Source organism: Pristis pectinata, chromosome 2, assembly GCF_009764475.1.
Source record: "Pristis pectinata isolate sPriPec2 chromosome 2, sPriPec2.1.pri, whole genome shotgun sequence".
Classification (NCBI taxonomy): Eukaryota; Metazoa; Chordata; class Chondrichthyes; order Rhinopristiformes; family Pristidae; genus Pristis; species Pristis pectinata.
Genome location: NC_067406.1, coordinates 9,811,942 through 9,956,120, shown reverse-complemented (window position 1 = coordinate 9,956,120; position 144,179 = coordinate 9,811,942). Strand labels below are relative to the sequence as shown.

Sequence of the window (144,179 nt, the reverse complement as noted above, 5' to 3'; positions counted from 1 at the left end):
CAGGGCTGGAGTGGGGATACAGAGCAGTGGCTCTGAAGGACATACTTGATAAGATTTCTTTATTAGTCACATGTACATCGAAACACACAGTGAAATGCATCTCTTTGCGTCGAGTGTTCTGGGGGCAGCCTGCAAGTGTCACCACGCTTCTGGCGCCAACATAGCACGCCCACAACTTCCTAACCTGTACGTCTTTGGAACGTGGGAGGAAACCAGAGCACCCAGAGGAAACCCACGCAGCCACGGGGAGAATGTACAAACTCCTCACAGACAGAGGCGGGAATTGAACCCGGGTCACTGGCGCTATAATAGCGTTACGCTGACCGTTACACTACCCTGCTTGCCCTCTACACAACCGTGCTTAAGGACATGCATTGGAAAATCCACATGAAAGCAGGGTCCAAAGGCTTGGTGCACTGGCTTGGGCTTGGTCAGGATATCAAGGATCTGGTAACATCCTGCACAATGTGTCAGGGCTACAGGTACCCCCAGCTCCAGTACAAAGGTGGAGGTGGTTTGTTTGTGTCTTCCAGTGGGTGTATGTGGACATCTTTCAGCTGGGGACAGACTATTTCCTCCTGCAGGTTTACAGTCACTGAAAGAGGTTGGAAGGGTAGCCCTTTGGGTCTGGTATGTCCACAGAACATCCAAGGTCTGATTTTACAACCCACGGCAGCCCACGAGTTGACATCTAACAATGATCCACACTTCAGGATGGCACAGTTAGTCACATTCCTCTGCTCTGGCAGGATCTGACACATCAGAAGCTGTAAGGTTGACGGAGATGCAAGTGATGCCCAAGAATACAGTGATCAAACGTATGTGGGGACAAGCATGGATTTGAGTTGGAGGATTGGTCCCATGATGCAGCCATTGGTGGAGTAGGACACATACAGGAGATCCCGACTACTGGAGACACAAGAGACAGCAGATGCTGGGATCCGGAGCAACAAACAACTTCCTGGAGGAACTCAACGGGTCGGGAAGCATCTGCGGGAGGGAAAGGAATTGTCGATGTTTTGGGGTCGAAACCCTGCATCAGGACTCCAAACTAGTGTTTGATACACAGCCAACAGGAGGACGTGACCCACCAGAATTGAGTCACAGAGAAGTACAGCACAGAAACAGGACCTTCAGCCCACTGACCAGCAAGCACCGTTTTACACCAATCCCATTTTATTCCCCACATATTCCCATCAATTCCTCCAGATTCTATCACTCACTTACATACTCGGGACATTTTCTTACTGATCAATTGACCTAACAGTTTGCGATATCTTTGAGATGTGGGTGGAAACTGGAGCACCTGGGAGAACGTGCAAACTCCACACAGACAGCATCGGGGGTCAGGAATTAACCGGGGCTGCTGGAGCTGAGAGGCAGTGGCTCTACTAGCTGCACCGCTCTGTCACCCTAGTGGACACTTCAGAGATTTTTAGTTATCGAGGGAATTGAGGGACAAGGAGTTAGTGCAGAAAAGTGGCACTGAGGTAAAAGATCAGCCATGATGAAAGGCGGCATCCACCATTAATGACTCTCACCATCCGGGACATGCCCTCTTCTCGTTACTACCATCGGGGAGGAGGTACAGGAGCCTGAAGACCCACATTCAATGATTCAGAAACAGCTTCTTCCCCTCCGCCATCAGATTTCTGAATGGTCCATGAACCCATGCCTCGTTATTCCTCTTTTGCACTATTTATTTATTTTTGAAACTTACAGTAATTTTTATGTCTTGCACTGTACTGCTGCCATAAAACAACAAATTTCACGATATACGTCAGTGATAATAAACATGATTCTGATCCTATAAATGATGGGAAAGCAGTGCGGGGCCAAGTGGCCTACTTTTGCTCTTTATTTCTCCTCTTCATGCGGAGAACAATTAGAGTTGCAGTTAAGGAGTTCTCAAAGGACAAGAAAAATCAATTACATTTTAATTGGTTGTTTTTATAACAGTATATACACATTTAAATGTTTGACCTATTTTATAATTTCATTTTGCAAATAATTTCTACAGGTTAACTTGCTTCTTAAAGGGGAAGGAGTGAATACACCACATGTCGGTGCCAGACACTCTTGTTTAGTTGAGAGTTAATGTCTTCAGTTTAGGTTATTCGTTCCTGATGAAAAGTGATCAAGTGAAAGCTTAACTGTTTCTTTCTCCACAGATGCTGCCTGATCTACTGAGTATCCCCAGCAATTCCTGCTTTTATTACGGATGTGTTGTATGTAACTCTCCCCGATAGAAGTTTATAAAATTATGAGAGGTATAGACAGCCAGTCGAAACCAGAGGGCATGCATTTAAGGTGAGAGGGGGAAAGTTCAAAGGAGATGTGTCGGGTGAATGTCTGGAACGTGCTGCCAAGGGTGGTGGCGGAAGCAGACATGATAGAGGCATTTAAAAGGCTCTTAGTTAGACACAGGAATATGCAGAAATTGGAGGGATATGGACGGTGTGCAGGCAGAATTGATTAGGTGTCACGAGAGACACAAGAGACTGCAGATGCTGGAATATGGAGCAACACCCAATCTGCCGATCTAATTCAGCTGATGACACAGAATGCAACAAACAATCTGCTGGAAGAATTCAGCGAGTCAAACAGTATCTGTAGGAGGAAAGGAGTTGTCCTGCATCAGGACTCACAATGCAGGGTTTCAACCTGAAGTGTCGACAATTCCTTTCCTCCCACTGATGCTGCTTGAACTGCTGAGTTCCTCCAGCAGATTGTTTGTTGCATTTGGTGTCATTCGCTTAATTGGTTCAGCACAACACTGTGGGCCGAAGGGCCTGTTCCTGTGCTGTACTATTCTATGTTCCGTGTCTAATAACCAATACTTTGCAGCAGTTTGAAACAAAACACAGACACAGTAGAAACCATTATGATTACCCAGTTCGGACCCTTCATTGCTCTCTGAAAAGGCCCCACTAAAAGCAAGAATTCAGTCCACGTGGAATGCTGCAGTTCTTTGAAACCTCCCAACTGTCCCAACAAGAGATGAGTGATGGGTGGTCTGTCCAACATTGCTCACATCCTGAGTGAGAATGCAAAACAACTGAAAACAAAATTCATCATTGAAATCATTATCAGTTGTGTAACTCAGTTGTTCTCTTAAGTATGACGTTCAATGACATTACCATTTCTATCCCCCATCAACAGTCTGGGCTAACCACTGACTGGAAACTTGATTCTATCTATATAATTACAGTACCAAGCCAGAGGCAGAGTATTCTCACGTTCTGACGCTCTAAAATTTTTCTGACACATCAAAGATGGTCATTCCATCCACAAAGCACAAGGCAGGAGAATGGTGCATTAGCCTCCATTCAAGAAGTTCAAGGTTGGTAGGTTAACTGGCCACTGTAAATTGCCCCTAGTGTGTGGGTGGGTGACAGAATCTGGGGGGTAGTTGATGGGAGTGTGGGGAAAATTTTAAAAAATGGGATTAATGTACGATTGTGTAAATGGGTGGTCGCTGGTCAGCACGGATACAGTGGGCCAAAGAGTCTGTTTCCATGCTACGTGAATCCATGCCCAAAGACTTTGGGCTACATCAAGACTACCCCAACGCCAGCTCCAAACCTGTGGCCTCCACCATCAAGAAGGTAAAGGGCAACAGACCCATGGGATCACCTCCAGGTTCCTCTCCATGTTCCCTATCACCATTTCTTCCATATGACGTTGAAGGAGGCCACTTGGCCCATTAGGTTTATGCCAGCTCCCAGAGAATTTCCATTAATCCCATTCCCCCTCATTAGCCCGCCACCTACTCTCTCTCACATGTCCATAAACTCCCAGTGCTCCCATTATTCTGTCACTGACTTACACCAGAGGAAACTTACAGTAACCATTCAACCTTGCAGCACGTCCTTTGGCATGTGGGTGGAAACTCGGGTATTGGTGGGGAAACCCACATGGTCACTGCGAGAGCCTTCAAAGTGCACAAATATCACCCAAGGTCAGATCAAACCTAGGTTACTGGAACTGCTGCATCACTATGCTGTTTCATCATTACTGGGTCTAAACCCTGGAACTCCCTACCCAACAACAGTGCAGGAGTACCTTCACTTACTGCTGCTCAAGTCAGTGGTTCATTAAGGGTGATTAGGGATGGGGTTGTATATACTGGCCTTGCCAGCAATCTTTGGTTCCCAATTCAAAACTGGGAATTTGAAACAATTCTTGTATCACAGCTTTGATATGGCAACTGCTCCACCTGAGACCATAAGAAACTGCAGAGAGTTGGACAAGTTAGGACTTCATTCCTTGGAGCGTCAGAGACTGAGAGGTGAATTTATAGAGTTGTATAAAATAATGAGGGGCATAGATAGGGTGAATGCACTCAAGTCTTTTTCCCAGGGTTGGGGGATCAAGAACTAGAGGGTGTCAGTTTAAGGTGAGAGGGGAAAGATTTAATAGGAACTTGAGGGGCAAATTTTTACATGAAAGGTGGTATGTATGTGAAATGAGTTGGCAGAAGTTGTTGAGGCAGGTACAATAACAACTTTTAAAAGACAGTTGGATAGGTACATGGATTGGAAAGGTTTAGAAGGTTATGGGCCAAACGCTGGCAAATGAGACTAACTTGGATGAGGCAACTTGGTTGGCATGAAACGGTTGGGCCAAAGAGCTTGTTTCCATGATGTATAGCTCTATGACTCTATAAGTTGTGAACACAGCCCAGTCCATCACGCAAACCAGCCTCCCCTCCATTGACTCCATCCACACTTCCTGCTGCCTCGAGAAAGCAGCCAACATAATCAAGGGCCCCTCCCACCCCAGACATTCTCTCTTCTCCCGTCTCCCGTTGGGCAAAAGATACAAAAGCTTGAAAGCATGTACCACCAGGCTCAAGGACAGCTTCTGTTCCACTGTTGTCAGACTCTTGAATGGACCTTTCATAGGCTAAAAGATGAACCCTCGATCTCCCAATCTACCTCATCATGGCCCTTGCACTTTGTTTACCTGCACTGCACTTTCTCTGCAGCTGCTACACTTTATTCTGCATTCTGTTTACTTTTCACTACCTCGATGTACTTAGGTATGGCATGATCTGTATGGATGGCATGGAAACAAAAGTTTTTCTATAACCAAACGGGCAGGCACGGTAGTGTAGCGGTTAGCGTAACGCTGTTACAGCGCCAGCGACCCAGGTTCAATTCCTGCTGCTGTCTGTAAGGAGTTTGTACGTTCTCCCCGTGTCTGCGTGGATTTCCTCCGGGTGCTCCGGTTTCCTCCCACATTCCAAAGACGTACGAGTTAGGAAGTTGTGGGCATGCTATGTTGGCACCGGAAGAGTGGTGACACTTGTGGGCTGCCCCCAGAACACTCTATGCAAAAAAGATGCATTTCACTGTGTGTTTCGATGTACATGTGACTAATAAAGATATCTTATCTTATAAGTTCGCCGATGACACCACTGTTGTTGGCAGAATCTCAGATGGTGATGAGAGGGCATACAGGAGTGAGATAGATCAGCTGGTTGAGTGGTGTCACAACAACAACCTCGCACTCAATGTCTGCAAGACCAAGGAATTGAGTGTGGACTTCAGGAAGGGGAAGTCAGGAGAACACACACCATTCCTCATTGAGGGGTCAGCAATGGAAACGGTGAGCAGTTTTAAGTTCCTGGGCATCAACATCTCAGAGGATCTATCCTTTGCCCAACACATTGATGCAATCACAAAGAAGGCACGCCAGTGGCTCTGCTTTGTTAGGAGTTTGAGGAGATTCGGTATGTCACCAAAGACTCTTGCAAATTTCTACAGATGTACAGTGCAGAGCATTCTGACTGGTTGCATCACAGCCTGGTATGAAGGCTTCAATGCACAGGATTGCAAGAGGGTTGTAGACTCAGCCAGCTCCATCACGGGTACAACCCTCCCCACCATCGAAGATACCTTCAAGAGGCGGTGCCTCAAGAAGGCTGCATCCATCACTAAGGACCCTCACCATCCAGGACATACCCTCTTCTCGTTACTACCATTGGGGAGGAGGTACAGGAACCTGAAGACCCACACTCAATGATTCAGAAACAGCTTCTTCCCCTCCGCCATCAGATTTCCAAACGGTCCATGAACCCACGAGCACTACCTCGTTATTCCTTTTTTTTCGCACTTTATTTATTTTTGTAATTTATAGTAATTTTTATGTCTTTGCACTGTACTGCTGCTGCAAAACAACACATTTTACGTCAGATAAGTCAGTGATAATAAATCTGATTCTGATTCTGATTTTTACTGCATCTTAGTGCACGTGACAATAATAACCGATTCCAATTCCAAGAAAGGGGGTCAGTTCCCTGATTCCCTTTCATTGGATACATGAAGCTTTTCAGTCAGTGGTCCCAGTGCCTTTCAGATGCAGGAGGCTCATTTCACTGCAGGTGGGAGGAAATTTGAAGCTGCTGTTTCAGAATGGATTGGTCTTGGCAAACTGTGGCTTATCACTCTCAAGTGCTGAGCTACACAGATGGGCATGAAGTGGTCACATGCCTCCCTGTCAACCCCACAGAACAGGATGCACACATCTTTGGATTTACAGTAAGATCGAAACCAAGAGACGCTTCTCCAAATACATTGACATTGCACTTGAAGGACTTGTGGATTTTTGTTCTGATATTCGATGGAAATCTTTCAATTAACATACAATTTCTCTGTAACCAGCTACAGATCGCTTCTCTGTAAACCGAGTCATGAAATTATCTTGATCTACGTTCCCAATGACAAGGAGGACTTTTCAATGAATCAATGAATGATACAATAATGAGCTCCTCCTCCTCAGTTGCGTTACCCAAACCCTCCACAGTGATCTGACATGGGTTCGCCAGAAAGGTCATCAACCCAAGACGTTCTCTCTCTGCAGCTGTTACCGACCTGCTGAGAATTTCCAACCTTTCGAGCTTTAACTGTGGTTTCCAAGAAAGTCTGGATTTTAAATGTATGTTTGCCCTAATAACCACTGGGCTAAAATTCTTAAATCATGAGGGCAGGTTGCACAAACTAGGCTTGTGGAAGATTAAAATGAACCAATATCATTGTCCTCTCCCAGGTCTATATCCCTAACACCGAGGCCTAAGTTACACTCAGTCAACTCCATTGGGCAGGCCGTGTCATAGCGTCATAGAGTATTACATCATGGAAACAGGCCCTTCAGTCTAACTCATCTATGATGACCAAGTGGCCCATGTAAGCCAGTCCCATTTGCCTGCATTTGGCCCATATCCCTCTAAGCCTTTTCTATCCATGTTCCTGTTCAAGTGTCTTTTAAATGTTGTTATTGTACCTGCCTCAACCACTTCCTCTGGCAGCTCGTTCCACATATGCACCACCCTCTGAGTGAAGAATTTGCCCATCGGGTCTTTTTAAAATCTTTCCCCTCTCACCTTAAACCTATGCTCTCGAGTTTTTTTTTGCCTTTCCCTGAGAAAGCGACTGTGTGCATTCACCCTATCTATGCACCTCATGATTTTTCACCTCTATAAAATCACCCCTCAATCTCCTACTCTCTAAGGAATAAAGTCCAAGCCTGCGCAACCTCCCTCTTTAACCCAAACCCTCATGTCCTGGCAACATTCTTCTTTGCACTCCTTCTAGCTGACTGACGTCTTTCCTATAATAGGGTGACCAAAACTGTACACAATACTCCAAGTTCAGCCTCACCAACATCTTGTACAATTGCCACATAACGTTCCAACCTGTCCCAAGACATAGAAGGAGTTGACATACAGATCGGTTGTGATCTGTGGAAGGGCAATCATTCTCAAAAGGGCCAAATGGCTCCATCCTGTATGTATGCACCCTGCCAAAGCCCAAAACTATCTTTCATGTTGGAGAAAATAGGCAGCACTACTTTCCCATCAGCTTTGAACCGAGCTGATGTCCTGATGTATTTTCAACTAGGTGAGTTTGTTGGTAGTTAAGGTGATGGACTGACTTCTTTAACATACCCCCTGGTGCAGGCTAGGTCAGGAAACCACATGATTGCAGTGTCGAATCAAATCTTACCAGGAAACTCCCAATGGGTCAACCAAATTTCTCAGTTTACCAGCTCCACCAAATCCTCCGCTCCAACCTTTACCCCACTTCACGTGAGTCTCCGGATAGATTATGCTAAATTGGGTAGATAAAAGATTCACAAGGATGTTGCCTGGACTGGAGGGCTTGAGTGATAAGGGGAGACTGGATAGGCTGGGGCTGTGTCCCTCGTGTGAAAAAGGGTGAGGGGTGACTTTACAGAGGTTTATAAAATCATGAGGGGGCATAGAAAAGATGGATTGACATCATGAGGGGGCAAGATTTAAAGCGAACCTGAGGGGCAAATTTTTCACACAGAGGGTGGTGGGTATCTGGAGTGATCTGCCAGAGTAAGTGGTAGAGGTGGGTAAAATTACAGCATTTAGAAGACATTTAGACAGGTTCATGGATAGGAAAGGTTTAGAGGGAGATGAGCCAAATGCAGGCAAATGGGACAAGCTCTGGACACATTGGTCAGCATGGCCGAGTTGGGCCGAAGAGCCTGTTTCTGTGCTGTATAACTCAACGACTCTAAAATCAGACAGGGTATGAGAGGAGAAAGGATGATTTGCATTTGCATGGGATTTTTCACACCCCTTTCACGATATCCCCAGGTGCTTTACAACCGATGAAGTGTTCTTGAAGTACAGCCACTGTGGTGGTGTATCAGTCTGACGAAGGATGTCCACACTCGTTCTCTCTCCCCAGATGCTGCCTGACCTGCTGACTAGTTCCAACCTTTTCAGTCTTCCTGCCAAGTAAATCTCTCCGAGACCTGGACGTCAGGCAACAACTAGCCCACTTGAAAAGAACTTGCTCAGGTAGGAAATCCCATGGTGACTGAGCTTCCTCTTCTAAAAAGTGTGAACTAACAAAATAAGTTGGAGATGTAATGTCAGAATTTCATTATCATAGGGTCTAAATCCTGGGACTTGGGCACCCAACAGTATTGTGGGGGCAGGTTCACCAGAATGACCTCAGTGGTTCAAGAAGGCAGTTCGCCTTGGAATCATTCCATTTCTCATCTGCACAGGCAGAATGGTCCCAAATCAGGGCACTGAGCACAAGAGTTGGGACTTCACAAGGCATTGATGGGACTGCACCGGGAATATAAGAACACAGAACATAGAACAATTACAGCACAATTCAGGCCCTTCGGCCCACAAAGCTGTGCCGAACATGTCCCTACCCTAGAAATTACTAGGCTTACCCATAGCCCTCTATTTTACTCAGCTCCATTTACCTATCTAACAGTCTCTTGAAAGACCCTATCGTATCAGCCTCCACCACCGTTTCTGGCAGCCCATTCCATGCACTCACCACTCTCTGAGTAAAAAAAACTTACCCCTGACATCTCCTCTATATCTACTCTCCAGAAACCTGTGGCCACCAATTCAGCCCTGGGGAAAAGCCTCTGGCTATCTACCCTATCAATACCTCTCATCATCTTATACACCTCTATCAGCTCCCCCCTCATCATCTGTCTCTCCAAGGAGAAAAGGCCGAGTTCCCTCAACCTGCTTTCATAAGGCATGCTCCACATTCCGGGCAGCATCCTTGTAAATCTCCTCTGCATCCTCTCTATGGCTTCCACATCTTTCCTGTAGTGAGGCGACCAGAACTGAGCACAGTACTCCAAGTGGGGTCTGACCAGGGACCTATATAGCTTCAACAATACCTCTCGGCTCCTAAATTCAATTCCCCGATTGATGAAGGACAATACACCATATGCCTTCTTAACCACAGAGTCAACCTGCACAGCCGCTTTGAGTGTCCTACGGACTCGGACCCCAAGATCCCTCTGATCCTCCACACTGCCAAGAGTCCTACCATTAATACCATATTCCGCCAACATATTTGACCTACCATATTTGTGTGCAGTTCTGGTCACCGAGTTACAGGAAGGATGTGATTAAGCCAGAGAGGGCGCAGAAAAGATTCACAAGGATGTTGCCGGGACTGGAGGGCTTGAGTTATAAGGAGAGGCTGGATAGGCTGGGACTGTTTTCCCTGCAGCGAAGGAGCTGAGGGGTGACCTGACGGAGGTTTATGAGAGCAGGAGGAGAGTAGATAAGGTGGATGGTCACAGTGTTCATCCTGGGGTAGGGAAGTCTAAAATTAGGGAGCATAGGTTTACGGTGAGACCAAAATGTTTAAAAGAGACCTGAGAGGCAAATTTTTCACACAAATGGTGGTGGGTGTGTAGAACGAGCTGCCAGAGGAAGTGGTAAAGATGGGTACAATTACAACTGGAACATGGAACAAAAGGGTTAAGAGGGAGATGGAAGATGGGCCAAATGGGGCTAGCTCAGGACACCTTGGACGGCATGGATGAGTTCACCCTGTTTCTCTTTCCCCAGATGCTGACTGACCTGCTGACCAGTTCCAACCTTTTCTGTCTTCCTGCCAAGTAAATCTCTCCGAGACCTGGACGTCAGGCAGCCACTAGCCCACTTGCAGGTGTCTGTGCACCAGACTCTGTAACTGTGGAAACAACCTACTCAGGAAGAAAATCCCAGGGTGACTGAGCTTTCTGTTCTAAACGAGTTGGGCCAAAGGACCTTTTTCCATGCTGTACAACTCTATAACTTTTGTTATTCTATGAGTTCTCTTTGCTACCTCTTCTACTCCAGGAAGAATTTTGCAGCACTGCCTCCCTCACTGTTACAATGAGGCCCACACAGTCTTGATGACCAACACCTCATCTTCCATCTGCATACATTGCTTTTGAACTCAATATTAATTCCTCTAACTTTAGGGAACTCTCACTTCTGTTTTTTCTGTATCAACCAGCAGATACAGTAGCAATGTTTAAGAGGCATTTAGACAGGCACACAAGCAGGCAGGCAATAGAGGGATATAGACACTGTGCAGGCAGATGGGATTAATTTAGATTGGATGCTTGGTTGGCACAGACATGATGGGCTGAAAGGCCTGTGCTATGTTCTATCCTGGGAGATTTACTCTGATAAGATATTGTTATTAGTCACATGTACATCGAAACACACAGTGAAATGCGCCTTTTGCATTGAGTATTCTGGGGGCAGCCCGCAAATGTCGCCACGCTTCTGGTGCCAACATAGCATGCCCACAACTTCCTAACCTGTACGTCTTTGGAATGTGGGAGGAAACCGGAGCACCCAGAGGAAACCCACACAGACACGGTGAGAACGTACAAACTCCTCACAGACAGCGGCGGGAATTGAACCCGGGTCGCTGGCGCTGTAAAGCGTTATGCTAACCGCTACACTACCGTGCCTGCCCCCACCATTAATACAGAGTGGAATGAAGGGACGGAAGGAATCTGTTGATCCTTAAAGATGGCTGGAGACAGCAATGAGGTGGTTAAGCAGAAACAAAATAAGAAAATAGGAGCAGGAGTCGGCCACTCGGCCCCTCTATCCTGCCCTGCCATTCAATATGAGCAGGGCTGACCTGGCCAATGCCTCATATCCTCTTCTGTGCCACTTCCCCATGGCCCTCAATTCCCTGATTTTTCAAAACAATATCTTTTTCCTCTTTAAATACGCCCAATGATCCAGCCTCTACATCTCTAGAGGGTAGAGAATTCCAGAGATTCACCACCTTCTGTGAGACCGTGTTCCTACACATCTCAGTTTGGAATAACCACCTCCCACCTCGTTATGGCCTTGCACCTGATGGTCTGCCTGCGCTGCACTTTCTCTGTAACTATAACACTTTAATCTGCACTCTGTTATTGTTTTCCTTTATGCAACCTCAATGCACTGTGTAATGAAATGATCTGTATGGACGGCATGCAAAACAAGTTTTTCACTGTACCTTGGTACATGTGACAATAATAAATCAATTTACCAATGTCCCCTCAAGTCAAACTTCTCTCATTTACCTGCACGCCCCCTCAGGATCTAATATGTTTCAATAAGTTCACCACTCAGTCTTCTAAACAATATAATCTAATTTCTTTAGCTGTTCCTGAGAGGACAAACCCTCGAATGCCAGGAACTGGCCCAGTAAATCTCTTTCGGACTGCCTCAGTGACAGACAGGACATTTTCCCTGATTGGTTTATTTCAAAAATAACATTTATTTGTAAAAATATATACAGAACATACAATCTAATCATAACAAGTCTTCCTTTTGCATTCACAGTGTCATAAAGTCAAAGCATTCTGTATACAAAGCACCAATGTCACTCATGTGGCCTCTTTGAACACGATATGCACTGAGTGTTTGACAGGCTGTTAACCACCCCTCAGTGTCCAGTGGCAGCAAGAACTTACATTGCAGTTCATCTCCACAATGCCTTTGCACTGGCTAGAAGACCAACAAGTTTCGAGAAGGCAAAAGTGTGTCGTTGACCTCGATGTCTTTGACTAGTTGAGGCACATGATATAAGAGGTGAGTCCTGATGCAGGGTTTCAACCTGGAACGTCGACACTTCCTTCCCTCCCACAGATGCTGCTTGATTCACAGAGCGGTGCTGCGCGTGCACTGTCTGTGTGGAGTTTGCACGTCCTCCCTGTGGTGGCGTGGGTTTCCACTGGATGCTCCAGTTTCCTCCCACGTCCCAAGGTTGTGCAGGCTGGCAGGTTAATTGGATGCTGTAAGTTGACCCTAGTGTGTGAGTGGTAAAATCTGAGTTGATGAGAATGTACGGAGAATAAAAAGTGGAATTAATATAGGATTAGTGAAAGCAGGTGGTTGATGGTTGGCACAGACTCTGTGGGCTGAAGGGTCTATTTTCATGGTATCTCTCTCTCTCTCTCTGACGAAGTGATGGTATATCAGGGATGCACAAAAAATCAGAATTAGAGGATTGCAGAGATCTGTGGGCTGGAGCAGATGATAGTTGGTAAAAGTATGCCCACGAAGTGATGTGAACAACTTTCCAAATTAAGCCTTTGTTGGATCACAGGCTACTGTGCGTCTGAAAGAATAGGAGTGATACGTGTACAGGTTCTGACAGGAGGCAAAACATGGACAAGGGAGTCTTGAGCAAGATTATATGACATTTTACTCTGGAGAAGATACCACCATGTGTTATGGTACAGATTGGCTGATCCTTCAGTTTATGAATGGGATTTTTCGGAGGGGTGTAGTTACAGTAAAGTGGAGGCATTACTGGATCTCTACCAAAAGTAACATTCCTTTCTGCATATTTTCTTGAATGAAATACCTAGAAATGCATTAGTCAGTTTTTAGAGGTGTCATAACAGAAACTGCAAAAAACTTTGTGGTCAAATATAGCCAATACAAAAAAGGAAGTCCTTTTTTTTAAGTGCTTCTTTGTAAAATGTAAATTTTTCTATATCTGTGCTACTTAGCAGCATTTTCATTAGGATCTGATTAATTAGTGCTTTCCCCCAGGAGTATCCCACCTCATTGCAAAATCTCATTAATGTGGTCAAATATTCCTCAAACGAATCTGGAAGACTTTGGACTTTTCAGTTTTGTCTAAAAAGTGAACAAAGAAAAGGATCTGGAATATTTCATTGATTTCAGAAGAAAGCAAAGGTGAAGGGAGAGAGAGAAATTTACAATTGATTACAGAAGGTTGCTTATACAAAGTGTGATCAACCTGGGAGTATCCTCGGTCTGACCGTCTTCAGCTGCTTCAGCAATGGACCATTGCCAGCCCAGAAGAAGAGGAATTAGCTGATGATAGCTGTGTTCAGCTGCAGCTGGTGAAGCAATGAGACTCGCTGAGTTCGGCAATTTGGTCGGCATGGAAGTGTTGGGCCAAAGGGTCTGTTTTTGCGCTGTGTAACCCTATGACTCTATTCATTTGTTTTGCCTACTAGACACTAAGTTTTTCTCCCTTAGGTGATTGTACCTCTCCAGCTGAACAACCACCCTGAGCTCCCTTCTCCTGTTTAAAACCTCCCCCAATGGCACTAGCAAGCCTCCCAACAAGGATGGAGACATTCCCAGCAAGGATGTTGGCTCCACCCTGGTTAAGGTGCAACCTGCCCTGCTTGTACAGGTCCCTTCCCCAAAAATGGTCCCAATGATCCAGGAACCTAAAGCCTGTCCTCCTGCACCATCCCTTCAACCACACATTCATCTGACCTATCCTTCTCTACCTAGACTCACTTTCTCATGATACTGGAAACAATCCAGAGATTACAACCTTTGAGATCCTGCTCTCCAAATGTTTCCTTAGCTTGCTAAACTCGCATGGTTCCCATATAGTCAGCATAATCAAAGACCCCCACCCACCCGGGTCATTCTCTCTTCTCTGCTCTCCTCTCCGATCAGGCAGAAGATACAGAAGCCTGAGGGTACTTACCACCAGGCTCAAGGACAGCTTCTATCCCACAGTGATAAGACTATTGAATGGTTCCCTTATATGATGAGATGGGACTCTTGACCTCACAATCTACCTAATGACCTTGCACCTTATTGTCTACCTGCAATGCACTTCCTTGTGGCTGTGACACTTTACTCTGTATTCTGTTATTGTCTTTTCCCTTTAATACCTCAATCTACTGTGTAATGAATTGACCTGTACGATCGGTAAGCAAGACAAGTTTTTCACTGTACCTCGGTACAAGTGACAATAATAAACCAATACCAATACCAATTAGAAAGGCAGACATTCCAGTAATGAGATACCAGTCAAGGGGTACTACAACAGAGCTAGCCTGTTACTGGGTTTGACAGATTGACAGGGAATATAGACTAATAGGGAAATGGTAGCATGCTTTTATAAGCATGCCACATTTAAAAGAACTGGAATTGGAATTGGTTTATTATTATCACATGTACTGAAATACAGTGAAAAGTTTTTGCTTGCGTGCCATCCATGCAGATCATTCCATACATAAGTACATCAAGGTAGTACAAAAAGGAAAAACAGGTTGCAGTTACAGAGAAAGTGCAGTGCAGGTAGACAGAGAAAGTGTAATGGCCATGACGAGGTAGATTGAAAGATGAAAAGTTATCAGAATCAGATTTATTATCTCTAATTTAAATGACATGAAATGTGTTGCTTTGTGGCAGCAGTACATAAAATTCCAAAGACATAAAATTCCAATAAATTACAAAATAAATAATGCAAAGAAAGGAATAATGAGGTAGTGTTCATGGTTCATGGAGTCAAGTTAATCTTTTAGCATATAAGAGGTTCGCTCAATAATAGCAGGATAGAAGCTGTCCTTGAGTCCGGTGATACGTGCTTTCAGGCTTTTGTATCTTCTGCACCATGGGAGACGGGAGAAGAGAGAATGACCAGGGTGGGAGGGGTCCTTGATTATGTTCATGGCTTTCCCGAGGCAGCAGAAAGTGTAGATGCAGTAAATGGAGGGCAGCAACATGCAAAGTGATGGAGGAACTCAGCGGGTCAGGCAGCATCTGTGGGGGGAAATGGACAGTCAATGTTTATCTGGACTGATTCCGAGTCCAGATGGAGGGTCTTGATCTGAAACCTCAGCTGCCCATTTCCCTCCATAGATGCCACCTGACCCACTGAGTTCTTCCAGCGTTTTGTGTGTTTCTCCAGATTCCAGCATCTGCAGTCTCCTGTGTCTCCGATGGAAGGGAGTTTGGTTTGCGTGATGGATTTGGGTACGTTCACAACTCCCTGCAACTTGATCAGGACCAATTAAAGATGGGAAAAGTAAAGCACTGGGAAGGTTGAAGGAATGGAAGAGAGGTTACGGGAGCAACTTTTATCGACTGGAAGTAGGGGAAGTGGCAGTGACACATTTCATTTGGGTGGACTTTGGAATACACCAGAAATACTGACAAAAGTCAAAGCAGACAAGTCACTGAGCCCTGATAGTATATCCATCCATAAACAGGATCAGTAGGTAAGTTGTAGAAGACCACAGCACTATCTCTCAACAGCCTGTCAGGGAAGTTGTACTGAAACTGGAGAAGTGCCAATATAACAATGTGAAGAAGGGAAGTAGCTGCAAAAATAACAGGCCAAACTTGAGGATCCCTGATGCAACAGAAGGTTAACACATGGTAAAGCGGATTAATAAAACAGTGGCTAAATTTGTAGAAGGCATATCAATGCCTTCTGAATTTAATGGAGTCTTTAAAATAAATTGCATATTATTTTTCAATAGGCACAATATAATATCAGCTGTCAATGACATTAAGGCACATTGCATTAAATGCCATGAAGATGTGCGTAGCAGAGAGCTTTAAATGACAGAAAATAGAGTAGTGGCATGGATGCTTTATTGGGCTGACGAAAACAAATTTATTGACAGGGATGAAATGAAGCACCAGCATTTCTGATTTAGTGGCCATTAGAGAAATGTGGTTGCAGGGTGGAGATGAGTGGGAATTAAATATCCAAGGCTATTAGGTGATGTGGAAGGATAGGCAGCAAGGTAAGGGAGGTGTGGTAGCGCTCTTAATTAAGAATGAGATCAGAGATGATATAAGAGCTAGGGAGCAGAATGTTGAGTCCATCTGGGTAGAAATTAGGAATAGTAAAGGGAAAAAAATCACTGGTGGGAGTTGTCTATAGGCCACCGAATAACAACATTACAGTAGCACAGGCAATAAACCAAGAAATATTTGATTCCTGTAAGAATGGAACAGCAGTTGTCTTGGGGGACTTTAACTTCCACATAGATTGAGTGAGTCAGTTAGTTGAGGCAGTCTTGAGGAGGACTTCATAGAATGCATCTGTGATAGCTTTCTTGAACAGCATGTTAGTGAACCTACAAGGGAAAGTACTATCTTAGATCTGGTCCTGTGCAACGAGACAGGTAAAAATAACGATCTTGTAGTTGGGGATCCTCTTGGAAAGAGTAATCATAGTATGATTGAATTTCTCATACAAATGGAGCGTGTAATAGTTCGATCTAAAACCAGTGTATTATGCCTAAACAAGGGAGACTACAATGGGATGAGGAAGGGGTTGGCTTGCATAGACTGTGAACACCACCTATATGGTGGGACAGTTGAGGAACAGTGGAAGACTTTCAAAGAGATTTTTCACGGTGCTCAACAAAAGTATGTTCCAGTTAAAAGCAAAGACAGTAAGGGTGGGGAGAGCCAGCCTTGGATAACAAAGGAAATAAAAGAAGGCATCAAGCTAAAAGCTCATGCATACAAAGTCGCCAAGAGTACTGGGAAACTGGAAGGTTGGGAAAACTTTAGAAAACAACAAAGAACCACTAGGCAAGCAACAAGGAAAGGGAAGATAGATTATGAAACTAGCAAAAAATATAAAAACAGATAGTAAAAGTTTTAATAATTATATAAAGCGGAAAAGGGTGGCTAAAGTGAATGTAGGTCCCTTGGAAAATGAGAAGGAGGAATTAATATTGGGTAATGTGGAAAATGGTCGAGGCTTTAACGACTATTTTGTGTCGGTCTTCACGGTGGAGGACACGTCTAACGTGCCAAAGAGAGATGTTACGGATGTGATGGGAGGTGAGGACCTCGATACAATCGCTGTCACTAAAGAGGTAGTGATGAACAAACTAGTGGGTCTAAAGGTAGTCACGTCCCCTGGTCCTGATGCGATGCATCCCAGGGTACTGAAAGAAATGGCGGAAGTTATAGTAGAGACGTTTGTGATAATTTACCAAAATTCTCTGGACTCTGTGCCGTTCCCGGCAGATTGGACAACAGCAAACGCCATGCCACTGTTTGAAAAGGGATGGATGCAAAAGGCAGGTAATTATAGGCCAGTCAGCTTAACATCTGTAGTCGGGAAAATGCCTGAAGCTATCATAAAGGAAGAAATAGAGAGATTTCTGGATAGAAGTGGTTCCATCAGGCAGACATAGCATGGATTCAGGAAGGGCAGGTCCTGTTTGACAAACTTATTGGAGTTCTTTGAGGATATAATGAGCACAGTGAACAGAGGGGAACAGGTGGATGTTGTATACTTGGATTTCCAGAAGACGTTTGATAAGGTGCCGCATAAAAGACATACATAAAATAAGGATGCATGGAGTTGGGGGTAATATATTAGCATGGATGGAGGATTGGATGACCAGTAGAAGGCAAAGAGTTGGGACAAATGGGTGTTTCTCTGGTTGGCAATCAGTGGTGAGCAGGGTGCTGCAGGGGTCGGAGCTGGGCCTGCAACTCTTCACAATATACATAAACGATTTGGAAGAGGGGACCTAGTGTGTCTAAGTTTGCGGATGACACTAAATTCAGTGGAAAAGCAAATTGTGCAGAGGATGCGGAGAGTCTGCAGAGAGATATAGATAGGTTAAGTGAGTGGACAAGGGTCTGGCAGATGGAGTACAATGTTGGTAAGTTCAAGGTCATCCACTTTGGAAGGAAAAATAGAAGATCAGATTATTATTTAAATGATGAAAGATTGCAGCATGCTGTTGTGCAGAGGGACTTGGGAGTGCTTGTGCACGAATCGCAAAAGGTTGGTTTGCAGGTGCAACAGGTTATCAATGAGGCAAATGGAATGTTGGCCTTCATTGCTAAAGGGATTGAATTTAAGAGCTGAGAGGTTATGCTGCAACTGTACAGGGTACTGGTGAGGCCACACCTGGAGAACTGTGTGCAGTTCTGGTCTCCTTACTTGAGGAAAGACCTATTGGCTTTGGAGGCAGTGCAGAGGAGGTTCACCAGGTTGATTCTGGAGATGAGAGGGTCAGTCTATGAGGGGAGGTTGAGTTGCCTGGGACGAGATTCGCTGAAATTCAGAAGAATATGAGGGGATCTTAAAGAAACATAGATAATTATGAAAGGGATAGATAAGATAGAGTCAAGAAAGTTGTTTCCACTGGTAGATGAGACTAGAACTAGGGGACATAGTCTCAAGATTCGGGGGAATAGATTTAGGACGGAGATAAGCAGAAACTGTTTTTCCCAGAGAGTAGTGAATCTGTGGAATTCTCTGCCCAGGGAAGCAGTGGAGGCTACCTCATTATATCTATTTAAGACACAGTTAGCCAGATTTTTGCATAGTATGGGAATTAAGGGTTACGGGGAAAAGGCAGGTAGGTGGATCTGAGTCCACGGCCAGATCAGCCATGACCTTATTGAATGACGGAGCAGGTTTGATGGGCCAGATGGCCGACTCCTGCTCCTATTGCTTATGTTCTTATTGTCCATCTCCAATTTTTCCATTATGGAGGAGGCAGTTAATATTGGTGGGTCTGGAGTTATATATGGACACGTGCGTGTTTAGCCTGCTGTTCTATTCTCGCTACACTCATGACTGTGTGGCTAAGCACAGCTCAAACGCCATCTATAAATACACCGATGATGCCACTGTTGTTGGCAGAATCTCAGATGGCGATGAGGAGGCGTACAAGAGCGATATAGATCGGCTGGTTGAGTGGTGTCGCAACAACAACCTTGCACACAACATCAGCAAGACCAAGGAGTTGATTGTGGACTTCAGGAAGGGGAAGACAGGAGAACACACACCAGCCCTCATTGAGGGGTCAGCAATGGAAAGGGTGAGCAGCTTCAAGTTCCTGGGTGTCAACACCTCAGAGGATCTATCTTGGGCCCAACAAATTCATGCAATCACGAAGAAGGCATGCTAGCGGCTCTACTTCACCAGGAGTTTGAGGAGATTTGGTATGTCACCAAAGACTCTTGCAAATTTCTACAGGTGTACAGTGCAGAGCATTCTGACTGGTTGCATCACTACCTGGTATGGAGGCTCCAATGCACAGGATCAAAAGAGGCTGCAGAGAGCTGTAGACTCAGCCAGCACCATCAAGGGCACAACCCTTCTCTCCATCGAGGACATCTTCTAGAGGCGGTGCCTCAAGGTGGCGGCATCCATCATACGGTTTGCGATATCTTTGAGATGTGGTGGAAACTGGAGCACCTGGGAGAACGTGCAAACTCCACGCAGACAGCATCGGGGGTCAGGAATTAACCGGGGCTGCTGGAGCTGTGAGGCAGTGGCTCTACTAGCTGCACCGCTCTGTCACCCCAGTGGACACTTCAGAGATTTTTAGTTATCGAGGGAATCAAGGGACAAGGAGTTAGTGCAGAAAAGTGGCACTGAGATAAAAGATCAGTCATGTTAAAAGGCAGCATCCACCATGAATGACCCTCACCATCCGGGACATGCCCTCTTCTCGTTACTACCATCGGGGAGGAGGTACAGGAGCCTGAAGACCCACACTAAACTTTTCAGGAACAGCTTCTTCCCCTCCGTCATCAGATTTCTGAACGGTCCATCAACCCATGAACACTACCTCATTATTTACTACTACCACTATTTATTTATTTTTGTAACTTATAGTAATTTCTATGTCTTTATGTGTTGCACTGTACTGCTGCCGCAAAACAACACATTTCACGGCACATGTCGGTGATAATAAACCTGATTCTGATTCTGACATCAGACTCTTCCCTGGGTGAGCCAGGTTGTTTTTACAAAAATCTGCTGGTTTTATGGTCATTGTTACAGAGACCAGCTTTTTTTTAGTAATTCAAGAATTAACTTAATTACCTGAATTTAAAGTTCCCAGTTCCCATTGTGAGATTGAAACATTGATCCAATGTCCCAACCTTTAACTGTTATTCCACTAAATTAAACACAATGACATCGTACCCATCTGGTATCCCACAGGAGGCCAACATTTGGACACACAAGAGACTGCAGATGCTGGAATCTGGAGCAACACACAATCTGCTCGAGGAACTCAGTGGGTGGAGCAGCATCTGTGGAGGGGAAAGGAATTGTCGACGTTTTCGGTTCAAACCCTGCATCAGATGCATCGACAATTCCTTTGGTCAACCTGCTGAGTTCCTCCAGCAGCTTGCTTGTCGCAATGTTTGGACTGTTGGTCTTCCTAATATACTGTATGAACCATTTTTGGCCAACCACAGGCTTACACACAAACCTGGATTTTGCGGCAAGGCGCCCAAACTCTCCAATGATCTCCAGACCTTGACTGAACTTACCCTATTCACATCACCTGATGGGACCTTGGTGGATAAAAGTGGACAGATCAGTAGTGGGGCCCTAAGACACAGGAGACTTTCCATAATCTCCTCCTCATTAATCACTAACCTATTTATTATCTCCACTCCCTACTCTTTCACACCTGTGGCATCCTCCTACTTAGTAAAGATCCAGACAACATGTTCGTTTGGTATTCCAACTGTGCCCTCTGGTCCTGGCCAGCACTCACCTTCTTTATCCCCTTATTACCTGAGTAGTGCAGTGGTTAGCGTAACGCATTATTGTGCCAACGACCCGGGCTCGATTTCGGCTGCTGTCTGTAAGGAGTTTGTATGTTTTCCCCATGCCTGCGTGGGTTTCCTCCGGGTGCTCCGGTTTCCTCCCACATTCCAAAGACGTACAGGTTAGGAAGTTGTGGGCATGCTATGTTGGCGCCGGAAGCGTGGCAACACTTGCAGGCTGCCCCCAGAACACTCTATGCAAAAGATGCATTTTACTGTGTGTTTTGATGTACATGTGACTAACAAAGAAATCTTAAAGTTATTTGCACCCCGTATAAGAGTTTTGTGTTCCCTTTTATGTTAATTTCCATTCTTTCTTCTCACATCACTTCTTTTCTACTTTCAAAGTCGAGTTTATTGTCATATGCACAGGTGCAGTGAAAAACTTGCAGCAGCATCACAGGCACACAGCATCAGACACACAACATTCCCTCTTCAATTGCTACATTCAGCCTGAAATTATTCACCTGCTGTACATATATTTGGTATTGGTTTATTATTGTCACTTGTACCTAGGTACAGTGACAAACTTGTCTCGCATACTGTTCATACAGATCAATTCATTACACAGTGCATTGAGGTAGTACAGGGTAAAAACAGTAACAGAATACAGAGTAAAGTGTCACAGCTACAGGGAAGTGTGTTGCAGGTAGACAATAAGGTGCAAGGTCAAACAAGGTAGATTGTGAGGTCAAGAGTCCATCTCATCGTAAAAGGGAACTGTTCAATAGTCTTATCACAGTGGGATAGAAGCTGTCCGTGAGCCTGGTGGTACGTGCCCTCAGGGTCCTGTATCTTCTGCCTGATGGGAGAGGAGAGAAGGGAGAATGACCCGGGTGGGTGGGGTCTTTGATTATGCTGGCTGCTTCACCAAGGCATCAAGAGGTATAGATGGAGTCCATGGAGGGGAGGCTGGTTTCCGTGACGCGCTGGGCTGTGTCCACAACTCTCTGCAGTTTCTTGCAGTCCTGGGCAGAGCAGTTGCCGTACCAAGCCATCATGCATCCAGATTGGATGCTTTCTATGGTGCATCAATAAAAGTTGGTGAGTGTCAAAAGGGACATGCCAAATTTCTTTAGCCTTCTGAGGAAAACAGAACATAGAACATAGAACAGTACAGCACAATACAGGCCCTTCGGCCCACAATGTTGTGCCGACCTTTAAACCTCACCTAAGACTATCTAACCCCTTCCTCCCACATATCCCTCTATTTTATTTCCTCCATATGCTTACTTAGCAATCTCTTGAATTTGACCAATGTACCTGCCTCCACCACCACCCCAGGCAGCGCATTCCATGCCCCAACCACTCTCTGGGTAAAGAACCTTCCTCTGATATCTCCCTTGAAATTCCCACCCATTACTTTAAAGCCATGGCCTCTTGTATTGAGCATTGATGCCCTGGGTAAGAGGCACTGGCTGTCCACTCTATCTATTCCTCTTTTGTACACCTCTATCATGTCTCCCCTCATCCTTCTTCTCTCCAATGAGTAAGGCCCTAGCTCCCTTAGTCTCTCCTCATAATGCATACTCTCTAAACCAGGCAGCATCCTGGTAAATCTCCTCTGCACCCTTTCCAACACTTCCACATCCTTCTTATAATGAGGCGACCAGAACTGGACACAGTACTCTACGTTTGGTCTAACCAGAGTTTTGTAGAGCTGCATCATTACCTCGCAGCTCTTAAACTCGATCTCTCGACTTATGAAAGCCAACACCCCATAAGCTTTCTTAACGGCCTTATCCACCTGTGAGGCAACTTTCAGGGATCTATGGATATGCATCACCATCTCATTTATCTCCTTTAATGCCAAGACTGTGACATCTGGTTTTCAAAGGTCACCATTGTGCCATTACGTTTTTCACTTACCAATATTTGCTTCCACTTTAAGGTGGCATTGAACAAACTTTGAAAATATGGCGGCGCCCCTAACTGCTGTGCCTCCTTAATCCTGTTCCAGTATTTGGTTCTGATCTTTTATCAAGTTGGAGAAGATTTCTGAAGGTTGAGAGGTAAGTCCTGCAGTAAAGGTCTGTGATACACCACAGGTTGCCGTGGTGACTACCGCGAGAACAAGAGCAAGAGCGAGAACAAGAGTAGGAAGCAGTTTCAAAAGGTAGGCCTGTTGTTGTTCTTGTTGCTGTGGTGAGTTGATAGGCTTGTTGATTAGCTAATTGAATAATTAGGAAGCAGCTGCCAATAAAAAGAAGATAGGGTTAGCAGAGCGGTCATTGTGACAGTGGACAGTGTTAGAGTGGGGAGCTGAGGCTTTGGCAAAAGAGGCTTAGGTGTAATGAGGTGGAGAAGGTGAGTGGAGGCTTCTGGTAGGTTCTCTTGCTTTCTTTGATATTAATTTTCTTTGCATAGAACAGAGGACATTGTGGAGGGATTGTCTACTGAGTCAGTGTGGATGGAAGTCAGCAACCAGGAAGGGAACAATCACTCCATTCTATAGAAACATAGAAAAACTACAGCACAATTCAGGCCCTTCAGCCCACAAAGCTGTGCGGAACATGTCCCTACCCTAGAAATTACCAGGCTTACACATAGCCCTCTATTTTGCTCAGCTCCATGTACCTATCCAACAGTCTCTTAAAAGACCCTATCGTATCCGCCTCCACCACCATTGCCGGCAGCCCATTCCACGCACTCACCACTCTCTGAGTAAAAAAATTACCCCTGACATCTCCTCTATACCTACTCCCCAGCACCTTAAACCTATGTCCTCTTGTGGCCACCATTTCATCCCTGGGGAAAAGCCTCTGACTATCTACCCAATCAAAGCCTCTCGTCATCTTATATTCCTCTATCAGGTCCCCCCTCATCCTCTATCTCTCCAAGAAGAAAAGGCCGAGTTCCCTCAATGCATGCTCCGCATTCCAGGCAGCATCCTTGTAAATCTCCTCTGCACCCTTTCTATGGCTTCCACATCCTTCCTGTAGTGAGGTGACCAGAACTATAGGCCCCAAAATAGCCACTGGGACTGAGGAGTAGATAACTAGGCAGATTTTGGAAAGGTGCAAAAATAACAGGGTTGTTCTCATGGGTGATTTCAACTTCCCTAATATTCATTGGCAACTCCCTTGTGCAAAAGGTTTAGATGGAGCAGAATTTGTTAGGTGTGTACAGGAAGAATTCCTGACACAGTATGTGGACAGGCTGACTAGAGAGGCCATGCTGGATCTGGTACTAGGCAATGAACCTGGTCAGGTGTCAGACCTCTCGGTGGGCGAGCATTTTGGGGATTGTGACCATAACTCCCTGACCTTTAGCATAGCCATAGACAAAGATAGGAGCAGACATTATGGGAAAATATTTAATTGAGGCAGAATGGTATTAGGCAGGAACTTAGGAGCGTAAACTGGGAACAGATGTTCTCCGGTAAATGCACCGCAGAAATGTGGAGGTTGCTTAGGGACCACTTACATGGAGTTATAGATAGGTTTGTCCCGCTGAGGCAAGGAAAGGATGGTAGGGTGAAGGAACCATGGTTAACAAGAGAGGTGGAAGGTTTAGTCAAGAGGACAAAGGAAGCATATTTAAGGTTCAGGAAGCAAAAATCAGATAGGGCTCTCGAGATTTATAAGGTAGCCAGGAAGGAGCTTAAGAAGGGACTTAAGAGATCTAGAAGGGGACATGAGAAGGCTTTGGCAGGTCGGATTAAGGAAAACCCCAAGGAGTTCTACACGTATTTGAGGAACAAAAGGATAACTAGGGTGAGGGTAGGACCGCTTCAGGGATAAGGGGGAGAAATGTGACTGGAGGCGAAGGATGTAGGGGAGGTCCTGAATGAATATTTTGCTCACCAGGGAGAGACGAATGTGAGGTTAGCGTAGAACAGGTAAATGTGTTGGAGAATGTCGAGCTTAAGAAAGAAGCAATGTTGGAGCTACTAAAGAACATTAGGATAGATAAGTCCCTGGGGTCAGACAGGATATACCCCAGGGTACTATGGGAAGTGAGGGAAGAGATTGCTGGAGCATTAACTCCAGGCTGCAGCATTGGATGTGGAAGCGTTGGAAAGGGTGCAGAGGAGATTTACCAGGATGCTGCCTGGTTTAGAGAGTATGCATTATGAGGAGAGACTAAGGGAGCTAGGGCTTTACTCTTTGGAGAGAAGGAGGATGAGAGGAGACATGATAGAGGTGTATGAAATATTAAGAGGAATAGATAGAGTGGACAGCCAGCGCCTCTTTCCCAGGGCACCAATGCTCAATACAAGAGGCCATGGCTTTAAAGTAATGGGTGGGAAGTCAAAGGGAGATATCAGAGGAAGGTTTTTTACCCAGAGAGTGGTTGGGGCATGGAATGCCCTGCCTGGGGCAGTGGTGGAGGCAGGTACATTGGTCAAATTTAAGGGATTACTAGATAAGCATATGGAGGAATTTAAAATCGAGGGATATGTGGGAGGAAGGGGTTAAATAGTCTTAGGCGAGGTTTAAAGGTCGGCACAACATTGTGGGCCGAAGGGCCTGTATTGTGCTGTACTGTTCTATGTTCTATGTTTAACGATGATCTTTGAGTCCTTCCTGGTCACAGGAGTGGTACCAGAGGATTGGAGGATGGCAAACATTGTTCCATTGTTCAAGAAAGGTAAAAGGGATAATCCCAGAAATTATAGACCAGTGAGTCTTACATCAGTGGTGGGCAAACTATTGGAAAGGATTCTTAGGGACAGGATTTATGAGCATTTGGAGAAGTATCATCTTATTGGGGATAGTTGACATGGCTTTGTGACAGGCAGGTCGTGCCTTACAAGCCCAACAGAGTTTTTTGAGGACGTGACAAGGCAATTTGGGCGGCACGGTAGTGTAGCGGTTAGTGTGACGCTATTATAGCGCCAGCGATCGGGGTTCGATTCCCATCGCTATCTGTAAGGAGTTTGTACGTTCTCCCGTGTCTGTGTGGGTTTCCTCCGGGTACTCCGGTTTCCTCCCACATTCCAAAAGACATACGGGTAGGTTAATATGGGTCTAAAATGGGCAGCGCAGTCACGTTGGGCTGGAAGGGCCTGTTACCACGCTGTAAATAAAATTTAAAAAAAAATTAAAATTGATGAAGGTAGTGTGGTGGATGTGGTATATATGGATTTTAGCAAGGTGTTTGACAATGTTCCCCATGGTAGGCTCATTCAGAAAGTCATGAGGTATGGGATCCATGGAAAATTGGCTGTGTGGATTTGAAATTGGCTTGCCCATAGAAGGCAGAGGGTGGTTGTCGAAGGGGAGTATTCAACCTGGAGGTCAGCGACTCGTGGTCTTCTGCAGGGATCTGTTCTGGGACCCCTGCTCTTTGTGATTTTTATAAATGAGGAAGGGGAAGGATGGGTTGGTAAGTTTGCAGATGACACCTAGTTTGCAGATGCTGTTGTAGTAGATAGTGAAGAAGGTTGTTGTAGGTTGCAATGGGATTTAAACAGGATGCAGAGCTGAGCGGAGAAGTGGCAGATGGAGTTCAATCCAGAGAAATGTGAAGTGATGCACTTTGGAAGAACGAGCTTGACGTCAGAGTACGTGGTTAATGGCAGGATTCTTAGCAGTGTGGAAGAACAGAGAGATCTTGGGGTCCAAGTACATAGATCCCTCAAGGTTGCCGCACAAGTAGATAGGGTGGTTAAGAAGGTGTGCAGGCCTTCATTAGTCGGGGGATTGAGTCCAAGAGCCGAGAAGTAATGTTGCAGCTCTATAAAACTCTGTTTAGACCACACTCGGAATATTGTGTTTAGTTCTGGTCACCACATTATGGGAAGGGCGTGGAAGCTTTGGAGAGGGTGCAGAGGAGATTTGGATGCTATCTGGGTTGGAGAGCAAGTCTTATGAGGAGAGGTTGAGTGAGTTAGGGCTTTTCTCTTTGGAGCAACGGAGGATGATAGGAGATTTGATCGAGGTATATAAGATTATGAGAGGCATAGACAGAGTGGACAGCCAGCATCTTTTCCCCAGGGTAGCAATGGCAATGGTCGTCATCAGGATGGCCAAGTGGTCGAAGACGCTGCGTTCAGGTCGCAGTCTTCACTGGAGGTGTGGGTTCGAATCCCACTCCTGACAGTTAAGTATTTGGGCGGCACGGTAGCGTAGCGGTTAGCATAACGCTATTACAGCGCCAGCAACCCAGTTTCAATTCCGGCCACTGTCTGTAAGGAGTTTGTACGTTCTCCCTGTGTCTGCGTGGGTTTCCTCCAGTTGCTCCAGTTTCCTCCCACATTCCAAAAGAGGTACGGGTTAGGAAGTTGTGGGCATGCTATGTTGGCGCCGGAAGCGTGGCGTCACTTACGGCCCCCCCGGAACACTCTACGCAAAAAGTGCATTTCACTGTGTGTTTCGATGTACATGTGACTAATAAAGATATCTTAATAATAATAATTCTTAATAATGCCAATACTAGAGGTCACCTGTTTAAGGTGCGTGGAGGAAAGTACAGGGGAGATGTTAGAGGTAGGTTTTTTTTACATAGGGAGTGGTGGGTGCCTAGAATGCACTGCCAGGGGTGGTGGTAGGGGCCAATATGATAAGGCCATTTAAGAGACTATTAGATATGCACATGGATGAAAGAAAAATAAAGGGTTATGGGAGGTGAAGTAGAGAGGGGGGATAGATTGAATGGGGATAAGGTTTATGTAGGTCGGCACAACATCGTGGGCTGAAGGGCCTGTACTGTGCTGTACTGTTCTATGTTCTATATCCATAGATATTGGAGCTATCCATGGATGTTAGATCAGGTAGAATTTATTAGGTGCATCCAGGAGAGTTTCTTAAAACAGTATATGGATAGTCCAACCAGAAGAGTCATATTGGACTTTGTATTGGAAAATGAGCCTGGTCAGATGACTAACCTTTCATTGGGGTAACATTTAGGAAATTGTGATCACAACTCTCTAACTTTTAAGATAGCTATATACAAGTATGGACTTTGCAAGAAAGTATTACCTTGAGGGCGGGAAAATTACGAGAGCATTCAGCAGGAACTAGGGAGAGTAAATTGGGAACCGCTGTTTTTGGGCAAGTCCATATCTGACATGCTTAGATTGTTTAAAGACCAACTGCACAGAGTACAGGACGGGTATGTTCCAGTAAGAAGGAAGGACAAGGATGGCAAGGTAAGGGAACCTTGGATGACGAGAGAGGTTGTGAATATAGTCAAGAAGACAAAGGAAGTATATGTAAGGTTTACGAAGCTAAAATTGAACAGGGTCCTTGAGGAATATAAAGAAACCAGAGAAGAATTCAAGAAGGGAATTAGGAGAGCCAGGAGGGGCCATGAAAAGTCCTTGGCAAGCAGGATTAAGAAGAACCCCAAGGCATTCTATACAGACATCAAGACCAAGAGGGAGAGGGTAGGAACACTCAAGGATAAAGGAGGAAACATGCTTGGAAGCGAAGGATATGGGCAAGGTCCTGAATGAGTAATTTGCGTCAGTATTCACCAATGAGAAGGACGTGGAGGATAATAAGATCAGTGTGAAGCATACTAATATGCTAGGGCATTTTGAGATAAAGAAGGACGTAGCGTTAGGTCTCTTAAAGAACATTAAGGTGGATATGTCCCCAGGGCCTGATGGAATATACCCCAGGTTATTGAGAGAGGAAAGAGATGAAATTGCTGGACCAAGATCTTCATCTTTCCTCTAGCCACAGATGAGGTCCCGGAGGACTGGCAAGTAATTAATCTTGTTCTTTATTCAAGAAGGGAACTATGGATAATCCTGTAAATTATGGATTTGTGAGTCTGACATCAGTGGTAGGGAAGCAATTTGGAAAACCATGGCCTAATTAGGGACAGTCAGCATGGGTTTGTGTGGGATAGACATGTCCTTGAGTTTTTTGACGAGGTGACAAAGGTGATCGATGAAGGTAAATCTGTGGATGTTGCCTGCATGGATTTTAGTAATGCATTCGACAAGATCCCTCATGGGAGGCTCATCCAGAAGATTAAGATGCATGGGATCTATGGTGACGACCATATGGATTCAGAACTGGCTTGGCCATAGAAGACAGAGGGCTGTGGTCTATGGGTCTTATCCTGGCTGGAGGTCTGTGACTAGTGGTGTTCTTCAGGGATCCATATTGAGACCTCTGCTGTTTGTAATATATTGGGTGAAAACATGGATGGCTGAGTTCGTAAATTTGCAGATGACACAAAGAACTCACCTATCCCCTGCCTGTGTGTGCTCCTCCTGCTCCCCCCACCTCCTTATTCTGGCTTCTGCCCTCTTCCTTTCCAGTCCTGATGAAGGGTCTCAGCCCAAAACGTCGACTGTTTATTTCCCTCCATGGATGTTGCCTGACCTGCTGAGTTCCTCCAGCACTTTTTGAGTATTTCCCATCCATGGGCACTATCTACACTTCTCACTGCCAGGGTAAAGCAGCCAACATAATCCAAGATCCCACCCATCCTAGACATTCTCTCTTCTCCCCCCTCCCATTAGACAGAAGATACAAAAGCCTGAAAGCACGTACCACAAGGCTCAAGGACAACTTTTATCTCACTATATCGTTATAAGACTATTGAACAGTTCCCTAGCACGATGGACTCTTGACCTCACAATCTATATTGTTACGACCTTATTGTCTGCCTGCACTGCACTTTCTCTGAACTGTAACACTTTATTCTGCATTGTTGTGTGTCCGTTCCACATTCTGTTATTGCTTTACCCTGTACTACCTCAATGCACTGTGTAATAAATTGATCTGTACGATCGGTACGCAAGACAAAGTTTTCACTGTACCTTGGTACATGTTACAATAATAAACCAATTTACCAATTTAAATTTAAGCTTTTCACTGTACCTTGGTACAAGTGGCAATAATGAACCAATACCAATAATCCTACATTTTCTATTCTTCTCACTTTGTCTCAACTACCACCCCAGATTCTACCACTCACCAATTTACAGTGGCAATTAACCTACCAACCCACACGTCTTTTGGATGTCGGTGGAACCCAGAGCAACCAGAGGAAACCCATGTGGTTACCCACGTGAGTATGTGCAAACTCCACACAGGCAGCACCCGAGGTCAGGATCAAACCCAGCTCTCTGGTGCAGTGATGCAATGGTTCTGCTAGATTCACCACTGTGCTGCCCAGAGCAAGATGCAAGAGGAGACACAAGAGACTACAGATGCTGGAGTCTGGGGCACAAAAGAAACTGCTGGAGGAACTCAGCAGGTAAGGCAGCATCTGTGGGACAAATGGACAGTCGACATTTTGGGTTGAGACCCTTCATCAGAGGCAGGTACGGTAGCGTAGCGGTTGGCGTAACACTATTACAGCACCAGCGACCCGGGTGCAATTCCGGCTGCTGTCTGTAAGGAGTTTGTATGTTCTCCCTGTGTCTGCGTGGGTTTCTTCCGGGTGCTCCGGTTTCCTCCCACATTCCAAAGACGTATGGGTTAGGAAGTTGTGGGCATGCTATGTTGGCGCCAGAAGCGTGGTGACACTTGCGGGCTGCCCCAGAATACTCTACTGAATGGTGTATTTCACTGTATATTTTGATGTACATGTGGCTGATAAAGATATCTTATCTAGACTCAAACAAGAAGCAAGTCAGCTTTCAGCAGGAGAGCAGATGTGGAGGGATGTGTTGGATGAAGGGAATTCTGTGATAAGGCAAGTTGAAATGGCTTAATGGTAGTAATTACCATCACATTAAGCTTCTTGGTCTGTGTAATGTGTTGTTAATGATGTGATACCAGGGCACTTGGAAAAAATCAAGGTAATCATGTTTGACCAAATTATCGTACAGTTGGATTTAGTACTTTACCAGCTGACATCATCACTTACTTTCACAAGCTGATGTGTGGTGGCTGTACCCTGGTGAAGTACTAAATCCAATTGTATGATAAATTGGTCAAACATGATCACCTCGACTTTTTCCAAGTGCCAAGCTGTCACATCTTCAATAATAGTCATAGAGTCATACAGCACGGAAACAGGCCCTCCAGCCCAACTCGTCCATGCTGACTGTATTGCCCAGCGAGCTAGTCCCACCTGCCCACATTTGGCCTATAGCCCTCTAAACCTCTCCTATCCATGTAATAATCCAGATGGCTTTTAAATGTTGCTAAGCTGCCCGCCTCAACCACCATTTCTGGCAGCTCATTCCTAATACGCACCACCCTTTGCGTGAAGAAGTTGCCCCTGATGTCCCTTTTAAATCTCTTGCCTGATTTTAAACCTATGCCCTCTTGCTTTTAGCTCCCCCTCCCTTGAAAAAATACCATGTGCTTTCACCCTGTCTATGCCCCTCATGATCTTATATACCTCTGTTAGGTGACTCCTCAATATCCTGCATTCCAGGGAATAAAGTCCTAGTCTGCGCAACCTCTCCCTGTAACTCAGGCCCCCAAGTCCAGGCAACACCCTGGTAAATCTTTTAGTCACTAAAATTAACACTATAGTCTCTAACATTTACTTGTGACAGATACTAATCACCTTGGGACTTAAAATAAAATCTTGCCAGCTCCAGCTCCACCCCTTCCCCTCACCTCTTTATACTGGCTATGTCCCCTCTATCTCTCAGTCCAGATGAAGGGTCTCAACCCAAAGGTCCATTTCCCTCCACAGATGCTGCCTGACCCACTGAGTTCACCAGCAGTTTGATTTTTTTTGCTCCAGATTCCAGCATCTGCAGTCTGTTCTGCCTGTCTTAAAATAAAAGCCAGTGGGATTTTTTATGTTTCCTTTTTATACTGTAGGAAACTAAGATGAGTTAAGATGAGATATCTTTATTAGTCACATGTACATTGAAACACACAGTGAAATGCATCTTTTGCGTAGTGTTCTGGGGGCAGCCCGCAAGTGTCGCCACACTTCCGGCACCAACATAGCATGCCCACAACTTCCTAACCCATACGCCTTTGGAATGTGGGAGGAAACCGGAGCACCCGGAGGAAACCCACGCAGACACGGGGAGAACGTACAAACCCCTTAGAGCCAGTGGTCGGAATTGAACCCAGGTCGCTGTCACTGTAATAGTGTTACGCCTACCGCTACACTACCGTGCCTGCCCTATTTAGTTCATCTAATCTCTGCCAGGGCTCAGAGCAATCCCATCAATCACATTCCCTTGCCTATTTTGGAGACACAAGAGACTGCAGATGCTGGAAGTGGGTGAAGCAGTGGAGGGTATTGGTATTGGTTTATTATGGAAATGGATAACGAGGGTCTTGACCCGAAACGTTGACTGTCCATTTCCCTCCATAGATGCTGCCTGACCCACTGAGGTCCCCCATGCTTTTTCTGTTGCCCCTGCTGATTTCCTTGCGGTCTGTTCTCTGTCAGATGCTAATTATCTCCCTCAGATACTCCGACCACACACCTACACTAGGAGCAACTTTCTGCCCCCAATTAACCTACCAACCAGCACATCTTTGGGATGTCGAAAGAAACCAGAGCACCTGGAGAAAATCCACATGACTCAGGAGAATGTGGAATCTCCACACAGACAGATAAATAGGAAGAGTCTTTATCCCCTTGACATTGAGATAAAAACAATAGAACAAAGATAGAGCAAATAGGACTGGGATGGAAAGGAAGAAAATTGTTTCTCTCAGAGTGTGGTGGGTAACTGGAATTTATTGCCTGAGACAGTCATAGAGGCAAAATAACATCACTTATACAGTAGTGATCGAGCCATACAGCATGGAAACAGGCCATTCAGCACATCAAGTCCATGCCCCCCAACGGGCACACCTGTATTCATCCCATCTTCTAGCACTTGGCCCTTGGCCTTTTGCAGTGTAGCAGTTATCACATTCGCCTCACGTGTGAAAGATCCCCAGTTCGATCCTGGACTGGAACATGATTTTTATGGCAGGCATGGTAATGTAGCGGTTAGTGTAATGCTTTACTGTGCCAGCCACCCGGGTTCAAATCCAGCCACTGTCTGTAAGGAGCTTGTATGTTCTCCCCATGTCTGTGTGGGTTTCCTCCGGGCGCTCCGGTTTCCTCCCACATTCCAAAGATGTACACGTTAGGAAGTTGTGGGCATGCTAATGTTGGTGCTGGAAGCGTGGCAACACCCCCCACCCAATTTCTCATTTCTTTTTCCCTTTTCTTCGGAGCAGACTCGATGGGCCGAATGGCCTACTTCTGCTCCCTTGTCTTGTGATCTTGCGGGCTGCCCCTAGAACACTCTACACAAAAGAAGCATTTCATTGTGTGTTTCCATGTACGTGTGACTAATGAAGGTATCTTATCTTTTATGCCTAGGTAATTTAAGTGCTCATCTATACACTACTTTAATGCTGTCAGCGACTGCTTGCGCCACTCTGTGTATTACAGGTACCCATCACTCTGGATCCCCCACAGATCCCCTCTAAATCTCTCACCCATTACCCTGAATCTATATCCTTGTTTCATTCACGTCAGGTAAGGGAAAAATTTTTCCTGCAGTCTACCCTATCTCTACCCTTCATAATTTTATATACCTCAATCATGTCCCCACTTAACCTTCCCTTCTCCAGAGAGAACAGACTCAGCCTCCTGAAATGCTGAGTCCATTTCCCTCCACAAATGCTGCCTGACCCACTGAGGTTGCTTTATGCTCCAGATTCCAGCTTCTGCAGTCTCTTGTGTCTCCAGTCCCTTCTCTTAACTGAGGATGTGCACTTGAACAGCTCTTCACCCACAGGGCTAAGGACCAAGTGTTAGAAGGTGGGATTAGGTTGGGGAGCTCTTTTTGGACCAGTATGGAGATAATGGGCTGAACAATCTCCTACGTGATTCTATGGCTCTCCTAATTGGTTTCACTGGGTAAGTGTCATGAAGTCAGACAGCACAGAAACAGGCCCTCAGGACACACGCCAGTCCTAATTGAGGGGTCAGTGGTGGAAAGGGTGAGCGGTTTCAAGTTCTTGGACGTCAACATCTCAGAGGATCTATGCTGGGCCCAACACATTGATGCAATCATGAAGAAGGCATGCCAGCAGCTCTGCTTCATTAGGAGTTTGAGGGGATTTGGTCTGTCACCAAAGACTCTTGCAAGTTTCTACAGATGTAGAGTGGAGAGCATTCTGACTGGTTGCATCACCGCCTGGTATGGATGCTCCAATGCATGGAATTGAAAGAGGCTGCAGAGGGTCATAAACTCAGCCAGCTCCATCACAGGCACAACCCTCCCTGCTATTGGGGTCATGTTCTTTTAAATGTTGTTGTTGTACCTGCCTCAACCACTTCTTCTGGCAGCTTGTTCCATGCGCGCACCACCCTCTGCGTGAAGAAGTTGCACCTCGGGTCCCTTTTAAACCTTTCCCCTCTCACGTTAAATCTATGCCCTTTAGTTTTTGGTTTCCTTTCCCTGGGAAAAAAGATGGTGCACATTCACCCTATCTATGCCCCTCATGATTTTATACACCTCTGGTAAGATCACCTCTCAATCTCCTACACTCCAAGAAATAAGACCATAAGATATAGGAGCAGAATTAGGCCATTTGGCCCATCAAGTCAGCTCTGCCATTCAATCATGGCTGATGTTTTTTTCCTCAAAGTCCTAGCCTGCCCAACCTCTACCTATAAATTAGGTAGAGTCCTAGCAACCTTTTCATAAAAGGTAATCAATTTGCCATAGTGCTGATAGTAGCATGCACTGTGACAAAGAGGGAGAGGGGGCAGATAACAGCGGGGGGCTGCCGGAAACCTGTTCACTGCCAGAAGAGACCAAGACACTTCAGCGGTGGGGTACCAAGAATGAAAAAAGTCAACGTTCCATCACACTTGTCAATGCTGGGGAGGCTTTGATGGCTCAGGTTAATTTGCTGCAATATCTCTGACCCGACTGCTACACAGTTACAACAGAGTCAGTTAGGCTTCTGATCAACAGTTAGCCCTCCACCATTGTTCCAAGACTATACTGCGGAGGATCTCTACAGTGGCGTTGTCAGAGGTTTGGTGGATTCTCTCATTATCTGGTATGTATAACTCAAACAATGTATGGCACTATTTATTCCAGACAAATGAAGGGTCTTGAACGTCAACTGTCTAATTCCCTCCATAGATGCTGCCTGATCCACTGAGTGCCTCCAGCGCTTTCGTGTGTTGCTCCAGATTCCAGCATCTGCAGTTTCTTGTGTCTCATAATATCATGTCTTGCGTCAGATTGGTAAGGTTGCTTCATCAAGGACCTCTCCCACCCCAGTTGTTCTCTCTTCAAATAAATTAGCGGTGAGCGTAATGCTTTACAGCGTCAGCAACCCGGGTTCAATTCCGGCCACTGTCTGTAAGGAGTTTGTATGTTCTCCCCGTGTCTGCGTGGGTTTCCTCCGGGTGCTCCGGTTTCCTCCCACGTTCCAAAGACGTACGGGTTAGGAAGTTGTGGGCATGCTACGTTGGCGCCAGAAGCGTGGCGACACTTGTGGGCTGCCCACAGAACACTCTAAGCAAAAGATGCAGTTCACTGTGTGTTTCGATGGACATGTGACTAATAAAGATATCTTATCTCTCTCAAAGAAATTTGGCATGTCCCCTTTGACCCTCACCAATTTTTATTGATGCACCATAGAAAGCATCCTATCCAGATGCATCACAGCTTGATACGGCAACTGCTCCGCCCGTGACCACAAGAAATTCCAGAGTTGTGGACACAGCTCAGCACATCACCAGCCTCCCCTCCATGGACTCTGTACACACTTCTCGCTGTCTCAGTAAAGCAGCCAACATAATCAAAAACCCCTCCCACCCTGGACATTCTCTCTTCCCCCCTCCCATCAGACAGACAGTACAATAGTCAGTACCACCAGGCTCAAGGACCCTTAGTACGATAAGATGGACTGTTGACCTTACAATCTACCTCGGCATGGCCTTGCACCTTATTGTCTGCCTGCACTGTACCTGTAACACTTTATTCTGCATTCTGTTATTGTTTTCTCTTGTACTACCGCAATGCATTGTTGTAATGAAATTATCTGTATGGATGGCATGCTAAACAAAGTTTTTCACTGTACCTCAGTACATCTGACAATAATAAACCAATTTACCAATTTATCCCTCCTCCCATTGGGCAGAAGATGCAAAAGCTTGAGAATATGTACCATCAGGACAGCTTCTATCCTTCTGTTTTAATACTCTTACAACAGAAGGTTATAACAGACCTCATATAAAGATGTACTCTTAATCTCTCAATCTACCGTGTTGTGGCCCTTGCACTTTATTTGTCTACCTGCACTGCACTTTCCCTGTAACTGTAATGCTGTACTCTGGAGTGTTTTTATTTCCTTTTGTCCTACCTTGATGTACTTATGATCTGTCTGGATGGCACACAAACTAAAGCTTTTCAGCATATCTCAGTACGTGACAATAATAAACCAATTACCATTAACCATGGAGATCTGACTGAAGCTCAACATTTCCAGAAGGCATTTAGCAAGGTGTCACATAAAAGGCTGGTGCACGAGTTAATTTGGTAAATTTTATTATTATCGTCAAATGTACCAAGGTACAGTGAAAAGCTTTGTTTTGCATGCCATCACATCAATACATCGAGGTAGTACAAGGGAAATGCAATAACAGAATGCAGAATATAGTGTTACAGGTACTGAGAAAGTGCAGTGCAGTGCAGGCAGACAATAAGGTGCAAGGGCCATGACGAGGTAGACTGTGAGGTCAAGTGTCCATCTTATTGTACAAGAGGTCTGTTCAATAGCCTTATAACATCAGGACAGAAGCTGTCCTTGAGCCTGGAGGTACGTGCTTTCAGGCTTTTGTATCTTCTGCCCATTTGCGGCGGGGGGGTGGGGAAGTGGTCCTTGATTACGTTGACTGCTTTACCAAGGAGGGGAAGCTGCTTTTCTGGTATTGCTCATGGTATAAGGAAGTATGTAAGCATTGATTGAAAACTGGTCATCACACAGAAGACAGATTCAGAATAAATGGGTCATTTTCAGGCAGGGAGGATATAAATCGTGGAGTGCCTCAAGGAGTAGTTCTTAGCCCTCAATTATTTCGATTAACAACCTGAAAGGAGCAGGGTGTAAGGTATCCAAACTCACTGACAACTCAGAAGTGGATGGGATGGAGTGATTTGGATCCTGCAACAGGGTAAGTTGAGTGAGTGGGCAGAAAGTTGGTAAAGTTTAATGAAAGAGAGAAAAGAGCTTGAAGACCCACACTCAATGATTTAGGAAGAGCTTCTTCCCCTCCATCAGATTTCTGAATGGTCCATGAACACTACCCCATTATTCCTTTGTTTTTGCTCTATTTATTTATTTTGTAATTTATAGTAATTTTTATGTCTTTGCACTGTATTGCTGCGGCAGAACAACACATTTCACGTCATATAAGCAGTGATAATGAATTTGATTCTGAAAAGTTAGCAAGCGGGTGCATGAAGTAGTGAGAAAGGCAAATGACACATTTGTCTTTATTGCAAGGGGTCTGGACTTTAGAAAAAGGGAAGTAGTATTGTTACAATTGTAAAGTGTGTTGGTGAGGCCAAACCTGGAGTTCTGTGCAGTTCTGGCTGCTTTGTTCAAGAACGGATATGTTACCATTGGAGGTAGTGCAGATGAGATTCACTGGGCTAATAACTGGAAGGTGAAGGTTATTCCATCACGAGGGGCTAAAAGAGTATGGATCTGTATTCTTTGGTTTTGAAGAATGGGGATAATCTTATTGAAATATATAAGATCCTGAGGGGTCATGACAGGGATAATGTTGAGCTGTTTTCATTAGTGGGCAAGTCTTAAAGGGGACAGTCATGTAAAATAGTAATTTCTTCTCATAGAAAGTGGTGAACCTCTAGAATTGTCTAGACCAGAGGGCTGTGGAGGCTACATCATTGGAGGATGTAGATACATTTTAGAATGATTGGATTATTGAGAGCTGGGGGAAACTAGCACAACAGAGGAGTTGAGGCCTGGGGCAGATCAGCCTCGATCAGATTGAACAGCAGGGTAGGCTTAAGGAGCCTGGTGACCTACTCCTGTGCCTATTTCCTTGTGGTCTTATGTAATTGAAGCATTCAGCCTCTTCTACAGTGTAGACAATGCCCTAAGCAATTCCTGCATCAATGTCCTGGGACCTGTGAAAATTGGTCCTGCACAATCACAACAAATTTCTTTTGTACTTGGCTATTATGCTAGCTCCGAGAATTTCCCTTTCCCTTGCAGTCAAAGCATTGAATGTTTATTGCATTTACAGTTCAAAACACAAAGGAGTAAGACTGTTATAACCAAAGACTATGTCACTGTAGAAACATGTGAGCACAGTCCACTTGAGGGACAAGTCCACTTACGATAGTGGGAATGCTACAGTGAAGTTATCAGTTGCAGACACAGACTTGTGATTTTCCAATGTAACAGGCACTCTGTTAAAAGAAAACAAAACAAGAAAGGGTTTTTGTTTCATCTTGTAATCATTAAAATTGACAATTCCGCCACCATTGAAATTTATTACTTAATTTTTGATATTGTCCGCATGACATTCATAAAAGTACAACAATTTTGTAATAGGCTAAAAGTTTACAGCAAATTTCTTCCTTGATTCAAAGGAAATTTCCATGTGTGCTTATGACATGTATTCTAGAAATGGCAAAAGAGAGAAAGAGAATGAACCAAAATAAATATAGCAGCAACACCTAATATTTTCAGTTAGCTCCAAATTCAATAGCACAGCAGAATTCACCATCTGTGCAATTGGCACATACAGAAAATAAATTACGTAAGGACAAAAGTCCTAAAATTGTGTGTGAAGAAGCACGATGTCAGTTCCTTTCAAATAAATTATAAAGCTTTCACTTGGAAACAATGTCGAAGTTTTACTGAGTTATTCCTGACTAATGATTCCTTGATTTCAAATGTATGGACCCTGCTGTCCAAAGCTAAGTCGTCATTTGCAAATTAAAAACTTCCACCATGCCACTCCCCCAACAAATCCAGTGATATACTGATGACTTTGTTGTAGGAACTGACCTTAATTTGTTTTCTACTTCATTGGAAACATTAACTTTCCTCCATCCCCAAGGCGAGAACTTCCAAGACCAGCGGAAGATTTGACATCCTAGAAAATGATCCACATGCATTTAAAGCACCCCTTAATGAGCAAGAAAGTGAAACGTGCTACAGCTCATTGAGACGTGAAGCTCAATACAAATGTGTCTATTTGCAAGCTGCTCTTTGCAGATCTACTCATTAATTCACCGATTTACTTCTTAGCTGTAGTTACAAAGAGTTATCTGGAATAAATGATCATTTTTTGCAAAGGAAATTATGAAGTTACATCAATTTGATTTCTTTGCTTGATAGGCGAAATTCTTTTGCCTTAAATTGCACACCCTGTCGCGGTTAAAATGAAACCGAGTTTTGGAACATATGCTTAACACTTCAATTATCTAAATCACTTCTGACTAGAAGTTCCAATCACCATTTAAAACCCTATCTGCAATGGCATCAACAGATGTGGAGCAACTCAGACGTTCAGAGTTGAAGTCTCCCTCGAGTTGTTTCCTTAATCCAGAGCAGGAGACGCGCCAACTTCACTGAATCCTGAAAACATGTGATTGCCTGACAAGCTGGACTCGTGAATCTTTTGGGTTACACTAGGTCTGAAAGAGGTTGCTCTACAACTTCTTCAGCAGCAGAACAATATCAGAGATAACTTGGCCTGCACATTAATTGAGTTTCCTCTGAACCCACCCTCGAGACGAAATGATTGAGAACTGGTGTTGCAATGCCAAAGGAAAATAAAATATTATTTAGAACAGTCTCAATTGGACAATGTTAAAATATTGATTTTAAAGCTTGTAGTGGATATACATAACAATCAACTCTACAGTGCTAATATTTGTAGTTGAGAGACAGTAGCTCAACACATTGATCTTTTAAAATCATAATATAAAACAATTCACAATTATTCATATTTTGTGATAATAAAACTTTGGCTCCATCACCACCAAAAGGTGCAGATGTGACTCTGCAAAGGTAATTTTATATTTCTTGTTCTGACTCTTCCTGATGCCCAAGTTGGATTCAATTTCTGCGGATGATACTCGAGATCAGACAGTGCCTTTCAGTGCACCAGTTGATAAGCTCTGTCCAATCTATAACTCATTCAACACCTCATTAACTTTCCCCAATATAGGCTGGTGCAGAGTGATCAAGAATGAGAACTCCAGATGATATTTTCCCTCCTGTATAAACCACAGCAACAGAGCCGCAAAGAGATTGAGAGCAGTTAACCCAATATATAGCACATAATCTAATCTCAACAGCAACACTGTGAATTTATTTGCCAGGGAGAACAGGGCTGGCCACTTTGCTATAAGGTTACAAACTGCACCTTGTGGTAGTGCCTACTTGAATGTTTTGGGGCCATTCACATATCCCCCTTCAGCCCCAAGATTTGGAGAGATCCCAGCAAGTAAAGAAACGGTATTAGAGCAATCATACACCCAAAACAGAGGAGTTAAACAAATGCATTGGGTCTGCTTTTAGCTACCAGTCCAGGATTCCCAAGTTTGAAAGTTCCAATGAAGGCTTCCGTTAGGAAAAATAAGGAAAAAGTATTGTAAGTGGTTGAGTTCTGAAATAAATAGGGCACTTCAAGACTGTGCTACAGTACTGTTCAAAGCAAAGGTTCTGCAGATCAACCATTAAAAGCATCTAAAGAACAAACTCTATGGATGGAAAGGTGTTCTGACAATGCATTTACATCACCAGAATGGAAACCCATACCCTCTGGCCATTACCCACCAAGTAAACCATGTAGAGTAAGCATGGGCAGAATAACTATATGGCAGTGGACCACTGTCCTCTTGAACAATGATGACTGCCAGGTCAGGTATGCATCACATTGGAGCAAAAAACAAACAGCTGGAAAAACTCAGTGGGTCAAGCAGCATCCATGGAGGGAAACGGACAGTTGACGTTTCAGGTCCAGATGAAGGGTCTCGACCCGAAACACTGACGGTCTATTTCTCTCCACAGGTGCTGCGTGACCTGCTGAGTTCCTCAAGCAGTTTGATTCTCCGCTCCAGATTCCAGCATCTGCAGTGTCTTGTGCCTCCATGCATCACTCTGGGTTGTACCTGGGACCATTTCCAGAACCCTGTTGCAGACAGAAACCGACAAGTTGGCTGTTTTAGCATTTCAGTTCTGGGATATTCCCAATGGAAACATGCTGTTTTGAGTGTAAATATAAAAACTGAGACAACCACCAAACTATTTACAAAGAGTCAAGGAGAAAGTTACAAATCTAGTTGTATAACTGTACAATCAATTTAGTGTCCAACTTCTTAAAAAGTCAAATAGTGCATTAGACTTTTGTATTGCTACACTACTTCTGTCCAGTTATACTTGTCTAATGTGCAAACTTCAAGGGACAGTATTATTTTTTTGATTTGGACTTACAAATATGCACAGACACAGATAAACACACACATACAAATACAGGCAAAGACACACAGAAACACCTGCCCACACAGAATTTTCCCATGGTAGAGATGAGGTTTCATGGCCAACTGTACTATTTACTTATCAAAAAGGAGTAAGAGGAGAACAGCCAATGAACCTTGACGTGTTATACACCAGAGAAAGAGGCCATTTCGTATAACAAACCGTGTCTTCATTAGGCATCTTAACTAATCATTATTCACTCTCCATTTCCTAACACAGTTCTTTTTAAGCAACTAGCTGATATTCTTTTAAGAGAATTCGTGCTGCTATCAGTAGATTTTTTAAAAAATCATGAGCCTCTGACTTCAATTCTTTCATTTTAAAGAAATTATTGTTTGTGTTCTAAGTGAAGGATGCTAGTTTTGGGAAAGGGAGTTTTTTCCCTACTGCCTAGGTAGAAGTAATGAGGTAAAATGCTACTGAGCTGCAGGATAAAACAGCTAAATATTTGCCTAAGTGCCAATCTCAGTAGCAGAATACCCCCACATATCTACGAGGCATTTCACTATTTCCAGAGCAGAATTCACACTATCACATTAAAAAAAAGATAATTCTATGTTATAGGCCATTAATGAACATGGATTGAGATTGCCTAAATTCATTTCACACGGGACCTTTACATGTACTCTGCAGTGAGCTCCAGAAAAGGCAGTGTACCTAACCTCAGGTTTCTAACTCGAAGGAGAAGAGGCAAACAAAGATAGGTCAGGAGGGAATACTTTCAACTGAAAGTGACTCACTGTTTTCTGAACCAAAATATCTTCTGACTAGAATCTCAGAATCACACAGTCCTTCAATCCAAATTGTCTGATCTTTGAAAGTGCTATCCAATTACTCCTGTTCCCCAAACTTTTCCTTGCAGGTCTTTATCCTTCTCCCTTTAGAACGTTACAGTTATCACCACCCTTTTAGGCAGATCACAACTTGGGAAAGCAAAACAAAATTCTCTTCATCTGGTTGATTTTTTAATAAGGAAGCAAGATGGTGCGGGAAATATTCCTATGCTGGATTTGGTTCCCATGTAGTGGTACGTGTTAAGTTGACGGCCAGCTGTCATTAGTGACTGGTCCCTTTGGGTGGTATTATCTCTCTCTCTCCATTCACTGAAGCAAGCAGAGTTCCTCATTTTCGCCCGCTTCTAAATTTTCTTCTTCCTTCAGAGCTTCCTCTGCCTCTTCATCAGGCTGTGGTTCAGTCCCGCTCACCTTCTCCCGAAGTTCCACGAGCAGGTCACGGCTCTCGCTAGCTGGTAGGTTGCTAAGGTAGTACTGTGGTGCAAGCTCAATCAGCCTACAAGAGGGAAATGGAGAAAGCAGGGGTGTCAGAAATTCCCATCTAAATGCATTATACAGGCACGGTAGTGTAGCCTTTAGCGTAATGCTTTACAGCGCCAGCGACCCGGGTTCAATTCCGGCCACTGTCTGTACGGAGTTTGTACGTTCTCCTCGTGTCCGCGTGGGTTTCCTCCGGGTGCTCCAGTTTCCTCCCACATTCCAAAGACGTGCTGGTTAGGAAGTTGTGGGCACGCTATGTTGGCGCCGGAAGTGTGGCGACACTTGCGGGCTGCCCCCAGAACATTCTACGCAAAAAGATGCATTTCACTGTGTGTTTCGATGTACATGTGACTGATAAAGATATCTTATCTTACATATTTCACATATTAAAAGAAAAAAGTCAAACTACACCAGGGGACCTATTCATTTGATACTTCAACAAATCCTCAGTACAACTTGATAAATCAGCGAAAATAATTATTTGAATATTGGAAGCAAAAGGACTTGTGTCTTAGATTTAAATATGGATACAAATCCTTTCCATCAAACTCTAACAGAGCGATAAGATTCAGATTAATTTATTGTCATATACACCAGGGTGCAATGAAATTCCTTGCTCGCATGTAAATTTAGATACAAAAATTAAATTTAGGTCATTTTCTGGGAATTATCCTTCACTGATTGAATAATTTCAAAGGAGCTGAATGCAGTGAGGAAGACCAGCCTAATTAAATTTCACAGAGGTCAAAGAACAGGGAAACAGGCCCTTCAGCCCATCAAGTCCATGCTGACCATCAAGCTCCCATTTACACCAATCCTTGAAGAAACATTTTAACAAGAGAGTAACATTTTGTTTTAAATGGATTGGAGTGTGATCAGCCAAGCAGCCTGCCCCTATTCTGTGGTCTACAGCTCACCAAATGGTGAGCCTCGTTTGTTAATGTATGGTTATATGAAAGATATGTGTCTTTAGAGGACTTTAGTTATGGGGAGGGATTGGATAGGCCTGGTTGTTTTCTCGGGAGAGAAGGCTGATGGGTGACCTGATAGAAGTATGCAAAATTATGAGAGACAGATATATTGTCAAAATCTTTTTCCCCATAGTAGAGGTATCAAAAACAAAAAGTTTAAGCTGAGCAGGAGAAATTTTTAGAACATAAAACACTACAGCACAGTACAGGCCCTTCAGCCGACAATGTTGTGCCGACATTTTATCCTGCTCTAAGATTTATCCAACCCTACCCTCCCACATAGCCCCCTATTTTTCTATCATTTATGTGTCTATCTAAGTCTCTTAAATGTCCCTAATGTATCTGTCCCCACAACCTCTGCCGGCAGTGTGTTCTACGCACCGACCACTCTCCGTGTAAAAAAAACTTACCTCTGACATCCCCCTTATACCTTCCTCCAATCACCTTAAAATTATGTCCCCTCGTGTTAGCCATTGTCGCCCTGGGAAAAAGTCTGACTGTCCACTCAATCTACGCCTCTTATCATCTTGTACACCTCTCATCCTCCTTCACTCCAAAGAGGGAAGCCCTACCTCGCTCAACCTATCCTCATAAGACATGCTCTCCAATCTAGGCAGCACCCTGGTAAATCTCCTCGGCACCCTCTCTAAAGCTTCCACATCCTTCCTATAATGAGGTGACCAGAACTGAACACAACTGAACAAATCAATGTACTTATGTACAGAATAGTCAAAGTTGAGTTTGAGAATACTCAACAATAAACTCGACTTTGACTTTGGTCTGGATGGCATTCAAACAAAAGCTCTTCGCTGTATCCCGGTACATGTAACAACAATAAACCAATTACCAAGATACAAAAATTGTGCTCTCTATAGATCAAATATAGCTCCAGTAGTATTGATAAATGATCAGGATCCTAAACAGCTAAAAAAGGGACAAGGAAATTATCTTGAGGTAAAAGAGGTCATCTTGGGCAGACAAGAAAAAGTTAATGGTCACCATGAGGAAGTTCTTGTTGAAAACATCCCAGCAGTTAAAGTACAAAATTGACAAAAAAATGCAACAATACGTATTTTTTGACAACATCTTGACAATCCACAGAAGAAACAAAGATTCTCTGTATGATTACAAAGCAGGGAAAGAGCAGCTAACACACACTCAGAATGGGGAAGACCCTGCCTGACCCAGTCAATTAACATTTTTCAGGAAGTGATACCCGAGTGAACTTTGGAAAACCCTATGATGCGGCATACTTACAAACTGCAAAATCCCTTTATCTAAATTTCACAAAAAAAAACTGTCAGAAGCTTAGGGCTGTGGATTGAAGGTGGAAATTAGCAGCAATTGTGAAGAGACATGACCTTAATAAATTAATACAGGAACCAAAGAACAGGACACTTTAAGATGAAAAGCTAGTGGAGGTCCAAAGAGACTAGGGATTTGCGTGCACAAATCAAATTGCCCTGAACAATGTATAGGAGAGTAATCAAAAAAATTAATCATGTTGATATTTACAGAAAGCATGGAAGGAGGTAATTCAGTGCTAGTTCTATAAATACACAATCCAACTATTCCCATTCTCCCACCCTCTGCTTTTGAGTACTTTCAAGTACTTGTGCAGTTCCCTTTTGAAAGCCACTAGCAAATCTGTTTCCACTAACCCCCAACAACCTACATCGCCAGCAGTGTATTCTAGATTCTAACCACTTGCTGCAAAACAAAAAGATTTTTCTCATGACAGTTTTTATGCCAGTCTTTTTACGTTCCCCAGTTCATGATCCTTCTGCTGATGGAAATGGTTCCCCTCTACCCATTCTGTCCATACCCTTCCTATATTAAAATACCTCTTTCTCAAAAAAAAATCCCAAATTCTTCAATGTTTCCAAGTAATTAAAGTCCCTCATTTCTGGAATCACATAGGTAATTCTCTCTAAGGCCTTCAGATCATTCTCAAAGAGTGGCATCCAGAATTTGATAAAACACACCAGTTGTGGCTCAACCATTTAGTTTGACGTGATGGTTCATCATGACTTCCTTTCACTTGTTCTCTATGGCTCTATTTATAAAGCCCAGGATCCCATAATCTTCAATCCTGTCACTTTCAATGAACAATGCACATATACCCTCAACATCTCCGACCATTCATTAGCAGAGTCACTAAAGACTCTTGCAAATTTCTATAGATGTATGGTGGAGAGCATTCTGACTGGTTGCATCATTGCCTGGTATGGAGGCTCCAATGTGCAGGATCAAAAGAGGCTGCAGAGAGTTGTAGACTCAGCCAGCTCCATCACAGGCACAACCCTCCCTGCCATCGAGGATATCTTCAAAAGGTGGCGCCTCAAGAAGGTGGCATCCATCGTTAAAGACCCTCACCACCCGGGACATGTCTTCTTCATGTTACTACTATAAGGGAGGAGGCCTGAAGACCCACACTCAACATTTCAGGAACAGCTTCTTCCCCTCCACCATCAGGTTTCTAGACGGTCCATGAACACTACCTTGTTATTCCTCTTTTGCACTATTTATTTATTTTCGCAACTTATAGTAATTTTATGTCTTTATGTCTTGCACTGTACTGCTGCTGCAAAACAACAGATTTCGTGACATATGTCAGTGATAATGAACCTGATTCTGACTGACATTGAAAGATAAATCGATCTGGAACATTAGTTCCTTTTCGCTTCCACAGATGGTGCCTGACCCTCTGAATATGGCCAATATTGTGTTTTAATTTCTGCAGGTTTTTTTTTGTTTTTGATTACCCTCATAGCTTTCTGTCACTATACCCCATTTAGAATAGTCTCTTCTAGATTATTGTCTAGCCTCATTCTTTCTAATGAAACGAATGCCAGACTTTTCTGTGTTAAATTTCATCTCCCATGAATCCATCTATTCTACCAGCCTGTCTGCTTCTTCTTGGTTGTTGCAGCTGTCATTGCTGTTCGAGCTATTGTTGATGCTGATATTACTTCTATTGTTACTGGTCTTATTATTACTGCTTCTATTATTGGCATTGTTCCCTCTGTCATTATTGCATTTGTTTTTGTGGTGCTATTATTATTTCTATTCTGTCAGTATTGTATTCTAGTCCTCTAGGTTAAGCAAATGGTTGAAGTTATGCTAAGGCTTTTCAAAGTCCTAGTTGGACTACACCTGAAGTACCACGAGGAGTTCAGTCCTTAAGGAAGAGCAATTGGATTCGGCCTCCACAGACCAAAATCACTATTGGAATTGGTTTATTATTGTCACTTGTACTGAGGCACAGTGAAGAACTTGTCTTGCATACAGATCAATTCATTACACAGTGCATTGAGGTAGTACAAGGTAAGACAAAACAGAATACAGAGTAAAGTGTCACAGCTACAGGGGAAGTGCAGTGCAGGTAGACAAAATGGATTCTGAGTTACATTTTTAGGAGATATGGAACTTGGAAGAGTACTTGGTTGAAGTTTCCCAGATATTATGGAGAACAGATCAGCTAAGCAGAGATACATTAGATTAAAATTTAGGTCCAATGGACATTGTTTAAAAAGCTCATCTTTGGGCTGAAGGGCCTGTTCCTGTGCTGTACTGTTCTATGATGGTGAGACCACACTCGTACTGTGTGTAGTTCTGGTTGCCTAGGTATAGGAAGGATGTCATTGAGCTGGAAAGGGCACAGAAAATATTCACAAGGACATTACCGGAACTGGAGGGGAGTCAGAAGGAGAGACTGGATAGGCTGGGACTATTCTCCCGGTGCGTACAAGGCTGAGGGGTGTCCTCATAGCGATTTATAAAACCATGAGGGGCATAGATAAGGTGAATAGTCGCAGTCTTTTTTCCAGGGTACAGGAGTCTAAAACTAGAGGGCATAGGTTTAAGGTGAGAGGGGAAAGATTTAAAGGGGACCAGAGAGGCAAGTTTTGCCAGACAGAGAGTGATGGGTATCTGAAACAAGCTGCCAGAGGAAGTGGCTGGGGAGGGGGTTACAATTACAATGTTTAAAAGACACTTGGACATGTACATGGATGGGAAAGATTAAGAGGGATATGGGCCAGATGCAGGAAAATGGGACTAGCTGAGGTCGGCAATTTGGCCAGCACGGACGTATTGGGCCAAAGGGCCTAGTTCCAATCTGCATGACTCTATGTTCTGGGGTGATTAAATGGTATTAACATTCACTTTAATCTGGTGAAGTATTAGATGTTCTCTTAACTTGATGTAATACCAGGATCTGACAACAAAGACGCTTCCTGAAGATACATTCCTAACCCATATTAATGTTCGTGGTTTTGAATTATTTTACTTCATTTAAAAAAAAACAGATTTTGTGACATAATATCATGCTTTTGAATAATTTATTCTGCCAAGAATATGATGCGTTTGCAGTACTTCCCACCCCCTTCCCCCTGAGCACACCCCGGTCTGAAGAATAGACCCATTTTACAATAGCCTTACATTTCAGGTTGGATCTCAGAGACAACGCTGATGCAGTTGTCTTGGAAGATGGTAAACTCATGATACAGGACCCAAGAGGGAGGTCGCGGCTGAGGTTTTCTGGTGAGATAGCACGACAAAGGATGAAGGTAAGCCACGTGCTTGTGATTCAGCATCAAGTAATTTCCAGACCCATCGACATCTCTAGCCACCTAGAAACAGGTCATTTTTGAGGGCGTGGTAGGAGGAGGAAGGATGCAAAGAGGAAAGAGGGAAGAGTAGTGTTGTTAACCCAATAAAACAAATGAAGTCCCTAAAATTTCCACTGAATTGCATATAGTTACCATGCACTAAGAATACAATCACAGGCTTATTCCATAGTTTGTCATCAAAGTGATTTTTTCCTTCTAGTTCATTGTTATTGTCATAGGCGTACATAGGGAAAAAATTCCATGAAAATTAGCTTTTTACTGTGGCAGCACAGAGCATTACAAACATGAAACAACTTGTACAATCAATTTTAATCTGTACCATCTAAGCATGAAGTTAATTCGCAGAATTTCCTGTCAAGGAAAAGCTTCATCAGGTTTTGGGAAGCTTATTGGCTTTTGCAGCTGAACTCAGAGATGACAAAAACTGAAAAGAGCAGCTGCTCACTCCTTACTTTTCTTGGAGTATTTGGCCAAAGTATTTCACTCACTGATGATAGCCAGCTTTGGGAACATTTTCAAGATTTTCACTTTTTTTTTAAAACCATTGTTCAATAATAACAAGTGAATCTGACAAGTTCAATTACAATTTAATTACTAGGACGGCAAGAGACCCTTTCCCTAGGCTGGAGGGTCTTAAAACAGGGAGCATGTCCTCAAGGTAATGGACCTGCCAGTTAGAACTGAAATGAGGAGATCTTTGTAAATCATTGGAGCTCTCTATCTTAAGAGGGTTGATGCTCGGTTGCTAACTATATTCAAGAATGGTAAACTTATTTTGTACTTCCTTCAACTAAATCTCAGAGAAGATGATGCAGGTATTTCAGTATTAGATTTCTCTGCTTATTCTAATGTTTCTGACTGAACTTTGCAGCAACAAACTATCTGCTGGAGGAACACAGTGGGTCGAGCAGCATCTGTGGGAGGAAATAAATTGTTGATGTTTTGGGTCGAAACCCTGAATCAGGACTGAGGGGGGAGATGGCCAGTGTAAAGAGGAGAGGGGGAGTGGTGTCACAGGGGTCCGAGGTGATTGGTGGACTGAGGAGTGGATTTGGGAGACAGTGGCAGGTGAATGGTAGATGGAGGCAGACAAAAAGGAGGGGAAAGAAATGTATGGAGAGGCAGATGGAGCAAGTTGGAGAGGGGAGGCCAGTGTGAAGATTGGAGACAGCTGCTGGAGGGAGATAAGCAGGAACACAAAGCAATACCAGTGCTGGACTCTGATAAGGAGGGGAGGGGAGGGGAGGGGAGGGGAGGGGAGGGGAGGGGAGGGGAGGGGAGGGGAGGGGAGGGTGTGTGTCTGTGTGTGTGTGTGTGTGTGTGTGTGTGTGTGTGTGTGTGTGTGTGTGTGTGTGTGTGTGTGGTCCCAGATGGAATATGAGGTGTTGTTCCTCCACTTTGCATCGGCCTCTTACCCTGGCAGTATAGAAAGCCAAGGATGAACAGCCTGGGAATGGGAAGGGGAATTGAAATGGCATGCAACTGGGAGATTGCGATGGCCATTGCAGACCAAGCATAGACGTTTTGTAAAACAGTCGCCCAGTCTGTGCTTGGTCTCGTCGATGTAGAGGAAGCCACATTGGGAGAACCGAACCCAGTAGATGAGGTTGGAGGAGGTGCATGTGAACCTCTGCTTCACCTGGAAGCGCTGTTTAGTTCCCTGGATTGTGGTGAGGGAGGAGTTATAAGGGCAAGTGTTGCACTTCTTACAACTGCAGGGAAATGCCAGGAGTCAGGGAGGGGTGGGTGGGGAGGGCTGAGCAGACCAAGGAGTCATGTAGGGAGTGGTCCCTGCATGAAAAGGGGTAGGGAGGAGAGAATTTTGCAGCCTTTTTACAAACTGCAGTGGTGCTTTCTACAGCTGCAGACTATCTGCTTGGCTACATAAAGAACACTTTACACAGACAGCCGGGTCTTTTGGTCATGCTCAACAATTTTCCATTGATAAGGTGAAGTCAACTGGCAGAGAAACATATCAAGGAATAATTCTAGATCAGTATTAAATGCTCTTTGGCAGCAACACAACACCGGTATCTACATATCAAGATCACAGGTAGAAATATTATTGGTGCAGTACACAACATATGACCTCATTCAAAGAAGTTATGGCATGTACCATTGTACACAGCTCATTAAATGTCTTCTGTTAACATCATGGGAGGAACTGAGTACAACCTGGTCACGCACCTTTAGGAAGTAACCTGAGATCAGAGCTCTCTTAATGTTGAGCACGTTTTCATCCATCCCGAAGTTTGGTGGCGAAATTGGCAGCTCGATTCTCTGCATCAGCTCCAAAAGTTCATAACGAATTATATCTGCCAACTTCAGAGCGGAGTAACTCAGATAATTCTTCAGGCACCATGTTTCATCTTCATTATCTGCAAGGAGATTTTACAGTGACAATCTGACGACACAATCCTCTCACTGGTAGACAAACTAAAATGCTCCATATGCAATATAGGCATTAATAAGTACGGCAAATTAAGAGCTTTTAAATCAAGAGAGAATTGTTGGGGTCATTGAACCCTTTAATCCAGAGGCAATCAATGAGGAAAATGCTGCTGGAAATAAGCAGTATATTTATAAAAAGCATATTTATTAAAGTTTTAGATTAAGGAAGGCACAAGAAGAATCACATCTGAAATGTTATTTCCCCTCCAACACCCCCACCCCCAATCTGAGCTACTTGCCCTCATTGCATCTTACTCCATTAGCCAGCCAATGAAGTCCAGCTGGTGCACATACGAGGATGGTCACATAATAAGTTAATGAAAACTCATGGAGATATATGGCGTAAGAGGCAGGCAATCCGCACACCCCAAACATGCCAGCAGGAAAAAAATATCACAAGACTAATTTCACTTCCCAGCTCTCAGTTGCACTCTTGCTGGGTACAGACATTGCTTATTTAGCTACTTTCTACATTCAGATGTTCATCTAGCAATTCTTCATTGTTCAGATCTGTTCTTCTCCCAACAATTAACAACATCAAAACAAAAAGAGATGATAGAAATATTTCAATGTACAAGAACAAGCAATAGAATTTTTGTTGTTCAAAGTTGGAGATTCTCATTTGGTTTTCCCAGAGGAGTTACAGTAATGAAGTGTGTTGCTTTTGAGATAAGTACCATTGAATTGTGGTATATTGCACAGAGTTCCCACTATTTTCTCTGTAAATTAACAGTTGCAAATTAACAGTGAAGAGCTTGACGCATGAGACTTGGCATCAGAAGCACTAAGGAATAAAACACTTTCTATTTTGGGCACCAAGAATTACTATTAGCAGGAGCAATGCTGATAAGCAGAGCAGAAGTGGAAACCGGAGAGCAAAGCAAGAGAGGAAGGAGCAACACTGTGTGTAGCAATAATGTGAACAGACGAGTGGAGTAGGAACAAGAGACAGGGAGACAAACAAGGAGATTTTCGTATTACATTTGTAATATTTACCAATGCCAATAAAAATCTCACTCAAGAAAGATCAGCTTTTCTTTTCCCTCCACAGCTATCACTATGCTTCCTTTCAGATATCTGGGATCCACAGATTTTACTGAATTAGTGTGCCTTCACTCATGTACACTTAGCGATGTACAAGAACATAACCCAGATGATGGAATGGCAATACACTTGCAAGTCAGGAAGGTGTTCCCTTCTACTCAAGCATGAATGGGTGACAGTCCAGAATCACCATGGATGAAGATCGGCACATTGGTAGTAACTTAAATATGAAGACATCCTAAACATTTCAGAAGTGAAAAAAATAGCCGTAAAATTAGGCAACGTACCATTAGGCACAATTGTAATAGTTTATAAGTGTTGGAAAGAGGGAAAACAATTACTATTTGATAAATTTACAATTGCTTAATTTGCACTTACGCTGTTTGAAGGCATTATAGACATTGATGAGCGTAAAATGATCACCCTCAGGATGCAGAAGAACCCTTCTGCGAATCGCTGCAGATTCCTCCAAATGCTTCGGTGGCACAACAAAACATGGTGATGCTAAAGAGAAATAATTCAGGTCATAAGTGTTTTTGAGATGTCTACATTGGCTTTCACAATCTCGGATCATCATAAATGCTTCACAGATAATTTGAAGTGCAGGAATTTTGTAATATAGGAAAACATGACCGCCAATTTGGCACAGCCAACTCTGACAGATATGAGATATTGACCATGTTTTTTTGGATTTTGATTGGATGATAGACTGGCCAGGGTGCCGGTGATGATAGAGACACAAGAGACTACAGATGCTGGAATCTGGAAGAACTCAAGTGGGTCAAGCAGCATCAGTGCGAGGAAAGGAATTATCGACGTCACAGTGATTTCTTCCACAGATGCTGCTCGACCAATGAGTTCCTCCACCAGATTGTTTGCTACTGGGGCTGATTCCCTTGCTCTTCAAACTAATGCTGTTCCATCCATTTAACATCTCATCTGAAAGACAGCATCTCCCTCAGTCGTGTAGTGTGGTATCAGCACAGACTTTTGCTTGATCATTATAGATGACAGCCCAGGAAACACTGTTAATAGTCGGCTGGGTGCCATAACAATCCAGATGAAGGGTCTCGACCCGAAATGTTGACTGTCCATTTCCATCCACAAATGCTGCCTGACCCGCTGAGTTCCTCCAGCAGTTTGCTTTTAGCCAATAATAACTCTGCTTTGTAGTTTTAAGAAAGTGTGGCTAGTTACATGTCAAAAAAGGCTTAGCAAGCAATCCAGGCTTTTCTTTAAGAAGCAGGAAAACCGACTGGAGACATTCAAAACAGGCAAGTGTATGTGATCGAAGCTAAAAATGAGACAGCAACAGTTGTAGAAAGATTGTAGAGGGATTGCATGCAAGTGCAATATTCTGACTGGGAAACAAATGACCACCGGAAGTTTGCTGCATTCTGTGCTGTAGTTCAGGAGTCCTTCCCCACCTACAAGGTCGGGGCAGCAGGCAATGGTACACCACCACCTTAATGTTCTCCTCCACTAAGTGGAATCAGGAACTGGACCTATCTACATTCTTCATCATTGACAAATTGGTAAATTGGTTTATTATTGTCACATGTACCAAGGTACAGTGAAAAACTTTGGTTTCCATGATCACTTCACCACATCTGTACATCGAGGTAGTACAAGGTAAACCAATAACAGAATGCAGAACGAAGTGTTACAGTTACAGAGAAAGTGCAGTGCAGGCAGACAATAAGGTGCAAGGCGACGACGAGGTAGATTGCGAGGTCAAGAGTCCATCTTATCGTACAAGAGGCTGTTGATTCGGCTTATAAGAGCGGGATAGAAGCTGACCTTGAGCCTGATGGTATGTGCTTTCAGGGTTTTGTATCTTCTGCCCAATGAGAAGAGAGAATGTCCGGGGTGGATGGGGTCTTTGATTATGTTGGCCGTTTTACCGAGGCAGCGAGAAGTGTGGACAGAGTCCACGGAGGGGAAGCTGGTTTCTGCGATGTGCAGAGGTGCGTCTACAACTCTCCGCAGTTGGGTAGACTCTATATCCTGGATCACTATACCAAGTAATACTGCAAGATGACCTTAACCAAATGGCTACAGTAGCTCAGGAAGCTCTATGATGCTGCATGCGGGCCAAATGATGGCAAATGGGGATCTTGGTCGGAATGGACCAGTTGGGCCGAAGGGTGAAGAAGTTTCTTCTGGTCTAGATTCTAAATGGCATACCCATCATCCTGTTTCCGCACTGTATGACTTGGTGACTCTTAAGTGGAACTACCAACTGCTTCAGGAGCAACTAGACAGTGGCAGTGAATGTTGGCCCAACAAAATCACAGACTGGTTACAGCAGGGATGGAGACCCATGTAAGAGCAATCCTACTGGTCCCCCTCCCCATTGTCTTGTAACCTTCTTACCGATGACAAAAGTCTAAAACTGCAGGTGCTCGAAACCTAGAAAACAGAAAACGTTTGGAATCACTCTGCAGGTCAGGCAGCATCTGCGGGAAGAGAAGCAGAGTTCATGTTTCAGGTCAGTTGGGCCTACATTCACTGAAGTATAGAAGAATGAGAGGGAATCTCATAGCAATTAATAAAATATCAACAGGATTAGACAGACTAGATACAGGAAGGAAGTTCCCAATGGCTGGAGTCTGTAACCAAGGACCACAGCAGCCTCAGGATGATGGGCATACCATTTAGAACATAGAACATAGAAAACATAGAACATAGAAACACAGCCATAGAAAGGGTCCAGAGGAGATTTACAAGGACGCTGCCTGGACTGCAGAGCATGCCTTATGAAAGCAGGTTGAGGGAACTCGGCCTTTTCTCCTTGGAGCGACGGAGGATGAGGGGGGATCTGATAGAGGTATATAAGATGATGAGAGGCATTGATCAGGTAGATAGTCCGAGGCTTTTTCCTAGGGCTGAAATGATGGCCACAAGAGGACGTAGGTTTAAGGTGCTGGGGAGTAGCTATAGGGGAGATGTCAGGGGTAAGTTTTTTACTCAGAGAGTGGTGAGTGTGTGGAATGGGCTACCGGCAACGGTGGTGGAGGCGGATACGATAAGGTCTTTTAAGAGACTGTTGGATAGGTACATGGAGCTGAGAAAAACAGAGAGTTATGGGTAAGCCTAGTAATTTCTAAGGTAGGGACATGTTCAGCACAGCTTTGTGGGCCGAAGGGCCTGAATTGTGCTGTAGGTTTTCTATGTTCGATGTGCTGTTCTTGTATTCCTTTTAAGGAGGGACTAAGCATCCTGAGGCTAGGATGTCTTGAGCTTAGAAGAATGAGAGATGACGTACTGAACATTGTATACTGCCCATTGTACTTATCTATACTAGTCTCATTTACCTGTACTTGTTCCACAGCCTTGGTGATTCAACTGCTTGTCTATTTGCTTTCACCTCCTGGTACCCATCTTCCATATTCTTAAGTGTGAATGGGCCTTCTGTTTCAATCAATGGATGGATCCCTAGTCCTACCTCAGCAATGGAACACTACAGACCACCTCTTGCACTACCATGGACTTGGACAGTGACAGAAATACTTAGAACCAGGGGACAAAGCACCTTAGTCATTAAAAAATTATGTGGGGCTAGCATCGGTTACACATAGGGCTTGATACCTAGGTTGGGGAAGAACTTCTTGGTCACAACCCATTTGGAATTTCTGGGCTTATTTTATTCTATATTGTAAAAACACTCTGCAACTGGCAGCAGAGGTTTCCCACGTTAACTTTTGCTTCCTGTAGAAAGGAGAAACAGCGAGGAGGAAAGGTTTCCCAAGAAGTTCAGTGTTCATAATCTCCCCTCCACGTCTCATTGGATATTAAATATGAAACTCAAACAATGCTGTTTCTTCAGTCCATGAAAGATGTACACATTCATAAACACGAAGCAGTTAACTTTTTCAATTTTCTTCCCAATTTAGAGCATGTTTTGGTTCCCTACTACATCAATGCACTCTGTACTAACTCAAAGTAACTGCAATGTGTAATGCATTGACCTGTATGATTGGTTTGTAAGACAAGCTTTTCACTGTACCTCAGTATAAGTGACAATAATAAATCAATACCAATACCAAATTGCATTGAACTTAAAATACTTGTCCTCAAGTTGTTCCTGGCCTCAGGCCAATCTCTGTCCAAATTTACAACTTTCACCTTTTCATTCTTGTTCATCACCTCCTACTATACATCTTCATTCCCAGATCCAGTTGCCAAGGCCCTATTCTACACAAGTCCATTCTGTCTCCTTCAGTGCTTCTCTTCACTGGTTATCAAAGTCAAGAAACATTTCAAAGGGGAAAGATGAGAGCTGGAGGAGAAAACACTTCAAATACTCAGATAAATTTGCAGTGCCATAGAGTTCTCCAGCACAGCAACAGGTCCTTTGGCCCAACTGGTCCATGCCGACCAAGATGCCTGATCCAAACTAGTCCCATTTGCCCACGTTTGGCCCATAACCTTCTAAACTTTTCCTGTCCATGTGGCTGTCCAACTGTTTTTCAAAAGTTGTTATTGTACCTGCCTCAACCACTTCCACATGGATACCACCTTTTGTGTTGCCCCTCAAGTTCCTATTCCAGTGGTCAGTCTTATGCACAGAGAGAAAGTGATAGAGGGAGAGAGAGAGAGAGTGATGGAGGGAGGGAGAGAGTGTGATGGAGGGAGGGAGGGAGAGAGGGAGAGAGTGTGATGGAGGGAGGGAGAGAGGGAATGTGATGGAGGGAGGGAGAGTGTGATGGAGGGAGGGAGAGAGGGAGAGAGTGTGATGGAGGGAGGGAGAGAGGGAGAGAATGTGATGGAGGGAGGGAGAGTGTGATGGAGGGAGGGAGAGAATGTGATGGAGGTAGGGAGAGAGGGAGAGAATGTGATGGAGGGAGGGAGAGTGTGATGGAGGGAGGGAGGGAGAGAGGGAGAGAATGTGATGGAGGGAGGGAGAGAGTGTGATGGAGGGAGGGAGGGAGGGAGAGAGTGTGATGGAGGGAAGGAGAGTGTGATGGAGGGAGGGAGAGTGTGATGGAGGGAGGGAGAGGGAGAGAGTGTGATGGAGGGAGGGAGAGAGGGAGAGAATGTGATGGAGGGAGGGAGAGTGTGATGGAGGGAGGGAGGCAGAGAGGGAGAGAATGTGATGGAGGGAGGGAGAGAGTGTGATGGAGGGAGGGAGGGAGAGAGGGAGAGAGTGTGATGGAGGGAGGGAGAGTGTGATGGAGGGAGGGAGAGTGTGATGGAGGGAGGGAGAGAGGGAGAGAGTGTGATGGAGGGAGGGAGAGTGTGATGGAGGGAGTCGGGAGAGGGAACAGGGACAACGCTTAGGAATGTAGATTTATTCTAAATGTGTCCATTACTTTAGAGGTAAATGGTTTTAAGGGTCACAAGGTTGAACGAGTTGATAGCAAGTATACACGGTTGGTGTAAGAATGGTGGATGTGAGAACTGATAGAATGGCTTTGGTAGGGAAAATTGTGCTTTCACGATTTCATTCCCTCACTTCCCCCTCTCTTTCGTTCTTTCTTTCCAAACAATATTTAGAGTAAAAACTTGCATCTGCTGACATTCTGAAATAAGAACAAAATGCTGTTTCTTACATTCTCCATCATAAGAACACAATATTCTCTTTAGAGCCCCATTTTAAAACAAAGCTTCAGTATAAATTTAACTAGATGTATACTCCACCCACCCTGAAAAAAACCATTCCCCGAGAGAGATTTTTTACAGAAATTACCACCAGGTAAAAGATGGGGTAAAATTGGAGAAAGGCAGAGCAATAAGTAATATTTTCCTTATGTTATAAACTAATGATTCTCACCTATTACCATTGCAGCTATTGTTAACATCTCATTCACACAGTCAAATTCACAAGATGCAAGAAGAGCTTTGGCAAGCTGGGGATCCAGGGGGAATTCAGACATAATAATTCCAACTTCTGACAAGTTCCCGTCATCATCCAGAGCAGCTAAATAATCCAGGTCCTCCAGCGCCTGCATCAGTGCCTCTGGGGCTGGGGAAGGAAAGGCAGAAATTACACATCGGTGTCTTTTGTATTAGTACAGCTGCTCGGTGGTAATTACCTCCAGAAGGGGATCAAAAAACCCGATTCTGGTGGCTATAAAACTGTACCTGCACAAGGCAATCATATACATTAGTCTTCTCCCAGACTGAATACACAGTGCAGCCATCCAGCTCAAATGACCCCAATTTTTTACCATAATTTCTAAGAGAACTAAAGGGAAGACCAAAAAGAGTTAATTTCTATCCCTGATGATTGAAACTTTCTCATCCTTCTTCAAGCAATCTGAATTGAAAACAAAATATAGAACGGAACTATACAGCCCAGGAACAGGCCCTTCTGCCCATGATGCCTGACCCGACCACGATGCCAAATTAAACTAATCCCATCTGTCTGCACATGGTCTATATCTGTCCATTTCCTGCCCATTCATGTGCCTGTCTAAATGCCTCTTAAACGGTGCTGTTGGATCTGCTTCCAGCACCTCCCCTGGCAGCACACTCCAGGTACCTACCACTCTGTGTAAAAAAACATTTGCCTTGTAAATGTCCTTTATATTTTCCCCCTCACATCTTAAAGCTATGCCCTCTAGTATCTGACATCTCCTGCCTGGTAAAAAGACTCTGACTATCTATGCCTCTCATAATTTTATATACTTCTTCAGGTCACCCCTCAGCCTCCGACACTGCAGGGAAAACAAGCCAAGTTTGTCCAAACTCTCCTTATTGCTAGTACTCTCTAATCCTGGCAACAACCTGGTGAATCTCTTCTGCACCCTCTCCAAAGCCTCCACATCCTTCCTGTAATGCAGTGACCAGAACTTCTACAATACAACTACAGAAGGCCAAATCAGCCTTAAGGTAACCAGTTAGTCTCATTTCGTTGCAAGTTTCCAGAGCCCATTTTAAAGCAACAATAGAGTCTGTCTACATCAAGTCAAGGTGTTTTCCAACCTGCACATAAAATTGGCATGTTTCCCTCACCTGGTCTGTCCAGGAAGTCACACTGTCCCATGTCCGCAATATCTAGCCTCTTCAGCAGAAGCACCAGGTGACTTAGGTTTGTTTCAGACACTCGAGGTGGTGGAACCTCCACCATTGCATTGTGGAATGCTTCTGAGTACAAGCGGAAGCACTTCCCTGGAAAAAGAAAGCACAATTCAAAAGTCAGCAATTAAAAGGAAAAAAAAAAGCAGATGCTGGAACTCTGAAATAAAAACAGAATGCTGGAAATAGCTCCAATAACAAATCATGGTCTTTAAAGCCCAATTTTTTCTCCGTCTCCTTCTCCCACCAACAAACACGTTTCTTCATTGCACTGCAAAAACATTAGCAGCATCAGATGAGTGGAAGAAAAACACGATGATGCTGCAGGAACTCAGCAGGCTGCGCAGCATCCGTGGAGAAAAGCAGGCGGTCAACGTTTCGGGTCAGGACCCTTCCTCAGGACTGAAGATAGGAAAAGGGGAAGCAGAATATATAGGAGGGAAAAGCAGAGCAGTGATAGGTGGACAAAAGAGGGGAGGCAGGGTGGGCACAAGGTGGTGATAGGTAGATGCAGGTAAGAGATAGTTATAGGCAGGTGTGGGGGAGGAGGGGAGAGCAGATCCACCGGGGGATGGGTCATAGGTAAGGAGAGAACACCTGCGCTCTGTCCGTAACTGCGATCTGCATCTCCCCGTTGCCAGTTACTTCAACTCCTCCTCCCAAACTATCACAGATATGTCAGTCCTCAGCCTCCTCCATTGCCAGGAGAATTCCAAGCACAAACTGGAGGAACAGCACCTCATTTTCCACCTCAGAACCTTGCAGCCTAACGGCATGAACATTGAATTCTCCCACCTTAAGTAATCCCCACACTCCTTCACCACCCACACCCCTGCCACCATGCCTCTTTTTTTCCCTTTCCTAGCATCTGTCTCATTTCACTACCTCACTTTTTTTCCTTCTCTCCTTACCTATCACCCATCCCCCTGGTGGATCTGCTCTCCATCTTGTCAAACTATCCTTCAAAGGTTTCCTCCTAAATCAGTTACTTGTTCCCAAGCAGTTGCCTCATTGTTCTCTTCATCATCACTTTTAATTCCTTACCAATTTACAATAGAACTTCAGGCATTGTAGTTCATTGTTCATTGGCTTTTTTGAATGCTGCTTTGCACTGGGTAGCAGTTTAACATTGCAAATTATCTTTCTCGTTCTGTGCAACTAATTTAACATCATTTATGTAGCTTATGAGTTTTACATCTCGGAGTGCATATCCACAAATCATTACACGCAGAATTGGTGGATGAATGCTGTTTTAAAAAAAAATGGGATTCTTACCTTTATTATTCGAGGCAAGAGCAGGGAGGTTATGGTGGAACTAAATACAACTCACAGTTTGAGTATTGCATGAAGGTCTGGTCACCACATTGCAAGAAAGATGAGATTGCAGTGGAGAGGGTGCAGAGTAACTGGTAATTGGTTTATTATTGTCACATGTATGGAGGTACAGTGAAAAAACTTTGTTTTGCATGCCATCCAGACAGATTATTTCATCATGTCAGTACATTGAGGTAGTACATGGGAAAAGCAATAATAGAATGCAGAATATTACAGCTACGGAGAAAGTGCAGTGCAAGCATACAATAAGGTGCAAGGGTATGAAGAGGTAGATTGTGGTCAAGAGTCCATCTTATTTTACAAGAGGTCCGTTCAATAGTCTTATAACAGCGGGATAGAAGCTGTCCTTGAGCCTGGTGGTATGAGCTTTCAGGCTTTTGTATCTTGTTGCCAGGTCTGGAAAAGTTTGGCTGTGAGGAAGGATTGTAAAATCTGGTTTGGTTTTCTCTGGAACGGAGGAGGCTGAGGAGGGATTTAATTCAGGTGTAAAAAATTGAGGGAACCGGATAGAGTAATTAGGAAACACCTACTTCCCTAAGCAGTGGGGTCAAACTCCAGGAGACAGACTTAAAGCAATAGGCATAGAAAGATTAGAGGAGAAATAAGAAAAAGATTTTTCACCCAAGTGATGATGGGATCTGAACGCTTTTATGAGTGGCAGAGGCAAAAACCTTCATCAGATTTTAAAAACTACTTGGGTATGTAAGTGATGATCTGTGATAGACAGGGCTGTGGAACAAGTGCTGGAATCCAGGACTAGGTATGTAGCTTCCATTCACTTCTCTCAATCAGCACAGATACAATGGGCCAGATCCCCTTCCTTATGTACAGAAATTTTCTGTGATTTTATCTCCCTGCAGTGTAGTGGCCAAACTGTGCATGGTATTCTGACTGTGGCCCAAGTAGTGTTTTGCACAGTTCTAGCGTGACCTCTCCTGCTTTTGTATACTATGCCGCAGCAATAGGTAGCTTCATCAGAAGGTAGCTTCTCAACACTTTTTAAAAAATATATCTTTATTAGTCACATGTACATCGAAACACAGTGAAATGCATCTTCTGTGTAGTGTTCTGGGGGGCAGCCCACAAGTGTAGCCACGCTTCCGGCGCCAACATAGCATGCCCACGACTTTCTAACCCATATGTCTTTGGAACGTGGGAGGAAACCGGAACACCCGGAAGAAAAATAGGGGGCTATGTGGGAGGGAAGAGTTTGATAAATCTTAGAGCAGGATAAAATGTTGGCACAACATTGTGGGCCAAAGGGCCTGTACTGTGCTGTAGTGTTCTATGTTCTAAACCCACACAGACACGGGGAGAACGTACAAACTCTTTACAGACAGTGGCCAGAATTGAACCCGGGTTGCTGGCGCTGTAATAGCGTCACGCTAACCGCTACACTAGCGCACCTGCCTGTTCTGCTACTTCAGTATCTGTATTCGAAAATCCCTCTGTTCCTCTATGCTTCTCAATTTCCTACAATTTATAATGTATTCCCTTGGCTTGTTTCTACTCCCCAAATGAACTACCTCACATCTCTCAGAGCTGAATGCTACTTGCTGCTTTTTTCTTACAAAATGTGATGCTGCAGCCTACAATTTTTGACCATATTGTCAATAGTTAAGTCACATTGTCATTGTCAACTACAAACCAGGACTGCTCCAAGAATAATTCTCTGACGCGTATTTCTCGAGTGACTAGATTCCGCTCTAACTCCATCTCCAAGTTTGCAGATGATACCATCGTAGTGGGCTGTATCTCAAATAATGATGAGTACAGGAAGGAGATAAAGAGTCTAGTGACATGGCATCATGACAACAACCTTTCCCTCAATGACAGGAAAAGAGCTGGTCATTGACTTCAGGAAGGTGGGGAGGTGCACGTTCTCCCATTTACATCAATGATGCTGAGGTCGAGACGGTTGAGAGCTTCAAGTTCCTAGGAGTGAACATCACCAACGGCTGGTCCTGGTCCAACCACGTAGACGCCACGGCTAAGAAAGCTCACCAGCGCCTCTACTACCTTAGGAGGCTGAGGAAATTTGGCACGTCCCTTTTGACCCTCACCAATTTTTATCAATTCACCGGTGAAAGCATCCTATCCGGATGCACCATGGCTTGGTACGGCAACTGCTCTGCCTGTGACCGCAAGAAACTGCAGGGAGTTGTGGACACAGCACAGCACACCACGGAAACCAACCTCCCCTCCATGGACTCTTGTCTACACTTCTCACTGCCTCGGTGAAGCAGCCAATGTAATCAAAGACTCATCCATGCCAGATATTCTCTCTTCTCCCCTCTCCCATTGGGCAGAGGATACAAAAGCCTGAAAGCACGTACCACCAGGCTCAAGGACAGCTTCTCAACCCTCTCGACCTCAGCATCATTGATGAAAACAGGAGCGTAAGACTATTGAAAGGTTCCCTAGTACAATAAGATGGATAATCTACGTCGTTTTGACCTTGCACCTTATTGCCTGCCTACTGTCTCTCTGTAGCTGTTACACTTTATTCTGCATTCTGATATTGTTTACCTTGTACTACCTCAATGAACTGTTGTGATGAATTAATCTGCACAAACTATATGCAAAATAAGTTTTTCACTATACCTCAGTGAAAATAAACCAATTTATTAATTTCTGCATCTTCATTTTAATGTGGGTACTCCTGAAGTCAATGTGGTTTGTATTGAAATTCCAATGGCATTTCCACTTTGGCACTCCCCGACTTCAAAGGAACCTCCTTAGGAAAGATAAGAATTAGCCTCAACAGGATGTGGGGCATGCCGTCAGGCCTGCACTGAAAGTGCACCCGAGCTGTGCTGACTGTATGGTTTGGCTAGATCTCCTCAGGAAGCATAAAGAACCATTTTTACAACATGTGACTGCGGTCACAGTCAAGACAGAATGAACGCAGACTGCAGATCTCCGGCTTGGAGTCTGGCTGATGTCACTGTCATAGCCACTATTTCAGTGCAGGCGGAAAAGACTTATTGAACTCAGTTCTACAGCTGCAAACTGCAAAACTCTGGGCTGTTAGTTTATTAATATAACCCCATATCAGTGCAACTTCCTTTGCCCTTCTTCCCTTTTCCATTTCCAGTTGAGTGCTGTCATGATTCACCACTTCCCTCACTAAATAGAGTGGCACATTTAAACTGACGAATACATATGGTAATTAACAATTACAGGATTAGTTTGTGCAATGAACAAATACTTATTTCTAAATAAAGAGAACTGAGTTGGGGCGACAAAAAAAATGAAGAAGTTAATAAAATTACTGAATTAATGAATCACAGGTAAATTTTTCTACGAGTAAGATTGCCATTGAACTTCTCCCAATATTCCAGGTATCTCAGTGTATGACTGGAGTCAAACCACAATCGACTCAAAGCTGTACAGCACAGAAACAGGCCCTTCAGCCCACCAACCTTTTTGCCTATCTGCACAAATCCCATATCCCCTCACTACGTATGTATCCTTCTATACCTGGCCTATTTAATTGCCTGTCTGAATGTCCCTTAAGAATAGTGACTGTATCCAATTCCACCTCCTCCTCTGGTAGTACGTTCCAGATATCAATTACCCTCACTGTAAAAAAAACATTTTCTCAAATCCCCTTTAAAGTTCATCACCTCATCTTAAACCTATGCCCTCTTGTTTTTGATACACCTACCAAGCGAAAAAAAGAATCTGACTATCTACTCGACCTACGAGTCTTATAATTTTATATACCTCTATCAGTTATCCCCTCAGCCTCCATCGCTCCAGGGAAAACAAGCCCAGTCGAGCTAATCTCTCCCCAGAACTAAAGTCCTCCAAACCAGGCAACATCATGGTGAACCTCCTCTGCACTCTCTTCAGCATAACCACAAAAGACAAAAAGAGACTGCAGATGCTGGAATCGGAAACAAAAAATCAAAACGATGGAAGAACACATCCTTCATGTGGTGTGGCGACCAGAACCGCACACAATATTCCAGGTACGGTCTCACCAATGTCCTATTCGGTTGTAACATGACGTCCCAACTCTTGCACTCAGTGACGAGTGCAGACTGATGAAGGCAAGCATGCCATTCTTCTCCAATTTGTCGACCTATCACTGAACTCACCATCTTCCACTGCCCTCTCCTTGGCGAACACAGAGAAGTATGCATTGTCCACATCACCTGGCTCCACATATACATTTCTCCTTTGGTCCCCAAGTGGCTATCCTCTTGCTCCTGATATACTCATGGCATGTCTTGTGATTCTCCTTAATTTTACTTACCAAAGATACTTAAAGCAGATGAACTTTTAATATAAATAGCATTTTAAAAAGAACTCAGGATTTTTCATTGCTGAAAATTTGAAACTAATCATGATTGTTAAAACTACTTCATTTGTGGCAAAATGATAATCAGTGGTTTTTGCAGACTTCAAATTTATTTTAAAATGATTTCATTTATGTTCAAATCCCACCGCATTGAATAATCATGCGCTAGAATGTCTGGTAACATTGTCAAATATAGATTTCTATATCTAAAACCAGGACACCTGCACCCAAGAAATCTTGTATTTACCAATTTTATATTCTTGTAGTAGTCAGTCAAAGTACCAGAATTTTCAAAAAGTTAAGCTAAAAATTTTTTTAAGGATAGGACCTTCGTGCCTGGGAATCTTTCCCTAGCCGATAGTAGTAAACGTTTACTGCACATATGTAGATGTGTCAATTCTAAAGTAATAGAATGAATTTCAGGAGACAGAATACAAAGTGTTATCATTACATATAGCTATTCAGCGCCACTGACTGGGGATGCATTTCCAGGCAGAAGTGCTTACATGTTATTACCATGTGGTTGATGGAAAGTGGTTTGGTCATGTTTTGGTGCGTTCTGCAGTATATAAGTAGCTTGGTTTTCCTTGTTCTGGTGACAGTAAATCGCACTGTTGCTAGAGTCAGTGGCTTTGATTCTGGCCAATATTTTGAGACAGATTGTGATTAAAATGATATATTGTTGTTTGATTGCATCAGGTGAAAAGTTAAATATCAAGTCTGACATGTGCTTTCTGAATGCAAAGGACCTGCAGTGGATATGAAACTATGCACCAGAGAATTCAAAACATAATTGGAGCACATTTCAGTGCTTCTAATTTTTGCACAGTAGGATGTTAGGCTACCTTTTAGATACCCAATCAACTTACAGGAGTTAATTATTTGCAGTGAAACAGAGTCACTCACATCAATAAACAACTACAATTGTGAATGATGTGATTCCATACACAATCAAACAAGGTTTGAGTAGTTTGTCACAATCTTCCCAAAACAAAATACATTAAGCACTTTTATCTTAAAATATAAATTTCACAGTCATGAATCTGTCTAACATTTTCATTGGTTGCTTAATTCACTTGTACAAACAATGCAAACTACAGAAAGCTCATGCATTAACTGGGCTGATCTCTGGCATTTTACTTCTGCGTACATTCTTACCTGGGCAGGTGTGACCTAATCTCTGCCACCTCAGTTCAGCCTGGCTCTTGCTAATGGGTTGAATTACCTGAGAATCAGCCCGAATGCGAGGATTATATACCTGAGAGGAAAGCACACATATTTGTAGTAGACACAAAACATTCGACCTTTCCCTCAAGACCTTATGTGGACAATTTTCAATAGAAAATAGACAGGTCCAGTTTTCCAGCTCATTACATACAGGCAATTCCCACATTACAGACATTCAGGTTACAGAAGTTCACCCGAACAAATTTCACAGAACACCACCCAAAAATTTGAGATACAGAGTAAAACTTGGTCTTACAGAATTTACATTGAAAAATGTAGATAAACACAAAATTAATTCTTTTTCAACTCATGTTTCTTGATGAACGCAGGGACGATGTGGTTTTGTGTTACGGAAAATTGCCCTACAGATCGGTTTCAAGGAATGCAACCCTCCCGTAACGTGGTGGGTTGCCTGTATTGCAGCACCGAGGGAGAGAACCAATTCAAACAAGACCAGTGGTTTATATAACAGCATGAACATTACACTTGGTGAAGATGTTTTAATACAAGGTTTCAGAGACCCCCATTTTCCTTAAGACTGAATAAATTGGGCTAGGTTTTGAACTATAAGCTAACATCTTAACTGGAATAATTCTCAACAATGTACCAACAATATGTAGGATATGTGAACTTCACATTACGTCACAAAGAGGGCAAAAGGATCACTGAATGCAAAAGATCATTAAATTAAAAAGCCCAGATGGAAAATTGAGCAGGTTTTTGGCCACCTCATTATAACTAAGGCATTGGAGCTTTGGGAACTCTGCAATGACAACAGAAAGAGATCAGGCATAGAAAATTGTTAATAAAATTTAAATAATTGAAGTAGCAAAGAACCCATTAAGTTGCGATGCAAAACCAAGATTAATTAAATGGCAAAATAATTTTTTTCAGATACAGAATGGTTAGTACAAGGCTTTTTAAAGAAGTGATTACTGAAGCTGCATTTGAGGAAGAATTAAAATCAAAACTTGAAATATGAATGAAATGAAACTTGAATGAATGAAACTTGAAATAAGTGGTTGGACACAGATAATTGAATTGCAGGGAATGATTTATTTGAACTTTAGTTATACTGATTTCCTCATCACATACTACTGCTTTCAATAACTAAATCCATGATATCGAGAGTAGCAATTTGAAGAACTGATCAACACAACTGAATCTGTGGTCAAGAACAATCTGCATGTGTATACACATCTCTCAGCTAACAAACCTCCCAGAATTTTTGCACTTGCTCGCTGGATATGATTGACACTGACAGACTTATTGTCCGATGCAGGGTTTCAACCTGAAATATTGATAATTTCTCCCCCACCCCCACAGATGCTGCTTGACCCACTGAGGTCTCTGGCAGACTGCTGCTCCAGATTCCAACATTCGCAGTCTGTGTCTCATTGTTCAATTTGATTGATTTTATAGCGTATCAGGACATTGGGACAGCGTGCGATTACAGTCAACCACATGTTACCTTACCTAATGACCATTGTTCAGAGAAAATATCCAGGTCTAGGGAAATACAGCTTCTGGAGTGGGTCCAATAGGGTGGCTTCCTCAAAGAGTTAGAGTCGGCATGGCTGCCTTCTGTATCATTGCACTTTCTTGGTCAACTTATAAACTTAATGAATTAATTTCACAATTTGCCACAGTGGATTTCTACACATTCTTAGCCTAGTACCACAAGTGCAACACTTCTTCACCTGCCTGGTCAAGAGAAGGGCTGCAAGGAGACCTCTGAATATTGGAAAAGTAGAAATGGCTGAAAACTTTGCCCCAAATCACAGGGTTAGAAACTTGGAAGGAGCATAGCTACAGTGAACAGTTCTAGAAGAATGTCCATAGAGCAGGGAGCAACTTGCATCGAAGGATGAGCATTCCGAAAATTAATGATTTGACATTGTGCAAGTGGAGCTTATTTGGAATAGCACGAGAGTTACTGAGTTTTTGATGAAATCTTCTCTATGTAGAGAAGAGTTTAGAAAGCTTTAAAGGAAAATATTAAATTAAGTAATAAAAATGCTGGCATAGACGATGGGCTGAATGGCCTCACTTGGTATTGCCACAATTCCATGAGAACAGGTATCAACTTTAATCACACTTAGTCATGGTCATATAGAGTTATACAGCATGGAAACAAGTCCATGCCAACTAAGTTGCCCACCTGACCTGGCACATATTCCTCTAAATATTTCCTATCCACCACCCTTTCCGAAGGTCTTTTAAACGGTGCAAGTGTACCCGCCTCTACCACTTCCTCTGGCAGGTTGTGCCATGTCCCCTCCACCACCTGTGTGGAAAGCTTGCCCCTTATGTCCCCTTTAAATCCTTCCCCTCTCATCTTAAACCTACGTCCTCTAGTTTTAGACCCCCTTTCTGCAGCTGTGCATGTGCAATTTGCTTTCCTTGAACTAGTAAGCTCTGTAGCTCCTCCAAGCTTCCAGCTCAATAAGGAGGGATGCAACATGAATGAAGTATAAACAGCGACACAAACCAATTGGAACCTTGTTATGGCTTTGCACCTTATTGTCTACCTGCACTGCACTTTCTCAGTAACTGTGACACTTTATTCTGTTATCGTTTTACCTTGTACTACCTCAATGCACTGTGTAATGAATTGATCTGTATGGACTGTATGCAAGACAAGTTTTTCACCGTACCTCAGTACACGTGAGAATAATAAATCAATTTACCAAATTCATTTACCAATTTAGTCAGCCATTGTTGGAGAGGGCCAGTGTTAGAGTGGGGAGCTGAGACTTTGGCTCGAGAGGCTTCGGTGTGAAGAGGTGGAGGCAGAGTAAGTGGCCCAAGTTTGGAGAGTGAGAGCAGCTCTTTAGGAAAAAAGGCTTCAAAGAGAAGGCATAGGTAAGAACAGCAACACACACAAAATGCTGGAGGAACTCAGCAGGTCAGGCAGCATCTATGGAGGGAAACAAACAGTTAACGTTTCGGGTCGAGACCCTTCATCAGGACCGGAAAGGAAGAGCGCAGAAGCCAGAATAAGAATGTCGGGGAGGAGTACATGCAGGCAGGTGATAGGCGAGTCCAGGTGAGGGGGGAAGGTAGGAGGGTGGTGGTGGTGGGGGGGGGGGGGGGGTGTGGAGAAGCAAGAGGTGAGCGGTGATAGGTAGAAGAGACAAAGGGCTGAAGAAGAAGGAATCCAGTAGGAGACGACAGTAGACCATGGAATAAAGGGAAGGAGGTGGGGAAAGAGATGGGCAGGTCATGAGAGCAGGGAAGGGAAAAGAGAAGGGGGAAGGGGGCCACAGGAAGACAAAGGACAAGTAAGGTTTTTATTTTATTTTGTTGTTATCATTGATTTGGCTTTGGTTCAGGAGGCTTTGGTGAGCAGAGGCTATGGTGAAGTTCAGGAAAGATCTTTTTTCTTATTCCACAGTCAGGGCAGTGAAATGGCAGTCGGGGCAGTGGCATGCTCCTCTTGTAGGATGTGAGAAGTCAGGGAGACCTCCAGTGTCCCTGATGACTACACCTGGGAGAAATGCATCTGACTGCAGCTCCTTATTGACTATGTTCGGGAACGGGAACTGGAGCTGGAGCTGGATGAACTCTGGATCATTCGGAAAACAGAGGAGATGATAGACAGGAGTTACAATCACACCGAGACTGCAGGATGCAGGTAGCTGGGTGACCATCAGAAGAGGGAAAGGGGATAGGCAGTCAGTGCAGTGTACCCTTGTGGCCATTCCCCTCAATAACAAGTATATTGTTTTGGATATTGTTGGCAGGGACGACATACCAGAGGAAAGCCGGATCTCTGGCACTGAGTCTGGCTCTGAGGCTCAGAAGGGAAAGGGTGGGGGGGCGGTGTGGGTGGGGAGCAGTTGCAAAATGAGGAGTGCAGCAGTGATTGGGGATTCATTGGTTAGGGGAACAGATAGGAGATTCTGTGGATGAGAATGAGACTGCCAGATGGTATGTTGCCTCCCAGAAGCCAGGGTCAGAGACGTTTGGGATCAAGTCCACAGCATTCTTAAGGGGGAGGGTGAGCAGTCAGAAGTCGTGATCCACGTCAGTACCAATGACATAGGCAGGAAGGATGACGAGGTCCTGCAAAGTGAGTTCAGGGAGTTAGGTGCTAAGTTAAAAGACAGGACCTGCAGGGTGGTGATCTCAGGATTGCTCCCCGTGCCACGTGCTAGTGAGGCAAGAAATAGGAAGACAGCGCAGTTTAACACGCGGCTAAGGAGATGGTGCTTTTTGGATTTTTGGATCACTGGGCTCTCTTCTAGGGCAGGTGGGACTAGTACAAATGGGACAGTTTTCACCTAAACTGGAGGGGCACCAATATCCTTGTGGGAAGGTTTGCTAGTGTTGCTCGGGGGATTTAAACGAGAGTTGCAGGGGGTGGGAACCAGAGTGGCAGGGCCGTGAGTGGAGTGGCTGTGGGGAAAGTAGCTGTTAAGCCTACGAGCAAAGACAGAAATCGACAGGTTGATGAGCATGGTGGGACTAATGGTCTGAGATGCAGCTATTTCAATGCGAGGAGTATTGTCGGTAAGGCAGGTGAACTTAGAGCATGGATCAGCACATGGAATCAGCACATGTTGTTGCCATTATTGAGACTTGGTTGCAGGAGGGGCAGGACTGGCAGCTCAATGTTCCAGGATTCTGTTGTTTTAGACATGATAGAGAGGGAGGTATTAAAGGGGAAGGGGTGGCATTACTCATCAGGGAAGATGTCACAGCAGTGCTCAGAGAAGACACACTGGAGGGCTCGACTACTGAGGCAATATGGGTGGAACTGAGGAATAAGAAAGGTATGACCATGTTAATGGGGCTATATTATAGACCTCCCAATAGTCAGCTGGATTTAGAGAAACAAATTTGTAGAGAGATAGCAGACCGTTGCAAGAAAAATAAGGTTGTGATAGTAGATGATTTTAACTTTCCCACGCATTGACTGGGACTCCCATACTGTATTGGTATTGGTTTATTAGTGTCACTTGTACCGAGGTACAGTGAAAAACTTGTCTTACAAACCAATCGTACAGGTCAATTCATTACACAGTGCAGTTACATTAGGTTAGTACAGAGTGCATTGATGTAGTACAGGTAAAAACAATAACAGTACAGAGTAAAGTGTCGCAGCTACAGAGAAAGTGCAGTGCAATAAGGTGCAAGGTCACAACTGGATGGGATAGAGTTTGTCAAATGTGTTCAGGAAAGTTTCCTTAATCAATATACAGAAGTCCCAACTAGAGAGAGTGCAATACTGGATCTCCTCTTAGGGAACCAGACAAGGCAAGTGACAGAAGTGTGTGTAGGGGAACACTTTGAATCTAGTGATCATAATTCCATTAGTTTCAAGATAATTATGGAGAAGGATAGGACTGGTCCTAGGGTTGCAATTCTAAATTGGCGGCATCAGAAGGGACCTGGCAGGCGTCGATTGGGATAGGTTGTTTTCAGCAAAGAGATGCTTAGTAAGTGGGAGGCTTTCAAAAGTGAAATGAGAGTACTGAATATGTACGTTCCTGTTAGAATAAAAGGCAAGGCAAACAGGTTTAGGGAACCTTTGTTATCAAGGGATATTGAGGCCCTGGTAAAGAAAAAGGAGACTCATATGAGGTATAGGCAGTTATGATCAAATGAGGTGCTTGAGGAGTACAAGAAATGCAAGAGAACACCTGAGAGAGAAATCAGGAGGGCAAAACGAGGACATGAGGAAAGACAGGGTGAAAGAGAATCTCAAGGGTTGCTATAGTTATGTTATTAACAAAAGGGGAGCAAGGGACAAAATTGGTCCTCTTGAAGATCAGTGTGGTCATCTATGCATGGAGCTGAAAGAGATGTGGGAGATCTTAAATGAATTTTTTGCATCCGTATTTACTCTGGAGACAGACACAGAGACTGTAGAATGGAGGCGTGAGGTCACGAACCGTATCTGGATTACGGAAGAGGAGGTGCTGGCTGCCTTGAAGTGAATGAAGGTGGATAAATCCCCAGGGCCTGACAAGGTGTGCCCTCGGACCTTGTGGAAGGCTAGTGCAGAAATTGCAGGGGCCCAGGCAGAAATACTTAAAACAACCTAAGCCACAGGTGAGGTACCAGAGGACTGGAGGATAGCTGATGTTGTTCTCTTGTTCAAGAAAGGCTCCAAGAATAAGCCAGGAAATTATAGGCCAGTGAGCCTGACATCAGTCGTGGGTAAATTATTGGGAGGTATTCTAAAGGGACAGGATATAAGTAGACAAGAACTGATTAGGGATAGTCAACATGGTTTTGTGTGTGGTAGGTCATGTCTAACCAATTTTATAGCGTTTTTCGAGCAGGTTACCAAGAAGGTCGATGAGGGAAAGGTGGTGGACATTTTCTACATGGACTTTAGCAAGGCTTTTGACAAAGTCCCACATGGGAGGCTGATCCAGAAGTTCAAGTTGCTTGGCATTCCGGATAAAGTAATCAATTGGATTCAACATTGATAATGTGGTAAACTTGTGGATGAGCAAATTTGCGAATGGCGCCAAGATCGGGGGTGTAGTGGACAGCGAGGAAGGCTATCAAAGCTTTCAGCGTGATCTTGACCAGCTGGGAAAATGGGCTGAAAAATGGCAGATGGAATTTAATGCAGACAAGCGTGAGGTGATGCACTTTGGGAGGACAAATCAGGGCAGAATTACACAGTGAATGGTAGGGCACTGAGGTGTGCAGTAGAACAAAGGGACCTGGGAATACAGATCCATACTTCCTTGAAAGTGGCATCACAGGTAGACAGGGTCGTAAAGAGAGCTTTTGGCACTTTGGCCTTCATAAATCATAAATACAGAGTTGGGATGTTACCTTGAAGTTGTACAAAACATTGATGAGGCCAAATTTAGAGTATTGTGTGCAGTTCTGGTCACCTGCCTACAGGAAAGATATCAATAAGCTTGAAAGAGTGCAGAGAAAATATACAAAGCTGTTGCCGGAACTTGAGGACCTGAGTTATAAGGAAAGGTTGAATAGGTTGGGACCATTCCCTGGAGCGCAGGAGAATGAGGGGAGAATGTTCCAGAGGTCTACAAAATTATGAGGGGTGTAGATAGGGTGAATGCATGCAGGCTTTTTCCCCTAAGGTTGGGTGAGACTGCAACTAGAGGACATGGGTTTAGAGTGAAAGGCGATATATTTGAGGGGAATCTGAGGGCAAATTTCTTCACTCAGAGGGTGGTGCGAGTGTGGAAAGAGCTGCCAGCGGAAGTGGTAGATGCGGGTTCAATTGTAACTTTTAAGAGAAGTTTGGATAGGTACATGGATGGGAGGGGTTTGGAGGGATATGGTTCAGCTGCAGATCGATGGGACTAGGCAGAAGACCAGGTCGGCATGGACTAGGTGGGCTGAAGGGCCTGTTTCTGTGCTGTCGTACTATATGACTCTATGATACTATATTCACTAGTTTGGAAGAGAAGGACAGGAGCCATTATCTAAAAATGGCAGAAGGTGATGAACATTAGACTTCTACACCTGAAGAATGGCAGAGGACTGGAACTCTTTTACAAATAGTACCAGTCAATTGTTAATTTTAAACATTAGATTTTTTTCATCATAGTCTTACTAAGGTAAAAACAGATATAAGCAGTTAAGTCTCAGAATAGTCACAACCACATCAAGTTGCCAAACACGATCAAGGCAAGAGTTACTTTTGTTCCTACGCTCCCAAAACCAGGTGGTCTGAGTTGGTGGAATAATTAAGCTGTCAATCTCCCTTGCATAGCTTAGAGAAGAAACAGAGAAATGTTCACACTAACAAAGCAAGAGGTTGGGATTTGCATCTACTGTGAGTATCCAGTGCAGTGACTTTAAACCAGGGACTTTGTATCTAATCTGACACGCAAGGATTAATTTTACCTCATGCACCTGGAGGGAGTAAGGTGGGAGTGGACACACTAATCTTTTTCAGATTTAAGGTGCTGGGGAGTAGGTATAGAGGAGTTGTCAGGGGTAAGTTTTTATTTACTCGGGGTGGTGCGTGTGTGGAATGGGCTGCCAGCAACAGTGGTGGAGGTGGACTTTGGATAGGTACATGGAGCTTAGAAAAATAGAGGGCTATAGGAAACCCTAGTAATTTCTAAGGTAGGGACATGTTCGGCACAACTTTGTGGGCCAAAGGGCCTCTATTGTGCTGTAGGTTTTCTATGTTTCTATGTTTTTCATTGAATAGAAAGAATGGACAGGGTGTAAACTGAGCAGCAATTCTGAACGTATCAGTCCTGAATGGTGAAAATAAACCTCCACAGAACCAAGGACTCAAAGGAACTAAAATTATTTGCAATGTATATAGAAACAGATCAAGGACTGGGAGTTTTTCTTCATGAAGAAAATATAATGTGTTGAAGAATGCAAGAGTTCACTTACAGTTTTTTGTTCCATCCCAGAGTCTATTACATAAGAAATATCCATAGAAAATGAAGAATCAGCTAAAGAGTCTGCAATGATGATTTTCCTGCGGTGATCTTTAAACTTCTGGTTGCAGTTTTCATAAATTTTTTGAAAGTTGCTTCCTATGCCCGAATGCAATGGAATGGGAATCAGCTCCCCCAACTGAGACCCTATAGCTCCCCCTTCTGTGCGTATAGCTCTACAGCAGTCAGTTATCTCCTGCAAAACAAGAGACAGCAAAATACAACATTCATACAACATTATGAAATGGCCTCATTTAAACAGAGTAATTCCAAATTAAAAGAACTAATTTCAGCAAGCATCAACTTTGCTCCTGAGCAAGGTACAATAATAATATTATGACTCTGGTGGTGCCGGACTACTAGATTTTTTGGACTGCTGGTTGCAACTAATATTAATACCTAAACATACATTTTCTTGAAAAAGCAAGTTAGGGGTAGGGTTAGTAAACCCGATGGTTTAAAGGGAGCGGGCAATGTACTAACACTTCAGATGCCACCTCTGGCTGCACACCTATCCACATTCCTGTTGAAAATATCAGAATCAGATTATCACTGACATATTAAGTGAAATTTGTTATTTAGTGGCAGCAGTACAGTGCAAAGACATAAAATTACTATAAGATACAAAATTAAATAAATAGTGCAAAAAAAAGGAATAACGAGGCATGGGTTCATGGACCATTCAGAAATCTGATGGCGGAGGGGAAGAAGTTGTTTCTGAATCATTAAGTGTGGGTCTTCAGGCTCCTGACTGATGCATCATTGGTACGGCAATTCAAATGCACAGGAATGCAAGAAGCTGCAGAGTGTAGTGCATTCAGCCCAATAGATCATGGGCACATCCCACCCCACCATCGGTAGCGTCTATATGAGGTGCTGCCTCAAGAAGGCAACATCTATCATTAAAGATCTCTATCGTCAACGATCCCCAGCATCCGGGCCATGCCATCTTCTCACAGCTACCATCAGCAGGAGGTACAGACTCCTTAAGTCCCACACCACCAGGTTCAAGAACAGCTACTTCCCTTCAACCATTCTTGAACCAACCTGCACAACCCTAATCACTAGCTCAGTACAATTAACTTTGCTTTTTTTTTGTTCTAATTGCGTTCTTTCTTGTACGTTTTTCTTGTGAATGTTATGTTTCTAATGCTATGTGCCTGTGATGCTGCTGCCAGGTAAATTTTTCATTACACCTGTGCGTACATGTACTTGGGCACATGACAATAAACTCGACTTTGAACCCTGGTTCTGACTACACACCTGACCCACAGTCCGATTCCAGTTTGGGCTACACTTCAGACTCCCAGCACTGACTGCACACCCACTTGCACTTGGAACCCTTGGCTCACGTTGTGAACTAATGAATAAACCAGATGCCAAACTATCAGAATTCCTGAATGATTGGAACTGGACTATCAGGTTTACTTTTTTTGTTTGGGAGGTAGGAATGGGCAGAAGTAATGAAAACAATGGAACATTTAAGAGGATTCAGAAACACAAAGTCCTGCAAGGGGTGGGTGGGTTGGCGGGGATGCTGTGGTTAAAGATCACAGACGTTAATCTTTAAAGGTGGCTGTTAAGAAAAACGTCTGTGATCTTTGGCCTTGAGTGAAGTGTGAAGTAAAATAATAAAGAAGTCATCGTGAATCTTTACCAATCAATGGTTAGACCACAGCTAGAATACTGTGTTGAATTCTAGGCCCTGCACTGTAGGATGGCAGCACCTTGAGGGTACAAAGGAGATTTTATAAAATATGAGGATCTCCTGTTGTGTTTTGAGATCGGAACAGCAGGGATCTCCCTCCTTAAAGGGAAATTTATTGGAGATTTGTCAAGATTATGTAGATAAGGACAGATCAAAGATAATTGTCAAAAAATCCAAGGGAAAGCAAGGAAAAATCATTTTACTTGGTGTGTTCCAGATTATTTTAACTGTAACTGAAAGTGTGATGGATCAAGTTTCAAAGAGCCAGATTACTCTTGGGTTGGTCAATGCCTTTTACTTGTATCCCCCCTGATCCACAGCCACATTAATCTCTTGTAGCCCCATGTGACAAATTGTGGCCATCTTGTGAAGTGGAGTGAGCAATAACCCTCAGGCCCCACCAGAACATCCTTGATGAGACTTTAGAGAGCTTGTGCTCTCTAAAAAAAGAGAGCCTTTTCAACTCTTTTTAAGTGTTTTTGATCATCAGAGAAACATATAAACAATTGGGAAAAAAATTAAAACATTAATATTTAACAACTTTAAAACATTTTTAACTGATACAAATAGAGACTGCAGATGCTGGAATCTGGAGCAAAAACGAGCTGCTGGAGGAACTCAGCAGGTCAGCTAGCACCTGTGGAGGGAAATGGATCGTTAACGTTTCCGGTCAAGATCCTTCTCAACCCGAAACATCGACTATTTCCCTCCACAGATGCTGCTTGACCTGCTGAGTTCCTTTTGCCTTTTCTACCCACTCAAATGAAAGGGGTTGTGGTTTAGATGCTAACTATGGTTGGTGTCAAGTTAAGGGGTCAGATATAAAGTGTTTGCTGTCCCTCAAGCTCAGTGTGAATGAGCATCCCAAACTCAGTACCGAATTCAATTCCGAAATTGGAGATCAGTTAGCTTCACCCTGACCTCCAACTTGCTCCCGATTTCTGTGCTGCAATGTGTAGGGAAACACTGACTGAGAAGATGACCTTATTAAGTTCTCTTCCACACAACCTGCAATAAGTATGAACAATTTGGCCCAAAGGTAACTTTCAAGAGACTTGAAAGGGATAAATATTTCTATTAAGTACACAATTAAGTGAACCCTTCAACAATTTAGTGCAGTTTAGATAAGGCCTCTTTCTCTTGTATCATCATCACTCTGCACGGTAGTGTAGCGGTCAGCATAACGCTATTACAGCACCAGCGACCTGGGTTCAATTCCAGCCGCTGTCTGTAAGGAGTTTGTACGTTCTCCCCATGTTTGCGTGGCTTTCCTCTGGTTTCCTCCCACATTCCAAAGACGTACAGGTTAGGAAGTTGTGGGTGTGCTATGTTGGTGCCGGAAGCGTGGCGTCACTTGTGGGCTGCCCCCAGAACACTCTCCGCAAAAAAAGATGCATTTCACTGTGTGTTTCGATGTACATGTGACTAATAAAGATATCTTCTCTTATAAAAAAAAGTTCCTGACTGCCCTCTGTGCGTTTCAGCACTCTGTGAAGATTCATCGCAACTTCCTCCTCAACAGTAGGGCCTGGAAATGGCCCACCTGTTGTCACTCAGAATCTCACTCAGGATTTTTACTGGATCAATTTCCTCTATCATTGGTGGCTGCTTGTGGTGAGCCTACTCCTCGAACCACTGAAGCCCTTCAGGTGAATCTGCTCAAGTACTGTTGAGTAAAGAGTTCCAGGATTTGGACCCAGGGTAGTTTGGGACCTGGAGAATAACCTGCAGGTGATGGTGCCCCCATGTCTCTCTTGTTCTTCTGGGCAGCAGAGGTCACAGGTTTGGGAGGTCAAAGAAATTCCCAGGGTCAATCCTTCCACTTTCAGCCAGAATAGCTACAAACGAAACAAACAGCTACATTTCCAGGGAGAGCAAGGTCTCTGTATGAGGAAACACCAAGTAGTCTGGGGCTACACTCCCTATAGTTTCGAAGAATGAGAAGAGATCTCATCAACAACACAAGAAAATAGGAACAGAATGCCAGAGGCACTCCAAGCCTGTCTCACCATTCAATGATCATGGCTGATCAATGCTGGCCTCAACTCCTCTTCTGTGCCAGTTCCCCATAACCCTTAGTTCCTTGATCTACCAAATATTTATCCATCTCCATCTTAAATGTGTGATGTTCTGGCCTCCATCACCCTTAAGAGCAGAGAATTCCGGAGATTCACCACCTTCTTTCTATGCACCTCAGTTTCAAATGGCTGGCCCCTTATTTTGCAGGGAATCAAGGGAGATGGGGCTAGTATTTGAAAATGGCACTGGACTAGAAGATATTATCTTAATGATGGGCTGGGTGGTGTATTCCTATTCCTACTTCTTATGTTCTGAGTTCTTAAATGTCTTCCATATTTGAAGACATTGCTATCCAGCAGCCTGTCATTTCAAGTGTTTCGGATGATCAGTGTAGATCGGATTAGAGACAGATAACTTAGACACTCAACTTGCATACACAGAGAGTAACAACTTGGTTGAATGAGGATTCACCTTCAAGAGCAGAGCGTGTGGAGACAAGCACACCCTCAAGCCTAAACCTGACAAAATACAGCAACCTCACTCTTCTTTACTGCCAATGTTTAACCTCTACAATTTTAAAATGATTGCTACTACTCTGTACTGTTATTGTTTTTACCTGCACTACATCAATACACTCTGTACTAACTCAGTGTAACTGCACTATGTAATGAATTGACCTGTACGATCGGTATGCAAGACAAGTTTTTCACTTTACCTCGGTACAAGTGACAATAATAAACCAATACCAATATCTCCAACTCTAACCTGTATTCATTGGAGACTGATCAAAAAAATACCCAAATTAATAGATTTTTCATCCAGTCATTCCCAATCCTGTATGAAGTCTTTCCAAAGATTCAATTCGTAGTTTTCTTCATTCCCTTCATGCTTCTGATGAAATCTGACTGCACCTAAACACAAAAATATTGGCCCCTCAATCCTGCCCCACTGTTCAATCTGATCATGGCTGATCTGTCCCAGGCATCTTCTCTTCTGTGCCAGATCCCCATAACCATCAATTCCCCAATTTTTGAAAAAATTATCTATTTCCTCTTTAAATATTTCCTGTAATCTAGCTCCTCCACAATCGTCCAGGATAAAGAATTTTAGAGATTCACCACCCTCTGTGAGAAGTTCCTACGCACCTCACTTTAAATAACTGGTCCCTAACCTCAAAACTATGTTCTCTGGTTCAGGATTCCCCCACCAATGAAAAGATTAACCACTTAAAATCATCATCCTTCCTTCAATCCATTAGAGGGAGAGCGCGAGAGTCTACTGCGATGAAACCGATAACATCAAAGAATGGAATGAAGAAAAGCCATTTTATCCAATAATCTGTACTCAACACAACCATATAAGGAGACCAAAAACCATACGTAGTACTCAAGGTATGCACTCCTCACTGTAGCACTGTGCACTTGCAGAAAGACTTCCCTACTTTTGTTTCAAGAAAAGAGGATAACTTTCATAAGCATGTGATGAGGAACATTCTTTCCCCCAAGCGCTGTGAATTTTTGGACTACAAAAGAATGAAGGTTTATGGAGAAATAGGCAAAAATAAGTTGAGGCCAAAGATCAGTTCACCCAAAATATTATTGATTGGCGGAGCAGTTTTAAGGGGCCAGATGGCTTCATCTAGCTCCTATTTCTTGTCGCCTTATGTTCTTAAAATGATCTGTTGTGAGTGTAACTGATAAACACATTAAAATACATTTTACATAATGAACTGTGCATAGATTATGAAGAACACTGAAAAAATGTTCTCCTATGACAAGGGATTAAGAAAGGAAACAAGTTAATAATGTGTTGCATTTATATGAAGCCTTCAACACAGAAATGCCAAGGCCACCACAGCAAGACACACAAGGAGATATAGATACCAAAAACAAGATGAAATAGGTAGGACACAGAGTGATGAAAATGAGGAAATTCTAGTTTTGGCAAATGAAGCTGTGCTAGTTAATAACAGACTGATTGAAACCAGGAATGTGTAAACAGCCGAAATAAGAACACAAATTTTAGAGGGCTATGGGCCAAAGCATGGGCAAATGGGGCTACCTCAGTTAGGCAACTTGACCAGCATGGACAAGTTGGGCTAAAGGGTCTGTTTCCTGCTGGATTACTATGACACTTACAGGACAGAAGATATTATAGAGGTCCATCTCTCTATACCCTATTTTATACGATTTCATAATGACTAAGGAGGCCCTTTGACATAATGCATTACCAAGAATTTTCTAGCTATATTTTTATAAAATTCATTTCCTTCCCATAAACTAGTACATTAAATGATGAATCTTAGTATTGGCTTTTCATTTTGAGATTGCAACACCAAGATTTTATTGCAATCACATCCCCAGCTAATTTCCCTGCCATTCATTCTCTCTCATGTGCTCATTAATTCACCCCAGTTCTCCCATCAATTGCCTGCACTCGGGGTAATTGTCAGCAGCCAATCAAACTGCCAATAGGTCTACAGGATGTGGGAGGAAATGGGAACATCTAATGAAAGCTTATGTTGTCATAGGGAGAATGTACAAATTCCACACACTCAGTAGCAGAGGTCAGGAGTGAACCTGGGTCACTGGAGCCGTAACTCAGCAGCTCCGCTAGCTATACCACTGGGCCGCAATGAAGGATTTGTTTAATGGGAACCAACTTAGGTCAGTCATCACAGGAGCATGGTGAATGGACATGATGCAAAGTAGGAATTGAGCAGTAGAGTTTTAGAGAGCTGAAATTTATGTTGCATGTACACTTGAGGCCAGCCATGAGTGCCTTAGAATTGTCACATTTAGAGATAATACAGGAACAGATTAGGGCTTCAAATAACAGAGGCAGGAAAGAATTAGATTAAATAACTGAGGTTAAGCAACATTATTAAGCAATTTTATGTGGTTAGAAACTCACCCTGGGATCAAATACAACAACAAGGTTCTGAATAGTTTGTTTCTTTCTGCTTCAGCGTTGCCAGAGAGAACAGATTTAACTTTGAGAAACTGGAGGAGGTTTTCCATTGAAGCACCAATTAATGGATTGCTATAACTAGGAAAAGCTAATATAATTGGTCATTAAATTAGAGATGTTTGTGGAGTAAAGATAGGAGGTAATCGAGAGGTTAAGTCAGTATTGTGTTGGGTGTGAAATTTTTCTTTGCATTGTTCTTTTTATATTGTTGTCATGACATTGCAACGCTTCAGTGGGTTGATGCCAATGCACTCATAGCAATTCACACATCATGTGCTAATATTGATGGGCTTGTGTAAATAGCAACCTAAAAATAATGTACCTCCTTACCACACAAGACCAATAAATGGGTCACATTACCAAGAATTTTCTAGCTATATTTTTATAAAATTCATTTCCTTCCCATAAACTAATACAGTAAATGATGAATCTTAGTATTGGCTTTTCATTTTGAGATTGCAACACCAAGATTTTATTGCAATATTAGCAAGTGTGTGGATGTGAAAAGCATGGAAAACATACAATGGAAGAATAAAATGCCAGGGTTGGATTAGCATGACAGATCAGCAATTCATTATTAACGGCTAATTTAGAATTTAAGATCTCAACTAAAGTATCAGTGATCATCTAATCATCAGTGATCAACAAATATCTCAAAGTCAAAATTGAGTTTGTCACATGCACAAGTACATAGAACTATGACACACCCACACAAGCCCCATATATCTGGAGGACCCTGTACTTTCAGTCTTTGAGGCTGACGTCTAGGTGATCCAGATGGCATAACTGGTCGAGTACTAAATATCTGTGTGGACCATCTGGCTGGAGTAATCGCAGACATTTTCAACCTCTCGCTTCTGTGATCCAAGGTTCCCACCTGCTTCAGAAAGGCATCTATTGTACCAGTGCCCAAGAAGAACGTGGTGACCTGCCTCAATGACTACCGTCTGGTAGCACTTCCATCAACTGTAATGAAGTGCTTCGAGAGGTTGTGCCATAACCAATCAACTGCTGCCTCAGAGATGACCTGGATCCTCTCCAGTTTGCCTACCGCCTCAACAGCAGATGCAATTTCTCTGGCTCTTCACACTGCTCAGGACCATCTGGACAACAAGAACTCATATGTCAGGCTGTTGTTCATTGACTACAGCTTGGGTTTCAACACAATCATCCAAACTCATCATCAAGTTTCAAGACCTGGGCCTCTGTACCTCCCTCTGCAACTGGATACTCAACTTCCTCATCAACAGACCTCAGTCAGTGAGGATTGGTAACAACATCTCCTCTTTGATGATCATCAACTCAGGTGCACCTCAAGGCTCCGTGCTGAGCCCCCTGCTCTACTTGCTATACAGACATGACTGTGTGGCTAAGCACTGCTCCAATACCCACCTTCAAATTCGCAGACAACAATACCGTTGCTGGATGACTCACAGGTGGCGATGAGTCAGCTTACCAAAGTGAGATAGGACACCTGGTTGAGTGGTGCAGCAAAAACAACCTCGCCTCAACGTCAACAAAACTAAATCGCTAATTGCTGAATTCAGGAAGGGGAAGGAGGTTGAACATGCACCAGTCTACGTTGGGGGAAATCGACGGTGGAGGGAGTCATCAGCTTTAAATTCCTGAGCGTTAACATATTGGATGGCCTGTCCTGGGCCCAGCACATAGATGCAATCATGAGGAAAACATGTCAGCGTCTTTACTTTCTTAGAAGGTTACGCAGATTCAGCTTGTCACCATACACTGTAGCAAACTTCTACAGATCTACTGTTGAAAGTATCCTGCCTGGTTGCATCATGGTCTGGTACGGCAATTCAAATGCATAGGAACGTAAGAAGCTGCAGAGAGTAGTAGACTCTGCCCAATACATTACAGGCACATCCCTCCCCACCATCAGTAGTGTCTACAGGAGGCGCTGCCTCAAGAAGGCAACATCCATCATCAAAGACCCCACCATCTGGGCCACGCCATCTTTTCGCAGCGGCCATTGGGCAGGAGGTACAGAAGCCTGAAGCCACACCCCCAGGTTCAAGAACAGCAACATCCCTTCAACCATTCGGTTCTTGAACCAAATGGCAACACCCTAATCTCCACTGCAGTAATCTGCTGGAGGAACTCTGCGAGTCGAGCAGCATCTGCGGGAAGAAAGGAATCATCGACGTCAGGGTTTCGAACCGCTCAGTTCCTCCAGCAGATAGTTTGTTGCTCCAGATTCCAGCATCTGCACTCTCTAGTGTCTCCATCAAATGTATCATCAAGTGTCTCCATCATACTCCTTGCTGTGTTCCACACAGCTGATAACACCAGGCTCCTCTAATGCCGCTTTTGTTATATTCATGTAACTACTGTTTGAACACACTCTACCCTAACTGTGGCATTTCTCAAGGTGGCTGCTCTGTCTTATGCAGTCTGGAGTCCTTAATCCTCAATTCCTTCCACTTCCTATCAGCAGCCATTCACAGGAAAGGTTCGTTATCTTTGGCTTGGATGCTGCTCATCATTTATGATCACAACACGAACAACTACCCTCTTCACAGTACCCCACCACAACAGATGACCTCTGCAATGTTATCAAATTCATCACAACTTCCAATAGTTCAACATTTGGACAGCTAAAACCATCTTCAGCTGAGCATTCACTGAGCTGACATTGATAGCAAGTCCTTCTTGAGGCACTCCCAAATAAGTATTCCATAAATGAAGTATCGGCTATATTTGGCAGAGATTCACACCTCGCAGCCTTACTATCAAACAAAATAAAAATACTCCTGCAATACTAACTGCCTCAAAACCCAACACATTCTGCATTGGGTTTGTGACTCGTGTAAACAATGCAGAATTTGTTCCTTTTCGTCCCAATATTTGGTTCTATCCAAATTAGCCATACCCCATTCACAGATAAACTCCTCGAAATTCCTCCATGCCCAGGTGAGCTCCTCTAAACCCCACCGTCAGCAGGTGAGCTCCTCTAATACCCTCTCACCAGGTGAGCTCCTGTAATCCCCAATCATCAGGTGAGCTCCTGTAATCCTCCCCCGTCACCAGCTGTTCCTCAAATCCCCCCCCCCACGTCACCAGGTGAGCTCCTCTCATCCACCCCGTCACCAGGTGAGCTCCTCTAATCCCGCACCCTGTCACCGGGTCAGCTCCTCTAACACCCCACCCCGTCACCAGGTGAGCTCCTCTAATCCCCACCCTGTCACCAGGTGAGCTCCTCTACTCCCCACCCTGTCACCAGGTGAGCTCCTCTACTCCCCACCCTGTCACCAGATGAACTCCTCTAATCCCCACCCCGTCACCAGGTTTGCTCCTCTAATCCTCCCCTGTAACCAGGTTTGCTCCTCTAATCCCGACCCCATCAACAGGTGAGCTCCTCTAATCTGCACCCCATCAAATTTGCTCCTCTAATCCCCAATCCATCACCAGGTGAGCTCCTCTGATCGCCACACCGTCACCAGGTATGCTCCCCTCATCCCCACCCTGTCACCAGGTGATCTCCTCTCATCCCCCGTTCCAAGGTGAGCTCCACTTATCCCCACGTCACTAGTTGAGATCTAATCCTCCCCCGTCTCCAGTAGAGCTCCTCTAATCCTCCCCGTCACCACCTGAGCTCCTCTAATCCCCCGCCCCCCGTCACCAGCTGAGCTCCTCTAATCCCAACCCCGTCACCAAGGTTTGCTCTTCTAATCCTCCCCCTTCACCAGGTGAGCTCCTCTAATCCAAACCACGTCACCAGGTTTGCTCCTCTAATCCCCACCCCATCACCAGGTGAGCTCCTCCAATCCAACCCTGTCACCAGGTGAGCTCCTCTAATCCCCACCCCGTCACCAGATATGCTCTTCTAATCCCAACCCCGTCACCAGGTGAGCTCCTCTAATCCCCACCCTGTCACCAGGTGAGCTCCTCTAATCCCCCGTCACCAGGTGAGCTCCTCTAATACTCCCCCATCACCAGCAGAGGTCCTCTAATCCTCATCCCTACCAGGTTTGCTCCTCTAATCTGCACCCCATCACCAGGTGAGGTACTCTAATCCTCGTCACCAGGTGCTCCTCTAAACACCCGTCACCAGGTGAGCTCCTCTAATCCCCCGTCACCAGATAAACTCCTCTAATCCCACCCCGTCACCAGGTTTGCTCCTCTAATCCTCCCCTGTAACCAGGTTTGCCCCTCTAATCCCCACCCCATCACCAGGTGAGCTCCTCTAATCCCCCCTCACCAGTTGAGCTCCTCTAATCCACACCCCATCAACAGGTGAACTCCTCTAATCCCCACCCCATCAAATTTCTCTAATCCCCAATCCGTCACTAGGTGAGCTCCTCTGATCGCCACATCGTCACCAGGTATGCTCTTCTCATCCCCACCAGGTGAGCTCCTCTCATCCCCCATTCCTAGGTGAGCTCCTCTTATCCCCACGTCACTAGTTGAGCTCATCTAATCCTCACCCGTCTCCAGTTGAGCTCCTCTAATCCTCCCCATCACCAGCTGAGCTCCTCTAATCCCCCCCCCAATCACCAGTTGAGCTCCTCTAATCCCAACCCCGTCACCAAGGTTTGCTCTTCGAACCCTCCCCCGTCACCAGGTGAGTTCCTCTAATCCAAACCACGTCACCAGGTTTCTAATCCCCACCCCGTCACCAGGTGAGCTCCTCTAATCCAACCCTGTCACCAGGTGAGCTCCTCTAATCCCCCCTCACCAGGTGAGCTCCTCTAATCCCCCCTCACCAGCTGAGCTCCTCTAATCCCCATCGTCACCAGGTTTGCTCCTCTAATCCGCACCCCGTCACCGGGTGAGCTCCTCTAATCCTCCCCATCACCAGCTGAGCACTTCTAATCACCCGCGTCAGCAGTTGAGCTCCTCTAATCCCAACCCAGTCACCAGATTTGCTCTTCTAATTCCTACCCCATCACCAGGTGAGCTCCTCTAATCCAACCCTGTCACCAGGTGAGCTCCTCTAATCGCCACACCGTCACCAGGTGAGCTCCTCTAATCCCCCGTCACCAACTGAGCTCTAATCCCCACCCCGTTACCAGAGCTCCTCTAATCCCCCACCGTCACCAGGTGAGGTCCCCTAATTCCCCACCCCATCACCAAATTTGCTCCTCTCATCCCCTGTTCCTAGGTGAGCTCCTCTCATCCCCACGTCACGTTGAGCGCCTCAAATCCTCCCCGTCTCCAGTTGAACTCCTCTAATCCTCCCCATCACCCCCGTCAGCAGCTGAGCTCCTCTAATCCCAACCCCGTCACCAGGTTTGCTCTTCTAATCCTCCATCACCAGGTGAGCTCCTCTAATCCCCCCTTCACCAACTGAGCTCCTCTAATCCCCCACCCCATTACAGTGAGCTCCTCTAATCTGCCCGTCACCAGGTGAGCTCCTCTAGTCCCCCCCATCACCAGGTGAGCTCCTCTAATCCCACCACCAGGTGAGCTCCACTACTCCCCACCCTGTCACCAGGTGAACTCCTCTAATCACCCCCCCAGTCTTCAGAAGAGCTCTAATGCTCCCACCCCCGTCACCAGGTCAGCTCCTCTAATCTCCACCCCATCACCAGGTTTGCTCCTCTAATCCCTTGTCACCAGGTGAGCTCCCCTAATCCCCACCCCGTCACCAGCTGAGCTCCTCTAATCCCCAACCCGTCACCAGGTGAGCTCCACTAATCGCCCATCACCAGGTGAGCTCCTGTAATCCCCACCACGTCACGAGGTTTGCTCCTCTAATCCCCACCCCGTCACCAGGTGAGCTCCTCTAATGCCCCCCATCAACAGGTGAGCTCCTCTAATACTCCCCCGTCACCAGGTGAGCTCCTCTAATGCTCCCCCGTCACAAGGTGAGCTCCTCTAATCCCCACCGCGTCACCTGGTTTGCTCCTCTAATCCCCACCCCATCACCAGGTGAGCTCCTCTAATCTCCCGTCACTAGGTGAGCTCCCCTAATTCCACCCCCCTGCCCCCCCCCCCACCCCCCGTTATTAGGTGAGCTCCCCTAATCCCCTCGCTTGAGGGAATTGAACTGGCAGCCTTTAACAAAGCACGTATAACCTGGTTGGGGAATTACATGAATGGCGGATCCTGTAGCTCTGTCTGCCCCCTCTGTACCTCGGAGAACCCCGCCGCGGACTCTGCCTGAGAGTCAGGAGGATCCTGCAGGCACTGCAAGAGGGACTCAATGGATACTGTGGGGTGGTTCCCTGAGCCGACTGTCCAGGCCGGTGGTGAGAGGGGCCCTCCCAGTCAGATCCTCACCTCACTCTCAGCGAGCGCTGCCCCCCGGGAGGACTGTGCTGGGGACGAGACGGTCGCCCACCTCTTTGCGGGCTGTGGGTTTGCGAGGAGGGTGTGGCAGAAGATGCATGGGTCCTTGTCACGGTTCATTCCCAGCAGCAGTGTAACAGAGGATTCTCCAATCTGCGGGCTGTTCCCGGCGACACACACACAGACGGACATGAACTGCTGCTGGAAGGTCATCGACCCTAATCGTGCTGTTCCCAGGGAAGGGAAGTAATTTCAGAGTTTTGCATCTTGACCAAACAAAACTCAGTAAAGGATGAGAAGGAAGGGGGGAGATGAGCAAGTATCCAGGTTTGGAACAACAGAAATGTGGGTTCGGGAGGAGGGGGTTGGGAGGGGCAATGGTATATAGAGAACGAAAACATGGCTTTCCATGCCATTGCTCATCCTCATTTGAGGTTGGGGTTGCAATGGGGGTATGTTTTGGAATTTCTACATGAAGCAAGTGCTAAGAACTGGGTGACCCACCTGCAAATGGTTCCAACCACAAGATTCCCCTTGAAGTTATGTGGAAGTTGGTTATACGTGTTTTGTGAACGCCTGCTTCTACATGAGTGTCTGGCACAGTCCACAAGTCTACTGAATTTTGCAGAAATGGCACCCAAGCATCTGCTGAACAGAGCTGCTACATACACCCTGGCTCCACAGAGGACACAGAAATAAATTGGCAATATCTGCAACCTGCTCAGAAAATCCATAATTTAACAGCCTACAGTTTCAGATGGAGGGCATGGATATACTAACTCCAAGCACGGCAATTAGTGACAGCTAATATGGATTCAGGAGAACTTGCAAAAATGTTAAATACTATCTATTTAATGAAAAACATATTCAAAATGCCAAATTTAATTGTCTTAGGAAGAGGATACTTCAGAAAATACAATTAGAACACCTTTGAGCCCAAGATATATTTGTCACAAACAAGTACACGTAGCTCTGACAACCGGAACAGGTCACTCAGTGCTACACTGAAGTACAGCATCTCATGCCCCACTTGGGTAGCCTGCAGCCCAATGGTATGTACACTGAATTTTCCAATTTCAGGTAACTCACTGTCCCAGTGTTCTTTTCCCACTCTCACCAATTCATCCAGTCTCTCTCTCTCCCCCACTGCCCATTGTTCACTTTTTCCCTCCTCCTAACCACCCACCCCCACGTAACCAAGACTTCCCCAACCTAATTCCACCTGCCCATGGGTTTCTTCTCCCTTGCCTCACCTTTCCTAACCCCTCCCCCAGTTGGTTCCATCTGCCCATCATCTCTCCCTTATCTGTCTCTACCTATCACCACCATCTGTCTCTACCTATCACCACCATCATCTGTCTCTACCTATCACCACCATCTGTCTCTACCTATCACCACCATCATCTGTCTCTACCTATCACCACCATCTGTCTCTACCTATCACCACCATCATCTGTCTCTACCTATCACCACCATCATCTCTCTCTACCTATCACCACCATCATCTCTCTCTACCTATCACCACCATCATCTCTCTCTACCTATCACCACCATCATCTGTCTCTACCTATCACCACCATCATCTGTCTCTACCTATCACCACCATCTGTCTCTACCTATCACCACCATCATCTGTCTCTACCTATCACCACCATCTGTCTCTACCTATCACCACCATCTGTCTCTACCTATCACCATCATCTGTCTCTACCTATCACCACCATCATCTGTCTCTACCTATCACCACCATCATCTGTCTCTACCTATCACCACCATCATCTGTCTCTACCTATCACCATCATCTGTCTCTACCTATCACCACCATCATCTGTCTCTACCTATCACCACCATCATCTGTCTCTACCTATCACCACCATCATCTGTCTCTACCTATCACCACCATCATCTGTCTCTACCTATCACCACCATCATCTGTCTCTACCTATCACCACCATCTGTCTCTACCTATCACCATCATCATCTGTCTCTACCTATCACCACCATCTGCCTCTACCTATCACCATCATCTGTCTCTACCTATCACCACCATCATCTGTCTCTACCTATCACCACCATCATCTGTCTCTACCTATCACCACCATCATCTGTCTCTACCTATCACCACCATCATCTGTCTCTACCTATCACCACCATCATCTGTCTCTACCTATCACCACCATCATCTGTCTCTACCTATCACCACCATCATCTGTCTCTACCTATCACCACCATCATCTGTCTCTACCTATCACCACCATCATCTGTCTCTACCTATCACCACCATCATCTGTCTCTACCTATCACCATCATCTGTCTCTACCTATCACCATCATCTGTCTCTACCTATCACCACCATCATCTGTCTCTACCTATCACCACCATCATCTGTCTCTACCTATCACCATCATCTGTCTCTACCTATCACCATCATCTGTCTCTACCTATCACCACCATCTGTCTCTACCTATCACCACCATCTGTCTCTACCTATCACCACCATCTGTCTCTACCTGTCCCCCCAGCTCCATCTGCCCAATTTGTTTTTCTTTTCTTGTTTCTATCTTTTACCTACCAACCTCTGTCTCAACAATCTCCCCACCCCTCCCTAGCCCATTAACCCTCACCCACCTACCCCCAACATCTAGTTCCACCTTTCACCCAACTGCCTTTCTCACCCCTCTCTTTCACTTCTATATACTCGCCATTTTTCCTCTACCTTCTCAGTCATGATGCAGGGTCCCAACCCGAAATGTTGACCATCCCTTTGTCTCCACAGATGCTGCTTGACACGCTCAGTTCTTCCTGAACTACTGAACTGTAACAGCCTTCAGCTATATCTAATCCCAAAGCAGCTTAGGCTTCTGCACGAGAGCTGGCAGCCCATCTATCTTATTAAGCTTGTTTCCACAAGCTATGCATACATTGACAACACAACTGGAAAGGAGCAACACACACAAAATGCTGGAGGAACTCAGCAGGTCAGGCAGCATCTATGGAGGGAAACAAACAGTCGACGTTTCGGGTCGGACAACTGAAAGGAAACTTAGCTTCTGTAAATTACAAGTAGTAGATAGACTGAATAGAAGACTCTCAGAGGACAACATTCTGTTCATAGATCTAGTGTGCCTTTAGCATAATTTTAAAAACTGTAAATCTGTGATTAGCAAGGAGATGTGTTAAAATATGGAGCCAAGTAAACATTCTCCACTATTTCTCCCCAGAAGGGCTCGGAATCATTCTTCAAGGGTAATGAATTAAATCACTTCATCCCAAGTGTAATCCTAAACAGAACATAGAACAGTACAGCATAGGAAAAGGCTCTTCGGCCTCGGGTCTATGCTGACCGTGATGCCAAATTAAACCAAACCTATCTCCCTGGAAATGATCCATATCCCTCCATTCCCTTCATGTTAATAAATAAAAAGAAATAAAGACTTTTATATAAAATTTTTATGGAATTTTACGTAGAATCTTTTGCTCACTCAAGACACCTCAAAACCCATTACAGCCAATGAAATACGGCTCTCTGTATGTGCTGTGATATAGGAAATGGCAGTCAATTTGCACACAGCAAAAGTCCAATAATCTACCAAGAGGAACCAATAGCCTATTTTAGCAACACTGTCAAAGGATAAATAATGGACAGTGCACCAAGGAGAACTCCCCTGTTCTTCCTTGAAGCATATTTTGCACACACTTTGAAGAAGTAGACAAGACCCACATGTAACATCTCATCAAAAAGATAGTACCTCCAAAAGGAACAGCGTGTAAAAAATCTCAGGTGATAAGAACAATAAATTCACTGTGTTTATGCAGATGTGCAAGGGGGCATTCTATGCCCCAAACCGTACCATTACTGTCAGGAGGCACAAGAGAGTGCAGATAGACTGTTGAAATCTGGAGCAAAATATAAACTGCTGGAAGAACTCAGTGGGCTGAGCAGCACCTGTGGAGACAAAGGGAACGGTCGATGTTTCAGGTTGAGACCCTGCATCAGGACTGAGAGTGTAGAAGGAAGACAGCCAGTCTATAGAAGTAAGAGGAAGAGGTGAGATCGATGGTGGTAGGTGAGAGGTGGAACCAGACTTTTGGGGGGTGGGGGGGAAGTGTGGGGGTGAGGGAAAGGAATGGCCGATAGAGCCAGGTGGGGGAGGGGAAGGACGAGTGCTAAAACAAGAGGCTGGTACATAGGCAGGTCCAGAAAAGGAAGGGATAATGGACAGATGGAACCAGGTGGCAGAGGGGATAGGAGAGGTGAACCAAGGGAGAAGAAACTCTGATAGATAGGCATATAGTTGAGGGACAGATGGAACCAGGTGGAGAAGGGTAATGTCTCAGTAACAACAGGGAGAGAGGGATGGAAAAGTTGAACTAAGGGAGAGATCCTGGTTGGATCGGTGGGAATTGGGAAGGAACACAGAGGGAATGCGTCACCCGAAACGTTGACCATCTCCTTGCCTCCACAGATGCTGCTTGACCCAGTTTTTTTTTGCTGTTACTGTCAGGTTGGATTCATGAAGAAATTTAAAATGAATAAGATTGACATTATCAATTCACAGCATATTAAAACTAGATTTCAAGTAGAATTGTGATATTAGAAGTATGGCAAACGAGATCATTCTTGCTCATGAACATCCTCAAGGCAGAAAACCATTTCAGAGAAGGTTGCAAAAAGATATCCTCTGGTGCAGCAAGTGTTTCCTTTCCTTCTACTACTAATCAACACTGAGTGTCAAGGTCTTCCACCATAATTGGGTGAGACAATTACAATGGTCGCTAACTATCGTGCTTGGGATTAGCATTTCTGCTCCATCTCATACTCACGGATGAGTACTTCTTTGAACAATGAGTTCCTTAAAAGGTCAAACAATGCTCTGGGCTCAAAATAAATATGAAAAATATTAAAAGCAATTGCTTTCTTTCAACTAATTCACATAAAAATCCACAACAGATGTGTGTCACATCAGGCAAGCTAAAACCAACAGGAATTAGATCGATTTCCCTGGTTGTATCATCACTAGCTCAAGAAAAAGCTGCTTTGCTTCTGATATTTTTGTGCTACTCCCAATGTGTTCAAATTTTAAACTGGATGATTTCAGGAATACTGGGATATGCACTGCAGATCCACTTAAAATCAGAATGAGGATTACATCCAACTGTAACTAGCCCAAAGTTGTAATGATGTTTCTCTCCCTGGTCATTAGCTGTGGCTGACCTAGACTGTTTGCCACTTTGGCATCGTAACTGGGGCTAAGATGAGTATCTAACTATATCTACTCCATCTCTTCCTCCATCATCCCCAGAAGATCATCCATGCATTTGTAGTTTCTAGATTTGACTATTGCAAAGCACCAAGTCAGCCTCCCATCCTCCATCTTATACACATTTGAACTCATCCAAAATCATGCTGGCCACATAATATCAAAACATCAATTCCTATTTACCTATAGCTTCTGTGGTCACTAATCAAGATTGGCTCCCTAAGACAACAGTTGTGTTCAACCATTAACTTACGAACTACCATGAGATAGTCCTGAATTTTACTGGCCCAACTCCAGAAACTCCGAAGTCTTGAGAATGCAGTGCATACAGCAACAGAAATTTTTTTTAATTATCATGCATGTCACTTTCAGACCCATAAATAGCAATGAAATTTTCAAACAGAAACCCATTATGGCCTAAACTCATTTATTTATCATTGCTGCTGAGATGTGAATGGCATTTGCAATGTGGTATCCACTGTCCATTGCTGATTGTCCTTGAGTTGGAAAAGCAGTTAAAAGTAAACTCTAGTGGGTCAGGAACCGCACAGAGTCAGCACAGCAGCTTTCCTCCACCAAGGGGAACCAGATTTTCTTACGATAATCTATGGTTTCATGGTCACCAATACTGACATGAGTTTTTTTTAAATTCCAGATTTATTGAATTACTTACCATAAACTCTTAAATGAACCAAGTTTAGACTACTTTTTCCCCAAACACTGCCTGAATTTTGTCCTTCATTAGTTTAACCAATCAAAATTAAGGAAATTAAAATTCAAAAATTACATATTTCACATGATGATTTGATATTTTTTCCAAAAACTGGGTCTTTTAATATCTTTTCTAAAGGCATCAAGCACTCTATAGTCTCAAGATGCAACTGGATTTTGCTTCCTCACACAAGTGACAGCATATCTGATAAGACTAAATTTCAAAGTTTGGAAAACAACATGAAAGTTGGAAATGCAGTAAACAATGAGGATAACAGTAAGTTTCAGGAAGATATAAGATATCTTAATTCGTCATATGTACATCGAAACACACAGTGAAATGCACCTTTTGCATAGAGTGTTCTGGGGGCAGCCTGCAAGTGTCGCCACGCTTCCGGCGCTAACATAGCATGCCCACAACTTCCTAACCTGTACATCTTTGGAATGTGGGAGGAAACCAGAGCACCTGGAGGAAACCCATGCAGGCACAGGGAGAACGTACAAACTTATAGACAGCGGCCAGAATTGAACCAGATAGACTAGTGAAATAAGCAGCTACATAGTGAAATGACTCAGAGAATTGAACAGTCACAGATGTCGGAAACAAAATAAAATAAATGGTGAGATTTTAGAGAAGCTGCAGGAGACAGAAACCTGGGGATTTGTGCACACAATGCTTTACAGCTGGATAAGTAATTTGACAAAGTGATTTGATATTAAGCATGTAGAAACTGAGTTCATAAATAAGAGCACAGAATAGAAAAGAAAGAAGTCATAGTGAGGCTTAAAAATCATTGGTTAGACCTCTCTGGGGTGTTGTATTCAATTCTGGACAACACACATTCAGGGAAAAAATTATGCACTGCCAGAGAGTAGTGGCAAAAGTGGCAACGCTCTTAAAGATATTGGTTGTTATTGAAAATCTATGGAACTTAAAAGATAGGAATTGTGTGTTGAACGACAGATTAATGGGAAAAATAGCTTCTAACTGCGCAGCAATATAGTATCAACAGTTGTTCAAAGTTTTTAATCAGTTTTGTGTCATCTGCACTTGGGCAATTTGTGCAATTTACCAGCAAGCTGTAAGCACTTCAAAAAAAAAGAAAGATGAACACTTCTCTTCATCATGGAGAGAATAGAAGAGTAACTTTGTGTTTTCTGCAGAAGAGTTTAGAAAAAAGAAACTTGGAAATCAAATTCTCCAGTCTGCTGCTTCTGACATGTAACGATATACATTTTCAACAACTGTAAAGTTTCGATTGTGAACTCTTCACAAAAGACAGCAGTGAACAACACTATCAGTCACTCTCAGAAAATGTATTACACAGGAGGCCATTCAGCCCATCATGCCTATTCTGATCCAACAACTGCCACACAGCCTAATCTCACCTTCCAGCATTAGGTCGGCTGCTCTAGAAGTCACAACTGTTCAAGTACATGTCGTATTTCAAGTGGAGACGAGACGGCAGATGCTGGAATCTAGAGCAACAAACCATCTGCTGGAGGAATTCAGCAGGTCGGACAGCATCTGTCAGTGGGGTAAGAAATTGGAATTGCAATTCCTCCCCCCACCACCCCAACAGAAGCTGCTCGACCCACGGAGTTCCTCCAGCACACTTGTTCGTTGCCTCGCTAGCAGTTTGTTTTATGGTCCAGTATTTTAAATGTTATGAGGGGCACAGTAGTGTAGCGGTTAGTGCAACGCTATTACAGCGCCAGGAACCCGGGTTCAATTCCCGCCGCTGTCTGTAAGGAGTTTGTACGTTCTCCCCGCATCTGCATGGGTTTGCTCCAGGTGCTCCAGTTTCCTCCCACATTCCAAAGACGTAAGGGTTAGGAAGTTGCGGGCATGCTATGTTGGCGCCAGAAGCGTGGCAACACTTCTGGGCTGCCCCCAGAACACTCTATGCAAAAGATGCATTTCACTGTGTGTTTTGATATACACATGACTAATAAAGAATTCTCATCTTATCATTATCCTTTCCAGCATTGAGTTCCAGACTCCTGCCATCCTGTACTGGAAATATTTTTCCTCCTCTACCCTCTCAGCCGCGACCCCACCCCCACCCCATCCCCAGCAAAATTATTTTAAATCTACGTCTTCTGATTTCTGACCCACCTACCAAGGAATACTTTCTACCGATTCACTAGTTTCTGGCCCCTCAATTTTATAAACCTCAATTAAGTACTCCTCAGCCTCCACTACTTCAAAGAAAACAACCCTAGCTTATCAGGTCTTTCATCATAGCCAAAATTTCTCAGTCCTGGTAACATCTTACATCTCCTTTGCACCATTTTCAGTGCAATCGCACCCTTCCTGTAATGTGAGAAGACTTAATCTACGCTACCACCTTTAAGGATATGTCTTGATCTGTATCCTTCAATGCACCAACTCACTCTTCTCTGGATTAAGTTTTAGTTGCCACATTTGAATCCAACTCAACCTGATCATTTATTCTTGATGCAGTCCAAAACTTTCCTCCTCGCATTTTTTGCTGATAGTTAGAAAAGGAAACTATTTCTGAAAGGGAACAAAGCCTAAAGACCCACACTCAATGATTCAGAAACAGCTTCTTCCCCTCTGCCATCAGATTTCTGAATGGTCCATGAACACTACCTCGTTATTCCATTTTATTTTGTAATTTATAGTCATTTTTATGTCTTTGCACTGTACTGCTGCCACAAAACAACAAATTACTCATCATACAAGTCAGTAATAATAAACCTGATTCTGATTTAAATATTTGCAAATTCTTTCTTTAAACAATGCGCTTTTGATAATTTTAACAGGTATGTTTGTTTAGAGCACTGTATAAATTGGAGAACATTAATTTCAGGCTAAATTTTCCATTTACCACTGAATTGTAAATCACCTAGCCACGATTTTCCATCCACTCACTTTCAGGAAACAAAATGTCACATGTAGGAATACAAAGACAGGAACCAGCTGGCTTAGAAGAACTGACAGAACTCCCAGTGTGAGCTGGGTTCGACCCTCTTCCCAGATATTGGGCATTAAAAACAAATCTCATCAAGCTAGTTTTACAATGCCCAAATCTACACTTTCACAAGAATACCCACCTTTTCACTGGCCAGGAAGACAATAATGTTGCCCTCTTCCCCCTTCCTGTGGATATCCAGTACCGTTTGTGAAGCAGCTGAGACGCAATCCTTAAACTGTCCATCTCTGTATATGACTTCCACAGGAAATGAATTTTCCGCACCACCCTCCACTTTCACGAAAGGCACGTCAGGGTAGTAACTTCTCAGCCTGTCTACGAGATACGGCGCCGTGATGATGACAACCTTCAGCTCTGGCCTCTGCTTTGGCAAGTCTTTCAATAAACCAAGGAGCACGTCAGTTGCCACGGTTCGCTCGTGGGCTTCATCAATAATTATAACTCCATAGTGATGTAACAAGGGATCAGACATCATTTCACAGAGCAATATATCATCCGTGCAGTACCTGTTGGAAGAGATAAAGGTCTTGCTGTTATAATGCATCCCATGCGGAAAACATCTCAGACATCTTTATAAAGTTCAGGCTGGATTCTGACAGAGGCATTCAGTCATTAACCTGTGGATGGTAATTTTGCACCATTTGGTCCTCAGGCAAGCACATACACCAAATGTTCAAATCTGCAGTTCCTCTCATACGGAGCAAGGTTACTATGCAACAACGCATCATCAGTAGGGTAAAGCTAACCTGTCTCACAATGACCTAAACCCAGCTCACGTTGGGTGCAAGCCTTGTATAAAATGGTTAACTGATAATGTCCGAGTAAGGGCAGATACTGGGGGATTCATTATGGTTATAGAGTCATAGACCCATAGAGCAATACAGCATGGATACAGGCCCTTCGGCCCAACCAGTCCTTGCCAATCATGGTGCCCACCCAGCTAGTCCCAATTTGCTGCATTTGGTCCATATCCCTCAAAGCCCTGCCCCTCCATGTACGTATGCAAGTGCTCCTCAACCGATACTGATGTACCTGCTTCAACCACTTCCTCTGACTGCTCATTCCATATACTCACCACCCTCTGCATGAAGAAAGTTGCCCCTCAGGTCCCTTTTAAATCTTTCCCCTCTCACCCTAAACCTGTGCCCCCGAGTTTTGGACTCCCCTACCCTGGGGAAAAGACCATTACCATCTACCTTATCTGTGCCTCTCATAATTTTAAACACTTCTATAAGGTCACCCCTCATTCTCCAATGTTCCAAGGAATAAAGACCTAGCCTGGCCAATCTCTCCCTATAACTCAGGCCCTCCAGTTCTGGCCACGTCCTCATAAATCTTTTCAGCGCTCTTTCCAGTTTAACCACCTCTTTAGTTTTATGGGGTTACCAAAACTGTTCACAGTACTCCAGGTGTGGCCTCACCAATGACTTATACAACTACAACATAGTGTCCCAACTCCTATACTCAATGCCCTGACTGATGAAGGCCAGCATGCTAAACGCCTTTTTCAACACCCTGTCTACCTGTGATGCCACTTTCAACGAACTATGCACTTGCAATCCTAGGTCGCTCTGTTCCATTACATCCCTTAGTGCCCTACCATTCATAGGAAAAGTCCTACACTGGTTTGACTTTCCAAAATGCAACATCTCACACTTAATGAAATCTATTTTCCACTCCTCAGCCCACTTCTCTAACTGATATAACAATTGGTATAACAAGTCAAGTTACAAAAAAAACAAAGATTCATGTCATTACCCAGCTGAACACTGCATTAGAATCACCAGCTACATTAACTGGGCTTATTCAACGGACAAACCAACATCACACTAAAAAAAAACTGACACCAACTTCTGCACAAGTCTTCAGCAAGTGGGACAGACTGATGAACTGATTTTTAAAATTGGAATTTTCATTAACTGGAGCAAAAACATCTTGCAGATCTGGGGAATGCTACAAAACAATACTGAAGGATTAAGTTAATAAAGTGAGATAAGTAGGCAAATACTTTTGAATTCAGAATTTACAGATAACAGGTTGGGGAAGCTGTTCACCCTATCCTGGCACCATCTTGCTGCAAAGTTTAGTCCCAGGAATAGTTAAGCATGAAACTAGTGAATATTGGGGAATTTTGTCCTCAATCAAGATGCAACAATGTTATCGATGGGAATGCTTTGCATAAAATTTATACTTAAATCCTACTTTTAATGAAGCAACACTTCTGGCATCAACTTTAGTTGCTTCATCAAAGACCTGGTCACAAATAAGAATTTATGCTCACAATTACAATTATGCAGTATTCAACTTGTTGAACAATGAATCTGCCCAAGCAAGTCCAAAGCAAGTACGGGATAACATCTAGGCTCGAGCTGACAAGTGGAAGGTGTCCTTGGTGCCACACAGTACTGATCAAAAAAAATGAGAGCTATATCACTACTCGCAACAATCTAGACCAAGTTAAAATGCTCCTTTATTAATACTGGGGAGGGATAAGATATATTGCAAAAGGAGAACTGGATTAACAACATCAATGATTGCAATGGCACAGTCTTCAGGAATGCTCATCAGGAATGTAACTCGGGACAGACAAGGTTTTTTTTAATGTCAGCCAGAGTGCTTCACAGAAAAGCTATGAATCTTAGGTGTTAGGTAAGTAAAACTTGTACATTTTTTCTTACAGCATCAGATGCACTTCACGACGTGAAAGAAGGATGAGAAATTGAGAAGAGAATCGGGGAGCCAAAAGAATCAATGGATAAAATTCTTTGAAATTTTTCCCCCTCTATTGTGCTCCTCCCTCTTCCACCAAATTTTGTCTCCATCTGGTCGAGTGATTCAACTTAAACAAGCCAGAGTTATAAGAAAGGAAACTGACCCAGGAAACACTTGTGACAGATTAAACAAACTAACACAGCCATAAAAATACCTCTCAGCAACCTCATAACCAAATCACACATTTAGAAAAAAAACATAGAACATAGAAAAACTACAGCACAATTCAGGCCCTTCAGCCCACAAAGCTGTGCTGAACATGTCCCTACCCTAGAAATTACTAGGCTTTGAGAAATTTGAAATTTGAGAAATTGTTCATTCACTTCAATCCATCTATCCCTCAATTAAAAAAAATTTTTGCCATCAAAAGAAGGGGGCATATTGAATAAAATCACCTGGGTAACAAATAACTTTTCAGCATTACAACCTCCAAGCAAGAAGCCAACTGTAATTAATTCAAAGTACTGTGCACAAGGAGGGTGTGTACCGGCAGAGACTGTATGCATTAATCTTTAAAGGCAAAGGTAATTTCACAACTGATGATTATGAGATTAAGATATAAAAACATTCACAGGAACCCAGAACAACAAAGGAATAGTACATATTCAGAGACCCATTATTTTCTGTTGGTATATAATAAAATTTGAGGCTGATACTTCGCTCCAAGATTTAAGAAAGATTTCCATTTTTCAAGTGCAAAGGTTAACCATATCCAGCCTGGTCTTGTCAATAATTAGACTTGAAACCACATGACCATCAACACACCAATTACCTCATCTTAGAGAACAATGGTAAACAGTTTCAAATGAAGCCGCCTTAAGTGAACCTTAAAGAAGAGCATTATAACTGCATTAAAATATAGATAACATTGTAAACCAACAATTCATGAATATATGGATTATAAATGCACTGCTATAATTCCTGAACAATGAATTGAGGGGACTGGCAATTGGGGGAATTAGTGTAGGGCACCAGCAAATGGGGGGGGGGGGGGGGGGGTGGGGTGGGTTTGGAGAAGGGCACCAGCAAGTGAAGGGGGTGGGGGGAATTTCTGGAGGGCATCAGCAAATGGGGGGAATTAAGGACACTAGCAATTGGGGGGGGGAGAATTAGAGGAGGTACCAGCACCTGGGGGGGGGGGGGGTGGGATGGAATTAGAGGAGGACACTGGTGGATAAAGAAATTAGGGTATTCACCAAGAAATGGGGGAATACGGATTGTTGCAATTATTGCAATTTTCCCATATGAAACACTATACTATTCCATTGACAATAACATAGCAACTTGGAGAAAGCTTAAACATATCTTAATGCTTAACCAGTGTGAGATGTTGCATTTTGGAAAGTCAGACCAGCATAGGACTTATACTATGAATGATAGGGCAGCAGGGGATGTAATGGAACAGAGCAACCGAGGAGTTCATTGAAAGTGGCTTCACAGAGAGACAGGGTGTTGAAAAAGGATTTTAGCATGCTGGCCTTCATCAGTCAGGGCATTGAGTATAGGAGCTGGGACACTATATTGTAGTTGGAAAAGTCGTTGGTGAGGCCGCACTTGGAGTACCGTGTACAGTTTTGGTCACCCTGTTATACGAAAGAGGTGGTTACACTGGAAAGAGTGCAGAAAAGATTTACGAGGATGTTGCCAGGATCAGGAGGCCTGAGTTATAGGGAGAGGTTGGCCAGACTAGGTCTTTATTCCTTGGAACGTAGGAGAATGAGGGGTGACCTTATAGAAGTGTTTAAAATTATGAGAGGCACAGATAAGGTAGATGGTAACAATCTTTTCCCCAGGGTAGGTGAGTCCAAAACTAGGGGGCACAGGTTTAGGGTGAGAGGGGAAAGATTTAAAAGGGACTTGAGGGGCAACTTCTTCACGCAGAGGGTGGTGAGTATATGGAATGAGCAGCCAGAGGAAGTGGTTGAAGCAGGTACATTAGTATCTGTTAAGGAGCACTTGCATTCGTACATGGATGGGCAGGGCTTCGAGGAATATGAACCAAACGCAGGAAATTGGGACTAGCTGGGTGGGCACTGTGATCGGCATAGACTAGTTATTAATTAAGGGAGTAATCTTGGACAAGACACCATGGGAACTGCTTGCTTTGCTTTGAAAGTGGAATCGGATCACGGTGTCCAGCGAAGCAACAGATTAATGGACAGCACTTCCATCACTGAGCCCAGTCTTGGCTTCATCTGATAGCTACGGAACCACATTTTCAATGGAGATCTCAGAACAGCAACCCTGGCTGAGTTGACTGCTGATTAAATTCAGTTCATTGTATGCAATTCTGGTTGCCCCATTACAGGTAGGACGCGGAGGCTTTGTAAAGGGTACACAATAGGTTTACCAGAATGCTGCCTGGATTAGAGGGTAGGAGCTATAAGGAGAGGTTGGACAAACTTAGGTTGTTTTCTCTGGAGCATCTGAGGCTAAGGGGAGGCCTGATAGGTTTATAGAATTATGAGAGGCATAGACAGGGTAGACAGTCAGAATCTTTTTCCCAGGGTAGAAATGTCAAGTACTGAAGGACATGCAATTAAGGTGAGAGGGGTGAAAGCTGCACATCCTTCCTACGGCCCCCACTCTCATCTGCACAAGGAGCAAGAATCTCAGACCGGTTGGACAAGCTTGAGGGCTGAGGCTCCTCCAGCACTACCTCTTGGATCCCCCTACCTGCCTCACTCACGGTCACACCTTCTTGTGCCTGACCACAGACCGAATTTGAAGTAGTTTTAATCTAATGGATGTGACCGCCTCCTGCAAAACATGCGTCCAGGTAACTCTCCACCTCCCTGATGCGTCGCAGTGTTTGAAGCTCAGATTCCAGGTCATCAACTTTGAGCCCGAGTTCCTCGAGCAACCAACACTTGCTACAGACGTGGTCACCAGGACCCACAAAGGGGTCCACCAGCTCCCACATCATGCAGCTACAACACATCACCCGATCCTGCATCCCTACTTTAGTTAATTAGTTAACTAATATAATTAACTACTACAAAAAACCTTACCTGTTCTTATCTGCTACTCAACAGTGCTCCTCGCCGAAGCCTCAAGTCAAAGCCACAGATTCCCATTCCTACACTGGCCCACTCACACTATGGCTGCTCCAAAATGGCCGCTCCACTTTACCATACCTTTCCTTTTATTGGCCGAGTTGCCAGACACTTAGCCAATCACACAATTTTAAAAATAAAAACTGACTGCTCCTCCCCTCTGCTGCTCTGGCTGCTACAACTGGAGAAAAACAGAGTGGTAGGTGCTTGGAATGGGCTGCGAGGGGTAGTCTACTGTTGGAAGTAGAGTCGATGGTGGCGTTTACGAGGCTTTTAGATAGACACATGAATATGCAGGGAATGGAGGGATATGGATCATATGCAGGCAGAAGAGATTTACTTTAATTTGGCAACGTGTTCAGCGCAGACATGGTGGGCCAATGGGCTTGTTCCTGTGCTGTATTGTTTTAGGACGGCTGTGGTACCATAACTACAGCCCCAGAAAGAATCAGCAACTCCAGACATATCAGGAATCCAATGTGTCAGAATGCTGTGGGTTCAAGATTTGAGCACCCTCTTAAACATGACACCCCAGCTGAGTGACCAGAACACTGACCACTTTCTCCATAGCCTCAGCTCACAAACTAGCACCCTATCTGCTCTAAACACCTAGGGACACTGCTGCAAAGAAATTCAAGAGAGCTCTGCCAAATGTATTGGCCAAAATTTACCATTTTGCGGAGGCTTGCATTCTACAAGCACGGTGCTCCATTTATTTACATCACAACAGTGACTGCACTTAGAACACCTGAAGCACCTTGAGGCACCCTAGATGTGAAAAATGTTGTAAAACCACAAATTGTTTGTAGTCTGTTGGGTTTGCTGCAACAATTTGATATTATCTTCACATAAAACTGAAGAGACAATGTCCTTTAAAAGTAATACACTTTGTGGAGTGTTCTGAGAAATTTCAAGGTACAATTATGCAGTCCACTGACGTGCTTTCCCTTTCGATACACAAGAGATTGCAGATGCTGGAATCTGGAGCAACCCATAAGCGCTGAGGGAACTCAGGGAGTCAGGCAGCATCTATGGAGGGAAATTGACTTAAAGGGTCTTGACCTGAAACATCGACTGTCCATTTCCCTCTATAGATGCTGCCTGACCCGCTGATTTCCTCCAGCGTTTTGCATGCTTTACTTTTCCTCAACCAGCTGAGTTTCCAGTTCTGTGATAAGTCAAATAATTAAGAGATTCTGACCTGAGAATAGTTTCTGTTGTGCAGCAGTCTTCATAAGGAATACGGTACCCAACTTCATGACCTACATTTAAGTCCAGTTCATCTGCTACACGCTGTGCTAAACACATGGCAGACAGACTGTGAGGTTGCGTGCAGACCACCATTCCATGTTGATACTGGACCGACAGGGCATACTCGGCACACCACTGGGCAACCTAGTGAGGGAAAACAACAACATAAGATCAGATATCTTTATTCGTCACATGTACATCGAAACACACAGTGAAATGCACCTTTTGCGTAGAGTGTTCTGGGGGCAGCCCGCAAGTGTTGCCATGCTTCTGGCACCAACATAGCAGGCCCACGACCTCCTAACCCATATGTCTTTTGGAATGTGGGAGGAAACCGGAGCAGCCAGAGGAAACCCATGCAGACACAGGGAGAACATACAAACTCCTTACAGACAGTGGCCAGAATTGAACCCGGGTCGCTGGCGCTGTAATAGCGTTACTCTGACCACTACACTACCGTGCCTGGTAAACCACAGCGTTGTTTTATTTTGTTATTGATACAAGAATATTCTGCCACTTGCTATTTCCTTAGGGCACTTGCAAAAAAAAAGTTAATAGTTTTTTTCCCCCGATAACATGCTATAGAAAATATAATGGACCAGATTTTACTAGACCTGGCCGGTAGCTCAGAATTAGTGCCTGTGGTACTTGACCACTTACCTATCTGTGCCAAGTACAGTGAGGGAGGGGAGAGGAGCACCCGGGGTTCCAAGGGTCAGGCAGAGAGGTCCAAACCTGGAGTAGGCTTCAAGCAGCGCAGTCCCGAGATCCTGACCCCAGAACCCCAGTGACAGGCATTGAAGAGGCAAAGACAGGGTAGAATGTCACCTCCTGTCAAATGTTTCCAACATTCATACACATTTAAAAACTACTGAGACTGTTGTAAATAATTAACAGATACAGAGATTTACAACATTAAACAAAGGTAAGAATATTAAAAATAACATTAATATGGTCTCTGACATTTGGCAGAGCCGGGGCAGTAATTCTTCGGTGTAACATGAGGAATTCCAGCAGGACCCAGCTCCATGGAAAGCCCAGCATCGGCACAGAGTGACAGATACAACAGAGAGTGGTGAGTGCATGGAATGGGCTACCGGCAACGGTGGTGGAGGCGGATACGATAGGGTCTTTTAAGAGACTTTTGGATAGGTACATGGAGCTGAGAAAAATAGAGGACTATGGGTAAGGCTAGTAATGTCTAAGGTAGGGACATGTTCGGCACAGCTTTGTGGGCCGAAGGGCCTGAATTGTGCTGTAGGTTTTCTATGTTCTATGTACAACAGCAAGTGTCACTCCGAGTCCATATAATTTTGGGATGTACTTCCATGGGAAGTCCGTATGGCTGTTGTTCCCTTAGGGAAATATCAGGAAGATATGGCACGAAAAAATCTTTGTTGATTATGTATAATTAGGGTTAAAACAACTCCCCCTTTTGTTTTCATTTAGGGTTCTTAAGTGAGTGTTTCCAAAGAACACAGAACTGGAAAGTTGCGACATGACCAGTGCTGGTCCCTCACAGCTCCAGAGACACAGTTCGATCCTGATCTTGGGTGCTGCTGTCTGTGTGGAGTTTGCACATCCACCCTGTGACTACATGGTCTTCCCCTGCGTGCTCTGGTTACCACCCACATGCCAAAGATGTGTGCATTGGTAGGTTAACTGGCCACTGTAAATTGCTCCTACTGTGGGAAAACTGATGGGAATGTGAGAGGGAAAGTTAACATGTAGATTAAAGAATTACAAAGATAAATACTACCAGATATTATACCAAAGATAAATAGATGATTGAATACATGTGGTAAGCCTTGTTGTAATTGTACAGCATTTTAATGAGATCATACCTATGGTAATGTATACCAATTTGTCTCCACATATTACAAAAGAATATACTTGCCTTAGAAAGGATGCAATGAAGGGCCACTAAATTCCTGGAATGAGAGAACTACAAGGAGAGATTGTTTAGAATGAGCCCATATTCTCCACTTCAGAGGAACGAGAGATGATCCCTCTCATTTAAAAAATGGTTAGTTTTTGGATACTCTCAATCAACAGAATTCCCCACTTTCTAGGATGGCCACATGGATTGCAAGGAAGCAAATGCAACCCCAGCTTTTCCAACAAAAAAAGGAGGGAAAAAACGAAATCATGGGAAATAGAATAATAGCACAAGGCCATTCACACCAACATAAAATGACAGGCAAGTGCGAAAAGGCTGTTGCCGGTCCCCACTAAGTCTACAATGGGCACTAATTTTTCATTCTTCTAAATTAATTATCTGTATATCTCTTAGCTATCAGTGAAACTTAAATTTTGATAGAAGGTTCCTAATGTACAACCTCCAACATAAAAGTGAATAATTCCCTCACTCTCCTGTTCTGCACAGAGGCAACTAAAGATTTTCCAAATATATCATTCATTTAAAAATAAATTAATTTATATGACTTTCTCATTCCACTTATCCGCTCAGTATCCAATTTCTCCTCACGCTGTATGCAAAGTGTAAAATTACATACTTTTAAGTAGCTGACATCATCTTTTCAAATGGCTCAAGATTTAAATAATTTATTCCCTGCAACCTACAAATGAATTAAATCAAATTTTCACACTGTATTTACATGTAATGGCTCAGCTCTTTTTCTCCAGAATCTCTGAAATACCACAAATTCAGATGATGCACATGTAATATCAAACAAAAAGGCTTTCTCCATACCATAGAGAATAAAGAAAAATTGGACAGCATCCAATGCAGGCATATTTAGAAGAAATAAAACTCTAGAACTTTTTAATCGCTAATCTAGAAAATGAGAGCAGGAAGAGGCCACTCGGACTGACAAGCCTCCCTTACTATTCAAGATTGATATTGGTATTGGTTTATTATTGTCACTTGTACCGAGGTACAGTGAAAAACTTGTCCTGCATATCGATCATACAGGTCAATTCATTACACAGTGCAGTTACATTGGGTTAGTACAGAGTGGATTGATGTAGTACAGGTAAAAACACTAACAGCTACAGAGAAAGTGCAGTGCAATAAGGTGCAAGGTCACAACAAGGTAGATCGTGAGGTCAGAGTCCATCTCATCATATAAGGGAACCGTTCAATAGACTTATCACAGTGGGGTAGAAGCTGTCCTTAAGTCTGGTGGTATGTGCCCTCAGGCTCCTGTATCTTCTACCCGATGGAAGAGGAGAGAAGAGAAAATGTCCCAGGTGGGTGGGGTCTTTGATTATGTTGGCTGCTTCACCATGACAGCGAGAGGTAAAGACAGAGTCCACGGAGGGGAGGCTGGTGTCCGTGATGCACTGGGCTGTGTCCACAACTCTGCAGTTTTTTGCGGTCCTGGGCAGAGCAGTTGCCATACCAAGCCATGATAAATCCAGAGAGGATGCTTTCTATGGTGCATCTGTAAAAGTTGTTGAGAGTCAAAGGGGACAAACCAAATTTCTTTAGCCTCCTGAGGAAGTAGAGGCGTTGGTGAGCTTTCTTGGCCGTGGCTTCTACGTGATCATGGCTGATCTGCCCCAGGCTTCATCTTCTCCTCTGTGCCAAAACCCTATTAGTTAGTGGTTTGTTATTGTCACATATACTAAGATACAGTGAAAAGCTGTTGTTTGCATGCCATCCAAACGGATCATTCCATATACAAGTACATTGGGGTTGTACAAAAGGAAAACCAAACAGAATGCAGAATATAGTGTCACAGTTTCAGAGAAAGTGCAGTGCAGGCAGACAAAATGGTGCAAGGGCCATCACAAGGTACATTGGGAAATCAAAAGTTCATCTTTTAGCATATCAGAGGTCCATTCAAGAGTCTGAAAACAGCCCTCAATTCCTTGATCCTTCAAAAAAATTATCAACTCCTTCTTTAAATACCTCCAATAATCTAGTCTCCACAACCCTCTGCAGGGGAGGATTCCAGAAATTTACAATGCTCCATGAGAAGTTTCTGCACACTATAGGATGTTTTTGAAGCCTCCACTTTCTGTTAACGGATTTACTACAAAGCACCAGTCACGATCTGATCCATTAGTTGGGGGATTGCTGAGCTCCATCATATAGCTATTTAATACTTATGTAGTCTTGTGCTATAGTTTTACTAGGCTAAGGCCTCATCTGTTAAACACCTGGTTCTGCCCTTGCTCTGTCCCTTTGTACTTCTCACTGAGCCAATGTTGGCCCCTTAGCTTGATAGCAACAGTAGAGTAAGGGATATGAGAGACCAAGGTACAGATTGTGGTGATGCACATTTCCACCACTACTGATGGTCCACAGCGCTCCCTGAATCCCCAGTTTAAGCTGCCAACTTTCTTGTGAGTGCATCTCATTTAGCATGGTTGTGGTACCAAAATACGCTGGAGGACGTCTTCAGGGTGAAAACTGTACTTTGCCTCAACAAGAACTGCGCTGTATTTCTCCCAACAATGCAACTATGGACCAATGTATCTACCACAGGTAAATAAACAAGGACAAAGTCAAACAGATTGTCCATCGGGTTTGTTCACTCTGCTTCATACTCAATCTGATAGCTTTGTTTATCAGGACTCAAAAAGTCTAGTGGTGATGCTACCAAGCTACTCTTGGTGATAGGCATTGAAGTCCCCGACACAGGGTACATTCTCCACCCTTGGGAGTTTGAATGCTTCTTTCAAGTCTTCAACATGGTGGAGCACTGATTCATCAGCTAAGGGTAGGTGCTAATTAAGAGGAGGTTTCCTTCCCCATGCTTGCCCCAAGGACTCTCAGGGCTGCACCTCTCACCCATGTACCACAGTGCCACCTCCACTGGTGGGACTTCCTGCCAGTGGGACGACATACCCAGGGAATGTGATGGAAGAATCTGGCACAGGTACAACTGAGTGTGACAGCTGACTGACTAGTCTGTGGGGCAGCTCTCCCAATGTAGACACCAGTTCCTTCCCAGATGCTTGTCAGGAGGACTTCGCATTGTCTGCTGGGCTGGAAGTGATTCTGCTATGTCTGAATTCAGTGCCTTTGTTGATGCCAGGTGGTCCGACTAGTGTTATTCTCTTTCTGCTTTAATGTAGTAGCCATTTACAACTGAGTGGCTTGTCAGACTATTAATTAATGAGTAACTAATAGTCGTCTAAATTGCCATGGGTCTGGTCAGACCAGGTGAGGATGGCAAGACAATAGTGAAATATAATTCCATAGTTCTGTAGTAATTACTAGCAATATTTGCTGACTTTTTTAATATTCCAGATTATTAACTTAATTTATATCCCACACGTGCTCTGGTGAGATTGGAAATCTTTTCTCTGGATTGTTTGTCCAGACCTCTGAGTTACTCATCCATGACGTAACCACTCTGCTATTATCACACACCAACTGAACCAATTTATGCACTTTCTTTTACTAGTAACCATCATGAACTTGGCCCAGGCATTTCCAGGCACAATTCATCCTAGCACAACTGACAGTTGGCCCCATTAAGACCTGCATCTGTTGATATCATATGATCATGCAGTGCTTGCTTCCTCCATCGCAGGAGCTGGGGGTTTTGTGCAACTCATGACCTTCATTATTAAAAAGACCGGTGCAGGGTTCTGGGAGAAGATGGCAATCAATGGTCTAGAAGGTCAATTCAGTGCCCTGCACAAAGGATCTCCCAGCCTCATGTTCAATGACCTGCACCATTGCTGTGTTTCACTATCCCTGTTCTCCATGGCAGCTTTGAATGCTGCTCCACTGTAAATGGCATGCTGAGTGTACTTTAAGAGCTGTCTCAATTCTCAGAGGTTAGTAGGGCAATGACACGGCAGCTGCGGTCAGGAAACGTATATGCAAAGGTTTCTCATGATCCAGGAATGAAAGTCACCCTGTAGATTTTTTTTGAAATGATTTTTTTCCATCAGTTTTGTGAGCCACACAATAATTTAGCAATCCACAAAAAAAAGCAAACTCCAATTTCTAGGCAAAAGATTTCAAGTTCCTGAGCATATTATCATGCTACATATAATTGCAAAGGGCTGGGAGTTGAATCATAGAATCATACAGCACAGAAACAGGACCTTCAGCCCATCTGGTCATTGTCAACCAAGCTGCACATCCAAGCTGGCCCCACTTGACAGCATTTGCCCCATATTCGTCTAAACCTTTCCTATCTATGTACCTGCCCAATTGTCTTTTAAAAGTTGTTATTCGCTTGTTAGTTTAAGAATGGTGAGGTTTTGTTACAGTTGTACAGGGTGTTGGTGAGTCCACATCTGGAATAATACACACAGTCTTGGTCCCATTACCTAAAGTCATAGGTTGAAACTCTCTAATCCTGTACCCTGGGGACGTGATTGATGCTGGACCACAGAAAATGCCAGGCCACAGAAACTGCCTCTTGATCATCTTCCTCACAGTAGGAAAATGGTTCTTTTTAAGCACAGACACAAAGTTACACAAGGATTCCGAGAACTATCCATAACCCAAAATTTTGTACGTCGGAAATGCTGTCAGCTGAGATTGCAAAAGTTGCATTGGTAGGTTAATTACCTGCAGATGATACAGATCTTAATTAATTTTAGGTGTTGCTAGACCTTTGCTAGAATTAGTTAATTAGATCTGTACCACAGACTCAAAACATGCTGAACCACAGAGTGCCGGACCAGAGACCTGTTACGGCATTGGAGGCAGTTCAAAGGAGATTCAACGGGCTAATTCCTGGGATGACAGGGTTGTCCTATCACGAGAAGCTAAACAGTTTGCATTCCTTGGAGTTTAGAAGAATGATGGGTGACTTCATTCAAAACATGTGAGATTTTCAGGGGGCTTGACAGGGTAGATGTTGAGATCTTTCTACTACTGGAAGAGTCCCAAACAAGGGGACATAGCTACAAAATAAGGGCCTGGTCATTTAACACTGAGGCGTGTCGAAATTTCTTCTCTCAGAGGGTAGTGAATCTCTGGAATTTTGTGGCCCCGAGGATGGTGAAGAACAGATCATTAGATATATCTGACATAACTAAATATTTGAAAGATTGAGGAATTGAGCGTTATGGGGAACTGGCACAGAAGATCAGTTGAAGAATGGATCAGTCATGATCAGATTGAATGGCAGGGCAGGCTTTAGGAGCCTGGTAGCTTACTCCAGCTCCTATTTTCTTGTGTTAATATTTTGTATTTAGTTTATCAGGACTAACATACAAGACCATAGGAGGCATGCAGGATAATGGACCACCTGAAGCTATTTATTACAGAAAAAGTAAGAAGCAAAGTGCGACAGGTTGAGATTATTCTTTATGGAAAGTTTATGATCATTAATTACTCAAAGAGGAAATATTTGCAGGGCCACGGCAAAGGCAAAAGGTCAGGAGAATAGGACAAAATGGATAGCTTGCCAACAACAACACAGGTTGGATGGTTTGAATGCTTTTAAGCCATGCCATTCTGTTAGTTTGATGCAAGAGCGCAGAAGAATACAAGATATATGTAAGAAGCAAAAGAGGTTTTGTATTTATCTTTAGAAAAGATTGAAATCAAAAGAAAACAAAGTACAGTACACAAAATGCTTCAGGCAATATCCAAAAATAAAAGTGCATCGTTTAAGGATCATAATAATGCCAAAAAAAATTAAAGAAACCTTAAGCTATATTCAGCTGAAGTAATTAATATTCAAAATGTAACGCCAACTCTAGATAGATGATTTCTAGATATATACAAATCAAAGACAAACATATATGACGTCAGAGAAGCACACCAAAATAAAACGTGTTCCTACTCTTTCTGGAATGTGGAAAGCTTTTCCAGAAATGGTGATCAACGCTAAGACATTTCTAGATAATTACTAATGATATAAAAATGTGGACAAGCAGAGTGGCTTAGGGAAACAAAATAGCAAGTTTAAGAGTCTAGAAATGAAAGAGTACTAATATCCCAAAAGACTGAGGCTCAAGCAGATTATGGAAAAATAAAGGGAGTACCTGCCCATGTCTGTATCAATGGTGCTGAGGTGGAGAAGGTTGAGAGCTTCAAGTTCTGAGGTGTAATTATCACCAATAGCTTCTCCTGGTCCAGCCACATGGATGCTACAGCCAAAAAAACACACCAACGCCACAACTTCCTCAGAAGGCTGAAGAAATTCAGCATGCTCCCGATGACTTTACCAATTTTTACAGATGCACCATAAGGCAGGCAAGGTAGTGTAGCGGTTAGCATAACACTTCACAGCGCCAGCAACCCGGGTTCAATTCTGGCCACTGTCTGCAAGGAATCTGTACATTCTCCCCGTGTCTGCGTGGGTTTCCTCCAGGTGCTCTGGTTTCCTCCCACATTCCAAAGACGTACGGGTTAGGAAGTTGTGGGCATGCTATGTTGGTGCTGGAAGTGTGGCGACACTTGCGGGCTGCCCCCAGAACACTCTACGCAAAAAGATGCATTTCACTGTGTGTTTCAATGAACATGACACTAATAAAGATATCTTATCAAAAGCATCTTATCTGGATGCATCACAGCTTAATATGACAACTGCTCTGCTCAAGACTACAAGAAATTGCAGGGAGTTGTGAACGTAACTCACTCCATCAGGCAAACCAGCCTCCCCTACACTGACTCTGTCTGCACTCCCCATTGCTTTGGGAAAGCAGCCAACATAATCCAGGACCCCTCCCACCCCAGTCATTCTCTCTTCTCCCCTCTCCTGTCAGGCAGAAGATGCAAAAGCTTGAGAGCGCGTACAACCAGGCTCAAGGACAGCTTCTATCTAGCCATTTTCAGTCTCTGGAACTGACCTCTCATACGCTAAAAGATGAGTTCTTGATCTCCCAATCTACCTCGCCGTAGCCCTTGCACCTTACTGTCGACCTGCACTGCATTTTCCCTGTAACTGTAACATTACATCCTGCATTCGGTTTACCTTTTTCCTGCCTCAATGTACCGATGTATGGAATGATCTGTCTGGATGGCACGCAAAACAAAAGCTTTTCACTTTATTTCAGTACATATGACAATAATAAACCATAAACAATACAGATTTTAGTTCTGTAGTGGAAGAATGGATGTCAAAAATAAAATAAACTCTGAAAGATCACAGAAATAAGATATGAACAACAGCATATCCTTGTAGTCTGATCCCAACCTTAACTGCTTCCTCAATTCAGGGGCATTTGGAGATGAACAGTAAGTGGTGTTATTCAGCAACATCCATTTCACATAAAGGAATAAAACAAAGGAAGTGGGAAAAGCAAGTTAGAAGTTTCTATTAATTTCTTTTAAAATGTTGTCATTCTTTTGATTTAGATTTTACTGATGAGGTCAAAATTTATCATCCACTGAACTGCAAGGCCACTTCAGAGGGCAATGAACCTACATCGTCAAGAGTAGTTTCACATTCCCTCCCAGCCTCCCCTCCATGAACTCTATCTACACTTCTCGCTGTCTCGGTAAAGCAGCCAACATAATCATAAACCTCACCCACCCTGTACATTCTCTCTTCTCCTCCCTCCTATCCGGCAGAAGATACAAGACCCTGAAAGCATGTACCACCAGGCTCAAGGACAGCTTCTATCCCGCTGTTATAAGACCACTGAATGGTCCCCTTAGTACAATAAAATGGACTCTTGACCGCACAATCGACCACTTATGGCCTTGCACTCTATTGTCTGCCTGCACTGCACTTTCTCTGTAACTATCACACTTTATTCTGCATTCTGTTATTGTTTTTCCCTTGTCCTTATCTCAATGCACTGATGTGATAAAATGATCTGTATGAATGGCATGCAAAACAAAGTTTTTCCAATGTATCTGAGTACATGCGACAATAATAAACCAATTTACATGCAGGCCAGAATAGGTATGGACAGATTTATCTGTTCACTTTACATCCAAAACTTCTTTGTTGGGATTCATATCTCCAGATACTAATCCACAAACTGTACACGCACAGCCCAGGTAAGCAATTTTGTAAATTAATTAACTTAAATGCAGCAAATATATCCTGAGCAGACCTTTTCCCTGACAAAAAAACAAGCGAATTCACCAACTACTTGCTCAAAATATTCATAAATCTATCCCCTACAGATTCTGCTTGTGCATACTACAAACGACATGCTAGAATTAGTCCCAAGGCACATTGTGGTTGAAATGTCAATATATGACTCAATCTTTGCTCCTAAAATTTGGAACATGATCGCAACTGCAAAATATGTGTCATATGACACATTTAGATGATCTAATATTTAACAGTCAGGGAGTCTATTTACTTGAAGTATTATAATGGGCTAATTGAAAACATGTGACTGTTACAGAAAGAACATTTACCTATTCATTCTACCGATTCCAAATTATCTCTTCCCTCTGGACTTCTTGGGCACACATCACCTGCTCTAAAACTCGACCAAATATTATTCCAAACAGGCTCTCTGGGAACAAACCTCAGAATTGTGATTCCCTTGCAGGTTTATTTTATACACTGTAAAAAAAAATCTGGGTTCTCTTAATTCCCAAGGTGGTACAACTGAGGTAAATAAAACTCGTATTACGTCTCTTTTGGTCTGTCGCAAAGAGTTGTAGTACAAGTCCCTCCAACACTCTGAAGCCACAATGATTCATGATCGACTACCTCCTCAACAGGGATTGCTGTGTGTTATGCAAAGGACCATGTGTTAAGGCTTGTGGAATGGAAATAGTTAATTCAATTCTTGTACTAAAACTCAGAGGAATGCCAGTCTCCTTCATCACAAACCAGTAATATTTCAGTTCAAATTGTATTCATTGAAGGCTTAACTTTTTGGGAAGAGGTTGGGCAGGCTAGGACTTTATTCCTTGGAATGTAGGAGACAGGGGTGACATGATAGTATAAAATCAGGAGGGGCAATAGATAGAGTGAAAGCACAGTCTTTTTCCCTAACAAAAGGGAACCACAAACCAGAGGTTTATGGTGAGAGGGGAAGATTTAAAAGGGATGAGGGGAAACTCTTTCATGCAGAGGGTGGTGCATGTATGGAATGAGCTGCCAGAGAAAGGACTTGATGCAGAGTAACAACATTTGGAAAATATTCTGACTGGTTGCGTCATGGTCTGGTACGGCAATTTGAATACACAGGAACAGAAGCTGCAGAGAGTAGTGGACTCTGCCCAATTCATCACGGGCAGATCCCTCCCCACCATCAGTAGTACCTACAGGAGGCACTGCCTCAAGAAGGCAATATCTATCATCAAAGATCCCCACCATCTGGGGCCATGTCATCTTTTCTCAGCTACCATCGGGCAGGAGGTACAGAAGCCTTAAGTCCCACACCACCTGGTTCAAGAACAGCTACTTCCCTTCAACCATTCAGTTCGTGAACCAACCGGCAAAACCCCAATCACCACTACAGTTTAGCAACACTATAACCAGTCTGAACCACTCTAATCACTTTGCACTACAATGGACTTTGTTTTTGTTTGTTCTAATTGTGCTTTTTTCTTGTAAAAAATGTGTATAATTTATGTTTAAATTATGTTTTACTTGTGAATGCTGCTTTTCTGATGCTAGGTGCCTGCTATGCTGCTGCAAGAAAGTTTTTCATTGCACATGTACTTGTGCATATGACAATAAACTCAATTTTGACAAATAGATGAATAGGAAAGGTTTGGAGGGATAGGGACCAAACACAGGCGAATGGGACTAGCTAAGGTGGGCACATTGGTCGGCATGGACGAGCTGGGCCAAAAGGCCTGTTACCATGCTGTATTCCCCCATGACTAGGGTATGTCTCAACACATCTATTACTACTATTCAGCAGCCCACAAACAACTGAAGTAAATCATGGACAAAATGAAGCTCCATTCTATAAACTTTACCAGTTTGTTACATAGATTGAGAATGTCTTCTGGATAATCTCAGAGCTCTGTGATAATGATTAATAATATGCTTTTCCCTTGCACTTTAGCATAGTCTCTTGTGTTCACCCTGCCAACAGCAGCTTCAAGAAAGTTGTTGTGAACCAGGACAAACTTCCTGAAAGTGTGGCAGAAGCAGAATGAATTCTAACTTCCAAAAGAATTTGATATAGATAAAGGAGAAATGAAATTACTGGCCTGTGGGGAAAGAGGACAGTGTGTTAATTTTGATAGTTCCACCAACGAGATAAGCATGTTGAATGAAATGGACTAATATTATAATCAAAACAACTGCATACAAAAACAAAGTTCAAGGATGCAAGTTCATAGTCCAGGGGAATGCAGTAAATTTGATGCACTGGAGCTGTCAATTAGCACATGATGGCTAGCTGCAATGAAGGAAGTTCAAAGCAAAGCCTGGCTGTAGATGGTGCTGTGGACAGTTTTAAGCATCATGTTTCCACAAGACTCTAAGAGCTCACAAATAACATTACATTTGTTTATTAGAAAATTACCAGTGAAGGGAGAATATAATTATGGTGCCATAATGGGCTCTTTTACTAATCAAAAGAACTGCAGATAAAAACAAAGTTTTCAAAATTGTTCAGAGAGAGGAAATTACAGCAATTTATTTCAATTGGTTACTGATGGAAGTAACTTTCACTGTAACTGGCATCGTTAGAGGCACAACACTGAGTTACAAGTACAAACTTTCTCTTTAAATCTGATTTTCAGACAGGTTTATAGTGGTGCTTTGCGACCTTCCATAGCGTATCATTTTCAACTTGGGAGGGATTCCTCACCATCAACACTCCTCCAATCCAATTTCTTCCATGTCCATTATTGCTTAAGGAAGGGTCCCCAGTCTGCAAGTTGTAGCTGGACTTTTTAAATCTCATTGCTCTCTTGCCTTTGACGCTGTATTCTTCACAACACTTCTGTAATTGATTCTTGGCTCAGCCTATATCTATCTTAAAGACCTTTGTCCAATTCTTTTATTCACACCCATTCTGGTCAATATCAGATGCACTTATGTATATCCAACTCATAACTGTTCCAGTCACTATAATTAGATCTGCCTGGACCACATCACGTTGAAATAAATTTTACTACCGCACAATAAGAAGACCGTTACATGCAAATTCCACTCCAACTCGCATACCACATTGACTATCATTCTTTCATTGATGATGGAACTAAATCCTAGAAATCTCTACTCAACAGCACTGTGGCAGTAATTAACTTGCAGCAGTCCAAGCCATTAGCTCACAAGCAATTAAGCATTGATAATAAATCCCAATCCATGATGAAAAATCCCATGAATGGAAAAGAAAAATAGGATCAGGAATAGGCCATTTGGCCCTTTGAGCATGCTCCACCATTCCATACAGTTATGGCTGATCACCTATCTCAATATCATATTCGTTCTCTCTCCCCATAATCCTTGAAGCATTTTGCATTGAGAACTTTATCCACCTCCTTCTTAGGTCTATTCAGCAACTTGGCCTCTCCACGCCTCTGTTGTAGTGAATTGTACAGGTTCACCACACTGAGTGAAGAAGCTTTTCCACTCTATTTCACTCTGAGTGAAGGAAGTTAACCTCTCAGCCCCAGATGTCTTAGCGCCTATCCTGTGACTCCCTCATTCCAGCCAGGGGAAACATTTTCCTGGGGACAGCAGTGAGAGGAGGTGCACAGATATGGCTGTCTGGGAGTTGAGAGTTTGACGAGGGAAGAGGTATTGGGGAGAATGTTCCTTGAGTCAGGAGAAAGGAATCATAAAAAGGACTGGCTGAGGATCTGAGATGGAATGATGTGCTGGAGGGGAATGGTGTTTGAGGAGCTTCAGTAGTGAAGATCAAAGTATCCATCAGGGATGTTAGCTGATTATAAGATGTCATCAGGGCCTCACGATCAAGGAGTGGTGCTGAGAGGGTGGGGAAGAAAAAAATATCAGCGCAGAGTAGGAGGGGACAGAAAGAAGAAAGGTAAAGGACATGAAATAAAAACAGAAAATGTTGGAATCATTCGGGTCATAGATGCTGCCTGACCTGCTGAGTTTTTCAGTATTGTGTTCTTATTCCAGTTTTCCAGAAAATGAAGTTTTATTTTTGATTTTCAAGACAAGGAACATACTGGATTGAACTCCAACCCAGCCCAGCTCTACGCTGTCCTGGGAATGTTGAACAATGATTCTTCTCTAAACATGACTAAATTAACTGGACCCCATGATACTCAAAAAGGTGCACTGTGGAGGAAAGGACATTATTCTGCAACCTTCTATCAGTCAGTGTGTAAGGTTGGCTCATCGGCCGAAGAAATCAGACAACTTTCTGGAGTGACATAAAATGGCCACTCTGATATTTCACTGTGGGTTATTAAAAAAGATATCCAATTGCTTAACTCTCTATAAAAAAAACACAGCATTTTGTGATTGAAATTATAGGCACTCATATTGAAGATTACACGAGTGCTAAACAATCAGAAATTAAATTTTACTGACAGAAAGATTACAAATGGGACCCATTCTTGAGATTCTGTAACAGCATGTATTCATCTAAATTATAAATTACTGAATTAAATTAATACAAGTCACCAGTGAGCTCTCACTTTTAGTATTTCCCATTTACAATGTACTTTGCATCTGTCTCCACAATTGGAATTAATTCAAATTGGACTCTCTTAAGATATATGAAATCTGTCATGCATTATTTTTCCTGGTGGGCTAGTTCTAGTTACGCTGTAAAGCACACTTATAAACATTGATTACTAGCAAATTTAATAAATGGAGCTCAATAATTTTGTTACTTATTTTAAGCTAGCTTAATCAAGTATCTGGTCAGGAATGAATCCAGTTCCCAGAGCTCTGGGGCCATCCGTGTGGAGTTGCACATTCTCCCCGTGGCTGTGTGGACTTCTTCCCCTCCTCCCTCCCCACCCCACTGCTCCAGTAGGTCAACTGGCTGCTGTAAGTTAGACCATAAGACATAGGAGCAGAATTAGGCCATTTGGCCCATCGAGTCTGCTCTGTCATTCGATCATGGCTTATTTATTTTTCCCTCTCAACCCCATTTTCCTGCCTTCTCCCCGTAACCTTTGACACCCTTACAAATAATGAAGCCATCAACCTCCGCTTTAAATATACCCAACGACTTAGCCTTCACAGCCGCCTGTGGCTTTGTATTCCACAGATTCACCACCCTCTGGCTGAAGAAATTCCTCCTCATTTCAGTTCTAAAGGGACATCCTTTTATTCTGAGGCTGTGCAGACTCCCTCACGACTAGAAATATCCTCTCTACATCCACTCAAATTACACCTAGTTTAGATGGATAGTAGGAGATTCGGGAGTAGTTGATGGGCATGTGAGAAAGATTAGGTTACAAGGAAATGTGTGGGAATGGGGATTGCTCTGAGAGGCAGCCTACACTCAATGGTACCATTGGTCTCCTGGGTTGGAAGAAAGAACAAAAATAAAACATGAGAGCAGCTGGATGTGAAAGCTACTGCAGAGGTAAAAAAGCTGGCAACCAAATGTTCCATCCTGAAATCTTACATGGGTTGGCAACTAGGTCAAACACAGCTCAATATATGGTCCTATTAACTGTGAATCTAACACAGACTGATGCAATGAAATACTAAATAAACAAATATTGAGAAACTGAAATAATATATATTTTTAAACATCAGTTCCCTGTATGCTGCAGGGAAAAAGGGAGAAGCTAGGTTAATATTGAATTGAGATTTTGCGTCAGAACTGGAATATAACCTCACTTTCCCTTTCAAAGAAGAGAAAGGCAGAATAGCATCACATGGAGTACTGCGTGCAGTTCTAGATGAAGTAAGACAAGGTAAGATTTCTTCATTAGTCACACCTACATCGAAACACACAGTAAAATGTATCTTTTGCATAGAGTGCTCTGGTGGCAGCCCGCAAGTGTTGCCACACTTCCGGCGCCAACACAGCATGCCCACAACTTCCTAACCTGTATGTCTTTTGAATGTGGGAGGAAACCAGAGCACCCGGAGGAAACCCACACAGACACAAGGAGAACGTACAAACTCCTTAAAGACAGCGGTGGGAATTGAATCCGGGTCGCTGGCGCTGTAATAGCATTACACTAACCGCTACACTTCCGTGTCTCCTTACTTGAGGAAGGATATACCGGTTTTGGAAGAGGTGCAGAGGAGGTTCACCAGGTTGATTCTGGAGATGAGGGGGTTAGACTATGAGGAGAGATTGAGTCACCTGGGACTATTCTCATTGGAATTCAGAAGAATGAGAGGGGATCTCATAGAAAAATATAAAATTATGAAAGGGATAGATAAGATAGAGGCAGGAAGGTTGTTTCCACTGGTAGGTGAGACTAGAACCAGGGAACATGGCCTCAAGACTCAGTGGATTAGATTTAGGACGGAGATGAGGAGAAACTGCTTTTCCCAGAGAGTAGTGAATCTGTGGAATTCTCTGCCCAGGGAAGAAGTACAGGCTACCTCATTAAATATACTTAAGACACAGTTAGATAGATTTTTGCACAGTAAGGGAACTAAGGGTTACGGAGAAAAGGCAGGTAGGTGGATCGTAGTCCACGGCCAAATCATCCATGATCTTATTGAATGGTGGAGCAGGCTCGACAGGCCAGATGGCTTACTCCTGTTCTTATGATCCATCATACATGCAAGTTATTAGGCCACAGAGAAATTACTTGAACCATGAAACTTCCAGAATAGATTTTTGTTTGATGGGGAAGTTTAAAATTGCTGAAGGATACACTCATATCGTTTCAGCTAAACAGTGTAGAACTATGATAGACAACAGTTTGACCAGACTATTTTTCCCCAGTTGGTTTCATTGTACTTACCTCTCGCCGGAGGCTTGACAGAAAACTACTGTCTCCCTTATGAGTTAACTCACCTCTGACCTCCTAAGTCAAGGAGGTATAGGGTGAGCACAGGAAAGTGGTATTGAGGCCAAGATTGGGTCAGGCATGATCTTACTGAATGGCAAAGCAGGTTCTTACACTTCAGCATTGCAATGCAGAAATCAGAGACAAGCTAGACATTTTTAAATCAGTTTCAGCACTTCTAATTTGTTATATTACTTAATATTTTGAAATCATTTGAACTTATTTCAACAGTTTTTAAATATCTCTGTGCCACCCAATGTGGTGCATTTCCTGCAATAGATTTTATCTTAGATGTTTCCTTGCAAGATATGACAAATGGCCTTTGTCATATTAGTCTGCCTCTTTACAAACAGATCTGCTGAAACTTCAAGCAATTTCGATTTTTAAATTTGAGGAGAAAACTCATCCCAGTAGCCATGTCATGAACATAACATCAAGTCACTTTACTCTGTACTGTTATCGTTTTTACCTGTACTACCTCGATGCACTCTGTACCACCTCAATGTAACTGCACTGTGTAATGAATTGACCTGTACGATCGGTTTGTAAGACAAGCTTTTCACTGTACCTCGGTACAAGTGACAATAATATACCAATACCAAGTTTCTCATGGATATCAGCAAATAGTATTAAATTGCCTATGATTTTGGACACATTAGCAATTTCAAAAGAGGAAGTGAGAGATAAATCATTAAGATCGCTGAACTTGTGTACAGCAAGAGATGCACCTGAGTAAATCTTGTCCCACATCGGCAGAGCAGAACAGAGACAAATTTACTTGTCGTGAATCTGCACTGCAATGCAGGATGACTGCAAGCTCATGATGCCAAGCATTCTGTTTTGCTATTTCCCTTATTCTCATCAAAAACATTCAAAGCCTTTGGCTATATAGTGCCTCCTCATATAGTGCCTCAGAATCCTTTACATCCTCATGAGGAGGCAATGGCATATATAATATGGCACCACTAATACTGCAGCTGAATGGAAGCCTTCATTTAATTTTTGTCACTGGATGGTATTAACATACAGCCAGAAAAAAAGAAAGTCTGATCCTTAGTTTCAGCAAAAGCAGAACTGATTTATCAATGGCCTCAACATCCAAAGCAACTGTGAACTCTGCTCCCAAACATTACTCAGCGACTCCATTTGGAAAGTGTGCAATTTGTGGCTCGTGGTGAGCACAGATCTTAAGCATAGGCGAACAGCCAGTGCGTGGCCTGAACTCACAAACGACGACCATCAATACTTAAGGCATTCTAACATTAGTGAAACTTAAAGCCAGCAAAACTGAAACTTCAATAGAGACATATGAGACTGTAGATGCTGGAATCGGGAGCAATCAAAAATATAAACTGTTGGAGGAACAGCAGGTCAAGCAACAATTGAGGCAGCAAAGGGATAGTTGACATTTCAGATCCTACATCAGGATTGAGGATCTCGACCCAACTCGTTGAATATTCCTTTGCTACCACAAAAACTTCAATAGGGCAGGATAGGAGAAGAAAATGCAGAATAAGGGGAGCAAAGGGGAGAAGAATAAACAAAGCATTACTTTAATGATTTTAGAATAGCATGCAAACTATTGATTCTGATTGGTCTAGTTATAGGCACGTCACACAGGAAGAGGTGGAGTAAATCATGAAGATGCAGTCACCTTCTTGTAATTAAGAATAAAATTGTTCAAAAATGTTTTGATTTTAATTTGTGCATTCTAAGAACAAAATCATCAATACATCACTGACCTGAGTACTTTTGCCGCATCCTAGTTTGCCAGACACCAGTACCATATTATTGTTGACAAGGCTTTCCATGAAGTGGTATTTGACACTCCAGACTGGAAGAGTTTTTCTCCATTTCAGTAGCTCGTAGTACCGAGAGGAAAAAGGGAGTCCGTCAAAAGGATTGACTTCCAAATCACCACCCTCACAGTTCAAGTCCTCGTCTTCTTCATCACTTAACTGCGAGTTAAAACCATTCAACTTTAAGGAGGAAACTGAGATGGAGTCAACAGCTGGCCCACTGGCATCAGCCTCTATGTCCATCGTGCTACTGTCCATCCTGGTAAGGCAGCTTTAAAATCCAAGTGCTGGCACCAAAGCTACATGCTGAAAAAAATTGAGAAAGATTAGAAATTAAAGATAGTCAACAGAGAAGGCACAAAATATAATCCTAATGCAGGGTTTCAACCCGAAACGTTGACAATTCATTTTCCCCCAACGAATGCTGCTCAACCCACAGAGTTCCTCCGACAGATTGCTTGTTGCACAACATATACCTTGATTTACGGTTAATTTCAGCGGTGGCCACTATGGACTTTCATAATATCTTTAGTAGATCTTGATACAGGAGCATTATCAAGTTGCTTCTCGAATTCAAGCATAATGCAACAATATTACAGATTATATTAAAATGAATTTATGGTTTTAGATGATAAAAGTTAATTTATTTATAAAAATCCAAAGACATGTCTATACATCTCACTGCTTTGGTGAAGCAGCTAGCATAATCAGAGACCCCACCCACCCAGGACATTCTCTCTTCTTCCCTCTCCCATCAGGCAAAAGATACAAAAGCCCAAAAGCACGTACCACCAGGCACAAGGACAGCTTCTATCCCACATTGAACGGTTCCCTTATACAATGAGATGGACTCTTGACCTCACTATCTACCTTGTTATAAGCTCGTACCTTATTGTCTACCTGTAATGCACTTCCCTGTAGCTGTGACACTTTGTATTCTGTTATTGCTTTTACCCTGTACTACCTCAATGCACTGTGTATGAACGTATGCAATTGATCTGTATGATCGGTATGCAAAACAAGTTTTTCACTGTACCTCGGTACAAGTGACAATAATAACCCAATGCATGTTATTACAATCTTGATCAGGTTGACAGGAATATAGGACGTCAAAGCTGATATCCAATACTGGTATTTTTGTAGGATATGAAATTGTTGACTATAGTACAATGTAGTACAAAGAGCCATAATCTTTAACATGCATATAAGCTGTAATGTGCCCAACATCATCACAGCAGTGGATTACACTGAAAACCAACCCAAGTATGCAGCCACATGAAGCTCCAGCACAGCCAAGTCAGATGAAGAGTTTTCACCTGAAATATCAACTGTCCATTTCCTACAGATGCTGCCTAACCCACTGAGTTCCTCCAACAGTTTGATGTCTTGTGTCTCCTCAGGTTTATTAGTAAAAGTATTAGGCACAGTAGTGTAGCGGTTAGCGTAACACTATTACAGCGCCAGCGACCCGGGTTCAATTCCGGCCACTGTCTGTAAGGAGTTTGTACGTTCTCCTCGTGTCTGCGTGGGTTTCCTCTGGGTGCTCCAGTTTCCTCCCACCTTCCAAAGACATACAGGTTAAGAAGTTGTGGGTATGCTATGCTGGCACTGGAAACGTGGCAACACTTGCGGGCTGCCCGCAGAACACTCTACACAAAAGATGCATTTCACTGTGTGTTTCGATGTACATGTGACTAATAAAGAAATCTTATCTTATATCTTATCTTGTTTCCCATACAGTGGCACCTCTCAGGGATAACCAGACATATTCTTCCAGACAGGCCACAGCATACCCTGGTTAGAAGCTGCTCAGGTTATTACATAGAAGTCCTATATACAGCAGAAAGAGACAGTCTTTTGTTCCATTAATGAGATATGCATCCTGTTCTTTAGATACTCAGTGTTATGGTTTAGTGCAACCAAAATGCATGGCGACTTTATCGTGAGGGTGGATGAACAAGCAGTTTAAATTTAACTGCACCACATAGGAGAAGTATATGGAGGCAGATATTGTATAAAAATCATGAGAGCCCTGGGTAGTGATGTTGTGATTCAAGAGGCATTTGAGGAAAATAAGAAACCATGTGCCATTTGGGCTCCGAATGCGGATTGGAAAGGATTTTCACTGATCTCATAAAAAGACATCAGGACTCCTACGAGGAGGAACTAATTACAGGGATGCAGAATAATGATAATGGTAGCCTGCTGAAAAAAAATGTTTTGTCAACAAATATTAACCACTGTAATAATTTAAAAACATGATAACTTGAAAGCAATATCCCAGAGTATTATCCAGAACCACTAAGTGGATTTATAATTATCAATTATCTGTAATTACAGAGGCAATCCAAGAGAGCGAGAGCGACCTATTTCTCATGTATCTTACCACCAAGTGCAATTTGCTTGCTGCTTTATTGTGGATAGTACTCAATGACAGAATTCCCACCAGCCAGGCGGCACAGTAGTGTAGCGGTTAGTGTAACGTTATTACAGCACCAGCGAACCAGGTTCCATTCCAGCCGCTGTCTGTAAGGAATTTGTACATTCTCCCCGTGCCTGCATGGGTTTCCTCCGGGTGCTCCGGTTTCCTCCTACATTCCAAAGATGTGCAGGTTAAGAAGTTGTGGGCATGCTATGTTGGCACAGGAAGCGTGGCAACCCTTGGGGACAGTATTTCTCAGTACATCTCAGTAATGCAAAAAGATGCATTTCACTGTGTGTTTCAATGTACAAGTGACTGTTAAATAAATATCTTATCCTTGTGAATGGCTTGCTGTTCCAATCAAAAAGCATAATCCAAGGAAACTAGCTGAGAGCAACAAGTGATGAGGTCGACTAGTGCAATCCTATACAACAGATCTAATTAGAGCAGCAAAGTCAGCAGAGCAAAAGCAAACTTAATCACAATCATTCTTCATAAACTTCTCTTGAAAGGTTTGGAGGGATTTTTTAAAAACCTCCAAGGGCAGGTATGATTGCAATGAAGGACCCAAACTGTGCACCGAACAATCCCACAAATAGCTAACACAACAAGTGCACAGAAAATGGCCTAACTATCTGTGGTGCACTCCCATAATTACCTCTTCTGTGCAGTGTCAAACAATGTGATCTGCCATACTCTTGAAATGGACTGGACTCCGAGACATGAGCAGGCTTCAGACAGCATACCACTGAAGATGCATCCCTGAAATACCGTCAAACTCTTTGATGGCTCACATCGAACAGAGATAAGAATACAAAATGGGCTCTTCCGGGGCACACACTGAGATAAATATCAACTGCTGCTGGAGATCCATCACCTTGATGAAAGACACCTTCTAGTCTGCCCGAGGCTCCTGGTCTTCTGGCATAAGTTATCGTTCATGACTGAGTGCTGCAAACTTGAACACTCAGAAGTTCCTGGACCACATAATGAGGGACAAGTTGAAACTGAGTTCTGTGGGGAAGGGCCATATGAAGCAATCGACTCTTGTCTTAAAAGGGTTGCAAATAAATGTATCTAATTTCATGCAAACATAAGTAATTGGAATAAAATGATTTGTGATGAAATTCTTGATGAGTTTTTATATTGTATACATCTGCAGTATATATTTGAAATAAAAAAAGCTCATCACTGTCAAAGGTTTTCAACAGGCTGAACTGAGCTGAAATCTATTCAAATGGATTGAGTTTTTTTTAATGACTGGAAAGAATTCTTTCAATAATTCGAAATATTAAGATAGAAGTAAATAATTCAGACATCTACCATTTTCACCTCTTTCCCAGAGGTAAGGCAATCCAAGTTGAATCAGAATCAGAGTCTGCGTTTAGTCTCGCCAACGTAGAGGAGGCCACACTTGGAACACCGACAGGTCAATCTGTCTCCTGCACCTCCCTTAATGCAGACTCGGCGACTGTTTCACAGAACACCTGCGCTCTGTCTGTGATCTGCATCTCCCCGCTCAACACCCGCGCCCCCACTCCATCACAGATATGTCAGTCCTCGGCCTCCTCCACTATCAGGAGAAGTCCAAGCACAAACTGGAGGAACAACACCTCATTTTCTATTTTGGAACCTTGCAGCCTAACGTCATGAACGCTGAATTCTCCCACTTTAAGTAATCCCTCAACACCTCCCCCCCACCCCCAACCATGCCTCTTCTTCCCTTTCCTAGCTTCTCTCTTTTCTACCCTTTTTTCCTCCTTACCTTTGACACACCCGCCAGTGGATCTGCTCTCCCCTCATTCCCCACACTTGCCTATCACTATCACCACCTTGTGCCCACCCTGCCTCCCCTCCTTCGTCCACAAATCACAGCTCTGCTTTTCCCTCCTTTCTATTGGGCTTCCTCTTTTCTTATCTTCAGTCCTGAAGAAGGGTCCTGACCTGAAACATTGACTGCCTGCTTTTCTCCACAGATACTTCCTGGCCTGCTGAGTTCCTCCAGCATCAGTGTTTTTCATCTAGATATTCCAGCATCTGCAGTTTCTCTTGAATCAGAATCAGGTTTATTATCACTGGCAAATGTCATGAAATTTGTTGTTTTACAGCAGCAGTACAGTGCAAGAAAAAGAAATTACCATAAGTTACAAAAATAAATAAATAGTGCAAAAGAGGAATAATGAGGTAGTGTTCATGGGTTCACGGACCATTCAAAATCTGATGGCGAAGGGGAAGAAGCTGATCCTGAAATGTGGAGTGTAGGTCATCAGGCTCCTGTACCTACTCCCTGATGGAAGTAACACAAAGAGAGCATGTCCCGGATGGTGAGGGTCCTTAATGATGGATGCTGCCTTCTTGAAGCACCGCCTCTTGAAGATGTCCTCGATGGCAGGGAGGGTTGTGCCCATGATGAAGCTGGCTGAGTCTACAACCCTCTGCAGCCTCTTTCGATCCTACGCATTGGAGCCTCCGTACCAGGCAGTGATGCAACCAGTCAGAATGCTCTCCACTGTACATCTGTAGAAATTTGCAAGAGTCTTTGGTGACATACCAAACCTCCTCAAACCCTAATGAAGTATAGCCACTAGCATGCCTTTTTCATGATTGCATCAAGGTGTTGGGCCCAAGATAGATCCTCTGAGACGTTAACACCCAGGAATGAAGCTGCTCACCCTTTCCACCGCTGACCCCTCAATGAGGACTGGTGGGTGTTCTCCTGACTTCCCCTTCCTGAAGTTCACAATCAATTCCTTAGTCTTCCATCCATATGCTAATATTCCTAGCATAAAAGCACAAAAGCCAAATGCAAATGTTTCTCACCCCTCAGTGGCGAGCCCGGCAACAGATCAGGTGTGCTAACATCCGACTCTCGATCATTTCAGATTTCCACATTTGACCAAGCATGCATCAAAGTTCAAAATAAGCTGAGCCCCATCAAACTCCCAGCCGTCAGTCAGCTTGGTTCAGCAATACTATTACCAATTATTTAGACATGCAAGACAATTAGAAAAACATAGGGCCAATGCTAAACCTCTCACAGAGAACACTAACCAGATGACTAAGAGGGTAAAGTGTTTGTCAGTAACACTTGGGGTCATTTTTGTCACTGGCAAGAACTCGTTCTATTTATTGCACATGTTTAAAATATCTTTTAAACTACCACAAGTACAAAAATATAAACAATATTCTCAGCCCACGCATGGCTGCACCTCACAAATCCAACCAAAATAACTCACCATAATTACGCTTGCCCACAAAGTCCAATATCACATGGAGGTCAAATTCAAATGAGGCTTATCCAAGCATTACAAATCCACAAATTTATACACATCTTAGTTAGCACTATTATTTTGAACAGGAGTAATTCATGCAACAAACAATACAACATAAAGGGTATATCTCATGGATTTCTTTTAAACCCAAAACCACTGTCATTGTCATAAACCACTGCCTTATTTTTAGTGCATTTTTGGTTTTAATCAACAAAAACTAATTTTAAAAATGTTTTACCTGATAAAACTCCACATTGTAATAAATATTAACCACAAAATATTTACATTTTCACTTGTTTTATTTTATAGAGTCAAAGAGAGATACAGCATGGATCTTTAGCCCAACAGGTCCTTGAAGACTATTGACCATCCATTTACGCTAATCCTACTTTAATCCATTTTTTAAATTCTCCCCATGTCCCCCTGGATTCTACTAGGGGCAACTTCCAGTGGCAAATGATTAACCTACCAGTCACACATCTTTGAGGTCTGGGAAGAAACCAGAGCACCTAGCATGAGGGTCACAGGGAGAACATGCAAACTGAGAGAACATGCAAACTCCACACAGATAACCCCTGAGGTCAGGATTGAACCCAGGTTTCTGGGACAATGAAGCAGCAGCTCTACAGCCTTGCCTCTGTGCTCCCCTAAGACATTTGCACGTGGCTCCCAAAATATGAATGTGCACTAGTAACCAATCCCATTTGTTTGTGATTTACACTGGTCAAAGATGTGACAGTGATGACCTTGTAGAGGGTGGTTGATTTTAATAAATGACTGTGAATGTGACCTGTTATTACAATTAACAATTTCAATTTTGTTAACTGAAAACCCAGAAGAGGTTCGAGGATAATGGAACTGATTTAAGGTCACTGGCATGAAATCTTCTCTTTCTCAATTCCCCAGATTCTGCCTGATCTGCTGAGTATTTTCATTTCATTTCCAGCATCCATATTTTCTATGCTGACTTAGTGGTGCTTTATAAAGTGTGGAATTTGATTCAATTCTTGATTGAAAAATTTTAATAACTAAAGCTGCTACCGAATTTTGCCAAACTGTAATAACAAGCAATAAAAATTCAAGCCTTCTTCAACTACATACTCCAATCTTTGTGCACCCATACGACTCCATGTACTTTCCCAAGCAATTGATAAATGTAGTGCCAGGTGTCTACCACTTACAGATCAAATATACAATTTGCCAATATCTTGATTATTTTTAAAGCAAAAACACACCATTACCCAAATAAATTTCACACCATCTAGATATAAATAAATGATTGTCATAAATTAAGGAAGATGTTTTTTGCAGACTTGGTTTGGAGTAAGAAGAGCAGGTGAAGCAGGTGTGGGGTAATGAGGAATGTTTTTACAACGCCATCACAATGTGACCCTGAGAGGGAGCTTACAACCAATTTTATGTCATTGCATCATCCACAGTACTGGCTAACCTTTGATTGCTATGTGGCAAAATTTTTTTGAACAGTGTGTTCCTTGTGAAGAACGTTTTGACATGGATCCTTAAAAAGTAATGCAGCACAGCCACAAGGTCCAAAGCAAGAAAAAAATCCACTACACTCAGAAACTACTCCATTGACAGAAGGTTGTATTATCAGTGACCCACAACTTGTTGATCTTCTTGAATATTAAGGCGTGGTTAAATTACATTATCAGCCAAAAAATTAGCAATATTTAAATCAGCCACCAGTTACAAACCCTGCTGGATTTCCTCTTTTCAATGACTGGCTAAACAACAGGGAGCAGATTTCTGCCTGCTAGTGAAAATTATAACTGAGTTTATGGCTCCCCCTCAGCAAATTATCCCAATAGATCTCAACACCAAATGGCAAATTAACAATCCAGCTCCTCAACAGCAGAGGAACAGATGATATCAGCACTATCACATTGCTGTTTATGGGAGCCTGCTGTGAACAAATTGGCTGCTGCTTTTTCTGCAACAGAGACCACACTTCAAAAACACTTCCAAGACTGTAAACAGCTTTGTGAAAAACTGAGGTGAAGCAAGCTGCAAAGGTCACCAAATCAATCTCACATATTCTGATGGAAATAAAGATATTTATATAAATTTTTCTTCTCTGTATAACTACATGTCTCTGTGATTAATACATTTTATGACTGATTTTTATTAAATTATAAATACAGACCAGGAGACTTCTTCAATGATCTGGCATGAAGCTGAGGGACCAAATGAAATGTCATAGATCAGAAACGTTAACTTCTCTCTTTCTGTGGATGCTTCCCAACCAGTTGACAATTTCAAGCTTTCTCTATTTGTACTTCAGATTGCCTGCATCTGCAGTTTTTTTTTGCTGTGCTCCCAAATTTATAAGCTGTTTAAGATAATTGCCAAAAGGGCAAAGTGGGATTGGGTGGGTAAGGAAGGATGAGGTTCTTTAACCTTACACAGGATTTTGAATGTGCTTTCTGTAAAGGCAGTGGAAGCAAATTCAACATGAATTTCCAAATATGTGCTTGGGAAAACAAATATGCAGAGTTATGATGAAAGAGTACAGACGTTTGGACTAAATGACACAATTTTGCAAGCTGACACAATGGATGAATATGCCTCCTTAAATGCCAGTCATAACTTTACATATACAGGGATCCCCCCCACTTCCTACAAGTAAGACTAGCCCTACCCTCTTTGACAATTATTTATCAGTGATCAAATATACAAGATATCTTTATTAATCACACGTCCATTGAAACACACAGTGAAATGCATCTTTTGCATAGTGTTCTGGGGGCAGTCTGCAAGTGTTGCCACGCTTCCGGTGCCAACATAGCAAGCCCACAACTTCCTAACCTGTATATCTTTGGAACATGCGAGGAAACCGGAGCACCCGGAGGAAACACATGCAGACACGGGGAGAACATACAAACTCCTTACAGCCAGCAGCCGGAATTGAACCCATGTCACTGGCACTGTAATAGTGTTACGCTAACCGCTACATTACCGTGCCTGTGCACACAGTGACAAATTTAAAGATGAATTTCCCAATCTCCCTCACTTTATTGACATAGCCATCAAGATCAAAAAATCTCTGCCCATCTTTTATGTCACTGATCACAGGACAGAATTAAATTTCAAAACTAGAATGAGATTTTTAGAGCACATAAACTCAACACAGCAAGAGACTGCAGACGCTGCAATCTGGGGAAGAAACAAACTGCTGGAGGAACTCAGCAGGTCAGACAACACCCGTGGAGGGAAAAGTATCTTTCAGTCCAAATGAAGGGTCTTGAAATGAAATGTCAGTTGTTCATTTCCCTTCACAGATGCCACCTGACCCGCAGAGTTCCTCCAGAAGTTTCTTTTTTTTAAAAAAAAGCAATGAGGGAGAACTGTACCATAGAAAATGTCATTTGTCCAATTAAATTTTAAGCCGGGGCTTCATCAACACTCTTGGTGGATGTGAAAGATCCTATGGCCACAAATTATGAAGTAAAATGGGGGAGTTCTTCACCACGTCCTAGCCAATATTTATACCTCACTAAACATTACTTTGAGTTGCAAAGAGGGATTGGATAGGCTGGGACTGTATAGCTTTTTTTCCACAAAGCTGTTCACAGTCTTGGAAGTGGTTTCGAAGTGTCTCTGTTACAGAAAAAGCAGGCTCCCATGAACAGCAACGTGAGAGTGCAGATATCATCCATTCCTCTGCTGTTGAGGAGCTGGATACAATAGGCTGGGATAGGAGAGGATAGGCTGGGAGACAAGGGTTGCCTCATAGAACTTTATAAAATCATGAGGGGCATAGATACGTAATGTGAATGGTCACAGGGTAGGGGAGTCTAAAACTAGAGGGCAGAGGTTTAGGATGAGAGAGAAAAGGGATCTGAGGGGCAAGTTTTTCCACACAGAGGGTGGTGGGTACATGGAATGAGCTGCCAGAGGAATGGTAGAGGCAGGTACAATTCAGACATTTCAAAAACATTTGGACAGGAAACATTTAGAGGGATATGGGTCAAACACAGGCAATTGGAATTTGCTCAGATAGGCACCTTGGTCAGTATGGACGAATTGGGCTAAAGGGCCTGTTCCTGTGCATGAATAAATAAGCCACTAACACTTCGGCCTGAGGTGAGAACTTGTGGGTCACGTGCACTGAATAACAGAGAAGGCACAAGGTGCCAAGTGGCTTGTGTGTCCTTCTGAGTCTTATGTTCTTATTTCCCACGTTACAACACTTGTACTGGGTGCAAATCATATCAAGGCATCCTGGCAAGGTTATATATAAATGTAAATCTTTGCTTCAACCTTCCCCACAGTTCATCCCTCCCTTGTGATGCAAAATGACCCAGTTCCCTACGAAACCAACTTACTAAGCAAATATTTTAAAACACATATACCCGAAACAAAATAGGCAAAATTGACAGCGCGGGAGGCCATTGGGCCCATCGACATATCATGGAGATTGACAGCATGGGAGGCCACTGGGCCCATCGATATATCACAGAGACTGACAGCACGGGAAGCCATTGGGCCCATCGATACATCATGGAGATTGACAGCAAGGGAGGCCATTGGGCCCCATTGATATATCATGGAGATTGACAGAACGGGAGGCCACTGGGTCCATCGATATATATCATGGAGATTGACAGAACGGGAGGCCACTGGGTCCATCGATATATATCATGGAGATTGACAGCGCGGGAGGCCACTGGGCCCATCGATATATCACGGGGATTGACAGCGCGGGAGGCCACTGGGCCCATCGATATATCACGGGGATTGACAGCGCGGGAGGCCACTGGGCCCATCGATATATCACGGGGATTGACAGCGCGGGAGGCCACTGGGCCCATCGATATATCACGGGGATTGACAGCGCGGGAGGCCACTGGGCCCATCGATATATCACGGGGATTGACAGCGCGGGAGGCCACTGGGCCCATCGATATATCACGGGGATTGACAGCGCGGGAGGCCACTGGGCCCATCGATATATCACGGGGATTGACAGCGCGGGAGGCCACTGGGCCCATCGATATATCACGGGGATTGACAGCGCGGGAGGCCACTGGGCCCATCGATATATCACGGGGATTGACAGCGCGGGAGGCCACTGGGCCCATCGATATATCACGGGGATTGACAGCGCGGGAGGCCACTGGGCCCATCGATATATCACGGGGATTGACAGCGCGGGAGGCCACTGGGCCCATCGATATATCACGGGGATTGACAGCGCGGGAGGCCACTGGGCCCATCGATATATCACGGGGATTGACAGCGCGGGAGGCCACTGGGCCCATCGATATATCACGGGGATTGACAGCGCGGGAGGCCACTGGGCCCATCGATATATCACGGGGATTGACAGCGCGGGAGGCCACTGGGCCCATTGCTATATCATGGGGATTGACAGCGCGGGAGGCCATTGGGCCCATCGATATACCATGGAGATTGACAGCACGGGAGGCCATTGGACCCATCAATGCATCATGGAGATTGACAGCACAGGCTATTGGGCCCCTCACACCCATACTAAGCAAGATACAATGCTTTACATGAAACTTTACATGAAATATTACACAATAAATGAAGAATCAGACATAAAAACGTGAGCCAACACAGCCTCACCTGCAACTCTGCTGGGGCTCGGGGTGCTCCTCTGGCCCTCTCCCTGTCTTCAGCTGATGTTTAGGAGGCAGAAGCCGGTTCCTTCACACTTTATAATGATTATTATTCGGATATTATTGCAGAATCCCCCCCCCCCCCTCACTTCCCCACCTGTGGACTTCAAACTGGCCCCACCCCCTCGGCACCGATTATTTACCCCCTGCCCCTAACTAAACCCACACAATGATGACAATAATCAATAATATTTGGTATTTTCGATTATTTTTGCAAGATTTATGTATTTGTTTAGTTTATTCCCACCCTCCTCACAACGCCCTTGACCGGATCCCCCGCCTCCCGCCGCTGCCTTTCAGTTCGTTATTTCCCCCCTTCTTCTTCGCACCGTTTTACTCTCATTCACATATTTTTAAAGAGTTAATTGCTTATTCTTTTATCCGTGTTTAAACTTGGCCCAGAAACCAGGAGCGCCGACTCCGGGCGGCAGCGCCATGTTGATCCCAGCCGCAATTAAAGGGCAGGGCGCCGTGGGCGGGGCTTAGCGCCCCGGCGTCTGCCGACAGGAAATCGCCTTAAAGGGAAAGGGGGGAAACTGGAGGACCTGTGGACACGAGATTCTGCAGATGCTGCAATCTGGAGCAACACACACAAAACACTGGAGGAACTCAGTAGGTCAGGCAGCATCTATGGACAATCAGCGTTTTTGGGTTGAGACCAGCCCCGACGAAGGGTCTCGGCCTGAAATGTCGACTGTTCATTTCCCTCCATAGATGCTGCCTGACCTGCTGAGTTCCTCCAGCAATTTTTGCGTATCGATACGTGTGTGTCTGTGCGGAAACATATGTATTTATGCTTTCCTGAACAGGAATGTGTGTACTTATGCATTATATATTTCATCAGGACTGGTTGAAGGGTCTCCACACGAAATGTCAACTATCCATTAACCTCTATAGATGCTGCCTGACCTGCTGATTTCCTCCAGTGTTTTGTGGATTGATTTGTGGATCTGTGGGGAAACATATGTTTTTTATACTTCCCTAAACAGGAATGTGTGTATTTATGTATTATATATTTGAGTGTGTTTTTCCCTGTTATTTTATGTGTATGTGTGGGTTCATATATGTATTTCTGTGTATTTATATGTGTCTTTTGTATTTTTGTGTACTTGTGGGGGGTTTTCTGTGTATTTCAAGTCAAGTCGAGTTTATTGTCATATGTGTATGCACAGGTGCAGTGTTAAACTTACTTGTAGCACCATCACGGGCATATAACATTAGAGGTACAACATTCAGAAGAAAAATATAAACTAACCATAAATTATACACCATTTTTACAAGAAAGAACACAATTAGAACAAAAAAAAACACAAAGTCCATTTCAGTGCAAAGTGTTCTAGTTAGAGTGTGAGTGGGGCAGAAAATCAAAGTGACAGGTGACTGGAAGATTATGGTCAAGTTTGTGGATGGAATGGGAGTCATGGAGTTAAACAGCACGGAAACAGGCCCTTCACCCCCAACTCGTTCATGCCTACCAAGACACCCATCTAACCTCGTCCCATTTGTTGGAAGTGTTGTACAAAGCGATCACTCAATTTATATTTTTTTTCGACAAAGAAGAAATTACACCTCATTTCAGCCTTAAATGACCTACCCCTTATTTCAAGACAGTAAACATTAATTATAAATTCCATAGCCAGGGGAGTATTCTCCCTGTCAATCCCTCTGACAATTTTGTATTTATCCATAAGGTCACCTCTCATGCTTCCAAACACTTGAACAAGTTTACTCAATATCTCCTTCTATGTCAGATCTACCATCACAGGAACCAGTCTGATGAACATTTGCTGCATTTCCTCTCTTTTTTTCGGAAGAATACAGCACTTTACACATACTCCATGTATGGTCTTAACAAAGCTTCGAACACAAGACATCTTTGCTCTTGTTCTCAAATCCTCATGCAATGAAGACCAATAGATCTTTTTGCCTTTCTAATTGTCCTCTGCACTGTGCTTTCAGTGACGTGTACAAGGACAGCCAGGTGACATTTGACCTTGACACTAGGTGCAGGGTGACACTGACGGACCAGACTGAATGTGCAATCAGGTGGCCAGAAAACACTAAACCTGAACTTAAAAAACCATGACTAAATCTAAAAACATTGAAAACTTGCAATGAAGTAGCTGGAGTTGCTGAAGTACCAAAGGCAGCTTCAGACCTTAAGATAAGATAAGATTTCTCTATTAGTCACACATACATCAAAACACACAGTGAAATGCATCTTTTGTGTAGAGTATTCTGGGGGCAGCCCGCAAGTGTCGTCACGCTTCCGGCGCCAACATAGCATGCCCACAACTTCCTAACCCGTATGTCTTTGGTGGTATTGGTTTATTATTGGTATTGGTTTATTACTGTCACTTGTACCAAGGTACAGTGAAAAGCTTGTCTTACAAACTGATTGTACAGGTCAATTCATTACACAGTGCAGTTACATTAAGTTAGTACAGAGTGCATTGATGTAGTACAGGTAAAAACAATAAAAGTACAGAGTAAAGTGTCACAGCTACAGAGAAAGTGCAGTGCAATAAGGTGCAAGGTCACAACAAGGTAGATCGTGAGGTCAGAGTCTATCCAAGGTTATGATAAAGTCTAGAGCTGAGTAGTCCTGATGAAACCTCATATAGGTGAGACTAATAATTGGTAATTGGTTTTACTATTGTCATAAGTACCAATATACAGCAGAAAATTTTGTTTTGCTTGTCATCCATACAGATCATTCCAAACATAAGTACATCAAGATATTACAAAGGGAAAAGCAATAACAGAATACAAAATGTAGTGTTGCAGTTACAGAGAAAGTACAGTGCAGGTGGACAAATAAGGTGCACGGGCCATGACGATGCAGATTGAAAAATCAAGAGTTCACCTTTATTGTACAAGATGTCCATTCAAGAGTCTTATAACAGTGGGATAGAGCTTGAGCCTGGTGGTATGTCTATCTTCTGCCCGATGGCAGGGGTGAGAAGAGAGAATGACTGAGGTGGGAGGGGTCCTTTATTATAATGGCTGCTTTCCCAAGGCAGCAAGAAATATAGACAGAGTCCATGGAGGGGAGGTTGGTTCTCATGCAGATTATTGGTGTTGGTATTGATATTGGTTTATTAATGTCACTTGTACCAAGGTATAGTGAAAAACTTGTCTTGCATGCAGATCAATTCATTACACAGTGCATTGAGGTAGTACAGGGTAAAAACAATAACAGAATATAGAGTAAAGTGTCACAGCTACAGGGAAAGTGTATTGCAGGTAGACAATAAGGTACAAGGTCAAACAAGGTAGATTGTGAGGTCAAGAGTCCATCTCATCGTATAAGGGTATTGTTGATAGTGTTATTGTCGACACCTTCCATCATTTTGCTGATGATTGAGAGTTGATTGATTGGGCAATACTTGTCCTGCATTTTTTGGTATCAGAATCCTTTATCACAAGAACACAATACAATAGGAGCAGGAGTAGGCCACTCAGCCCCTCAAACCTGCCCTGCCACTCAATATGATCACAGCTGCCCTATGCTGGCATCAACTCCTCTTCTGTGCCAGTTCCCTCCAGCCCTCAACTTCTCAATCTTTCAAATATTTATCTGTCACCACCTTAAATATATCTGACGATCTGGCTTCTACTACCAATTGAGGGCAGAGAATTCTGGAGATTCACTCCCCTCTGAGAGAAGATATGTCCACAAACCTCAGTTTTAAATGACCGGCCCTTTATTTTGTAGCTTGTGTCCCCTCATTTGCGACTCTCCCACTTGGGGAAACATCTCAACATCTACCCTGTCAAGCCCCCTTAAGACCTTATATGTTTGACTAAGGTCATCGCTCATTCTTCTACACTCCAAGGAATAGACCAGCTGACTAACTGTGCCAGTTGGAGTTAATACATGGTAGTGTAGTGGATCGCGTAACACTATTACAGCGCCAGCGACCCAGATTCAATTCCAGCCACTATCTCTAAGGAGTTTGTACGTTCTCCCTGTGACTGCGTGTCCTCTGGGTGCTCCGGTTTCTTCCCACATTCCAAAGACGTACGGGTTAGGAAGTTGTGGGCGTGCTATGTTGGCGCCGGAAGTGTGGCGACACTTGCGGGCTGCCCTCAGAACACTCTACACAAAAGATGCATTTCACTGTGTGTTTTGATATACATGTGACTAATAAAGATATCTTATATCTTATCTCAATTGGTGGTGACTGGAAAATCATGGATTAACAAAGCCCAATGTCCTAGGCTGCCTCCTTGGAAGAGACAAACACAACTTCAGTCTGCTCCTCTGTTCCCATAGCCTTGTAAATTTGTCTCATCGAGTATTTATCCATTCTCTTTTTAAGGTTACTATTGAATCTGCTTCCAGAAACCTTCCCAGGCAGTGGAATCCAGATCACAAATCCAGGCAAAAATAAATTGTCTCTTCAGTTCAGTTAACAGCAAATCCATGTCCTCTGGATTTCAACTCTTCTGCCACTACAGGTAATTTTCCTGTATAACTCCGTCAGTTGATGCTGCTGCCAGAGAGCTCTAGGGACGTTACAGTTATTTATAAAATTGTGAGGGACAGAAATAAGGTGAATGATCATGGTTTTTCCCCAGGGTAGGGGAGTCCAGAACTAGAGAACATAGGTTTAAGGTGAGAGGGGAAAGATTTAAAAGGGGGTAGTAGGTATATGGAACAAGCTGCCAGAGGAAGTGGTAAAGGTGGGTACAAATACAATGTTTACAATGCATTTGGACAGTTACATAGATAGGAAAGGTTTAGAGTGATATGGGCCAAATGTAGGCAAGTTCGACTATCTGTTAGGCAGCTTGGTGGGCATGAAAAAGTTTGGCCCTGCTGCATTGCTCTATGACTCCACGACTCTATGACTCCAGAGATCTGGGTTTGATTCTGACCTCGGGTGCCGTCTGTGTGGAGTCTGCACATTCTCCCCATGACTGCATGGGTTTCACCAAGGTTCCTCCCACAGCCCAAAGAAGTGTGGGCTGGTAGGTTAATTGGCAGCTGTAAACTATCCCCTAGTAAGTGGCAAAATAATCAAATGGGAGTTAATTGTTATGTGAGAGAGAATATGTTTTAGGGCTACAGGGAAAAGAAAAGAGGAATGAGAAGGATGAGATTGCTCTGCTGGGAGCCAGTGTGAAGGCAATAGGCTAATGATCTCCTGCGGTGTCATAATAAGTAAATAAGAACCGTTCATAGCTTTGAGTACCTCTATTAGATCTCACATTAACTTCACTGCTCTAAAAACAACAGCATCAGAATCTGAACTGCCAATAGAAGACAATGTCTCTCAGCCCTGGTATGGTTCAAGTCTTCTGTCCCCTCTCCATCATCCTGACAGCCTTCCAAAGTACCGTGCCTAGAATTAGACACAATGCTCCCAACTCCTCCAATATCACAGATCTATACAGATTTGGGCAAACTGCAGATGTTGGAAATACTTAGCAGGTCAGGCAACAGAAACGGTTGATGTTTCAGGTCACAGACTTGTCATCAGAACTGGGAAATGTTAAGAACTTAAAAAAGGGTTTAAGGTGCATAGCAAGTGGGAAAGGTAGGGGAGAACATAAAGGAATATTTGTGGAAGGTAAGAGAAATCAATCCTTCACCTGACTCCATCTGCCAATCACCCCTCCTCACCTGGATCCACCTACCACTTTCCAGCTCTTGCCCCCCCCCCCCCCCCATCCTCACCTCTTTATACTGGTTATCTCCCCTCTACTCTTTCAGTCCAGATGAAGGGTTTCAACCTGAAACGTCAGCTGTCCATTTCCCTCCTCAGATGCTGCCTGACCCGCTGAGTTCCTCCTGCAGTTTGAGGAAGTGCAGGAGGCTGACAGCGCAGAATGAACTGGAATAATGAATAACGTGACAATTAATGGTTCAGGTCAATGATCTCGTTTATCAAGTTCAAGTTTATTGTCATAGGCATGCATATGCAAGGTATAAATGCCATGAAAACTAGCTTTTTGCAGCAGCAGTGCCGTACATTACAAACATGGCAAACATCAGTTAACAAACTTAAATCAACATAAGTATATACATAATTTACATGACAAAATAAACAAATATAAATATTAAGACATTAGTGCATGTTGAAGGAAATATAGTCCAAGGTAGAATTTTGGTTTTTCAGGTCAGTTCAAGAACCTGATGGCAGTGGGGAAGAAGCTGTTGTTGAACCCAGAGGTGTGAGTCTTCAGGGTCCTGTGCCTCCTGCCTGATGGCAGCATCGAGAAGAGGACATGGCCCAGATGGTGGGTGTCCTTAATGATGGATGTTGCCTTCCTGAGACATTGCCTCTTATAGATGTACTTGATGCTAGGGAGAGCTGTACCCATGGTGGAACTGGCTGAGTCCAGCACTCTCTGTAGCCTCTTGTGTTCCTTTACATTGGAGCCTCTGTACCAGGCGGTGATGCAACCAGTCAGAATGCTCTCCACTGTACATCTGTGGAAGTTTATTGGAGTCTTTGATGACCTGCCGAATCTCCTTAAGCTTCTAAGGAAGTAGAAGTTTTGGAGAGGTCTTTCATCAGAAATGGGAAAAGTTGGAGACAGAAGTAATTTTAAGATACAGAGACAAGTTTCCAGCAGCTGCCTTTATTTGCTTTAAGTAAAATGTCCCAGCTTTTGTTCTCTGTTGGGACAAAAACTAAATGAAGATGCTGTGAATTAAAAGGGTTAAGGGAGTTTGCATAGAATAACCACGGTAGTGTAGAGAATAACCACGGTAGTGTAGCGGTTGGAGTGACGCTATTACAGTGCCAGCAACCCGGGTTCAATTCCAGCCACTGTCTGTTAGGAATTTGTACGTTCTCCCGTGTTTGCATGGGTTTCCTCCGGGTGCTCCAGTTTCCTCCCACATTTCAAAGACGTACAGGTTAGGAAGTTGTGGGCATGCTATGTTGGCGCCGGAAGAGTGGTGACACTTGCGGGCTGCCCCCAGAACACTCTACGCAAAAGATGGATTTCACTGAGCGTTTCAATGTACATGTGACTAATAAAGATAGAAAAGGGATCTGAGGAAACAGCTTTCCACCCAGGGGGCATTGGAATCTGGAATGCATGCCCTGAGGGGGTGGTGGGTCAACATTTATGAGGTATGTAGACAAGTATTTGAATTACCAGTGCACAGAAGGTTGCAGACTAAGTGCTGGTAAATGGGATTATGGATAGATGGAGACATAAAAGACGGCAGATGCTGAAATCTGGATCAAAAAACAACCTGTTGGAGGAACTCAACGGGTCAGGCAGCATCTGTGGAGGGAAAGGAATTGTCGACCCGAAACGTCGCCTCAGGATTGAGAATGTGAAGGGGAACTGACCAGTATAAAAAGGGGAGGGGGAGGGGTGAGGCAGGAGCTGGCAACTGATAGGTCGATCCAGGTGAGGAAGGATTGATGGGCAGATGGAGCCAGGTGGGCCAGGGAAGGCTTGAGGGAGCGACAGAGGCCGGGAGGTGACGGGTGGAGGCAACAAAAGGGCTGCAGATGGTGGAATCTGACAGGAGAGGAAGGTGAAGAGAGGAACCGGATAAGGGAGGTAGGGTGAGCAGATGGAAACAGTGAGGGGAGGGGTAGGGAATCCACCTACCACCTCCCCTAGGTTGAGTGTGTGGGTGATCGGCAGATGGACCCAGGTGGGGGAGGGTAACAGGGTTCTGGGGGTTTGGTTGGAAAGTAGGGGGGCGTGAGTGCGAGAGGACCTGGGTAGATCAGGAGGAGTGAGAAAAGGGACAGAGTGGGTGCAGGTTACCTGAAATTAGGGAATTCAGTGTTCATTCTGTTGGGTTGTAGATGACCCAGTCAGAATATGAGGTGCTGTTCCTCTAGGTTGTGTTTGGTCACAAGGAGGCCAAGGATGGACAGGTTGGTGTAGGAATAGGGAGGGGAGTTAAACTGGCTTGCAACTGGAAGCTTGAGATGGCCATTGTGGATGGCCAGAGTGCAGGTGCTTGGCAAAGTGGTCGCCTAGTCTGTGCTTGGTCTTGCCGATGTAGAGGAGACCACAACGGGAGCCTGAATGCAATAGGAGAAAAGTGTATGAGGAAAGGTGTATGTGAATCTCTGCCTCATGTGGGTCAGGTCCGTGGATGCTGATGAGGGACAAGTGTTGCACCTCTTACAGTTGCAGGGGTGAGTACCTGGGGGTCAGGTAGGGATGAGTGAAGAGGGGAGTCATGGAGAGAATGGTCCCTGTAGAAAGCAGGAAGGGGTGGCGAGGTGAAGATATGACTGGTGTTACGAGTCAGGTTGCTATTTGGTGAATGCCCCTTTAAGGCACCTGGACAGTAGAGGAGTAGTGTGTGTGTGGTATCATCACGACAGCAAGAAATAACAACATGCTGGCTGTTTTGCTCAGTGAGAGTAGAAGTGAGTTGGAGAGAGGAGAGAGAGAGAGAGAAACAGAGAGGGAGGGAGAGAGACTGACTGCTGGTCTCTGTAACAATGGATGAAGAACAATAGCTGCATCTGTCTCTGCAATCTAATAATTGGATCTTTGGAGCAATCAAGTGGAGTCCACTGTCGTTAGCCTGTAGTGGGAAACAGGTATTTCTGTGGGTGGCCACGTATCGAATGCCTTCGGGGTGGCAGATACTTCAGAACAAAGCAGTGGAGATCATTGGAGATTGAGGTATCATATGAGTTCCATCGTGGAACATGTGGATTTTGTAATTTTTCTCTCTACGTTTTCTCTTCAGTCATCGGTGGTTTTGCAAAAACCTTTGCTCACGTTTCACCTTATGACTCGCTGAACTGAACTTTGAGAACTATTCCTAGACTTGGAGTTTGGGAATTTGCCACACACATACACCTAGAGTTTAGTTTTGGGGATTATGTTTGATGTCTAACGTTTTTACTTTTCTTATTATCACAAGTGGTTATTAATAAAATAGTTTCTAACACTTATACATGACTCGGTGTGTTTCTATTGTTGCTGGTATGTAACACTGGTGGTGGTATCGTGTTTCAGGAAGTGAAAATGACAGAGGATGACATAGATCGAGTGGACAGTCAGAGACTTTTTCCCAGGGCGACAATGGCTAACACGAGGGGGCATAATTTTAAGGTGATTGGAAGAAGGTATAAGGGGGATGTCAGAGGTAAGTTTTTTACACAGAGAGTGGTGGGTGCGTGGAACGCACTGCCGGCAGAGGTTGTGGGGGCAGATACATTAGGGACATTTAAAAGACTCTTAGATAGCCACATGAATGATAGAGAAATGGGGGGCTATGCAGGAGGGAAGGGTTAGATAGATCTTAGAGCAGGATAAAATGTCAGTACAGCATTGTGGGCGGAAGGGCCTGTACTGTGCTGTAATGTTCTATGTTCTATGATGAGCTGGATGTGGAGTATGGTAGGCTGAAAGGTAAGGACAAAGGGAACTCTACCTTTCCTCAGTATGGGGGGGAGCTGGGTGGAAAGGAGAACAGGTACGAGAAATGGAGGAGATGCGGGTGAGGGCTCCATCAAGGGGAAGCCACTTTTCTTGAAAAAGGATGTCTTGGATTGGAAAGCCACCAACTCAAGAACAGATGCACAGGAGGTGGAGAAACTGAGAGAAACTGACAGATTCGGCCTGGCCCACTGAGTTCCTCCAGCTAATTATGTTTAGGAAAAGGTGAGTACTTGTTGCTCTGCATAGACATGATGGGCAGAAGGGCCTGCTTCTGTGCTGTACAACTCTATGTCTCTTCAACATTAATGCAAAAATATTGAAACAAGCATTGCATTTTTAACTACATTAGAAATGCAGTTTAGCTCTGACTGGGTAATAGCAGAACAGACTGTGAAGGATAAATGCCTGGTATCTATGTTCGTACATCCCAGTGGATGCCTTCAATGGAACAACGTGTGACATTGTTTTAATAGCAGGCAAGTGCCAAGGAGTTAAGAGAGAAAAGAATGGTCTTTGCTCAGCTGAAGATACACATTTGCAGTAAATGCTGCAAATGCCCACTGGGTCTGTGGAGAGATACTGTGGTTTTGAAATTAGGTACATGGTGGTGCAGTGATTAAATTACCTGATTTTGTAACCCAGAGGCTTAGACTAACAATGCGGAGAACAGAGTTCAAATCTCACCATGGCAGTTTCCAATATTAAATTCAGTTTAGGATCTGGAACTTCAAAATAAAAACAAAACTAGGAAATGGCAATTACGGCAATGAAACCTCAAGGTTATTGTAAAACCAACCGAGATAGGCTTCTACGTGACTGCTTCAAATCAGTGGACTGATCCATATTCAAGGACTCAGTAGCTAAGTGCGTACCAAATAAGTCAATCCAAGCGTTCCTCAATCGGAAACATACAACATAACATGGAACATCGAACGTTACAGCACAGTGCAGGGCCTTCGGCCCACAATGTAGTGCCGACGTTTTATCCTGCTCTAAGATCTATCTAACCCTTCCCTCCCATATAGCCCCCCATTTCTCTATCATTCATGTGTCTTTCTAAGAGTCTTTTAAATGCCCCTAATGTATCTGCCCCCACAACCTCTGTTGGCAGAACGTTCCACGCACGCACCACCTTCTGTGTAAAAAACTTACCCCTGACATCCCCCCATACCCTCCTCCAGTCACCTTAAAATTATGTCCCCTCGTCTTAGCCATTGTCACCCTGAGAGAAAGTTTCTGACTGTCCACTCGATCTATGCCTCTTATCATCTTGTACACCTCTATCAAGTCACGTCTCATCCTCCTTCGCTCCAAAGAGAAAAGCCCTAGCTCACTCAACATATCCTCATAAGACATGCTGTCCAATCCAGGCAACTTCCTTGTAAATCCCCTCTGCACCTTCTCTACAGCTTCCACATCCTTTCTATAATGAGGCGACCAGAACCGAACACAATACTCCAAGTGTGGTCTGACCAGAGTTCTATAGAACTGCAACATTACCTCGCAGCTCTTGAACTCAATACCCCAACTAATGAAGGCCAACACCATATGCCTTCTTAACAACCCTATCAACCTGCATGGCAAGCTTGAGGGATCTATGGACGTGGACCCCAAGATCCCTCTGTTCCTCCACACTGCTAAGAGTCCTGCCATTAACCTTGTATTCTGCCTTCATATTTGATCTCCCGAAGTATATCACTTCACACCTATCTGGGTTGAACTCTTAT

General features: G+C 43.7%; 1 protein-coding gene and 1 non-coding gene across 2 annotated transcripts; one reads left to right on the top strand and one right to left on the bottom strand.

Annotated features, from left to right (window-relative positions):
• Window positions 1–27,118: 27,118 nt before the first annotated feature.
• trnal-cag (transfer RNA leucine (anticodon CAG)) lies at window positions 27,119–27,201 on the top strand. Its single transcript has one exon. It is a non-coding gene; the product is annotated as a tRNA-Leu (tRNA).
• A 12,443-nt stretch (window positions 27,202–39,644) lies between these two features.
• Window positions 39,645–133,161, bottom strand: LOC127567523 (putative pre-mRNA-splicing factor ATP-dependent RNA helicase DHX32). The gene is made up of 12 exons (XM_052010519.1): window positions 133,007–133,161; window positions 121,646–122,008; window positions 103,119–103,312; window positions 96,211–96,595; window positions 74,162–74,404; window positions 65,738–65,837; window positions 58,873–59,028; window positions 57,689–57,880; window positions 52,291–52,416; window positions 50,605–50,795; window positions 48,227–48,417; window positions 39,645–42,828 (listed from the first exon to the last, which is right to left on the bottom strand). Exons 2-12 carry the CDS (start codon window positions 121,958–121,960, stop codon window positions 42,639–42,641), a joined length of 2,283 nt encoding a protein of 760 aa, XP_051866479.1. The 5' UTR covers window positions 121,961–122,008; window positions 133,007–133,161; the 3' UTR covers window positions 39,645–42,638.
• Between the last annotated feature and the right edge of the window lie 11,018 nt (window positions 133,162–144,179).

Bases quoted from the DNA above. Each gene is read 5' to 3' on its own strand.
- LOC127567523 (XM_052010519.1), bottom strand. From the start codon at position 121,960: ATGGACAGTAGCACGATGGACATAGAGGCTGATGCCAGTGGGCCAGCT. The intron at 65,838-74,161 runs GTAAGTGAACTC...CTTTCCTCTCAG, and splicing joins CTGGGATGGAACAAAAAACT to GTATATAATCCTCGCATTCG. The intron at 42,829-48,226 runs GTAAGGCTATTG...TCCCTCTTGTAG, and splicing joins TCTGAGATCCAACCTGAAAT to GCTGATTGAGCTTGCACCAC.